We start from the raw sequence: 124,147 nt of genomic DNA on the forward strand, positions 1-124,147 counted from the left end.
CAGATTGTCATATGCGTTACGTGTGTGTGTGTGTGTGTGTGTGTGTCTGTGAGTTTGAGTGATTGTTTTGATGTCAAGGCTTATGCAAAGTAAAGAGGACACACACACACACACGAGCACACACACACAGTTACATTTTGTTGTGCATGTGAAAAGGCGAAATTTGTGTATTTCCAGCGTATCACGAATCAATTGAAATAATTGCTAATTAAATATTTATAAATATATATGTATGTGCGATTGCTTTGCTATCATAAGCCGTCGGCTATTTCCGCATTTTACTTAGCTGAGCGATAATAAAAAAAAATATATATATTATAATTAATAAAACATCAAAACATCAAGAGTAATTAATTTAAAATAACAACAACAGCGAAACGAGAACAACAAATCAAACACCAAACTAAGTAGATAAAAATAATTGAATTGAATTTATAAGCGCACAGCCTAATGGCAGCTGGATGTTGTATAAATAAATGCAAATTGAGTATTTAGAATAATGCGAAAAAGCCCACAACAACAACAACAACAATAACAAATGATGACTTTGTTTTTGTTGCTCAATAAATATAAAGAAAATGCATAAATAAAATATTAGGCAGGGGCCCCAATGCAATGCAAGCGGAGGAGCTAAAGGCAACATGCAAAAGATTTTTGCAGCTGCAGCAACAGCAAAAACAACAACAGCAGCAACAACAACAATAACCAAAATGCAATTGCAACAAACAACAACAAGAAAAAACTGAACAACGGATAGAAAACAAGATTTCAAGGTAAAGAACGCAATCGAACTTGACGTACTTGAACAAAATGCACAACAACAACAACAACAACAACAGCAACAACTACAATAAGAAATAATACATATAGCAAACAAACAAAAAATTGGCTACGTTTTGGCTAAATCGTTGTTAGCCAAGTGGCGCTTGGAGAGTTATTCGAGTGCTCAGCGCAGCTTTGACTCAAGCTGCGTCCCCTGCCCCAAATGCAATCGATTGTCAGTGAATCGAATGGAGCGTGGATAAAATATAGATGAGAGGAGAGAGAGAGAGAGAGAGAGGAGAGCAAAGAGATTGCCAAAGAGCGTATTGCAGAGTGGGGGAGTTGAAGTGAATCAACAAATTCTACAAATTTTGATTGCCGAAGCAGAGATATTCAAGGTCTTTCAGGGCTTGAGCTTTGGGATTTGCTGGATTTTTTAAGAGCTATACAAAAGGCTGTATTATTAAATATGCATACGGATAGGCAAGACAAGAATGTCAAAATATAAACATACATAAAAAGATATCTGATACCAGATATTGACTAGTCAAGCCGAGGTATATAAGAAGCATGGGATAAATGGATTAGCAACAATCATGATATATACTAGTTATAAACTCTTATTACCACAACAATTATGTGTATATATGATATACAAAATAGCTGAAAAAAATCAGAAAAAAATATGAACTAATATATTTAATATAAGAAAAATTATTTGTACAGATTTTTTTTAAATTATATCAGAAAAAAAAATATTTATTAATATATTTAATATAATAAAAACTAGTTGTACACATTATTTAAAAATATATCAGAAAGAAAAATATTAACTAATATATTTAATATAATACAAATTATTTATACCTAATAAATATATATATAAAAAAAAAAATAAATAATAAATAAATAAATATTTATCTCTAATTATGAACTCTGATTACTACAACAATTATGCGCATATATGATATGCGAAATATCCGAAAAATATATATGAACGAATATATTTTATATAATAACAATTATATTATATTATATTATATATATATTATATATAAAAATATATATAAATCAAATGAAATATTTTATCTTCTACTCATATACCTAATAATTTATTCATATTATATACAAATTTGTCTATAGCAAAACATATCTTAACTGTTATTTTTCATTGCAAACAGCGCGTCAATTGAGATTTCATTTAATATACATATATGAATGTTAGTTTCTATCTAAATCCAGTTAACTTATTTGAATGCCCGGCATTATGAGCGCATGTATTCAATTGATTGACAACGGTTTTAATCACAGTTCGCAATCAGAGTTCTAATGGCGCACGGCCCGCATTCAGTCGGAGCAGAGGCAAATCTGTCAACAGCTCAGCCAGGGAGAGAGCAAGGCAATCAAAACTGTGAGCGACAACAATAACTGTCACAAATTGCCACATGGCAGGCGGATGGCAAGATGCAAATGAAAACCGTTATGGAAAACTAAAGAGCTAAGCAAATTGAAAAAGATTTAATTGAAAAGTCAACAGCAACAAACATTAAGAAAACGGCTGAAAAAAAGAAATGAAAAACCATTAAAGAGATTGAATCAAAAGTTGAACAAAGGCAGGAAAAGATTTATATATAGAGTATATATACAGAGAGATAGAGATAGAGAGAGAGATATGTGCAACATGCTTAATATATAGCTCATAGAAATAGAGCCATATATAAGCAATATAATAATCAAGCCAAAATATAATTTTCCTGCAGATAGAGAGCTTGAGCTGCCGGCAACTGTTGCTAATAGCCAATGACAACAACAACAACAACAACTATATATATTGCTGCTGCTGCCAACGGAAGGCATACTATTATCATTCTAAAAGATATGAGGCATGGCACAAAACTTGGCTAAGAGGCAAGGGCACAACCAGAGCCAGAGCCAGAGTCAGGGCCAGGGCCAGGGCCAAGCGTCTAGGCAAAAGCGGTTTTGGCGGACTGCAAGGGGACTGAGGGGGCAACAATCAAATACACGCGCAGTGGCAGCAACCTTATTTGCTGCAGGGAATTTCGTGTTGTTGCAGTGGCGAGAAGTTGGGGCTAGGTCTAAGCTGCACACCTGTTGCAAGCATTTTGCATGCAACTGGTTACTGATTGAAGCTGCTGCTGCTGCTGCAGAGGATGATGATGATGTTTGTTGCTGCTGCTGCTGCTGCTGATGGGCAGCAAGACGAATTGTGCTTATGAAAATTGCATGGCAAAAGTTTTGGTAATCAAAGCATAAATGAAAAGCTAATGACACAACAACAAAACTCACTCAGTGAACGACTCGAAAGAGTTATCAATCACCGAAGCAGTTGCCCCTGGAGCCACACAGAGTCAAAACTCACTCAATTTCGCACTCAACTTTGAGCGCTTTGCTGCCTACTCACCACGAGAGCCAGTTTGTGCTGCTTAACCCCTGGGCCACGGTGGCGCTCCAAGGAGTTATGGAAGCTCACGTCGAATTCGTATTCGAAATTGTTGCCAAAATCCAGGCGGGACGGAGGGAGAGAAGAGCCATGATAAGGGCTAGAAACGGGTTAAAAAGTTGACACCTTTGTTCCTCAAGCATTTGATTGCCATATTTATGAGAGATAAAAAGGCAACGGCGACAAGATTAACCACATTATTCCAACAGTGGAAACGAGTTGCTTATCAAGAAGGCAAACCCGAATGCAACCCTCAAGACATTTTCGACAAACAAACAAAGCCCGAAAAGAAATGCAATCAAACACGGGGGTAAATGCAGCAGCAGCAGGAGCAGCAGCAACAATGCTCAATGCAGTACGAAATCCGAGCAGGCAGCAATGTGGAAGATGCAATTTACATACATAGAGAGGGGCCTGTCTTGATAAGCGTTTTTCCTTTTCTATAGTCTCTTTTTTTTTTTTGTTTTGCTTCTTTTTTTTTTGGTGCCCTGTTATTTGATATGCACAAAAGCTGTGGCAACAACAACAACAACAACAACAGCAGCAGCAGCGGCAGCAACTGCAGCAGCAGCAACTACATCCTGTTGATAAATTTGTTGTTGTTGTTGTTTGTTGCTGCAATTGAGGCTGCGCTCTGGCCTGGCCTGGCTGCCGCATCCGTTCTCAGAGCTCCACGAAAATTTACGGTTTTGGTCTAATTCAAGCCAATGTGCGCCAGCTCTTGGCCAGGGAAGTCAACTGATTTGAAAAGCCGTCGCAACAGGAACCAAACAGGAAGCTGCTGTTAAATTGTATCCAGCTCATTAAATCAGCTCTGGCTTAGGGTTACCCACCTGCCCCCTCGCCCACTCTTATGCCAGCGGCCTTCCCCCGTCACACTCTCGCCCACCTCTGCTTAAGCTTTAGCGGATGTGCGCAGCCAGACAATGCAATAGCATTATTTATTATATATTTACAAATTAAACGCAGCAACAGCAGCAGCAGCAACAGCAGCAGCAACAGCAGCAACAGCAGCAGCAGCAGCAGCAGCAGCAGCAGCAGCAGCTTTTGCGTTTGTGGCTCATGCCACAAGGCGCGACAGTTGACACCAGCTTAAAAATTGTGCGCAAAATTACTTTTGTATTATATATAAAATACATATATATAAATAGAAAAAGAGAGAGAGAGAGAGTGGGGAGAGCGAGAGCGAGAGAGGGGGAGCTGGATATGCGTATGCGTCGACCCCGCGGCTATGCCAGCTGTAAGACCTATTTTAACCCCAGCAACAAGCAGCAACAACAACAACAACAACAACACGTCAACAAATCACAAAAGCTGCTGCTGCTGCTGCTGCACAACAACAAATGCCTTTATATTCATCACTGTATGCTTGTGTGTGTGTGTGTGTGTGTGCGTGTCTCCTTGTGTCATGCTGTTAAACAAAGTGCGTAGCCTATGCCCCGCAGCTAAAATTTTTATTAAAAAATAATCACCCGCACACAAATAATCACACTGCAAATAGAAAAAAAAAAACAAAACGACAAAAAAAGGAGGATAAACCAAATGAATTTGAAGCGAATATGAAATGCTCTGAGCAGAAACAGTTAGAAAAGAGTGCTGCTACTTGCGTATAATTTATAAAGTTGCGGTACATACATACATATAAATTATTTGTTATTCGTATTATTTAAATTCGTATAAGTTATGATTGTCTTTCTTCTGAAAAGCCATAGCATACTCTATAAATTAGACCTATTTATTTATTTATGTAGATCGACAAGTTAGTGGTCAACATCAGTTTAAGCATAATAACTAAAATGTAGAGCTTGTAACAGAAAAATATTTCAATAATATTTTCTATCTTATATTAATACAGACAACAAGCTGGGTCGATATTTTTCTGCTTGCTCCATAAGATTATCATTATAACTTATCGATAACTCATATCTATTATTTATTTATCGATCATTATTGGCATGTGGACTGCGTTTAGCATGACTATTCCATAAGCTATTGAATAAAAACTTTGCTTTTTAGTTTCTTGAAATGAGTGCACAATTCAGGATATTTTCTGATTTTACTTACCTCAGTCCATCGCGCGAAATTCAAGCCCTCAAATAGCCATGCTTTATCAGCCATTATCAGAATCGTTGATTATTAAACAATCCATGTAGAACAGATGTTATTCAAAGAATAATTTCAGTTCAGACGTCACGTAGCGAGTGTATGAGTGTATATGAGTGAATGTGTGTGTGTGTGTGTGTGTGTGTGTGTGTGTGTGTGTGTATTATCTATTATATATGTATCAAATTCTTGAGCATAAATTATTAGAAATTTTATGTGTATTCTAACTATATTTAATATATTTATATATGCTAGAAGTTTTTCCATTTAAATATTGAACTAAATTGACAATTATTTTTGAATACCTATACATTTTATTTATAATCATATAAAATTTGATACATTTATAGGGTATTCTAATTCTATTCACAGGACAATAGCAAGAGCTCTACCATTATTTTTTAATTCAGCTTAATATTTTATGAATTTTAATTTTTTTCTCTTGTATTTATGTGATGATGATGGTTCAATGTATTACAAAATACCCTGTAAATAATATTTAAAAAAAAAAATTAAAATAAATATAAATAGTAAAAACTATTATCTAACAATCTTTATTTAAATGTACATATATTTTTTGTTTATTCAATTTTTTGTTTTAAATTTGAATGAATATATACTATGTATAGTATTTATTTAATTTTCTATTGCTTATTATTTAGTAACTTTAATTTAGTTTTTAAAAACACCTCTTTTATCAATCTGTGAAACATCAGATTTTATGCGCACTTTTTCTTACTTACATTGTACATAAATATCAGACCCTCATGCCTACTGAAGATCATCTATGGGACATCACCTAGTCGCGCATTCCCTATCAACTATTCTGCAGTGCAGCACAAATGTGCAATTTCAGCAATTTGCGGCTTGCCACGGATTGTTGCCTGCTTTGTGGCGCAGCAGCAGCAGCAGCGAAACAAAGAAAGCGCAAATAATAAAGATTCAATGAAAAAGAGTATCAAATAAGCTAATAAGTTTTGGACAAAGACCGAAATCCTTAAATCATTCGATTAATTGAAAGCTTAAATGCGGATTAAGAATTCGAGCTGATTTGATGAGCGGTTTATTATTGGCCTCATTAGCAAATGTATGAATAGATGTGCGATAGGGCTATGTATACGAGGGAAATAGAAAGAACGAGAGAGAGAGAGAGGGAGAGTGAGAGAGAGAGAGAGATAGATTTGTATATATATAGCCAAAGCCACTGCGTGTCCCAACTTGGAATCGAGTTTTCAACAAAACTCTTACGCTTATGCCAACTCTCACCTTCTTTTGTGCCCCGGTTATTTTTTTTTCGTTTGTAGATAACCCAAGCGCAAGCGAAACAAGGGGCGAGCTCTGCACTTAATGGGGTTGTTTAATAATAATAATAATATGAACTTAACGGGGTTTGGGCAGATCAATATGCCTCTTGCACACAAACAGGCCAATAATGGTGCCCCTCTCCATGTGTGTGTGTGTGTGTGTGTGCATGCTTTCAAATTAGAAAATGCAAAAAGTGCGTAAGAAGCAGCACACACACACACACACACACACACACAAAGTCTGGTCATTGGCCTCAATAAATGCAACCATCCGAGTCGCGCCAGCAAACAACTTTTGTGGCAGGCCTCGCTTCTTTCTTTCTTTCATTTTTTTCCTTTTTTTTGCTAGTAAAATTTTTCAAAACGAAATTAAAATTTTACGCATTTGCTGCACACGCACACACAGACACACACACACACACACACACACACACGCACACGTGGAGTACTCCTTTGGTCATAACTGGGCGCTCGCATTACGTAATTAAGGCCTACCCAAAAGCACTTCAGACTTTGCCGGGCCGGGCCGGGCCGAGCCGAGCCGTGCTTTATGGCCCGTTTATTGACTGGCCTGCCAATCAAATTGTGTGCGTTCTATACAAATTGCTGGCTGCATTTTTGATGCCAGCCTTTTCCTTCCATTTGGCTGTGCCGAATAACTTTCGTGCCACATTTGCTTTCATTTCTCTTCTTTTTTTTTTGCGCTACTCCTTCGGGCTGTGCAAAAGGGGTATATTGGCTGGCATGCTATGCAGTGAATTTAATGTGATTAGGTGTTTCGATAGCTGAGTTATGAATAACATAGTAGCTGCTGATATTCTTAATATATTTATTATAATTTATTTCTTGAGTTTGATTTATTGTTTTCTTTTCTACACTTTTTTAAAAATACTTAAAAAATCTTACCAACATGTTGCCTCAGCTGTAAATAATCAAAGTGAATATAGTTGTGAAATCATTATATATATAGTACGGATAGTACGGAAGCGTTTCATCATAGAGATTAAGGGATTACTCCTGATAAATATAAATATGTAGCAGTTCTAGTACTTTAATATCTAGAAATAACAGATGATATAAAATTATAGATATGTAGAATCCAGAGAAGTTGAAGTGGAGTTTAGAATTTTACGAGATTTTTGTGCATACGGAAGCGAGTTATCCAAAATTCAATGATACTAAATATGATATTATTTAAGAATCGTATGCACAAAGCATATTTGACTACCGATGTAGGTAGAGCTTACATTGGGAAGCCGGTAAAATAAGTTGCCAAGCATTATATATCTCCCTTGGAGATCTAAGTCTACAAACTTCAGCAAACAATAAAACTCTTCACATACATATGCATATATAATATATAATATATTATAAAGTATTTGTCAATCTCAACCGTATTCTGTTCTATACATAACCATAAACATACCCAAGACTGGGTCCTTGATAAAGTATTAAGCAGTCAGTCACATCCGAAGGCAACATACATACTTGATTTTTTCACGCATATTGCCATAGATTCGCCCTCTGGGCAGTTCAAGTGTGTGCATATGCGAGTGTGTGTGTGTGTGTGTGTTTGCATACTGTACCGTGTGCTTTGAGTCGAGCATAGCCGACTTATGCTCAATTAGAGCTGTTCAAATTCAAAACTCTCAGCAATTAAATCATTTTCCAAGCCATTTCCATTCCGAATGACGAATTGTAATTGAATGTACGGCCCCGTTCGAGCAGTATCTAAGGGCGGGGTTGGGCTGGGGCTAAGCTTAAATTCTGGCTAGTTTTTCCCCAAGTGCCGGTTGCAACTTGACCTAGAGCAAAGCCGCTTACGTTGACGTTTGACGTTGAAGCGTCAAGCTTTTGTTTGTTTTACTCCTCTTCTCTTTTTGTTTTTTTTTTTTTTTTTTTTTTTTGTCTAATGCCAAACTAACGAAGTATCTACTACATTTTTGTTGTTGTTTTTTTAAAGGCTTTTCGTACTAAACTTGTTTGGCTTCATTTTGAGGCTATATTGAAATGATATGTGGCGGAGTGTAGGAAAGTTTCGTTTGCTGTGAAAGCAGTAGAATATTTTGTTTTGGAATATATAATTTTAAAAACTTTTCTTTTTATTTGGAGCTAAAAATTACAAATATTTGAGATAAATGTAGTTAAATTCGACTTATTTCTGCATTCTAAGTCTATACAAAATAGAAGTATAGAAAAAGACGATTTTCAAGGCAATATGATAAGTATGATACCATATTCTACTAGAGAGATCTGATAAATAAAAAATGATTTGACATTTAAAATTCTCATATTAATATTTTTTCTTTGATTATACTTCACAAATAATTTTAATGCAATATAAAAAAAAAAACTTCAGCTTCGTAACACTTCAAGCTCATTAACAAAATCCCAGCAAACAAATTAAATAAGCTAAGCAAACATTTTCTCTCTCGTAGCCTTAGCTGTGCAACGCGTCGTATGCGCAATGCGCCTAATGCCGTCTAACTGCGTCGATTACCAGCATAATCAGATACAAGCGTAGCGCTGCATGCTTAATAATAAATATTTATCACCAAGCCAGCCCCAACCCGCAGCCAAACCAACTTCTAGCCACAAGCGTTCAAACTGACAAAAAAAAAAAAACCTACGCAGTCATTGTGCGGCCTTTGATGAAGCGCATTTTTTGCGGTCAGCCTAGGAGAAAGAGAGTCATCAAAGCCACGCACAACAACAACAGCAACAACAACAGCAACAGCAACTAATGTGCCACAACAAAAGCAAATAGAGGCAAGTCCAAGGAGCAGCTGTAAGACACATAGCTCGCAGCTAGCCTGCTGCAGGGACAGCCACACATGGAGCTCGGGCAAGGGGCGGGGGAGGGAGTCCAAGACGGGTGTCAGACAGGCGGCATAGAGAGAAAACGGCTTATGGGGCCGACACTGACGTCGACAGCGACGGCGACGGCGACGTTAGCAGCGACGCAGCTTTATAATGACGCCTGTCTTTCGTTCATGCGCTTTGGGTAACATAATCGGTCACTGACTTGGCATTTGGCGTCGCTGTCGTAATTTGAGAACATTTTGCGCCTCAATTGGTGTTGCGGGTGGTCAGGGGCAGGCAGAGCGCCCGTGTACAGTCGCTGGCAAAACCTACCGCAATCAACCAGAAATTGCGCCCCAAAAATAACAAAGAAGAAGAAGAAGAAGTAGAAGGAGGGAGAGGTGGAGTACAACAAAACATGCCACGCACAACAATTTATCACTTGCCGCAGCCGCAGCAGCAGCCACAAGAAGCTCAGGCCGCAGCTCATCTTGCCACAATGCATTTTGGTTTCGTTTTTGGTTTTTGGCTAGCGTTTCGTAGCCGTCTTCACTTTCGTGCCAAATTATATCAACGAGAGCGAGACGAGGGTAGCTAAAAACTTAACTCGTTCGAGTGCAACAAGTTTGCCACAAGGCTTGCAACACTTGTGCGTTGTTGTTGATGCTGTTGTTGTTGCTTTTCGGGCGCACATTTTGATGCTGCTGCTGCGGCTGCTGCTGCTGCTGCTGTCGTTGTGCCCCCATGCCACATTGGCTCTGCGCGGCTCTTGCCCTGCGTCGCCTGGCATATTCGTCAATTTTTGTGCGCATGCAATTTACGCAGCGTCGCAAGGAGTTGCTGCCAGCAGCAACCAGCAGCAGCAACAGCAACCAGCAGCAGCAGCAGCAGCAACAGCAGAATACGAAAAACCTTGAGTACGGTCAGTGACCAGAAAAAATGCATAAACATTTTTGTGCTCGCTCGGGATGGCTGAGACGCCGTCGCCTTGCAGCCAGTCAATTGCAAATTTTCGGAAATGTTTTTGTTTTTGTTTTTGTTTCTGTTTCGGTTTCTGTTTTGCCTTTTCTCTTTCATTTCAGCACTCTCGCACAGGCACGTACGATCGACTGCAGCGGAGATCGCCGGCGTGGGCCTGGGCCTGGGCTGGGGCAGATTGGGCATTCGCCGAGGCATTGGGGCTGCCACTGGGGCATTGCCAGCCTTAATGGCCGGCGTATTTTCGGCATACGCTACGCACATTTTGTGCATGTGCTTGTGTTTATTTTATGGCGAGCATTCCTTCCTCTCCCTCTCTCCATCTCTCCCTATCTCTCTCTCTCTCTCTTTCAGCATCAGCATCAGCCGTTGCCCTAGCTCCAGCTGCAGCCGGTTCCTTTTGCTTTTTAATATGACGCAGGCCGTGCGAGCGAGATGGCAATGCCTTGACAGCCTCTGCAATAAGTCTGCCGATCCAGTGCCATAATTTTTGTATATACCCATATATATTTCAATGTAATTGGGAATGAAGAGGTCTGTTGATTCAGAGCAAACGTTTGTTACAGAGGCAGATGTCTTAGGCGTGTTCATATTAAAGGTGAAACATACAAAGCGATCTTCTTCTATCTTTTATCTACTCTGATCGCAGCTTTAATTCATGTACTTCATTAGAAATTTAACGTGGCATATTTATGATCCGTATAGATCAATTGGGAAATTCTGGAGCTAGCCATAATAATGTATAACTTATTTTTTTAATTTTATTAAACACAGACATTGATTTGCAATTACTAGAAATATAGGGTAATATATCGATAATTGATCGTTGGGATAAGTCTTGGTCTGATAAAATTATCTAGCCTTATTAATGGCTCTACGATTATATACAAGTTAGAGACAGACAGTAAAATCACATATCATATTTTTATTTATCAATAAGTTCTTTCCATGAAATCGATATATATCGACTTTAATAAATGTACGAACTCATTCTCCCAGTCTATAGTGTATCAAATTAAAATTTATAATAACTCAAAGTACTATATTTTATTCAAATAATATCTATATATGTATATCGACATATGTAGATTTATATATATCTTCGAACCTGAAATATTTTAAAATTAAACTTGAATATTTTATGCTCATAAAATCGATAGCTAATTGTTATGCACATATCACATCACATTCAGAAATTTAGGAATAGGGATGTGTGTCTCACATTGCAGGTATCGATATTTATCGACGTTTGTGAATCAAATTATTCCTTCAACAAATTCATTCTCCATTATATATTTTCCATCTGCCTATGTACATGAATGGAGGAGATAGAAAGATAATCGTATATTCCTGGCCGGCTGGCGAGGGTATCTGCCAATCGATCACTGATCGCCTCGAGCACTTTTACTTGTAATTTTTTTGGTTTTTGCACAGTAATTTTTGTTTTGGGCTCCCCTTTTGTTGGCACTCGTTTACATGTGTGTAAGTGTATATGTGGTTTCTTCTTCATGCGTGTGTGTGTGTGTGTGTGTTGAATTGTGAGTGCTTGCTGTTTTCAATTATCAAGGACAAATGTGCGTTGAACTTGATCTCGCTTTTCATTGCAATTTGGCTGGCTGCCCCGTCGCTCATTTGTGCCCCGTTTTTTGTTTACACGATACACGAATTTATATTTTTAGAATATTCAGTTGGGCCCTGCTGAAGTTGCCGCCATAACAGGGCGGAGCACAAGGCGAGGGAAGGGCAAAAACAAACATAAAATTTGTTAGTTTAATGCAGAATTGATGCAGCAATTAAAATGCCAAACTTATGGAGCTTGCAGCGATGCAACGCTGTCCACGGTTGCATGCATAAGAAATGCAACGAATGGGTTTGCAAATTTGATGCCTTCGTTGCCGTCGCTTTGATTTGAGCTGCTTGTCCGAAAAAAAGAATCGTGAGAGTGAGAGAGAGAGAGAGTGAGAGAAGAGGGAAATACTAAAAATTGCATCCGTTGCGGTTTGGAGTCCAGGATTGTGGTTCTTGTACACGATGTTGTTGTTGTTGCTGTTGCTGCCGCACTGTCTGTTCGTTAGCAGACATGCAGCTAAAGTTGAATTAAGTTGTTATGCCAGGTATTAGCAAAGGTGTTGCAGCTGCCGTCCACTAGATTCGCATTCGCATTCGGATTCGGATTCGGGATTTCGGGCGCAGCTGAAACTTTGTTGCAACTCAAATGCGCCTGCGGCATGCCAATGGCCATACTAACTGCGTGTGTGTGTGTGTGTGTGCGAGTCTAACTAAATGAAAAGCAAATTGCATAGAGCTGGGCATTGAAGACCAGGCAGATAATATTTCATTAAATTTGCATAAAGGAATTACACTAAAACATAAAATCTTAGCACAGTTTGCATAAAGTTGTAAGCAAAAAGAATTGAAAGAGGGCTAGATGAGTGTGCTAGACATAGAGATACTCTGTAAAGAGATGGAAATAAAAATATATTCTGCTAAGTAAATAATAAAATCTGATTTCTCTACGTCTTTGGGAAGTTTGAAGACAATAATCCAAGAAATTTTAGAAGTGTATGAGTTCATATATCAATAAAATATTGCTATTGCTTAGAAATTCTCAAGCAATTATTTCTTAGCAATGACAGAAAATAAGCGGGAGCGAGAGAGAGAGTGATAGCCTATTAAAATTAAATAAACTGTGAGAGAGTAAGTGAGACAGTTAAAGAGAATTGAATCGACAAATAAAATGAGGTATTCCCCTCAGAGACAGAATGATGGATAGATATATATATATACAAAGAGTTATAGAGAGGCAAGTAGATTAATAGAGAGGCATATATGTAGATTAACACTTGATATACGCATAAACAGTCAGACTAACAAGACTCGTCTATGAAGACCTATGAAGAATATATGTATGTATGTATGTATAGTATATACGAATATATATATCTGTCATTTTCAGTCTAATCACAATGCTACAGGGTATACTTGAAGGAATTCCGGCAAAGTCCTAAAACAGGCAAATGGTCTATAGAGTGTGTACGCTGGCATATATTGTACGTATGTATGTATGTATGTATGCGTGCATCATTAGAGACTCGGCTGACTACATTAATGATGCTGCGAAAGATGATGGCCGCAACGTGAACCCTATAAGCAAACTCATCCCGGCGATTTTAAGCATTTTTAGTTAATTTACACAAATAGCAGGAAAAACATTTGGAATTCCTGCGCAGCGACTGGCGCAAGACACTGGCTAAAAATCTAGCATTCGATCGTTTATGGCATTTTATTTGGCGCGTCAGCAAATGTTTGTAAGCAATTTATTTATGACATTTTTTTTTTTTTTTTTTTTTTTTTTGCAACCGTTTAGAGGCAGCTGCCGCTGCCGCGGCCGTTGCTGTTGCTGTTGTTGTTGCAGCTACTGTTGTTTAAATGCTGAGCGACACATTTGCTGACTTGGAATCGTGCGGCAATCTGTGGCACAAAAAAACTGGCCGCATGACGCGTCCAAAAGCGCAATGAGCCACAGACTGGCAATAGCTAACAGCGGCCACATTGTGGCAACGGAGTGTGGTAGAAATGCAATAGCAACATGGCAACATGGACATGAGCATTGGCTCAAAGTCAGAGTCAAGTTCCATATTCATTAGTTAACAACAACAACAACAACAACAGCAGCAACAACAACTCGAACACACATTATGATCAGCATCTAAATGTTGCTGACGTCTTGTGCTAATGACTGCTGCTGTGCCCAGGACAACGCAGCCCCACAAATTACATTGTAATAACAATTTTCATTACGAATATTTCAAGTAAAATTGAACAATTTGGAGCTAAAATTAAACTATAAACTGCCATTTTGAATAGCAATTAGGAGCCATCGCGAACAGGAACCAACAGCAGCTGGCCAGGCCAACGAAAAATGGTAAAAAAAAAACAATGTAGTAGTGCTCTAGCCGGCTGGGCATGACGTAGATATACCCTGAAACTCATAGTATGAGTATTCGTTCCATATTTTATTCTCAAAATCAAGTCAAAAGTGTACCTAAGCCGAGGTTTCCATAAGAAATTGACTGGGATTTGACTAATCGAGCATCTTTAATAACTTTTGCTATTCAAAATATAATGCATATGAAAATTCTATAATTATTTTTTGCAATTTAATAGATCACAATTCAATTATTCGAACTTTACCGACAGTAAAAACAGGACCTATTATTAAGAACAATTTGAGCTACGTGTCTAGGTGCTAAATTCGAAGTAGTCAAATACAATATGTAGACTGATAGACAGAGTGAATGATGAGTAGTTGGCCGAACGGATAATTGATTAAATAATAATCTGAGGGAAAGATAGTCGGATAGAAATATAGGATGAATAGTTAGATAGAAAGGCGATTATATAAGAGTCAGAAGAATAGAAAGTCGGATAGACGCATAGTTGAACGGACGGATAGTTGAACTTATAGATAGTCAAATGGCCGGATAGTGGAATCGAAGGATAGTACAATATAAACGTATTCAAGGATAAATGGATAACCTACAAAACGGGAGGAGAAACATCTAAGCGGACAGATGAGCGAATATTCCGATAAAACTAAGTTCGTACGGCGCAACAGGCATTCTGCTGATGTTACATACACCTCAACAAAATCAGTATACCTTAAATTGCCATTTAGAAGAGGTTCAGAGTATAAAGTGAAGCTAAACTAAACTAAATTGATGGCAAGGCCAAAAACAGGAAAATCTAAATCAAACGAAAAATCAAGAATTGTTAACAAGTGAAAAAATAAACCAGATTTTTAGCTTGGCCAGGGGGCCGGATATGACCAAATTGCTAGGGTTCCCGGCAGCCGGTAATTGGCAATGCAGCAGCAGCAGCAGCAGCACTCGCAGCAGCAGCAGCACCTGAAGCAGCAACGGCCGCAACAACAACGACAATATTTTTTTAGCTCAGTTTAGTTTAGTGCAAAAAAGCGGCTGGAAAAATAAATATGAGCTCGACCACGTCAAGGGCCGCTTTTTTTTCTGTTTAGCCAAAAAACCAAACGCCAGCCAGAGACAGATGTGCGACATTGCAATTTGTTACAGTTGTTGTTGTTGTTGTTGCTGCAGTTGTTGCAGTTGTTGCATTAACGGCCAACTTGTAGCTGGGCCACGTTGCCAGCACCGTGTAGCGCTGGCTGGGAGGCTGGGCTCTGGCTCTGGCTCTGGCTCTGGGTTCTGGGCACTGGGCCTGGGAAGTCAAGCAGGCAGACAGGCAGGCAGTCAGTCAGTCAGACAGAGGCAGAGGCAACCTAAATATTTTAATGCTCCGGCCGCATTGATGGTTCGTTCATTTTTTTTTTGCGCTCAGCGACTGCAGTAATTAACATTTTTTGCGTGCACAAATATTTTTCGTTGTTGAGCGAAAGAAGCCAAGAGCAACAGCAGCAGAAGGCAGAAGGCAACAGATGTACATGAAATTCACAGCAGAAGCGACTGCCGCTGCTGCATGAAAACTCAAGCAAATTAAACTTGAGGTAAGGCCAAGAGGAACAACAACATGGCAGCCAACTGAAAAAACAACAACAACAACAACAACAATGCAGAAAACGTAACAAAATATGTTAAAATGCAGCCAAGTGAGTAAATTGTGCGCAGCAACTCGCTAAACACAAAAAAAAAGAAAGAAACTGAACTGAACTGAACTGAACTGAATGTTCTGTTTATGTAGCACACACACACACACACACACACGCACACCCACATAGATTATATGTGTATGTGTGTGTATGCACTTCATAAACTAAGCAAATTATTATTTGAAGGCAGGGCTCGGGCTGCGGCTTTGGCTCTGACTCTGACTTTGGTTTGAGTGTTTAGCCAGCGAACTTGTACAAAAATTAAATTGTTTTAATTACGCGCTGCCGCAAATTGTGGCATTGTTGTTGCACAGCAAGTGCGGACGCACGGAGTGGGGGGAGGGTGGTTGCTGTGGGTGTGTTGCTGTTCAGCTTATTGTGTTATGATGTTGCTGTTGGGAAAAAATTGTTGCCAAATTGCGTTAGCTGTGCTTTGCCTACATTAGCCATAACATTAAGTGTTCTACAATAGGGCTGAAGCAACACAACAATCGAATTTGATTATCTAGAATTATATTATATAAGTAGAGTCCAACGGAGTTCCTTAAGATTTTAGAATTTTGTATATGAAGGCTTTATCTATTGTATTATCAATTATTTAATATTTTAAAGGATTATTCAAATGTGTAAACAAATTTATCTATGTTTAATTTATTTGATATGAATTGATTTTTTTTTTATTGTTTTTTTTTTGCTTTAATAATTATTTTTTAAATTTATTTTATAATTTTGAGATATTTATTTTCAATGATTTTTATTATTTATTTTTATTTATTAAAAATATATTTAATTTTTTCTTCCATTTATTTATTTTTTTTTAATTTTTGCATTAATTTAAAAAAATATATATTATGTTGTCTCATTTCAATTATTATATATTATATTATTTTATTTTATTTTTTATTTCTTTTTTTTATAAACTTGTATTTTTCTTTCAAATTAATACCAACGCTTCTTAAAAAAATATATATATATTTTTTTTACTTCGGATAAATCTTCTTTAAAAGTGTTTTTTTTTTTCTACACCTTTACTGCAGCCCTGGCAACATGTAGCATCCACAAACATTTTTCATATATTTTTTAATTGTAGCTACATAGAAAAAATGCAAAAGTTTGGTTTGTTTCGCATATGTGGGGCAGAGAGAGAGAGAGAGAGAGCGAGAGAGAGCGAGAAGGAGATAGAGTGAGAGAGGTAGGGCCGTAAGCGGGATTTGGAGGCAATTGCAACCGCAGCTGTGTGTGCCCCAATCCGCTTGCAACCCTTTTCATCAGCAAGTGCCACGAAATTTTTTCCACTTTACATTTTTTGCGTGTGTTCTCGTTTCGGATGATGGGCTAAGGGCAACTGGAGGCTGCCGCCGCCTGGGAGACGGCAGTGACGGCGGCCAAGACAGACAATGTTGCCAACTTTTGCCTGCCGCTCAGCCATTGATAATTACCAGGTTGCACTCTCTAACAGAGCCGCCGTCCCCGCACCGCCCTCAGCCTAGGCACTCGGCACAAATTTATGTTGTCTTCGCATGCGCTTTTAGCAAATCCAAGTGTATGCGTGTGTACGTGTGTGTGTGTGTGTGCGAGTTATGCATAGAAGTCAAGTCAATCTTTAGACTGTTTTTACATAATTATAACAGTGCACTGGCTGCTTCAGCCGCTGCTCTTTTATTGTTTTCATTTTAATTTAAATGCCTAAACAATAATTTGAGCATTATACTGAAGGGTTATTGTTTTTGGTTAATGCATGCAATGCATGAACTGAAGTGAAGTGATGTACGCGAAAGCCTCCGTCGCTACGTAGCTCCAGCAATTACCTCAGCTATGCAAATGGCTTGCCTTCGAGCTCTCTGCCTATGAAATAGCGCCCAATTAGCCAACTTCCGGGCGCATGCAGGCCTCTGCCTTGGCTAAGAGCCTTGGCTATCTGGAAGTGTGTATATGTGTGAGCAAAAGCCACAATATCCGTTTGCTATTAGAAAGACGTGCAGGGCTAGTTTTTCGTCTCTATAAATTTTACGCATTTTACGCATGCCGCACAGATTTTGGCCGCGGCAAACAGATAAAATGTATTGCTACAAATGGGCGCTGGTTTCCTGTTTCCTGCACAGATAGTTGTGCGTAAGAGTGTGTGAGTGTGTGTGTGTGTGTGTGTGTGTGTGTGTGTGTGTGTGTGTGTGTGTGCTACTCTAAAATTTACGACCATTGTCCACCCCATCAATTTTCGCACAAAAATTGCGTACAGTTGTGCTCAAGGCTTGTTGGCGGCCATTTTGCCCACGCGCTTATGCAATACTTTTCGCACGCATCGCAGGTGAGTGTGTGTGTGTGTGTGTAAAAATATCAATAAACTTTGCCCCTACCAATGCAATAATTCTTCCTCTTCTTTTGACTATGCGCATTTTATTTATATACATACATATGACTTCTATATATATATTTCATATTTTACATAGGCCTCATTATATACTTGGCTAAAAATGCAACTGCAACTGGGGTCGGGTCGCCAATTTACGCACAAGTCTATCTTGCGGGTGTCTGCCTTGTAGGGGTAGCTAGTAATTTTTAGCTTCCGCTCAGGCCATTTTGTGCTAACCCAATCCAATATCGGTGCCGTTACACCTATACCTGACGTAACTCCCCTTGCTCAGCTCGGGTCAGGTCAACCCCATTTGTGCATGCGTGAAAATTTTTCCACCACATCGATTACTTTACGCAAATTAGTGCGTAGATATTTTGCAAAAATGTTTTATAAATAATTGATGTGCCGTTCAATGTGCAATGCCCAAACCCCTCCAACCCCCTTTCCACTTCACAAATAGAGCTTATAAAGCGCGTATGTATGAGTGGAGAGATGTGCGTGCGTGTGTGTGTGTGGAAGGGCATTTGCATTGCGTTACTTTGAAGCGCCACTTAATACAAGTTAAACGCTTAATTAAGCAATTTCACACAATTAGCAATGACAATTGACAAACAGGTAAACGCTTGAGTTTCGCAGAGTGTAATACTTGTCAGAATTGAGTCATAACAATTTTAATAGAGCAATATTTATGTAGATCGTATGTTGCTCTGTTGTAAGAAGCACTGTAAGCAGTTGAGCCTTAGTAAAGTAATATCCAAAAACAAAATTTGTTAGTAGAAATATTTTAGTTTCTGATATTATTAGAAAATGATTGAGAAGGCTATATGTATGATATGTTGGAGTTTCGAGAGAGTCAAAAGTATGATTAATTGTGCCATCACTATCTAAGAAACACATACATCAATACATATTAATTCTGAGATAACTGAGCATGAGAATGAGTTATACCATCAACGTTAACATAATTTAGATATGAAATCGGACAAAGAAAACGAGTTCAAAGACAAAAATATATCCCAATTAATTCTAAATATAAAATAAATATTTAAATACGATTTAGATTTTTTTTGATACAATTGATAAATATCAAATTGATTTTATCAAATTAAAATAAAAAAATATTATATAAATATTTAAATATGATTTAGATTTTTTTTTTTTTTTGATAATTATATTCACTCCAATTTGAAATATTAAATACATTTCTAAATATGATTTAGATTTTGTTTTTATCAAATTAAACATTTTTTTAGCAATTTTAATGACCAAATATCATAATCAAAAACGTCAGCTATGTTATAAAAACGTTTATATATTGAAATAATATTTTCAAATTAGGCTTAGTATTACTCTTTTTCAGTTTTGACATGATTAAATCTTTTTAGATATTAGATATATATAATTTAAAAATAAATATTTTAATGATCGAATAAAAATCATAAATTATTATCATTAAATAATATTAATAAAAATTATAAAAAATACAAAATCATATAATTAAAATATAAAAAATAAATTATAATCATATAAAGTTATTGCTTGAAAAGTATTCCTCGTGAAAAATAAACGACTTTTATGTTCCGATTAAGCATTCACATTTATTGCTCACTCTAAGGTCCAACAATCCTTTTGACAGTTTTACAATAAAAGAGTTTCAATCATATCCATTTGCAGTGGGTAGACCATAGTTACTCAAGTTCTTCACATCGTAAAGACCCTTGAGGAACTTCAAGACCTCTGGCCGCTGCCAAGTTATGTTTGTGGCCGACTGCAATTGGCATGTGGGGCACGCCTGGAGAGCGGGAAACTGTAGTTTCGGGAATTTGGGATCCTCTGTGTCATCGCCAGCCAGGCGCTGATTCACTTCGTTGTGAGCCGCCCACAGCCAAAGTACTTCCTCGTCGCGATCGGCAACTGAGAAGAGCTGGCGCCTCTCCGCCATGCACAGGAAGTGCTGCACGCAATCCGTGCAGCCAAAGAAGTGGCTGACGAAGCCGTGTATCGTGGCCAAGACGTAGCCCGCGGGCAGCTCAGTCGATCTGGCCGACTGTACGCTGAGATAGTGAAAGAGCGTCCACAGCGAGCAGGTGAAGCCACGCAGAGCGGGAGCGGAGCCAATGCAGCCCACATAGCGCCTGGCCTTGAACACCTTGGGCAGCATCCGCTGCTGCAGTTGCACCTGCGCCTCAAAGGCAGCGCCGCTCAGCGGATCACTGGAGCCGTTCACGAACTCGTGCAGTCGCGCCAGCAGGATGCTTCCACTGCGATTCAGAGGACTGAACAGGCGCAGCACATTGAGCAGTTGTCGCAGAGCCAGATGACTTGCGGCCTGAAAGACGCGCACCTTGGGCAGCTCAATGTGGAGCAGCTTGTCGATGGCCTGCTCCAGGTCGGCGCGATAGGTCTTTGGACCGGCGCCCAGAACGGTAGCCAGAATGGCAGCCTGCTCCTCGTCTATGAGCTGTGAGCCCGCATTTGGAGTGGGCGTGGTCGATGCTGGCTCCAGCGCACTGTAGCCCTTGGCCTGTAGATACTCTGCCACGCTTCTCACATACTCCGCGCTGCTATCATTGCGCGGCTGCAGACTCGAGGTGCTGCCCAGAGAGTCCAAAATCAGCAATTTGCTTGGCCTCGAGCCAAAGTTGGCAAAGAGCAAGGAATCGTTCAGCGTGCGCACACATACACTTGGCCAGGCTAACAGACCCAAGATAGTGTCTCGGCCCAAGTCCGAGCTCGTCGGCTGATAGACCAAGACTATGTACTTTACGCTGCTGCCGCATTCACTCAATAAGCTCTTCCGATTGTCCAGCTTGGAAAGTGGCTCGAAATTGGGCTGGCCAAGCGATTCGTACTTCACCTTGGCCAGAAATGCAGCCAGCTGTTTGTAGATCTCCTCCGGCTGCAGTGTGTCCAGTTCGTGTCCAACGTCCTGCTCCGTGCGCTGATAGCCCGGCGGATACACGCGCAGCGTAGGCGTCTTGCATATGTCAAAGTCTCGACAGATGCGCACGTTGCGCTCCTGGGCACAGTCCACCACATAGATCGAGAGTATGCGCTGCCAGGCGCGCAGCCGCCAGGCCAACTGCTTGAAGGTGCCAGCAAAGCGTCGACAGTCGCCGCAGAAGTAGTTGATAAACTGGACGAGCTGGCACTTGTGCGAGCTGTGCAGCTCCAGCTCGAGCGTGTCATTGTTTAATATCTTAACATTGTCCTCGCTGCTGTAGAGACTCGGCTCACTCGCAATCGCAGCGCAGAGCAACGGCAGCCAGAGCCAGAGTATAAAGCGAAACATTTGCGGAAGATGCTGTCCGGCTTGGTTTTTAACTGCAACTGAGGAGAGAGTCCAACTGGCTGCCTTTCTTAAGGTGAACGTTTTGCTTCGATTGTTTCACTCGACGAGCGCTCAACAGATCAACAACAACAACAGCAGCAGCAGCAGCAACAACAACAACAACAACAGCAACAAAGAGTAAAAGCTGTAGAAGTAACTTTTCAATTTACAATAAGCTGTTTATATACCGGATGAATCAGACGTTTTACATATTTTACATATGCCATAAATTTATAGGGCCACTAAAATGACCCTATAAAGGTCTCCAATATTTTATGATTTAGTTAAAACACGTTGTCTTCGAGCATGACTGACAGCATAATACTCATTTATTTATAGATTTGATGCGATTATAGCTTACAGATAAGATGTCTTCACAAATCGAACTATTTAAACCTAAAACTCTGGATTATAGCTACAACAGCTTTGCATTCAACCTTAAGAAAGAGAGAGATAGATATATAAACTCTAATATAAGCTATATCTGCTTTTATATTTTCTACAGTTGAAAATCGTGAGACAATCATTTCATTTATTTAATTCTTTGTATTTTATTAAATGTTTTTTTTTATTTTTTTTTTTTATTGTTTTTTTGATTATTTTAATTTATTTAAATTTTTATTTATTTATTTATTTTTTTAAATGTTTTTTTTTTTATTTTTTATTTTTTTCATTTTAATATTTTAATGTACTTTTATTTATTTAACTATTTTTTCATCTTAATTCTTTTATTATTTTTTTCATTTTAATATTTTAATTTATTTAACAATTATTTTCTTTTTAATTTTTTTATTATTTTTTTCATTTTAATATTTTAATATATTTTTATTTATTTAACAATTATTTTCTTTTTAATTTTTTTCATTTTAATTTATTTTTATTTATTTAATTATTTTCTATTTTTTAATTTTTTAAATTGTACTTTAACTTTAAAAATATAATTTTCAGTTTAATTTCCAGCCAACTTTAGAAGACCTCGATTTACAACTGCTTGCCACGCCCTCATTCACGTTAATATATACTCTAAATTTAGCGTTTATCCATAGAGAGTATAAACAGTAACTCTCTTACCTCAAAAACCAATATGCTCCTTTAAGTTTTTAAGCTTGCTTAAACAGAATAATATAATAGAAAAATAAACAAACTTTAGTTAGATCAGTATTCCTGTTAGCTTTCCAACTAGCAGACGAATATGCCTAGATCAACGCTAAGAGTACCTGAGCTTCACAGTTATAATAAAGCTATATCTATATAGATTTCGAATAAAAACTTTGTAATGCCCCAAAATGTCTCAGGCTACACCCAAAACAATTAGAGCTACTCAACGGCTACAGCCTTCTCCTTGCAGCACCTTAAATAACTGCAAATCTGATAGTTTGCATTAATGAAGTTAATTTTCAATCAGATTAAGCCGGAAAAGCCCCAAAATCCAACTAGAAGTGGCTGCTGCCAACGGCAACAAGTGGCTTGGGCTGTTATTCGGCAACAGTTCACAGTTAGCTGGCGCATGCAAAGTATGCTCAACTTTGCGGTTGTATATCATTTACATGCCAGATTATGTGAGAAAATATGCCAAAAGTGAAAGAAGCCGAGGGAGCAGCAGAAAATGGAGAAAAATAAAAGCGGAAACGAGAGCAAATGCTGACGAAAAGTTGTGGCAAAAGTTTCTGGTGTGAAAACAGATTCACTCTCTCTGTGCTCTGTGCTCGGTTAGCTCAAGTTTTGGCAGCTTAAAAACTTTTTGGCAACACTTGATGGGCGTGCCGTGGCGGGGATGCTTGGTAATTTAATTGCGACAACGAGAAACGAGAGTTTCATGCCATCAGCAGCGGCAGCAGCAGCTGGCGGCTGTTGTTGCTGGCATATTTTATGGCAAATTAACTGTGAAAAGGCGTTGCAGTGGAAGCGTGTTAAGCGTTGCATGCGTTGCAGTCGCTGCCTTGCTCTGCTCCGGCTGACGTTGGGCTCCTGCCCAAAGGGTGTCAACAAAACGGCCAGCGGGGCGTATGCGCAATAAAACTGATTTAACTTTTCCTCAACACAGTTTGCAATGAATTACTGTGCTGGCTGGCATTTAGCATGGCACTTGAGTGGCCCTAATGTCAAAGACAAAAGACATTTTTCGTTTAATTAGTGCTGAGGCTTCTCGAATAGATTTTAATGCCACAATTATTGTCGCACTGATCCTGCTGCTGGGCAAAGACAATGGCTGAGCAAACAAGTGCCCAGCTAATAGAACTTAGTGCTCACACACACACACACACACACGCACGCATAGCCTGATTATTAACAATGCACTTCGACTGACATGAACAATGTTGCAAATCGGTTTGCAAATCAGGCAGCAGCCAGTCAACAGTCGACGTATGAGGAACGAGGAACGAGGAACGACATGGCAGTCAGTAAAAATTGCGTAAAATACAAATATTGTGCAAAGGTTTTGTGTAATTTTTTTTCAATACCCTAAATCCATGTGTTGCAATGAGTCAACGGGGTATATCAGTTACTGCTTGTTCTGCATATGCGATGAGCAAGTGACAAACCAAGCGGAAGTCAGAAGAAAAACAAAAACACTTTCACTATCACTTTCTCTCGCGATCATGCATTTATAAACATATGGGACTTTTAGGTATACAAAACTTAATGTATTGACAAAACTTTATATTTTAGTATATTTAGTATATAATCTTGAAAAATTTCCTAAAAATAATATAAGCTGGAGACATGAAAAGACTGTCCTATAGTCTAGTAGTATAAGTAATATAATTTTTACAGGATATCTACTTAAAATACGATGAAATTTAAGAGAGTATAAGAGACACAATGAAAGATTGAAAAAAGTCCAGGTTAATTATATGATATACAAAATCTGGGCTATGATAAAGTTAGGATAAGACATAGCTCTTATAGGAAAAACTGAGGACAGAGAAAAGAAAATATGGAAACTTTTAGATGAAGAGGTTTTGAGAGGAAAAAATTTGAGATAGACAGAGGATAGGTTAGGATAGTTAGAAGTTAGGATTAGGTTTTTCTAGTTTGTTTGGGAATGATTATGAAGAAATCAGTAGATAGAGAGGCTTGGATACAAAATATTGTGATACAATAAATTCGTAATAGGAAATCGTTGGGATATGATTAAAGAGGGATATGAGATGGCTACGATTCTCTAGAGAAACTTGCATAAATACAATACTTTGCATAAATACTTATTGAATTCTGGCCGATTACGACAGTACAGGGTATAATAAAGCACTCCCAACTATAACAGTCTTACAGGCTTTTTTCTCCATTTTTTTATTTTTTTGTGCCAGGATGCGTTGCATGTGGCAGCTGGGGCTGGGGGCCGGATAAAGGCTGTGGCAGTGCGGCAGTCCATCAAAACGATTTGAATGCGTCGCTGACGTTGATGAGTTTGAGTGAAAAGCATATCAGCAGCCGGTGGGCGGTACGTAGTGGGTGGTTGGTGGGCGTTAACAACAGTCAAGCAGGCAGGCAGGCAGGCAGGCTGGCAGTCAGGCAGCCAAGTTCGTCAATCAAAAGCCAAACCAAAATCTCCTCATGCGTGGCTGAGGAGCAGAGCAGAGGCAAAGCCAAAGGCTGATGAGGATGCCATTGCTGATGCCGACGATGATGCGTTCAGCTGTTTGTTTTGTTTTAATTTTCTCGATTTTTTTTTCTCCCGTTCTTGTTTCGCTTTTTTTTTTTCATGCCTTTTCCGCAGCTTTTTTTCGTTATTTGAAAAACTCTTCAGTTTTGAATTGTTGCCATGTTTTTATTGTTGTTGAGTTTGGTTTAGTTTGTGCGTGGCGCATGTGGCATATGTAGGCGGGGGGGAGGGGGGAGGATGGCGGTCGGATGAGCAGAGCTACTGGCAGCTCTAAGCGGCCGCCAGTGTATCCGCATCCGTATCCGTAGTGCCTTACACACTGTTTGCCCGGCTATCTTGGAACGGGAACACGTTTGACATTTCATCAGGCGACTGGGCGACTGGGCGGGCGACAGTCGCCTGATGCGAATGCTGCCGCAGCTAAGGATTTGATTTGATGTGCGTCCATCAAAAGGGAGTTGCAGGCAGCAACAATGCGCTGAAAATTGCATTGTTAGCAAAACACTACAATATGGCCAAAGTGCCCGATATGCACACGCCTAATACACACACACACACACACACACACACTTGCACGCACACACACGCACCCATACGCATGCACTTGACAAGTCAACCAGGCTGGCTGGCTGGCTGACTGACTGCCTGGCATCCCTGCATTCGCATTTACTTCCGTTTTTAATTAAAAATAAAAAATAAAAACCCAAACAAACCAAACAATAAACCCACCGCAGAGAGAGTGAGAGAGAGAGAGAGAAGATTCACAATTATTTGCGTATAAAATATAGAAAAAAAATACATGTTCGTCCATATATAGGCAGTGAAAATATATACAAATAAAAAACGTAAAATTGAAAACCACACAAATACATTTACTACATCAACAGCCCAGGAGCAGGCCCCTCACAGACCCTGCTTAGGCCTGCAAGGGTCGTCCGGCACTCACATTCGTTTATTTGCATGCGTATCCTGCAGCTACGCACTTTGGACTGCAGCTAGCTAAATGGACTTTCGCCAGTTGGGCCACGGCTGCGGCAGGGGGCACGTAGAGGCAAGGCAGAGTGACAGAGTCGAGTGGGTTTGAGTGGGACAGCAGCAGCAGCGGCAGCAGCAGCAGCTCTTAATTTGTCGGCAAATGCAGCAAACTAATGAAAATTACGCAATTTGAAAAATGAAAAAATAGAAGATGCGCGCGTATGCCGGGACATGCTCGACTAGCAAATACCCAGTTGAAAATTAGAGTATGGAAGCTTCTAGTTTTGTCTGTATACGTATAGATATAGCTAATATATCAAGCATACTTGCTAAACAATTACTTCTATAGGCATATATCTTCTATGATAACGTATTCTTCCTGTCCTTAAGCTGACAGTACTTAATAATTAAGTAAAAGAGTAGTAGTAAGTACTTCCTAACCAAAGTTAGCCTGAAAGTATTATTTTTTACTGATTTATGAGGAGTTGCATGATGTTGGTGTTCAACGTATAAAATTGAATGGAATGAAATTTGTGAATGCCGATCGATAATAGTGATTCATAAGAATCAAAAGGTATATTGGATTTCGAAATCGGAAAACGAAAACTCGAGCTCGAGACGGCCAATAAGTACATTTGAGTTAGAAATCGCCAGAAAACAAACCGAGCTTGCTGGTAAAATCGTTGATAACAATTTTTTAGGTTTTTTTAAATTTTAAATAAAATCAAATTATTATATACTTATATGCATATATACCCATGTGCATAATAATTTTCCCTATGTTACAAACCAATGCTCAAAACAATATACCTCTCTGACACACCTTCTAAGGTACACCTAAAGGTGGTTAGCAACTGCTGATGGCTTAGGCAGATGTGCAACAGCATGCTAAAAAAATTTAATAAAATGAACTAATTCCATTTAAAGCCAAGAGGTAAACACAGTCGCTAAGTCAATATTGCCGCAGGAAATAGGAAATGCAATTCGAAACTAATATGGCCGCTGCTCTCCATGCTAGATAGAGTAAAATCTCAATTTCATTGCAAATATTACCTGAATGCATAACATCAAATTAGAGCGACAATTTTACTGACATTTTATTTATTTTGCAAGAGTTTTTATAAATACTATTATTTGTTTTAGTTTTTGTGTTGCTGAAAAGCGAAAACCACAAACCAGGAGACTCATTTAAATAGGCTTAAGCATTGGCTAATGGCATGATTAATTAGGTGCGTACCAAAAGGATCCCAGGCCGGCTCGATTCCAGGCAACAATTCCCAGCTTTGGCTGCCTATTTAAAATGCGCTCATTGGTAATGAACAAAATAACAGAGCAGCAACTGTTGCAACTGCGACTGCAACAGCCAATGATGCCTCATTAAAATGCACTTAATTAAAATGCAATGGTAAAATCAACAGCAATTGCAATTGCAGCAGCAGCCGCCACTGCAGCCGTGGCCACGGCCGTCCGTTGAGAGACCGCGTATATGACTAAATCCAGTTTGGGTTTCGATAGAAAAACAACAACACGCGCACAAACAACAACGAAAAATTACAAGACAAGCCAAAGAACAAGCAAAACGAACAGCACCAAGAATGAAGAGTGTTGCAGCTGATGAATATGGAACTTGGCTTTGACTTTGTAACTATTTCACTGCATCTGTCCGGCTGTCCAGCCAACTGTCCTCCTCATTGCCAGCCTCATCCAGCAACAACAACAGCAGCAGAAATTGCTGCACGAATTGCAGCCTCGGCTGCCTCGAGGCCAGCAAAAAATGTCATAAATAAATTGCTTAGCAACATTTGCTGACGCGCCAAATAAAATCCCATAAATGATCGAATGCGATTTTTAGTCTATGCAACAGCGGCAACGCGTCGCGTCGCGACGGTGGCGGCGACTTGAACCAAACTGGACAACGAGCAAAAACTAAGGCGATGGATGACGACAACTGGATGTTCTTTCATTAGAATGTGCAAGCGGCTAAGAAGAATTTCATTGGTATGAATAATAGTATTATTATTATGTTGATTATCATATTCAATGTCGCTTTCATTATTATAGCTAATATATTTCACGTTATCATTGTGATAATCATCTTTGTCATTTTTATTAGCATTGTTTCTTGTCATCTATATTCTATAGTCATTATAACTTAGTACTGAAATTAGCATTATCATTAGCATTAGCATTAACATTAGCATTAGCATTAGCATTAGTATTAGCATTGGCATTAGCATTAGCATTAGCATTAGCATTAGCATTAGCATTAGCATTGGCATTAGCATTAGCATTAGCATTAGCATTAGCTTTAGTTTTAACATTAGCAGCATTGGTATTAGCATTGTCATTAGGATTAAAATTAGCAATATCATTCAGATTAACATTAGCATTAGCATTAGCATTAGCATTAGCATTATCATCATCACTAGCATTAGCATTAGCATAAACTTTATCACTAGCATTAGCATTATTATTATCACTAGCATTAGCATTAACATTAGCATCAGCAATAACATTTGCAATAGTATTAGCATTAGCCTTTTCATTAGCATTAGTATTAGCTCTGTTATTACACTTTTGTTTTGAAGTTAAGCTATTCTGACTTATGTATGAACTAGACTCGGTTACTCTGATACTATACTGATACTGAGTCCTAATACCACCTGCTGAGTTCAGATCACATTCAATCGACTAGCAGGCTGAATCTGAAAGCCAACTACATAAACTCAAAACTGCCTGATAGCACTCGTATTAAAATTATGAAGATTTTTGCTTGAATTGATTTATGTTTTATTTTATCTTTAATCATACTTATTATAGCTAACTAAGCAATTGACACTAATGAAGTAATATTGATTATAGCTATACCTATCATAAAATCATTATTCATGCATGAGTTGATAGTTAGTACAGTTGATAGTTGTCATCATACAGAACTATACGAAATTCGATTCGAAAATCTGTCTTCGTGCGTAATTAGTTTTCTATAGAGTATAGAGCAGGCGTGCTTCAGCTGCTCCCCCGATGCAATGCAACTTTTTCTAGTCTACCTAGTGCTACTTGATGCTACTTTTTTAAGAATTTCAAATGTTTTTCCTGGTAAATTAACTAAAAATGCTGAAAACGCTTCGCAGTCGCAGTCGCGTCGTTTTTGTGTGCGTTCTCGATGGATGTGAATGTGGACAACCACAACGACAACCCAGCGACAAAGCTGAAGACGAACAACTGGCGTTGATCTCGTCTACAGATGGACGAAAAAAAAAGCCAAGAAGCAGAAGAAGAAGCAAACGAAGACAGCCAAACGCTCAAACGAAAGCAGCAAGCAATTTCCTATTTTACCAAAGTGGTTGCATCGTTGGCTTCGTCATTAATGTGGCTTTTAAATGCGTTTTTTTTTTTCATCTCTCTCTCTTATAGAGAGAGAGAGGGGGCGACTGGTAGAACGACGCCAAGTGTGCGCCTTAATTATGTGCGAGTCTTGAGAGTATTGGCTGATTTTGTAATTAGGTTTTCATTAGAAGTTACGCACAACTATGGGCACAGCCTTCGCTCAAACTATATAAAGCCAACTACATGTGTCTCGTGTGTATGTGTGTGTGCATGTACAGATATATGGCTGACATGTCTTTGGAGTCAAATAATGCCCAAATGATGTGGCTCTGACTGTGGCTCTGGCTGTGGCAGTTGCCGCCGCTGCTGATTGAGTTATATATACATGTGTAAACAAACAGTAGCCAAGTGGCTACAACTGTATACAGAGAAGAAGAAGCAGAGCAGGCAGATGAAGATGATGATGATGATGAAAAAACAAGAGTTGGCAAAAACAAAAACAAACAACAAGAACAACAACAACAACTGCTACTACTACTGCTTGTGGCAGCCACAAGGCAAACGACTTAGGCTAACACGAGCCACACGAGCCACCGTCAGAGCCGCAATCAAAGTGAAAGATACGACTAAAGAGCCAGCGTTTGCGTTTGTCTTAAGCACGAGGATCAGCCAGTGAGCCAGTGAGCCAGCCAGCCAGCCAGCCAGGCAGCCAAAGCAGCCACAGAGGCTGAGCCATTCAGCCGAGTAGCATGTGCGGCACTTTCTTTGGCTCGTTGCCATGGATTAGGCTGAGACTGAGAGCTGAGACTGGGGCTGAGGCATGGAGACGGGCTGGCTGTGGCTCACGTCGCGGCTGCATTTTGATTTATCCACGCGCTGGCGGCGCTGGCTGCTCGTGATTAGCGTGGCGTTGCGGAAGGTGTGTCCCAAACTGGCATCGTTGGCAACTGAAGTAGCCAAATGCGAGCTGGCGCGCGCTCGCGCTAGCGCTCGCGCTCTGAGCTACCACACAACACACAATGGGGCACAACAAGGCAACGATCTGTGGGCATGAATGAAGAGAGCCAGCGATTACATCAATGAAATTGAATGGAATGTGTGCCAGGCATCAAATGTGCATTCAATGGACCAGCAGCTAGCGGCTAATTAGTGCAGACCACACAGACAGCGAGAGAGAGAGAGAAAGGAAGAGAGTGGGATAGACAGAGAACGGGAGACATACACTTAAAAGGCCAAATGAACGCAGTACAGATTTTGGCCCTTGGCTAAAACTTGTAGCACACGGCTCATAATGAAGAGAATCACAACAGCTACAACAACAGCAACAACAACAACAAAAACTATCCGCTGTGCTAGCCTTGAATGCGGTTAATGCACCAAGAGACGATAAATGCCCTATTGAGAGGAATAGCTAAGGTATATTAGCTAGATTAAACAATTTATAAGCAAAGGAAGGAGCTGGCCCTTAAAGACAACCTGAGGAAACGTGAATTGGGATACAGAAGATGTGAAGTTTATAAAGTAAAAAATTGAAAAAAATATGACATATCTTAACTCTCCTTTTCACTAAACTTTGAAGAACTCAATAGCTTACTATACTACTATATATAATACTATACTACTATATATAATATCTGTATAAGCTCTGTGTAGCACATTTAGTCTATCAAGACAAACAAATGTTAAAGAAAAACATAACTCAATTTAAACTTTCGTAAAGGAAATATTTTTCATATGCCTTAAATTGAGGAACGGTTTGATATAACATCTAAATTGAGAATCATAAATAAAAATCCGGCTCAATCATATATATTCTTGTTTGAATGATGGCTGAGAATGCAAAATGCAATTTAGAATTATGAATCACAATACTTTTTAATATTTATTATTTGAAGAATATTTTGTTGTTATATGTATGTGAAGTATGCCAAAATTATGTTGAACATTATTATTTTGTAAACTTTTTTTTTTGTTGGTATTATTCTAGAATATGTCTATTTTTGAATACGAGTTGAATTTTTGAGTTACATGAAAAAATATAGACGTAATTTCCATGAGTGTAGATATAAAAAAAAAAAAAAATATTATATTCCATATTTTATTTTATTACCTAAAACTTAGTTGTAAAGTTTCATAAAAACCAAACTATACAAAAATTTCTTAAAAAAAAAAAAAATAAATAAATAAATAAAAACTAAGTAATAATACAAAAAAAAAGAATAAACATATAAAAAAATATTTTTAAAATAAAAATAAAATAAACAGTAGAGTTTACTTCGCTATCTAGCAGCTACCGACTATATTTTTTGTTTATAATTATAATCTAATAATAAATTAGGTTGACACCAATTTTAAACAATTTTTCACTAAACAAATTCATAGCATTTTAGCTCATATTTCACATAAAGTCTAAGAGCTCTAAAAACAATTAGCTTTCTTACTACATCACCTCTAAACCTACCAACAGCTAGTACAGAGTATTAGCTAGTCACACCCACCCCAGTAACTATGGTACAACAATATTATTAAAGTTGATATTCATTTTTTTATTTCGTCTGTTCTATAAAATGCTAAAATTATGAAAATATCTTAAGCTCTTGTTGTGCCTTGTTGTGTGTATGTGAATGTGTGTGTGTGTGTGTGTGTGTGTGTGTATATATATATATGTATTGCATTGGTGCATTTTTTCGTAACTGGTTTTTAAGTATTTAGCTATTTTTGGCGTATTTCGTTTTGATTCCTGTTCTGTGGGACGCGTCAATGAACCATTGGGCCGGGCGAGTCGGCGATAAAGTTGTGGCTGGCACATGTCTATGAATTCTAATTGTGCGAATGCAGCTAAAATATGCAAAAATAATAAACTTTTGTCTGAGGTCTGCTGTGTGTGTGTGTGTGTGTGTGTGCGCGTCTAACACTCACTTGGCGGCTGAGCATAAAAGCCAATCAAATCGCTGACATTTCCTGAGTGTCAATCAGCGAAAAGTTATGCGCAAATTTTTCGATCATGCCCAATGTTGGGACGGGGACGACAATGGGCAGCCGCGCAGCGCACACATTGAAATCTGAAATCGGAAATCTGACAGCAATCAACGAGGGCGAGCAGTCATTGGACTGCACAGGGTTCATAATGATGATGAACATGAACATGAAGATGAAGAGCGGCCGCTGGCTGGGCAACTTTTTGCTACAGATCGCATTACAGCAGCAGCAGCAGCAACAGCAGCAGCAGCAGCAGCAGCAGCCACAAGTTGTCTGTGGTCAGTGTTTGTTGCTTCGTCTGCAGCGAGGGGCAATCAAAAAATGTGTGGCAAGATCAGCGCTTGAAATACTCTTTTAATGAACCTCTTCCTTTCGGGCAGCTGAGATCTTAGCAATTTGGCGACACAAAATCAAAGTCATTGCAATGAAATGCATTTTATAATTGCGTACGCACTTTTTTTGCACTTTGACAAAATTAGAAGCAGCAGCAGCAGCAGCAGCAGTAGCAGCAGCAGTTGCTGTTGCAGCAGCCACAAAAAGTTGCAACTGTCTGAACATTAATGCTCAAATCGCTTCATGTTGCCATGTCAGCGCACATGGAGCTGCAGGCCAAGTTAATGACATTGCAGCCACAAGCATGGCTAAGAAGAAGAAGCTACGAAAAAAAAATGAAAATAAATAAAAATAAAAAAAAAAATACAAATAAATAAATAAATAAAGCCAGCGACAGCATTGGCTAGCCAAGGCAGCAGCAGCATCGGCGTTGATGAACAAGACTGGACATTTTGATTTTAGAAAAATATATAGAAAACCACTTTTTTTTCCATTTGTTGTTGTTGTTGTTGCAGTGGCTGCTGCTGGCAGCTGCTTGGCCAACAAATGGCAACATTTTTACAAAAGTTGGCTAAAATATGTGCAGCAAGCGCGCCGCTGCCTTTCGTCAGTAAGCCTTCAATTTTTTTTTGTTCTATTTGGCGCAGCTTTGACTTTTTTGTTGCTGCTCTGTTTAAAAGGTAGCCAAAATTTATTGTAGACCCATGTAGGGACGAGATCTGGCATGGAAAAAACGAAAAGAAAAGAAAAATGTGTAGAGTTAAAATTTTTGAACTGCAGCACTCAAGCTAATGAGGCCTTGAGGCCAGCGAAATGTGAGTCTCTAGACAATCAGCGGGTGTTAAAGTGCCAAAGCAAAGGAATAGTGACAGATATCAAGTGGCCCAAGGAGTCGAGGATGAGTCAAAGTAAGAGAAGTGTGAAGCAATAAGAGAAGTATGGGAAGTAAAATAAGTAGAACTAGGGAAAGAAATAGAGAGAAGTAATAAGAGAGAAGAAACGAAGTTGACATTGGAGTAGTATGAGAAGTAGTCAGAAAAGTAGTAGGAGAAACAAGAGAAGGAGTGTTGGTAGCAGCAGTATTTATAGTTGTATTAAGATGAGATTTCAATGGCAGCACAATTATAATTATAGTTTTATCAATTATTTATTATAATATTCATAGAGTTTATTTATGAATGCATTATTTATTTTAAATATATAGAGATTTTTTATATATATATAGATTATTTATATATATAGAGTTTATTTATAAATGCATTATTTATTTTATAACACTATTAAACTATTCAAACTATTTGCATAAAATCATACAAAAAAACATTTTTAAGTAATATTTTCGTAAAATCTAATAAAGTTTTTGTAGAAATTTCATCAACCCAACTCAAGTTGATTTTAATATATTTCATTTAAATCGCTTAAAATATATTTAAATGATATAATATGTAGATCTAAATAAACAAAACTATTACCTAAAACAAAATAAACATATTTACTATTATTATCACATATACAGTGAGTAAAAATAATGTTCGATTTTTGTATGAGCTTTCTTAATTATGTTAAATATACTATATTGATGTATACTTCAGCGGAAAGGTTATTATCATTTACGCTTTTTTAATTTCAATTAATATTATATGTTTTAATTTAATTTCAATTATTTAGTTTTAATTTCAATTCATATTATATATTTTACGGCAATTAAAGTTGGTGAATAAAACAAATCGAATAATAATGTTACTCACTGTATCTAAGTGTGGATATATCATTTGAATTATATGAAATAATCTACTTACTGATAAACAATTTTATTTTTCATAGTCATAAAGTTATAAATAATCAGTACTATGCCTTACTCTATTATTGATAGTATTTCTAAGTTATGTAAAAAAATTTCTATTAATATTATATGTCGGCGATTAAAGTTGGTATATAAAAAAAATCGAATGATAATGTTACTCACTGTATCTATGTGTGGATATATCATTTAAATGATATGAAATAATCTACTTGAAAAAAATAAATAAATAAATAAAAATTCCTTCCTAACAAGTTCTATTCCTTGTTAGCAAAACATTGAATATATTTACAAAAATATAATACATTTTTCCGCTCAAAAATCCGCACAATATGTGAGCCAGATCCTCAGACTTTTGCATATTCTGCATATTCATATGGCTGCCCTAGCAATGAATGTCATATTTGCATGTCGAATGCATTGCGACGGGCCCTATGAATATTCCGAATTAGCTAAACGATAACTGGCAAAACGAAATGAAAGGGACTACAGGAAAACCGATGGCCAACTAATTAAAAATTCAATTGGATTTTGTTAGAAAAAGACGAAAAAAAAAAAACAAATGGAGGAAAATAGGAAAGTAGAAAAAAAGGCGGTACAAAAGAAGTTGGCAACTTGTAGTCCAAATGCAATGTTAATTAAATATAATTTGCAATATGCTGACGGTCATATTTTCCAGCAAACAGCCAGTCGAGTCAGTCGGCCACAAAGGGGGCGTGGCGCCTGCGGCAGCGACTGTCATGAGAATGTTTCGACAAACAACAAAAGAGCATGTTTCGAGGCAATAATAGACGATGTACTCAAATGTCATTCCATGGCCCAGGGAACCGCAGTCGAACGACCAATTTTTTCTCTCCTCTCCTCTTCTCTTCTCCTTTTTTTTAACGAAAAAAATTATCATAAATTTGTCGTTGGGCCGTTTAGATGTTGATGTTCCGAGCAGTTTTAACCACTCTCATGCCAATATACATTATTTTTTCCGCTTTTTGTTTTCCTCTGTTGCCTGTAACCAAATATGCAAAGGCTAAAACACGAGCAACCAAAGTGGCCAACACGAAAACAGCTCAAATTTATAGCCAACGACCAAAACAAATAATTTGAAAATTCGTCACACGCTAGTAGTTAAATATTTAGAAGAAATCAGAAATATTTTTAACAACGAATTTTAAATACACTGAAGAAATATACAAAATTTTGTATTTGGTTTTTAGGATTATAGTATATAGTAATATAATATTTAGTAATTCATCATTTATTGTAGCTAATAGATCAAAAAGATGATCTGATGCTTCCTAAAAAAAACCTTCAACATTCTATAATCATCTAGCCTATGTTATTCTGCTCTTTTCTTTTTGTTGTATTTATTTTTTTTCTCTTATCTAATTCTCTTTAATCTATCTCTTATTTTGCCCTTTTTCGGATTTGCCCATGTTTCAGCTGTCTCCTGATTTCGTCTGATATTATACGTATCTTCTGATTTCTTATATCTTCTTTCTTTTTGTGTCTACCTCTGTCTCCGTATATATTTCCCTCTCTATCGTATCTCTGCCTCTCTCTCTGTTCCTCACAGTTCACATTCTCAGCTCTTCTGATCTCTTCTCTTTGCTTCCTTCTATTTGATCACTCATTCCATTATCATCCCTTTTATTCTGTACGAGGACCTCTCTTCTTTTACCATCTCTCTCTCTCTCTCTCTCTCTCTCTCTCTCTCTCTCTCTCTCCTCTCTCTCTCTCTCTCTCTCTCTCTCTCTCTCTCTCTCTCTCTCTCTCTCTTTCCTCTCTGTTCTATTCCCGTCAAAATACTTTTCTATATTTCCCTAACTTTTTGATAGTTTCCCCAGCCTTGAACCTTGTATTATTTTGTATAGAATTTCACTTTAGTTGACGCAGAGGCAACTGTACTCGGACCGTAGGACGTTCGGCTTGTGTGCGGCAATTCAGTTAGGCTCCGTGGCTGTCTGCTCTGCTTAATTATCAATGCAAGACCTTTGTTTTTGTTTTTCACATTTTTTCTTTTCTTTTCAATTTTCTTCTTTTTTCCTCTCTTGGTTTTTTGTTTCATTAGACTGCAAATGCAAAGAGGCCAGACATGGCTTTTGTCGTGCGCATGGGAAATGAATTTCCCTTTTGGTTTTTCGGCGACAGGAAATGGCCAAAGGCCATTTTTGCTAGAAGCACTTGCAAAAGGGCAGCACTCGAAAATAAAAAAAGAACTCAAAACAGAAAAAGACGTTACCTTTAATAGTCTGCTTAAATAATACTTAAACAAAAGTAAATAGAAATGGAAATAGACTTATAATTATGCATATTGCATGGGCAGCAAGAGCCACGTCATTTGCGCAGGAGCCACGCATGCGAGCACAAAAACAAAAAGTATTACGAAAAGTGCGTAATTTCTGCAACTGAAATCCATTTAACTTATGCACACACACACACATACACACACACACACACGTGTCATATATGGGTAAATAATCTAGAAACGAGGGGCAAATTACACAGCGCCGATTTCGAGGCCCCTTGAAAAGGACTCTGCCGTTAGCTGTCTTGCAGCACCCCTCAGAAGTCGCCGCCTTTTCATGGCATAAAAAAAAAGTTTTGCGGCTGGCATTCGACCTGCCCCCAGCTCCTGCCCCCAGCTCCTGCTGATGCGTAATGGTCGACTTTCTGGTAAGGGGCAGATCAATATCCTTTTATGCGTATTCACACACACACACACACTCACACACACACACAAATATGCATTTGCCTACACGCATTTGGCCTGCAGACTTTTGCTGCTGTTTAGAAAAATTGCGAAAAAAGCGCAGAGAGAGGGAGAGAGAGAGAGAGCAGCAAAATAAAAAAAAAAAAATTGCTGGCCAAACAGCAAAAGAGTTGATTGCATAAGTGCGGCCGGGGCGTATACGCAATATTTGCCATCAATTGCAGCTGGCCAATGACGGCTGGCAAATGGGCAAAGAAAATGGTCGATGGGTATTAGTTACAAAATGCCTCTGCCTACATTTTCCAGCCAGGCCAAAGAGATATTTATTTTAGAAATTTTCCTATTTCAGCATTGAAGCATTTCACGCTTCAGTTTGAACTGAAGTTCTATTTGATTTAGTTGGCCCGGCCCGGTCCGGCCTTCTTTTGTTTGGCCTCATTGGCCAGTTGTGCGTTTATTTGAGCATAAATTTATGATTAGGCCTTTGAAGTGGCAGCTAATGAGCTGTAAGCCAGGCAACAGCATTAGCCAACAGTTGGCTTTGCCCAAGGCTTGAAAGGGAATTCTAGGAGCTTCAATGAATATTTGAAATTCTGATTTCATATGTGAATAATCCGAGATAAATCTAAACATTCCAGCTAATATGAGCTATCATATTTTAATTAGTTTACCATAGCACGTATTGGCTTTGTGAATAACTCTAGGTAAAGCTGAGCTCAGTTAAATTTGACTATCGCATTCCAATTGGGCTCCCATAACGCAGCTAATTAGCACCGCAGCTCGAACTCTAATTGGATGTAGCATCTGTGCGTATGTGAGGTTTTTCGTTCTGCGGGAATCATTCACAGTCACAGCAGTCACAGTCGCCGTCACCGTCGCAGTCGGCGTCGCATTCACATCGGGCCAACTTAGGCTCACATTTAGCGACCTACAGCAACTGAAAGCTTGTTAACAATGAAAACAACTTGGCAAATGCTCTATGGCTTCCTGTGGCAGGCTGTCAGCCAGGCAACCAGTCGCTGCAAAAGTAACAGCAACAAAAACAACAACAACAACAATAGCTTTGACGCAATGTCAAACACCTGCTGCCAATGTTGACGCCAAACACGAAAAAAGGCGCACGGCAACAATACAACGAAGCAAAAAGCCAAAGAGTAGGAGAGTAACAGCAACAGCAGAAACAACAACAACAACAACAACATACAACATACATATATACATATATTGTCCGCCTGTGCGTCCGTTGCGTTTGTTTCTTCGGCTGGTTAGGCAACAAATTCTGCGCAAAAAGTGCAATGAACTTTGCAACGCTCAAGGGAGCAGAGAGCAGGAGCAGGGCAAGACACACACGCACTCGAGCTGCATGTGCATGTGTGTGTGTGTGTGTGTGTTTAGAGTATGGGAATGCTACTGCAGCACAATTTCTGTGTGACTAAAGAGTCACAAAAGATATCAAATACCCAAAATGCCAGCAAAAGAATGCCGTAAAACTGTCAATGCTCGTCAATGGTATACCCTGTAATTTAAGATCGTGAGATATGCAACTGGTATAGCGAATATCCTGTGTATGTTGTGCATAGTTGTATTTTGTCTTATATATCTACTTACGACTTTTATTTATTAATATTTATACTCATGTTTTTACCCACACACTATTCAGATAGATCATTAGATAGATCTTTAGATACGTATATACATATATATTTTATAGGGTATACGAATATGAGGCACACGCAACATTTACTTCATATGATTGGCATGCAAGCTGTTTTTATTTTTTTTATAGATTTTTATGACACGCCATGTTTTTGGACTGCCATATGGACTGAGTGCAAGCAAATAATAGAAAAGCTTGTCAGAGGCATTAATTCCCAATTCATCAAGTTTCGGCCGGACACCAAACTCGACGCAGTTGAAAATAAAGTCAACTTGAAATGTGCCGCCAGTTACCTCTGTTGTAGTAGTTGTTGTTGTTGTTGTTGCTGTCTCCTACCCTTGGCCAGTTTCGTCTAGCTCAAAAACCTAAGCCACTCGAATGGCTCCTCGCTGTCAGTTTTCGTTGTTGAGCAGCCAAGCCAAGCAAGCCAAACCGAGCGGCTGGCCAAAAGCAGATGATGAAGCCCTCAAAGTCAACAACAACAGCAGCAACAACAACAATAGTCAGCAAGAAAAACTACAACCAAACAAGCTGCAATAGCGGCGCATCGGTTTAGGCCTTTGAAAGTCCATACGCAGCGACACTGCACGTGTGCTTGTATGTATGTGTGTGTGTGTGTGTGTGTGTGTGTGTACCAGGCCAGGCGACACATCTGCTCATATGTAACTACATAGATATATACATATTTTCCTTTTTTTTCTGCAACTTTTTCTTATTTTCGCATTTCGCCTGCAGTTAAAGCGCAAATGTTCTCAAATTACCCATAAGCAAAAAAAAAAATAAATAAAAAACTAAAAAAAAAAAAGAGAGAAGAGAAGTAGAAGCGGGAGTAGATAGGGCATAGACAGAAGCTCTGCTCTGTCGTTTGCTGCATTTCGGTTGCGCCTCATATTTCGTCTATGAAAGCTTGGGGCTTTGCCTGCCCCCAACCAAGATCTCACCAATGCCCGACTTCAGGCAGCCAGACGATAGACGGAAGACGGAAGACGGAAGACAGAAGAATTTTGTGGTTTCCAGCAACATTTTTCTTTGATTTTTCTAGTTTTTATTTATGTGAAGACAATTGAAGGGCAACAGCAAATAAGTAGAATCGACAGAGCGTACAATTTCACAGCGTATGCAAAATGAACTAGTTCAATTATTTTTAGGCTAAGAGCCACTTGAGGAGCGCTTGAACTAAAGTTTTGATAGGCGTATCATATCTCTTATCTCTTTATACTTAAACGACTTTTTGAATTGTTTAAGCTTATACATGGAGCATTGGGGTTTGTTTCTTTTAAAAGTTTGCAGCTTGAACGGCAATTGTTGTGTTTGATTGAACGGGTAGCACAAATATGGAAGAATGGGGTTTATTATATATTGCATATCTTGATCAAATTTGCCAAAATTGAATGCCATTTGCTTTGCCACACAAACTCTTATCTCTCGATCCATTTGGCATATATAATTTTATTATTATTAGCTTTTTTATTATATATACGCTCAAAATCCAATTCATATTGATAACTAACTTTCATTTGCCGATGGCTTTTACTACGTTATCAATGGGATTATTATACGTGCATTACGAGACCTATCTAGCGACAGTCTCTCTCGCTCTCACTCTTACTCTCTCTCGCTCTCTTTCTCTCTGTCTTTCTCTAGTACATGACGACACATGTAAGGCTGCCTGCCACAGCGCCATAAAGCGCTCACTTATAGTTTTTTATGCACTTTTGATATGCGTATGCATGTGTGTGTGTGTGTGTGTGTGTGAATGCATTTACCAGTGCACTTTTCGTCATTCAATTCGTCAGTTTGCCAGTAAGTCAGCCAGTCAGTCACTCATACAATTCGTCTTTTGTGCATTTGAATGCATGTGTGTGTGTGTGTGCTTGTGTGTGCGTGTGTGTGTGTGTGTGTGTGTGTGTGTGTGTGTGTGCTTAACTCGCCACAACTTCATTTTGTGAATGCACAATGGGTGCCCTAACCTACGACAACCGAATATTCGCCATTCGGCCAAGTTCAATGAACCGCGCGTTTAGTTGAATAAACTTCACACACACACACTCATACACATACACACGCATACGCACGCAAAGCTGTTGACGCGTCGAAGCGCACAAAAAGAAGCGGCAGGCAGAAACCAAAAAGAGCGTAGAATGTCTCTTAATGCATGATGAGTGTGTGAGTGCATTATGTGTGTGTGTGTGTGTATGTGTTGGTGTTGGTGTTGAGGGCCGCGCTGCTGGCTACTTAAATGACATGCTTTTCAGCATATGTCTGTGTGTGTGTGTGCGTGTGAGCTGTGCAAATTGATAGCGCAACTGTATTTGTTCTTTCGTTTCTTTTACGCTCATGTTTTCTTTTTTTTCTGTTCTTGCTTCTTCTTTTTTTTTTTTGTCGCTTCGCCTTTTTGACTCTTTCAATTTGTCTAATTTTCAATGACGTCGTCAACGCACCGAGGCAAAAACAAATTAGTGCTGCTCTGCATGAGAAAGTGGCATAAAAAACATGTCAGTTAAATACGTATGTATATATGTGTGTGTGTATGTGTGTCTGTATGTTTGTGCGCATTGGCATTGGATTTGAGTTTTATATCTGCTGATGTGCATGTGTGTGTGTGCGTGTGTGTGTGTGCATCGACGTTGGGCAAATCGAGTTAAACAGCTGCTCGCTAAATAATTCAATAAATCGCGCTAAGCTAGAACCCAAACCGAAACCCAAGTGTCAGATCCCAGTTGCCAGTTCGCAGTTCCCGGTTCCCGGTTCGCAGTTCGCAGTTCCCAGTTTTCAGTTCGCAATTCTCAGTTCCCACTTCCCGGTCGCGCACACACACACAGACAGCAAAGCTCAGTTTCATTTCACATATCAACACACACACACACACACACAAATGAAATTTAATTTCGACGTGCAGTTTGATGGGGCAAACGGAGCAGAAACCCAACTAACCCAGCCAGCAATCGAAGAGATCCAAGGCACTCGCAGTCGCCGTCGCCGTCGCAGTCGCCGTCGCTGCCAACAAAAATAACTGCTAGATATTAATAAAGCAGCAGAAAAAAATGCATATGAAATTTTAATATGCAAAACGAACGAAAAGCAGCAGGCAAAATAATAAAACGTACGAAATGCAGCAAAAAAAAAAAAATAAATAAAAAAATAAAAGAAAATAATACACTCCAAGAGATTGGGATAGATAGAGCGAGACTTAGGCAGAGTGAAAGAGAAAGATAGAGTATATGTGCTCATGTATATATAAATCGAATGTTCAGGCGCTTGGCCCTAGGAAGCAAGCAGCTTGGCATAAACGCATATTACATTACGGCCAATCGAATAGACTGGGCGATAGACAGCCACACACACACGCACACACACACACGCACACTTGGAAAGGGCGTCAAGGCGGACAAGCTATGATTTTTTTGGGTGGCAGACAACCGATAATAAAAAAACAAACCAACTAAAACATGTGTCTGTCTATATGTGCTCGTAAATAAGATGCTGTAAATAGCATTAAGAGTCTCCTCTTTACCGCAGTTGAAAAAATTGGTTTGAATAGAAGAATATACGAAGTGGAAATACCCTAACTGAGCCTTCTGCAGTTAGTGGGAAACTATAATTTATCATTAAACAAGACATGAGATTTAGATTATGGAAGAGATTGAAAATAGATCTATTGCTTAATTCAAACTGGGCAAAATTTAAGTATATGAAGCAAACATGCTTATAAATAGGGTTTTCAAAGTAAACTAAATTTTTAAATATATTTATTTATTTATTGTTACAAAAAATTAAATCTATATAACAATTTTGAAGCCAGAGCGACAAAGGCCTTCAGGCAGAGTTTTTTAAATATATATTTAAGTTAATTTTATAGAAATGTTCTCATACCAGAATAATTGTCAATTGTCTTACAGAGAGAGCTACATATCTGAGCCATATTATCAAACCATATATCTACGACCCACCTACCACAGAAATACTAGCCAGGAATAGAAAGGATACGACTGTTTCCGCCTCTACATATTACATATTCCATTAACAATTTATAATACCCCCTCGCTAGTTACTACCTAGGGTGTTCAGATATTGCTTGCATGCCGTTGCTGTAAAGGTTCGTTGGAAATCTGCTTAGGGAAAACATGCAATCGAATTGTTGTCGAATTCTGTAGCCAAATAACAAAGAGTATCTATCGCATTGAATGCGATTGAGGAATCTGTGAAATATAACATATTTTATGTATAATATTTTATTATTACTCAGAAAGAATTACAAGTACATGTAAAGTAAAAGGGACTACTTAAGTATTCTGTAGCCAAATAACAAAGAGTATCCATGAAAGTTGCTTGCATTGAATGCGATTGAGGAAGCTGTCAAATATATAATATTTTATATATAATATTTTATTATGGAACAAATAAGAAATAAGTTTTGGTTACTCAGAAAGAATTACAAGTACATGCTAAAGATTTCTCGGAACTACTTAAGTATAGTATATATATATGTACATATATCACATATCCCAATGAACTCATCCCAAATGGACCAACTACAGTTAGCCATAATCTGTAAAGCTTAACATGTTCATACATGTGCATATTGAAATGTTTGTTTTAAGGATGTTTCACACAAATTGCCTCTATTCACATTTGATTGAAGCGCAACTAGTGGAGAGAACTGTGATTACTGGCTAACTGACTGACTGACTGACAGACTGATTGACTGACTGACTGACTCACTCGATGGCCAGTGGGTGCTGCAATTTGATTGCTGGTGTAAGCTTTCCCAGAAGCGATTACAGCTGACGAGAGCTTACAGTGGCTGCCATAAGCGCATTAACGCCGGCAACATGAATCATCGGGCAATTGCACAAACATGCGTTACGTATACGCCGCGTGCCCGCATTTGCCAAAAATACAACTGCAACAAGAGCAACAGCAACAGCAACAACAGCAGCAGCAGCAGCAACAACACGCAGTGCAAATAAATGCCGGCTGGCTGTTGCCACACTTTTGCCAATGCCAATGCCACAGCATGGTGCACATGCAACAACGGCAACCCGTAGCTGACTGCGTGCTGCCGCCATCGTCCCATTGCCATAGATATAGATGTATATATACAGTCGCGGGCCCTGGGCTCGACGTCGTGTTGCTGTGCCAAAAATAACAGCCAGATGATGCGGAGCTGGCAACGGCTGGCCAGAGTGCGGCAGACTGGGGCACTGCTGCTGTGGCATGGCCATGAATGGGCTTCGCCTTTTTTTGGGCCTCTGTTTATTTTTTGTGCCTGACCAAAAAGCGCAGCTGCCCGAGACGAAGGTCGCGCACGCAACAGCAACAGCAGCAGCAGACAGAATTTCATTAGACGCATCGCAATGCAAATGTTGCTGGCAGCAGTTGCCGTTAAGTGGCTGCTGTTGGCTGTTGGCTGGATGCAGCAACAGGATGTGGCAAGCCGCGCTTTGCTGGAATGAAAGCGAGAGTTGTTGCCACTTGCCACTTGGCAGTTGCCTCTTGCCGGTTGCCGGTTGCCGGTTGCTGCGTGGGTGGATGTTGGCTGGCCATCGTGTGCCATGGGCCCGGCCGCATAATCATGTAATCTGGCCTTCTCTCTCTTCTCCCCCCTCTCTTTCTCTCTTGGCCGCTGCTGTTGCTGTTGTTGCTGGCTATATAAGTGACTAACTTCAATTAGGCGCTGCTTTGTGGAGTTGTCCGGGCCAGGACAATCAAGTTGTCAACGCAAATTGCACAGTTGTCATGGAATTTGCAGGCAAAGCGCCTGCAATTGGATGGGATTAATGGAATGTCAAGTGTTTGCCATTGCAGTGGAGCTAATTCTCTTCTTTTTCTCTCGTTTGTTGTTGTTGTTGTTGTTCGAGTAAAGATAATTAACAGTTCATTGACAATAAGAGCTAAGCTACACATAAGTGTGTAATTTATTCTAATGCAATTTTGTTAAATTGCAGTTAACTGTTGATTGTTTGTTTATCAGCTGAAATCTATCAATATTATAAATAACATTTGAAAATATATACATACATACAAAAATTAAATGAATCAAGAAAAATGTAAAAACAACTGAAGCACTTTAAATAAATAATCAATAAATAATAAGTATTGCAAATACTTAATGAAAATATACAAATATACATCATTAAAAATAAAAAAAAAAAAAAAAAAATTAAAATTAAAAAATAAATAATAAATTAAATTTATTTTAAACCTATTAATAAGAAACAAATAATTAGTAAAAGATAATAATAAGTATTGAAAATATATAGTAATAAATTAATTAAAAACTATTTACTACTAAAAATAAATAAAAATAATCATAAAATAAAATGTATTTTAAACTTAATATTAAGAAACAATTTTTTAAAATTTTTCCGAAACATGAAATTATATTATTAGAATATTTATTAAACTTAATTATAAGCAACAATATTTTACATATTTTTGGAATTAAATAATAATTAAATAAAAGAAATAAAATTTATGATAGAAACATGAAACATGAAACATGAAATTATATTATTAGAATATTTATTAAACCTTATTATAAGCAACAATTTTTTAAATATTTTTTTAATTAAATAAAAGAAATAAAATTTATGATAGAAATGAATATAATAATAAGCAAAGAAAATATAATAATGGATAATGGATAATAATGGATACTTTCGATTCTATACTTTTCAGATATCCATATTGTAGGATGATCCATATTGTAGGATTGTAGGATTATCTGAAAAGTATAGAATCGAAAGTATCCATATATATACAATATATAACTGACTTCACCCCTTGTTTGAATATTTATTGATTTCATCATAATACTCAGTATTATATAAAGAATGTATAAGATATAAAATAATTACTCCTTAAATGGTTTACAAAGAGTTTAAGATCTACAGAACATTAACGACATTTGACAACTTACAAATGCGAATCTATTCCGTAACCTTAAGTGAATAAGCAGTGCAGCAGTTGATGTTACGAAATTTTCAGCTCTGCATGTGCCAAATACACCTGTCAATCACTCAGTCTGACTAACTATTTATCTAGTATATGACAACTGCGACTATATGAATTTCGTATAAACGAATTTCCCCAGTGCTTAGTCGTGCATTTACATTCACTTAACCCCACAGACACAACTGTACCAAAAAAAAGAACAAAGCTACCCAAATGAAGGGCATACAAAAATGGTGCACTCTACACACACACACACACACACACACACACACACACATGTGCACACAAATGAAATGAAAGAGTAAAGAAAAACACATACTTAGCCGTACGAAACATACGTGAAAATAAAAAAAAAAAGTTTGCCACTCAAAGGCAGACGCCCAGAATGCAGCCTGGCACACGTAGACAGCAGCCAGGGCGGCAGCAGAGCTCCGTTTGGTGTGGATGGGTGGCCATGTGGGAGTATGTGTGTGTGTGTATGTGTAGGTGTGTAGACAACTGGTAACAATAACGGTATTTTCGATGCGGAGCAGCGGCAACGTCGACGTTGACGAAAAGGACGCGCAGGATGAGAGTTGCTTGTCGACGACGAGTTGCCAACAGCCACTTGACACTTCCGTCGTCACATGAATGGAGCCGTAAAAATGCGACGCTGCATTCGCTCCTTTTTTTACAGATTTTCATACACCCGCTCAACAGGGAATTGGGGTATATTTGCTGTGCCTAATATTTGTCTAGCTATGCATATGAAATCCATTCTAGCTATAGCATACGCCGCGCTAAGATACAACTAACAACTACTATTTCAATAGTATCCTACTAATAATCGCATTTCTTCTACTACTTTTTCTACTACTATTTTCCAATACCTGTAACTAGTATTTAGTAACTTCTACTATTGCAATAGTTTCCTGCTAATACTCTTACTTATACTACTACTACAATATCCTAATTCCACTATCCTACTATTATTATTGCTACTATTACCTACTACTATTACAGCTTACTACTACGATTGCTGTTATTTCTACTAGTACTACAATGTCCTAATCTACTAATCTTGTTGCGACTTTTACTACTACTACTATTACTACTACTCTTCTTATATCTACTACTACTATACCTTCCTACTATTTCAATTATTTCTACTACTATTTGTGCATCCTACAACTTACTACTACTTCCATTATTTCTACTACCATTAATAATTCCTACTACTATTTCCTACTTTCTACAAATTACTACTACTTCCATTACTTCTACTACCCTTAATAATTCCTACTACTATTTTCTTCTTCCTGCAACTTACGACATCTTCAATTATTTCTACTACTACTAGCATTTCTACTACAACTTTCTACTACTGCAACTATTATTTCTACTACTACTATAATTTCCACTACTACTATCATTACTTCTACTACTATTCTACAAGTATTAGTACTATTACTCAGACTACTTTGTTTACTACTATCATCATTTCTAATACAACTTTCTAATGCTACTACAACTATTATTTCTACTACTACTATAATTTCCTCTACTACTACCATTACATCTACTACTATTCTACTAATAATAGTAATATTACTCTGACTACTTTGATTACTACTACTATTTAAAGATTTTTGTTTGCTAGCGAAAGATGGCTCTACCGGTAGAGGCGAAACAAAAGTTCTTCGCTAGCGAGTATTTCGCAGTCGGTTGCCTGAAATCACAGCGTACTTACCAGCTTTTTTCTGTTATATTTCGTTTATGTTTCCTCCTTTTTTTGGGCCAGTCGAGGGCAACGTTTTTATTTGGGCAGCAATATGAATGGGAGCGCTTGTGCGAGTATGTAAAATTAAGCAAATACATTCATGCATAATTTTTATGGCACGTCGGGGGACAAGAAATGACTCTTTCACATCGTGTAGTATGTATGTACAGATGTATGTATGTATGTATGTATGCATGTACATTTGGGATGCCAAAACGTTTTATGAACACGTTTCTCCTGGCACTTAATGCAAGAGTTTACAAGCCACCTAGAGACATGGCATGGCAGGGGATAGCACGGAATGGCATGGCGTGGCATGGCATGGCATGGCATGGTAAGCTGTGGCTGGAGGCATGGGCTATGGAGTCATTAGCGCAAATTCACAGCGATGATTAGTTAAAAGCGGGACAGAGACAGAGACAGTGCCTAGAGAGAGAGAGAGAGAGAGATAGGGAGAGTGAGATAGGGAGAGTGAGAGAGAGAGAGAGAGAGAGACTGGTCAATGCACGCCAAAATGTAAAATGGGCCGGGCGCCAAGGTAGGTCAGCCAGCGAATAGGGCCCAAATGTGTTGAAGGCTTCTACTTAGCGCATGGTAAACAGCACAGAACATGGCCCAAGGAGTAGCCCGCCAGGGGCGTGGCTGCTGCAGCAGGCGGCGGGGGTGCACTGTGTGTGCAGCGTTGCATGCGGCGCAGCACGCACTTGCAGCCTTGCCGCACGGCGCAGCAAACAAAACTGGGATCGGCTCTTGCGGCTGCTGTTTGTTTTTTTACTAATTTTAAATACCCTCTCAAAGGGGGAATAGGACTATGCATCTCAATATGTATGGGGCTTAACTATAAAAAAATATTGGTAGAAAAAATCAGATATAAAAGAGAGTTTTCTTTAGCTTCTTTTCTATATTCTGAAATATACATTGAAAGTTTTTTTTCTCAAAATTCTAACTGAGGAGAAAAATTTGGAATAGAATCATAAAAGAGACTGTCAGATTATTTATTATATTATATCTAAGCTGATATGCTATATATAAGCTTTGTCTTCAAGTTTAAAGTTGAAATGCAAAAATAAATATAGCATAGAAATTTAAAGGAAAAATAATGGAATTTTATATTTAACTTTTAGTTAAAAGACATTCTGAACTTTAAAAAATATATACATAGGCTATAAGAGTCAAAGGGTATTCAGATTTCGGCTTTACTCAAACTGCTTGCTTCCTCTTGTTCTTGGTTATGATTGACTGAGTTCTGTTGAAACTTTGGCGTCTGCTGGCACGCATGAATTACAATTTTCGAGTAACGAAAACCGCATGCACCTACACACACACTCACAAAGAGAAAGAGAGAGGAATAGAGAGACCTAAGCACTGGGAGTGCTACAATTAGCACTTTTTACACTTGGCTGTTTGGTTATTTCAAGTGGTTCTGATAAAAAAGCAGCTGAAAACGGAAACTCCATCAACAGTTTTTTGCCTTGAGCTAGGCGCTTGAACCCACCGCCAGCAACCACGCACCCGCTGACCCACCCGCACTCACCGCTGCCGCCCAGCTTTGGCATGATTTCAGGTAGCAAATCGTTTAGCGGCCTAAAAATGACACTGTCCGCCTTTCGAGTAGTTCTTCTTCTTTTCGCCGATAACAAAGTTTGCTCAAAAATGGCGCCCATAAAAAAAAAGAAGAAGAAAGCCAGAAAAATGTAAAGCCCAAAAGCAAAAGCAAAGCCTATTTGCAGACCGCATTCTCAGTCTGGCCGCTAGAGAACTGCAGAGAGCTCTGAGTGCGTTATAAGGTAAACATTTGTTTTTACTTTTTCATTTGGCAAATAACATAAAGCAACAGCAAAAAAAACCGTTGAACTCGGTGAACAGAGTCAGCTAGAAGGAGAGAGAGTGAGATAGAGAGAGAGAGAGAGAGAGAGAAGGATATACAATGCATCGAGTTGGAGATAGGCATAGAGAGATAGTGAAGAATGAGTATTAAAGTCTTAGCAAAGAATTACAGTTAATTTAGATATGATAGAAACCACTTAAATTCAGATTGTGTATATATAACCGATATATAGCAGTTATAACAAGATATCCTATAGTTTTGAGACTTTCGTATTCATTATCGAAATTGAAATGAGTATATTAGTTTGGGCAACGTCTGTCTCTCTGTCCGTCTCTCTATTCTTCTGTCTACTGAGCCAGGGTTTTCGCAATGCGACTACTGGAGGCATATCTACGTTCATTGGAGCCGTGGCAATTTAAAAATCCCAACGTGAATGAGTATTCAGCAGTCGATCATGCCCAACTGCAACTTTTTTTCTGACTATGTTTGGTTAATATTGTTCTCATATATATGCACATGTACATATTAATATATCTTTAAAATATATCCATTGAGTTTAAATATAAATAATAAATATTATTCCGAGTGTGGAAACTCTTTTTTCACTTCCTTAGAATAAATAAACAACTCCAATCGAAAAACCATGCAATTCCAATAACAAAAAATTATCACACCGTTTCCAAGAAATGCCCAACCCAACCCAACATTACACCCACACCCACACACACACACACACACACACACACAGAGAGAGAGGCGAGCGATTTAGTCGTGGCGTCTGACGATCTACAAGTGCTGAAAAGTTGATTGCACTGCGTGCCAGAGTTTTGCTAAAGCAAATATTGTTTAATAACATTTTTAAAAATAAAATTTACTGATTACACGCGCGACTGCCACAACGACAACGACAACGACATCGAGAACGCCAGCGTCGGTGTCAGCGAGGCAACCAGTGGGACATCGGCCTCGGACCTATCCCAAGACAAAATACAACCAGAACAACAACAACAAAATTGAAATAAAAATAGAAATGAAACAAAAAATTGATATGCCCCACACTCGTGTGGCTCGGAGAGGTTTACTGCTGTGAGATATCAGAAAAGAAATTATGTTTTAAAAAATTTGACTCATTTTGTTGATGCGACGTCGCATCACACCACTAACCGCATATTGCGTCCCACCTGGATAAAATGCATAACCTCCATGATCAGAATGAATATCAGAAAGTTTTCGAGCGACTGCCGCAACAGCGTGTAGACCACTTGCTCGTTCTGCGAGCGATCGCTAGAGACCCACACCAGATAATCATCGCCCAGGGCATCCTGAATCGAGCGATTCGTATACCTATAGGGATACAACAGATGCACTCCAATCCGCCAGAACAGCACAAAAAATATGCTGGGACTGTTTGCCATTCGATTATCAATTCGATTTGGAGAGAGCACTTTCTTTACACACTTACGCCATGTCCAGCCTTAGGGCAGCAGCCTTTTAATTAATCTGCCTTCCCCTGACTTTATTATGTTTGTTGGCTTTTTTCCCTTTTGTTACTTGTACAATGAAATTTTGTATATGCTTACGTCCAATTCGTAAAAAGGCTGCTTTTGTAAACAGTTTGAGCATATATTTATTTATATACTTTATATATGTAATATAGATAAAAATCTTTGATTTAAATTTCAGCTTTTGAACGATTTCAAAAGGCCGTTATTTAGCTGGTTTGAGACCTAGCTAAAGTGTTAGCTAAGACAGCACATGCCAGAGCGAGATAGCTGCATGAGTTGCGCTGAGTTGTATAGCAAGCAGCTTTAGAAAGCCGCATTTAAAAAGTAAAAGTGAATGAATATAAAAATTAAAAGCAAATAAATAACACATATAAGAAATACAAAAATATATGCTGCATTTACTCAGACAAGGCAATTAAAGTGGACCAAGGACCACACACTACAGTATAATCACAATCCTTAGGCAGCTGCTGCATAGCATTAAAACTATCCAAATAGGCCGATTTGGGCGGCTGCTGACCAAGTTGTCCGTGTGCACACCAGCCACTGGCCCAGAGTCGACCACAACGGCGCTGGATGAGCGTGTGCCGTGAGCCTGCGTAAGCCTTTACAGGAGCACACAGATCAGCCTCTGCCTCAACTGCTGCACAGCATGCTGGCAAATCCTGCAATTGGGGCAAAGGATAGACCGTGGGCTCCTTAAGCAGCCCATCCGGTTTCATGACGCGCATGCCCAGCTGTCCATTGCAATTCCAGCCCCACACATAGAGATCGCCAAATGCGGAGATAGCTGCACTGTGCCAGCCACCGGCCGCAATGTGTGTTATCTAGCAAATAGGCATTAGTTGAATAACGAAGATAACAAACTGACATACTGACAAAATTAGTCATGAGTCTATTTGCTCACCTTAATGCCCGCCAGTGGCTCGAGTAAAAGCGGACGCTCCTCCACGCCCAAACTGTCGTGACCCAGTTGCCCACGTCTGTGAAGTATGCAAATGCCTTAAATCTTAGTCAAATTAACGATAGTGAAATCTTACAGTCCGTTGCCCCAACTGTAGACATCGCCATTGCCGTTCAGTAGCAGCGCGTGCTCGTGTCCACACTCCAGCTGCCGCACTCGCCACGAGCCCTGCGAAAAGCGATGAAGGCAACTGGGTATGCTGTACACAGCATTCCCTGCACTGATGGCCACATTGATGTGCGAGCCACAGGCAATGTGGGTGATGGAGATTTCCTCGGCTTCCTTGGCCTGGCCAAATATGTTTCGCTTTGCAGGAGGTGCTTCTAATTTGACGGCCTGCAGTGTAGCATTCAACTCCGCTCGCAGCTTATATAACTGGCCATTCTGTAGCAACACCAAGCAATGGGCATCGCAAGCAGCCAAAGCTGTAATCTCTTCAGTTGCCTGCACTTCCAAAGTTTCTTCTGGCTTGTCGGCTAGCAATCCTTGCAGCCACAGTTTCTTGCCCACAGCATAAGCCGTGTAACGCCAGCTCAGAGCAAGTATTATTCTCCCATCGCTATCATCCGACAGACTGATTTCTACCAAGGATTTAAACATACAAAATTAGCATTTAATTTGAGCACGTATCAACTTGTTGCACACTTACGAACCGGTTAGGGCATTGACTCGACCGGAAGTGCGTTCCGTGTTGCTCGCATTGTGCTGACCAAATGCATTGAAGCCCGTAAATAGCAACCGTCGTCCCATCTTCCGCTTCTCGGAGAGCGTTTGCGCAGCGGGGCGATTCGATTCGAAGCGGGGCGCTACCTGCGTCTGCTCTGTTGCTCTATTGTGTTTGGTCGACCGTTGTTCAGTTGCTAGCTAGCATTGCACCTGTAATGTTGTCGGCGATTTTGGTGGTGGTTTTTAATCAGTTTTTCAAATTCGAGTGCTAGAGTTCAAATTAATTTAACCGATCGTCGCTGAGCGTGCCAGTATTGTTATTGTTATTCATCAAAATGGTAGGTTGTACGCCCACTCATTCCATATCGTTGAGCAAACAAAGGCTTGAATAATTGTAGTTTTTTGTAATATTATTAAATCGCCTCAAATTATCCAATTTATAATTTGTTTATTATTTGTTGTCGTCATGGCAACTTGTGCATGTGAGCATATCGATAACTGACGCTCATTGCCAGCTGTTGCTGAAGAAGTGTGACCAGCTGTAAAAGCTCGATAGCTCAAGCGATAATATCGATTTGCATAAAGCGCGCCCGTTAAACGAGATTCAAACGTGAGAGCTTTAATGTTTAGCTCATAATGTTTAGCTGCAGTAAATTCATTCATTCATTTACTCTTTAAATATTCATTTTATTTACATATTTTTGTATATAGGGTCTACTTTCGCTGCTGCGCAAACTGCGACCCAATCCAGAGAAGGAGGCTCGTATTTTGCTGCTCGGCTTGGACAATGCAGGCAAGACAACAATTCTCAAACAGCTCGCTTCCGAAGATATAACAACGGTGAGTATTATGGAACAGATGCGTTCTTGCTTTCCTAATAGACTTTCCAATCATTCGCAGGTGACGCCTACCGCCGGTTTTAACATCAAATCCGTTGCAGCAGACGGCTTCAAATTGAATGTTTGGGACATTGGCGGTCAATGGAAGATTAGGCCCTATTGGAAGAACTATTTTGCCAACACAGATGTCTTGGTAACCAAGCCAAAGAAACTGATAGTCATCAGCTACTCTACAATGCTCTTTTTACTCTAATCAGATCTACGTTATAGACTGCACGGATCGGGCACGTCTGTCGGAAACAGGCAGCGAGCTCTTCGAGATGCTCATGGACAATCGATTGAAGAGAGTGCCGCTGCTGGTCTTTGCCAACAAGCAGGACCTGCCCAATGCCATGAGTGCCTCCGAGGTGGCCGAAGCGCTGGGTCTGGTGCGTCTGGAGGAGCGCAGCTGGGAGATCAAAGCCTGCACAGCTGTCGATGGCACTGGCATCAAGGAGGGCATGGATTGGGTGTGCAAGAATATGAAAAAATAATTTAAGCAGAAGAGGAAAATGTTTAATTCAAATCAATGCAAATGTGAATATTGTTTTGTTAGAAAAGAAAACGTAATTAAAAGTGTCCTTAAATATTAACTCATAAACTCTATGATTGAAAAGTTTTAGCCTTGTAGTATACAAATCTAAGTAGCTTAGAAGCTCGTATATGGCTAACACTTGAAAAAAACACAAACAAAAACAAAACAATCAAATAAATTTCCAAGCTATACAAAGTTATGACCACGCTCCTGGGCAAACTGCGCAAAGCGCCCAAGCCGGAGTTCAATGTGCTCATCCTGGGCCTCAACAATGCGGGCAAGAGCACCTTGGCGGCACGTCTCGGCCTGGAAACCGATGATGCCGTAAGAGCAAACTGATCTTTGATACCATATCATCTATTATATTTATACACGTAGGTCAAGCAGGTTACTCCGACGGTTGACCTAACAGAAAGGCATTTGAAATTTAAGAAAATGAAAGTTTGTTTGCGTGATTTGAGTGGTCAGTATAGAAAGCGTAAGTCGTGGCACACATTCTATAAGGATGCCAATGTATTGGTAAGTGGCACATCCTAGTCCTAGCCCAGTCCATACACTTCATTATAATTCTTGGCAGATCTTTGTTATCGACAGCGCGGATGCATCTCGCCTGAGTGAGGCACGCTGTGAGCTGTGCGAGGTTCTGCTGGATGAGCGACTCTCGCATGTGCCGCTGCTGCTTTTGGCCAATAAACAGGATGCCTTTGGTGCTCTGCCCGGCTCCATGATTGTTGAGCTGCTAGGCCTGAATCGCATCGAGGATCGTCCTTGGAAAATATACGAATGCTCCTCACTGGCAGGTGTGGGCATCGATGTGAGTGGAGATTTATAGAATATATAGTATATATTAAATATATATTGAACTGTTTCTGCACCTTAGAGCACCGTTGATTGGATCTACGAGCGATTGAAGAAACTGCGGCCAGCTAGTCTTTTTAGTAGGTTTTTTACTCCTTATTTTTTGTTTGGGCCCACATGTTTGTTGGATCGTCGACCACGGGGCATGGACGATTAATAAAATTTATGTAACTGGCACACATCGAATAATCTATTATTCATTTCGAATTCAATTCGAGCAACAACAACTACAGGTCGAAGAAGAATGACAACAAATAGGCCATGGCACACATCTGGGCAAGAAGAAGAGAATTTATACTGAGTTTAAATACATTTCCTTTCGATAACTAAAAATTAATGTTGCAACATTTATTTTGGATTTAAGATGTTCTCAACAACGAAATTTTAATACTCTTACAAAAACAGATTATCTTAATGTTAACTTGAATCAGCTGTAATATTACAATACGAAATGTAGCTAAAACCCCAATTCAAATAAATGTACAAAAATGTTGAACTTGACTTGTAATAGACTCAGCAAAGCTCTATCTAGTATATTTGTTTTTGCTTTTAGCTTCGATGAGCTTTAATAACAGTTCGAAAATGTCGTTAGAATTGTTGTCATGTAATTCTATTCCGCAAGGGTAAGCGTGTGTGTGTGCGTTAACTTAGCATAAAGAACGAAAGAGAAATAAAGCTAAAGCATTGACTTTGACCACGCCACTGCGAGAAGAGCGACACACTAAGAATGTGTGTGTAAAAAGAAAGTGGGTAGAAAATATAAACAAAGTTAAAAGCCAACAACACTGCCATAGAACAGCGCAAAAGTATTTCTACACAAAAAAGTATTATACACACACACGCACACACATCATGTACGTGTTTATGCGGGCAGCAAACTGACGTGGACGGCCCAGCACACACAAGGCGCAGGCGTGAAGAAGCTTAAGGCCAAAGAGAGTAGGAGAGACAGAGTGAGATGGAGAGAGCGCGCGTGATCAAAGCAAAAGGAGAGCGCGCACAGCGAACACAGCTGTGCTCGAGGTCGAATGCAACATGTTGCATCGGCCCAGACGAGCGACTTAAGAAGTGTTACACACTGACTTCGAAGCACAGAAGAAAGAAAGTTTTCGTCTGGGTTGGCTGTGTTTGCTGCGCTACGGGCTTGGACACGGGCATACCTACATACACATATACATATACATATATAGTATATGTTTATTCATATTTTACTGTAGCAGCATAAGAAACGATTTGGGATTTTGTCTACCAATTTTTCAAGTCAGTGAAGCGTCGGTTGTGTTGTTGTTGTTGTTGTTTAATTGGCCCAGCAAGAAAAGAAATAATATATATACAAAAAAAAAAAGTATCTCAAGTGTGTGATTGTGAAAGTTCTTGCCGAAAAAATTATAAAGCAACAAAATGTATATGAAACGAGCGCTGCTTCTGCTGGCGTTGCTGTGCGCACAGCCGTTTGGCCATATGGCCGAAGAGGAGTCGAATCCATTGCTGGATATGGCCTCTGTCTTTATACAGGAGGCATTGTCCAATAATGGTGGCGGCGGTGGAGGCGGTGCGGCCGGCGGCGGTGGCGCTGGGTTGGCTGGAGTGGCATCCCTAATCGGCAGCTTCATGCAGGCCAATGGCAAAGCTGGAGGAGGCGGTGGTGGCGGTGGAGGAGCCGCCATGCAAATCCTTTCGGGCCTGGGCAGCATGCTGGCCAACAATGCACGTGGCGACAATGGAGGCGGTGGTGGCGGTGGCTTCGATCCCTCCATCATTGGCAATGTCCTAGAGATGTTCACCCAAGGCGATGACGAGGATACCGGCGATGCACAGAAGCGCAGCAACGGTGGCAGCAGCGGCGGCGGCGGCGGCGGTGCTGGCGCTGGTATTGGCCTGGACACCATTCTGCAAGTGGCATCTGCTTTTATGGGCAACCAAGGTGCTTCCGAAAAGCCCGCCACTCTCCCACATCAGAAGCAAAAGAGAGCCGTCAAGGAGGAGGAACCGGAGACAGAGAATGGCTTCATGAATCTACTGCCACTAATCATGCAGGCAGTCAGCTCCTTTGCCGGACCCGAGGGTCAGCACACACAAGAGCGCCATAAGAGCCATGCCTGGGTCCTGCCACCATTCCTGGAGCATGTGCACGTGCTGTGGGACCATTTCTCCAACTCCGAGCTCGCGGATGCGCTGTACGAGAAGTCGGGCGTCAACAAGATAATGAAGGTAAGTGACATATTCCAAATTTTATTATTACTCGGAAAAAAACGAGGGTCAAATGAGAGCGCTGTAATATGACATCGATTACTTATTCATCGATATATGTATATTTCCTATTTGTTTAAAGGGCTTCAAGGGTCGCGATGGCAAAGTCGATTACGATAAACTGTTCGAGTCACTGAACAATCAATCCTTCCGTCGTCGCTGGATCAAATCGGCCACTTTGTATTTGGCTGACTGGGCCAGCTATATAGCCAATCCGGAAAACTATCTCAGGTGAGCGTTTGCCGGGTGATCGATGCGTGTTAATTGTGGAACACGATTCTCTGTCTTAACGGTATTAAGCTGTTTAGCACCCTAATGTGATACGATTCTAACTCTCAGCGATGCTTACGTCTAATTGCAATACAAAGGCGAGTACGCAACAGCTGCGTGCTGCTGTTGTTGTATCTGCCTGTTGAATTACCGTTAGCTGCTACCTGTTTGGCATCGAACATGTTTGAAGCCAGCTCGCTTGCGCGCTCACTTACCTTTTGACACACTTTTTTAGTGCTGGCAGCTTTTAGAACATGGTTGTTAATCTGACTGGTCAACAACAATAAGAAGAAGAGAATGTAGAAGAGGAGAAGAGAGAATTCAAGTCCAAATCCAATTGCAGGCTTCGCTTTTTCGGATTTGGGTGTGCGCGCACGCGTACATGAATGTGTGTATATGTGCGAGTGTGTGTCGGCTTGCATGTCTTCGAGTGTGTGTGTGTGTGTGTGTTGTGTGTTACAGTTACAACGACGATGGCATCATTAAGCATACAAATAAACCATACGAATGCCAGAACGGTTCATTTAGTATGCATGGTTGTTGTTGTTGCTGTTGGCAAAACCTGTTTGGATGAGGAAGTGGGCCAAAGGCAAAGTAAATACTTGAAAAAGCGCCGAGCCGCGAGTATTTGGGTCAAGCTGACTCAAGACTGAATAAAAATGCAAAATTTTTGGCAATTATATTAATTATACACGCCCCCGCTTATCATCAGCATATTATCATCAACAGCATCGTCATTATTATGATCATCATTGTTATTAGACAACAATAATAACTTCCACTTTCTAGCGGCCCTTTCACTCGAATAATGCTGCGTCAGCATTATATGAGCAACTATTTGATTTTCCTTTTCTTTTTTCATTTTTTATCTTATTGCTTTTTGCACTTTCCACAGATACTTCCAGACGGCGCAAATCATGTTTAACGGTCTATTGAAGTCTCAAGGTTATCCCAAGCAGACCTATTTCGATCCGGCACGCCCCAGCGAAACCATTTCGAATCTCTTAAACCACGTGGCCAAACACCATTTGAATGTGAAAATTGATTCGCGTCAATACGTGAAGCCCGCTGTTGGCTATGCCAAGGAGCTGCTCAAACTGGGCCAAGCACGTGGTCTGCTGCAGTTCAATGCCACCGAGATCAGCGATCGATTGACGGATACGCTCAACCTAGAGGTAAGTTCATGCCACAGAACCGAATTGGAAAACAGAAAACGAATCAAAGCCAAGCAGATAGCACAAATGCAATTAATTACGCTACAACAAATTTTCTCTTTTCCCATTTTTCTTCTGTTTCTACGATTGCTCGATAAACGCACGAAAACAGGTTATCGAACCGGTGCTAAAAGTCCATCGCGCCTACAGATTCATCTCCAAGTCGCCGCAATGCGATCGCTATGTGCTTTGTGAGCTAAATGCAGCCGCTCTCGAACAGCAACAGCAGCAGGAATCGAAGAAATCGACGAAGACAACAGCCGGCGGTCTCATAGCCGGCGTTAGTCCGAAAATCGTTAAGATCGGCAGCATGGGTGCCGCGATCTTCATTAGCACTGAAACCGGTACACCATTCTGGACGCTGTTCGGTGTAATCAATGCGCCATATAATTGCGAGGTGAGCATCCGTCTCTATAGCCATTACAATTGTTGTTACCGTTATATATTTGGTATTTGTTTCGCTCACCTCACCCCTCCAGGCTAAATATCCCGTCGACTGCAACGGCTTCCACGAGGGCGAGGCCAAGGTGACCACAGAATACGTGCACAACGAGTTGTAGTTGCCCCAAACTACCAACGACGACTGCTAAGCGTGCTTATTAGAATGATATAGATGTAATTGAAATGATTAAATGATTTCTCAATGTAAATAGTATTACGAACGGCAATAAATCTTAATGTAACTGGAAGTCGTATGATGTATGTCTTGGTTGAGGATGTAAATAATCAAGTTTCAAGGTAACGAGGTAATTTATATTTGAATAATAGATCAAATTACTCTTTAAAAAACATATTCATATTACAAAAAGTAAAATATTTTATTAAATTAATAATAAAATCTAAGTATTTTCAAATAATCTAATTCTTATATAAAAATCGAATATGCAAATTTAAATAATAATAATTTTTAACAATGTATATTTAATTTTTGTATTCATTTTATATTCATATGTATAGCTTATCATATGTAATGTAAATTAAATATTAATTATATGCGGGAGATTTCATATATAACCTACTTATGGATCTATTAATAGAAGTATAAAATTTTTATAATTTTTAAATAAATAATTTAACATATTAAAAAAAAAAAGTATTTATATACATACTAATTTTTATTTCTATATACATACTAATTTTTTTATCATTAAAATATGTTTAGATTTTAAAAATTATTTTTATAGTTTCTATATGCATAGTGAATATATGTATATCTTCAAGTTCTTTTATTGAAAAATTCTTTACACTCATCTATTCTTTGTATACTCATTCATGAAAGTGACTTAGTATATTGTGTATCCATTGCTAAGTTCATTGAACAGCAAATCATTTAAGACTTTAAACAGATTAAATAGGTCTGCTTGCCCGCCTATATAATTAACTCTTCTTTTGAAGCAGATAAAAGTGGCACGATTCAAGCTACTTAAACTACAATAAAGATAATTCTGGGCATTTTAACGACAATTGAAAATCATTAACCTCTACGTAATACCATAAGTATCGGATACCAAATTAACCAAAACCAACCCCGACTAATGTGGGTGGGAGCCATACATACAAATCTGTTTGCTATAAAATCAAAGCTGATAAAACTGGTTTGATAAAAGTTGCTTGAACTGCAATATAGTTAATTTCAGGTACTTTAACGACAACTTAAATAATTAACCCTAACTGGATAAGTGCCTAGCTAGCTCTATTCCATGTCTCTTTGAAACATCATACGTACATAGTATAGTACCAAATTAAGCCGTAAACAACCCCAACAAAACGCCAGATAATGGGCGTGGGGTAAACCAACTTGGACGGATTTGTGCCGGGACATTAGACATTGAGCTTTAAGCATTGAGCGGTGAGCGGTGAGCGGTGAGCGGTGAGCACTTGGCTAACAATTTGAACTGCTGCAGCTAAAATTCGCGATGGCAGCGAACCGGTTTTTGTTTTTCGGTTGGTGCAAAAACAAGTTCATGCTGCGGAAAACTTAGATGGATTCCCGTTAGCCTCACTTTCACCGCACGCTTGGGCTGACTTTCCACTTGGCTGTTGCAGCCAGTCGTTGGCTGAAGGTGCAAAGAAACGGTAGCAACGCCATCATGCAGCTCACCTACCGGGAATTGGATGCGGATATAGTGCGTCGCACGAACGCCGTGTTTCCAGTGCAGGATTGCTTCGTGGAGGTGCTGCCCGATCAGCTAATAATACCACGCAAGTATATCGAAATGGGCGAGTCCATACGCGACTTGCCCATCTACAAGGATGATGTTTGGATGGTGTCGTACCCTCGCACCGGTTCGACATGGGCGCAGGAGATGATCTGGCTGCTGGGGCATCAGCTGGACTACGAGGCGGCCAAGCAGGATTTGCGCATGCGCGCACCCTTGATCGAGCTGTCCGCCCTGTTCAGCGCGGATCATCATCAGTGGGTGTCGTACGTATAAGAGATCCATCACCACTTCTTACAGGAATACAGGTATAGCTTTAAGTCTCCCACAGCGATGCCTTTGGCAACACCGTGGAGCTGGTTAAGAATCTGCCCCGCCCACGCTATGCACGTTCGCATCTCTCCTGGCAGCTGCTGCCCTCGCAGTTGGACACGGTCAAACCCAAAATTGTGTACACTGCTCGCAATCCGAAGGATCTGTGTGTATCCTACTATCACTACTGCAAGCTGCTCCATGGCATCAATGGAGACTTTGAGCAATTCGTGGAGCTCTTTCTGGGCGGGCACACGCCCATGGGCTCGTATTGGAAGCATGTGCTGCCCTTCTGGAAGCGCAGCTTCGATGAGAACGTTTTGTTTATCAAGTACGAGGATATGGTGCGTGACCTGCCCGCCGTGATAAGCCGGTGTGCTCAATTCCTCAATGTATCGGAGCTGCTCAATGAGGAGAACATGAAGAGCATCTGCCAGCATCTGAAGTTTGACAGCATGCAAAGCAATGGGGCCATCAATATGGAGAAGTTGATTCCGCAGCAGGAGACAAAGTTCATACGCAAGGGCAAGGTCGGCGACTGGCGGAATCACATGACCAATGAAATATCGGAACGTTTTGATTCCTGGTCCGAGCAACATTTAAGGGGAAGCGGCTTAAAATTCGACTACGATTAAGCCAATACAGATACATACATATGTACATACTTATGGTATGGTACTCAACGCTAGTTTAAATGGCACCTTTTTTCACTTACATATACATACATTTGTATACATGAAAATGTACATATATACATACATATAGCGGGTATACTGGATTTCAAGTTTTTACGTTTGCTGCCATCTGAATCTATGTATTTACATTGATCTGATAAGTTATTTTCACCACAAAGCAGCTGTAAGCGAACTCAGCTGTAAACACAACTCTTGTCTGTAAACGCTATGACGTCACAAAATCAAGCTGCTTGAGCGCGGGTTGAGCTTTATAAGAAAAGTTAAGCAATTTGAGTATTATCACTAACCAGACAACATGGTTAAATTGGTTAGTGGTATATTTCAGCTATTCATATTATTTAACTTATTGAATTCGTAATATCTAATTCATATATATTATATACAAACTATTATGTTTATCTAATTTTATACAATTATATTGAATACATTCATATTTAAAACAAATAAAATATGGTGTTTGACAAATTATTTGTTTTAATCAATATTTCAGTCACCAAATGATTTAGTGTTTTAATTTTCGTTCGTTTCTCAGTCGCTTTACATGCTTATGCACCTTCATATTTGCAAGCATTCTGGCATTGCACATTTCGCATTTAAGAGCGAGCGAGTTGCATTTTGCAATTCACCACTCTGTTATTGAGTAAGCTGGGCTGCTAAACAGCAGCATTGAATTTATTTGTTTTGTTAAATTTCTTGGTCGAAAATAAATGTAAATATGTAAATAAAACACTTATCATTTGTTACTAACCTAACTGAAGCGAATTGCATTTTGAACAAAGTCAGCGAGATTTACCGGTAAAAATACTGCATGCTGTTATTAACAGAACAGCGCCATGTTAAGTTTGCGAAAACCATAACATAAAACAAACAAAGAGAGCGCAACATACTAGACAAACTACTGCAGCGCTGCAGTTTTGCATCGCATTTCTTTGTTATAACAACAAGTGTTCGCAGTTAAAATACATTTGTATGCCAAAAGAAAGCATTGTTAAATAATCTCAGCAATTAACTGTTTGCCTGGGCAACAATACCCGTGTAGTGTGACTCATCAAAAAAGAAAAAGAAAAAAAACAAGAAATATTCACAGGGTAATTTTTCACAATGGCCGCCAACAACAATAGCAGCAGCAACAACGAAATCGAGTCCACCGATCAGGTAGGCATACGCATCGAGGCCGCCACCAATACAGACGACTTAACCGATGCCTTTGGCTCCGTGGGCACGAGCAGCACCAGTACATCGACCTCAACAGCTTATAAGCAAAGCCACTTTGGTAGCGGAGCCATCGGTCAGCTGGCCTCGAATGGCTACAGTTCATCTGGCTATCACAAGCATGTGGCCAAAATGGTGACTGAACGACATGCTGCCGAGTACAATATGCGGCACAAGAATCGCGGCATGGCCATCATCTTCAATCACGAGCACTTCGATGTGCCCACCTTGAAGTCGCGTGCGGGTACAAATGTGGACTGCGAGAACCTGTCTCGAGTGCTCAAGCAGCTGGATTTTGATGTCAGTGTGTACAAAGATTATCGCTATCAGGAGATTATGAGCACCATTAAGTATGCCGCGTCACAGGATCACACGCATAACGATTGCATATTGGTGGCAATACTCTCGCATGGTGAAATGGGATATATCTATGCCAAGGATACGCAATACAAGCTGGACAACATCTGGAGTCACTTCACTGCCAATCACTGCCCCACACTGGCGGGCAAGCCCAAGTTGTTCTTTATTCAGGCCTGCCAGGGTGACCGTCTGGATACGGGCGTCACCATGCAACGTGGTCGCACCGAGACGGATGGCGATTCCTCCATGAGCTACAAGATTCCCATCCATGCCGATTTCCTGATCGCCTACTCCACCATACCGGGATTCTACTCGTGGCGGAATACCACTCGTGGCAGTTGGTTCATGCAGAGCCTCTGCGCCGAGCTGGCCGCCAATGGCAAGCGTATGGACATTCTCACCCTCCTGACCTTCGTCTGCCAGCGTGTCGCTGTCGATTTCGAGTCCTGCACACCGGATACTCCAGAGATGCACCAGCAAAAGCAAATACCCTGCATCACAACGATGCTAACGCGTATTTTGCTGTTCAGCGATAAGGAAAAGTCACCGGCTGGACGCAATTAATTATTTACTATAAATACTACAGCTGACTAATCTGAGCTGCTGCTGAGTGAAGCAGTGTGATACAAAAACAAACAAACAAAAGTTGGATATGATAAGACCTCGAAAAAAAAACACGAAAATTTTTGCAATTTTTTACACCATTTTTAAAGATCCTATTTAGAGCAATTTTCCTATGCCAGCTCCTGCCATGTCTTTATGCTATGTGTCTATTGTCCGTCATACTTTATATATATATACATACATATATAATTATATAACAATTTATATCTCTTAATATTGTTAAGCGCAAAATATAATCTCTAAATTTTTACACACATTTTTTATACTTTTATAAATACTCCAAATAATGTTAGAATGACAAAACAAAGAACAATTAGTTTGATTTGCTAAATAAAGTATTTTAAATTAAATCAATTGGCCTTTGCTTTGCTTGTAACTCGAATCACACCATTTAGGAACGTGCACGACCGCAAGTGAAGGAAATTGTACCGATTTAGGTGCGTCAAGTTGAGCCACGTTCGCTGAAAAGGAATTGACGGATATGTGACAAAATTGGCCAGTGGACGACCTCGTGGCACCTTGAACATCTATTGTGAATGGTCGCACATGATATGATATTTTAGTAATATATGCAGGTATGTGTAGAATTATTCTTGAACAGGCTCAACAACCATGTCAATTAACATAAATATGTATGTATGTATGTCCTTTAATTGCAAGCGCAAGTCAAAATAGTTTCAAAACATCGATAACAAACAGATAAAACGTATCGAACTTCAATATTTGAACTTGCTATTTTCGCACATCTCAAAAGCAACTAAATTGGCAAGCTGTGAAATAGTTTACTTTTAAGATTAACACTAAAGCTTGTATATATACATATGTATACACATTTAATTTAATTAATATTCAACATCACATTTCACTTTGAAATTAGGAATCGTATCCACGGAGTAAAATGCGCAGCAAAGCGACGTGCGTGAGTATGTATGAGTGTGTGTGTTTTTCTATTAATATATGTACATATATACATATGTATGTATGCATGCATAGCGACAGGTTGACAGAAAAATGGTACGGAATACAGGGTATTTCACAGTCACAGTCGTTTTTTATGTTAGCATCACTTCAATTTATTCGTTAAGGCTTGACACGACAGATTCCAAAAATAAAAAAACATTGAATTTGACTTAAAGCACTATGGGGACGTTGGCTCTCTCAATCGGCACATCAATCGTTAGAGGCTAGATAAATGCACGTTTCTGATAGAAAGTAATTTAAATTCAAAATCAAATAGAACGTAGAATTTAGCTCACAATTTTGATAGGTTGCTCGCTTAGATGTGACCGCCAGCCTTTAGCTTGGCCACCAGAGCATCCACGTCGGCAACGACGGCGCCCGCTTGGCGCACTGGTGGATCCTCAACAGATATAATCTCAATGCGTGGCGTAGTATCAACGCCCAGATCTTTGGGCGTCACCTTCTTCAGTGGCTTCTTCTTGGCCTTCATGATGTTAGGTAACGTGGCATAACGTGGCGTATTCAAGCGCAAATCCGCGCTCAGCACCGCTGGCAATTTGGTTTTGATGGTCTCCAAGCCGCCGTCAATTTCACGGGCAATCGTTAGGCCCGCATCCGTCTTCTCCACCTTGTTGCAGAATGTGCCCTGGGGCCAGTCCAACACGGCGGCGGTCATCTGTGCCGTCTGATTGGCATCATCATCAATTGCCTGCTTGCCCAATATAACCAAGTCGGCCTTCTCGTCCAGTGCCAGCTTGGCAAGTATTTTGGACACATGAATCGGCTGCAACAGATCGTATTCGGCGGCTGGCACCTCAACGTGCACGCCACGATCTGCGCCCATGGCCAAGGCAGTGCGGATGACCTCTTGCGATTGCGTGGGACCCACAGAGACAGCAATCACCTCAGAGGCCAGCTTCTTCTCCTTCATCTTGACGGCCTCCTCGACGGCGATCTCGTCGAAGGGATTCATGGAGTGCTTAACACCTTGAGTAACAACGCCATTTTTCTCCGGCTTCACGCGCACCTAGGCAAGTCCCAATCGAAAGACATTTAATTAAGAATAATAAAAACGATTACGCAAAACGAAGCGCAACAAGTGATAAGAGGAAGAACCTAACGGAGCTCCATACTAAATTTACTTACCTTAACGGCATAGTCGATCACACGCTTTACACCAACCAAAACACGAGCCATTTTCTAAGAAATTAGAAATCAATAATTATATATGTAATTTTATTAATCGTGCTCTATGTTAATTTACCTTCCGAGCAACAGCAGATATTGTTAAATATGAGAGGGGGTGGTTGGGGGTCCAAAGGTTGTATTCGACGCAGCGTTGCCACTCCCAGAATGGCGTGGCCACACTGTTAAACATCAAGCTGATCATTAAAGATGGTATACTGGTCGCAATTATTGAGACTAAAAGATATATTTGCTATATTATCATTGATCATTTATATGAAAAATATATAAATATATTTATTTATATTGCAAAATAAAATGTGCAACATAGAAGAAGGTTGTTTGCTTGCTGATTTTTGCGTGGCATATGCGTTGCGTACCCTGCTTGAGCGCGCAGCTTAACAGCTGTTTGGCCAAATTTTTTTTTAGCATAAATTAAAGTGAAAGTGTGAAGCACAGAGTATTTCGGAGGAGCTATCATTCCATATACAACACAATTCAAGACTTAAAAAGATGACCACAAACGCTCCGCTTATTATGCGAATAATGGCATTGTCCATTAACACGGCCAAACGGGCTGGCGTAATCATACGTGATGTCCTCAAGCAGGGCGATCTCGGAATCGTGGATAAGGGCAAGAATGATCCGCAGACAGAAGCCGACCGTTCGGCACAACGATGCATCATTGCATCGTTGGCAAAGAAATTTCCTAGCATAAAGATTATCGGTGAGGAGGGTGGCTCCGATTTGAATGTATGCGATGAATGGTTGGTGAGCGAACTGGATGAAACATTCCTCAGGCAAGACTGCCCGGCGGATTGGAGGGATGCACAACCGGAGGACTTTGTCATATGGGTTGATCCCTTAGATGGCACTGCTGAGTATACACAAGGTATACACTCGAACAATGAAACCAAATTCAATCTCAAAACAGATTATATTATAGGATTTGTGGAGCATGTGACGGTGCTCATTGGCATAGCCGTAAAGAACTCAGCTGTGGGTGGCATTATTCACCAGCCATTTTATAAACAATCCAGCGGCGAGCTGGGCCGTACCATTTGGGGTCTCAAAGGCTTGGGCACTGGCGGATTTACGGCTGTCAAACCGCCGGCAAATGAATTTATTATTACAACCACCCGCTCGCACTCGAATGCACTGCATCAAAAGGCAGTGGATGTATTCAATGCCAGCAAAGTGCTAAAGGTGGGCGGCGCTGGCTTCAAAGTGTTGCAGCTGCTCGAGGGCAAGGCACACGCTTATGTCTTTGCCACGCCCGGTTGCAAGAAATGGGACACTTGTGCACCGGAAGCTGTGCTAGAGGCCAGTGGTGGAACCCTAACTAACATCAATGGCGAGCACTACGAGTACCATGAGAATGTGGAGCATGTCAATGGACGGGGAGTGCTTGCCAGCGTTGGCAACAATCACCAAGAGCTGGTGGAGAAGATCCCGCTAGAAGTACGACAAGCCGTAGGTACTAAACAAACGTAATCCGTTATAGAATTTCTTTATTTTTGCTTTGTATTTTGTTTTTGTTTTTGCACTAAGCACATACAATTATAAATTAAGTAATAACAGTGAGAGAGAAGTAAAAATTTGGATAATGCTTTATCAATTATTAAAAAAGTACAAGATATACAAATAATTATTATAATCGTGAACGTGAATCGACAGTTTTACTTTTCGGAACTGCTGTTGATGGAGCTGTTGTTGGAATTGTTAACGAACCGATTGCGCTTGGCCTTAGCCACTTTGCAGGAGTTGACGGAGGCGGCAAAGCGCAGCGATTTTACAGATTCCTGAAAGCAATCCTGGAATGGTGAGACATTGATAAACATGAGGGTCTTGGAATTACCACCCAATGCCGGCATCAACAAATGTGTCAGCTTTGAGTTACGATACGGTATGTGATCCTGTTTTTGGAGCAGCGCCAAAATCACATTCGTCAGTTCGGAGAGCGAACGATTTATGTTTTTGGTTTCGGTCATTCGGATGCTGGTCTTTGGCGATTCCGAGCCGGCCAAATCGACTAAGTTGATTGATCCTATAGACGTCTCCTGTTTCTCAGCATGGTGGCCGATCAGTTCCAGCTTGGTGACCGCATGGGAGCGCGACGAGCGCTCGTTGCCCACTGTGGATGCTGTGGCACGATTCATTTTGGCCAACTCCATCAGCTGGCGCAAGTGATTGGGATCTGTAACCGTTTCCTCCGTTATGTTCGATACATAGATCTCATTCTTGTTGCAATTCTTGGCCATCCGGATTTCCATTTCCTTTTGATCATTGCTCAGCAGATCGTACAGCACTTCATTGTAGATTTCCAAAAATGTCGCCTTTATAACATATTCCCAGCCCAAATTACGATAGTTTCTAATGGAGTCAAAGAGTAGGTCGACTGTGCGTGGTATAACGCCCACATTGTCTGGCACACCATCCATCGTGTACGTCTTTCCACTGCCCGTCTGGCCGTAGGCAAAGATGCATATATTGTAGCCGTCGAGTGCTGACTGAATCAGTGGAGCAACCATTTCGAAAATATGAATTTGATTCGAATTGGGATGAAAGACCTGATCGAAATTGAATATCTGTTGGCCCATCTTGCTCTTGGCCTGGGCATCTAAGCTCTGCAGCTCCACTGTCGCCTCGTCATGGTATATCCAATTGCACATCAAACGGCCCGCTTCAGATTCTAGCGGCGGACGCACTCGGCAGAAGACTCTTATATTGCCGCGCAAATCCATGACGACGTTGTGCAGTTCCTTGCGCTCGATGTTCGACTGGAATAGTTGCTCCCTGCACGTATTCAGTTCGGCTGCCAACTGTTCATTGCTTCGTATGAGCTCCTCATTTCGCCTACGCAGATGCTGGACCTCAGTGGAGAGGAACTCATGCTCAGATTTAATATCCTGTAATACAGTATATGTAATCCCGTGCTCTGCCATGCATTAGCTCTGTTGGCTTACCTGATGCGTAACTTTAAGTTCTTGCAACTCCAGTCGTGTTTCACCCAATGTGCTGGTTATCATCTCAATTTTCTCCGTCTGCTGCTTCACCTGGCGCTGCAGACACTCGTTATCCGTTTGCGCATGCTTAAGCGTTGATTCCGTTTCAATTAGCTTGGCTTGCGTCTCTTCCAGTTGCATGGGCAATGATTCCAGTTCGCCCATGTCATCTACTTGCTTCTCATATTTTGTTTTGAGCGCCTTGTGCTTCTCCAGCAAGTCGTGAAAACGCGCTTTAAAGTCATAAGGAGCAATGCGCTTGGGTGCAGATGCGGCGCCACCAGCAGCGCTTGCAGAGGATTTCGATTTGTTAGTCGTCGCTGTCGCTGCTGCAGTGCGAGGCAATGGACGCTGAGACGTTGTGACGCTAGCCGGTGCAGGCGCCGACCCTGCAACAGGGCGTTTAACTGGTGCAGATCCGGCGCGAACCGTACGAGCCGCAGTGGTCTGACTCGTCGTTGTCGTTGGTGGTCCTGCAGCACGTCGGGGGAATTTCGTTGGTATAGTTGGCAGATTGGGCATACCGTTCCGCTTCAGATTCTGCCGCATCTCGCTTATATCACAAGCCGAACGACTGCGTCGCAATTTCGCCCGGTTCGTCGCACTCGTCGATTTCACTGGATCGGGCGAAGCGGCTCGAACTGTGTGTTCGATATGATTTAAAGTCAAATAATGAAATAAGGAATAACAAAAATATAAAGACTTACCTCCGTGTCCTTGTCGCTTCAATGTCTGCGGTATGATGTTTTGCAAGTCTCTCGTTAGCGGCTGAATTGTTGTGGATCCACTGTATGTGGAATTCGCATTTGTAGCCGCTTTTATACGATCAGTGGGTAATATTTGTTTAATTGACGGCATGGGACGCTTTAGACCCGTAGGCTTAGGTAAACGTGATTCCATTTTAGTTTTGTCCTATTTACGTAAATTGTTTTTCAAGAAGTCCAATTCGGCGATCCGCAAATCCAAGCGACGCCAATTTTACATTCGCGCCGTTAATTTTGGATGTAGGGCTGCATAGATGTATCGATATTGGTATCAAGAGTAATCAGTGTCCAGTTAGTTTTTTCTCGATTTGGCGTTTTCTAGCACTGTTTAGATTTGATTTTTTCGAAGGCGGTTTTATATTTTGTAGGCTTTTTGCCTACAGCACTTGATAATTTTTGCAATTATTGAGTCATGATATTCCCTTCATTAATGTATTATTCAAAAAAAGGAACCTTAAAAATAAATAGATAGCATAAAGCAACATTAATTAACCTATTATGCAGTTATTTACCTTAAAACGCAAGGATTTACAATTAAAAGTTTAAAAACGAATTATGACAAATCGATAACAATATAAATTTTAAAACTGTGTATAGTATGATATTAACGGCAGGCTAGTCATTCTGGTTTCTTAACAAATCAAAAATGAGATATTTGTGTTTATTTCAGACATGTCTAAGTATTCAAATGCAAATTAATTTGATGCGTGCACTGGAAATAGCTTATCGCATATCTTCGATAACTTGTAAATGCGATAATAAAATGCTTGCTATGGAAACATGGCAATAGTAAAAAAAATTAAAATTTGATTTGTGCAACAACAAAAAAAATATAAAAGAAGAAACGCTCGAAGCAGGTCCGCCAGCGACCACAAAAAATAGATTTCGTGATGACGGTGCATGGGCATGCCGAGCTCAAGGAGATGCAGATTTTTGAGCTTCGTCCGCTTATTACGAATTTCAGCTGTAAGCTCTCCACCGTCACAGTCACACCGTTCGATGAAAAGCAGTTCCTGTGCCTGGTCAGCGAGGAAAATGAAATCGTGCTGCGTTATATCAGTGCCAGCGGTGGCCAGGAGGTGCTCAAGATGATCTCCTGGTTCCGACGCACCAATCGTGTCATACACGATGTCTGCTTTGATCCTGCTGGTATTTGGCTGCTCGTTCTGTGTAAGTATGTGTGCCGTTGTGTGCTGCTGCTAAGGGCAGCTGGTGCAGGTGTATGTGTGCTAGGGGTGCTAGGGTTGGGGGTTGCTACTACATAGTAAAGCCTAAAATTACTTTTGATGCTGTTGGTGGGAGTGTTTGAGTGTGTTTGTGTTTGAGTGTGTGCGATTTACATTATTGATTTTCTTGAACACATTTTGTTTTGATTGACTGCTTCGCCAGCGCGATGGGGAGGCAGGTCTATTAAAGTGTTACTGAACCCAGCGCTAACCATGCCCATTGCCCCCTATCTATCAACAGGTTTCGACAATACGCTGCATATTGTGCCTGCCCTGTCTATGGTCGATAAGTCCCACGATTTGGCCAGCTGTTCACTGTATAGCACCACACAGGTGACGTCCTATATAATACCATTTGTTGGCCCCCACGAATGCCCCAACTCGAAGAAATGTCCCAATTACTCGACGGCAGAGAGTGAAAGTCAGGAGCATCAATGGAACTTGGATCAGGTGGCTGAGCAAATGCAGCATGTTAAGCTGGACAAAGAAGCTGAAAATGTGGACGAGGAAGAACCCTTGGGGCATGAGCTCCCAGAGCATTTGTTAGCCAATCCCGATTCGATGGATATGCCCGGAGAATCTGTCCAAGTACAAGCTCCACCCTTTGATGCAACGGGCAATAGCCAGGTCATGGCCACCTCATTCATGGCATCCAAGACATGCCCGTATCCGCTGTCAGTGGTGTGGTGGAAAACGTATTATGGGCTGAATCGTGCCATCATTGGCTATTCGGATGGCTCTATTTGCTTCGTGGGCCTGAGTCCAAATTGCCCAATGATTGCCAGTACAGCCATTCAGACTGGTTCCGTGGTGCGTTTGACAATATGCAAGGACAACACTTTCGATGGAGTCATGCTGCTGGTGAGCTAATGTCACTGTTTCATGAAAGGAAGTCCATTAAATGTATTTTATCCTTCTATATGACCAGATCACATCCTCCGTAAAGGCACAGTTCAAGTTGCTGTTGGAGCAGAAGGCCATAAAGTATGTCTATCCTGGTGATAGTTCGCCAACGACTCGCGAGGGTGCGTGGCAGATTGTGATGTCTGTGCACGGAAAGAATCAAAGCGGACCTAGCTATGATGTCAGGCAAAGCAACAGCTCGGATCCGGCCTCGGATAGCAGCCAATTAGAAGAGGATGTTTTTGCCCCACCCGCCAGCGAAGAGGTTGCTCCAAGCACACAAGCAGTTCCGCCTTCCACCTGCGTAGATGAGTCCAATGTGGCGGTGGGCAACGAAGAATCCACAATACCGTCATCGTCATCATCACCGCCACCGCCTCCATCCTTTGCTGAGAGCACCGGCGTTCGTTTTCAACAGCAACAAATTGGCGTAAATAGCTTCGATGGCTTTTTGCCAGCCACCCGAGCACGACTGGCTTCGCTCAAAAGTCTTGGGTCCAAGAAATTGCAGGCCATCAAAATGCGATTATCCGATCAGCGGCAGAAAATAGATGAATGTAAGTGTGAATATATGTAAATTTATATATATGTGCGTCAATATATATTTATGTTTAATTGCAGTCATGCCGGAGGCAAACATGGGCACATTTGCTATTATGGACTCGCCATCGGTTACGCCGGAGCCTCTGGGGAATACGAACGGCTCGTTTTATAACATACAGAATCTGCGTAGCACTTATCTGTTAAGCGCCTTGCACAGCACTAACTGCAGCTTAACAGTGCATCGAATTGATATCAACCTGAAGCCATTGTTCATATATAAGATACCCCAGCACTGTGTGGATATCCTGATTAGCTCTAACATACTGTATGGCATACAATATGTGGATCTGCATCAGCGCAGCGAATCGGGCGCTTCGACGGCGGCATCGTCGCTCGAAGAGCCGCTGATGGCGAACACCGAGAAGGAGAGTCTAGATGCCGACACCGAGAAGCTGGAGCAGACGAATAAAAGCGACGAGACAAGCGCGACAAGCACTAGTAATGCGTCGAGCATCGATCAAAGCGATATGCCCACCAATGCGATCAATGCGGTTAGCGTGATCAGCAGTGCAATGGCCTCGCTGCACACCGCCGAAGATGATGTAAATTGTGCTGAAATAGTTTCCAATATATATACACTAATTCATTCTCTTTACCTATCCTCGCAGCGTTTCAATCAGCAGGCGCAGCTGGCGCTGTTTCGCTTTGAGCAGGAGACTGTGCTGCAGCTTTATCAAATGGCGCAATTTCGAAGTCTGGGTGGCAACAACAACAATGCCGAGTCTCTGACAAAGGAGGAGAAGGCAAAGGCATTCGAGATCAAGGACATCCATACCCCAATGGACTACGTACAGTTCTATGAATCGGCGGATAGCAGTAATGAATACTCGTTGCGGCAAATGGAGATAATGCAGGCCGAGTTTCCCAAGATCAACTATGATCCTTGCTATGTCATAACCAACAAGAATGTCTATACCATACAGTTGAAGTGAGTACAGAAAGACGCATAGATGAAGCTTATATATTTAATATCTGATATCCCTGCAGAAAGGAGCCATTTGAATTGTTTTTGGATGCTGCGCTGATGAGCGAGTGGAATCAGTGCCGCGAGTTTTGCAACACTTTCGATCTAACCTTCGAGCATTGCATTGAGTTTGCCGGCGATTATTTGCTGCGTCGCAAAAAGGTTACCCAGGCCTTGATCACGTACAATGTGGCGCGCGTTAAGCCCATTCGAACAGCCCTGAAGCTTGCGATGTATGGACATACGTATGCGCTGATGCAGCTGAGCGCCATGGCCTTGAAATCATCTTATATATTGCGATCGACCTACTTGGCCCATCCGTTGCTGAAGGACATTCAATCGGATATCACATATCGGCATTCGGAGGATGTGCGCGACATCTTGCAAGCGAAGGTGAAAGATGAGAGCGTTGTGGAGAATACTGGAGCATCCTGCAGCGATTATCATTATGGTGTCGATGAGTCCATAAGTGCATTACAAATGTCGCCCTCATCCCAGTTTCATTTGGCCAATTTACTGTTGATTACTCTGGCCGAGAAGGCAGTCAACGATAAGAACTATCTGCCTTTGTGGTAGGTGAATGATGTCTTATATATTGAAATTTAATTAATGTGAAATTTAATTTTAGGAACTTTTTGGTCACCAACACAAAGTATCATACCAACATGACCAGCATTGTACTCTGCCAGAGCGGTCTCTTTTCGGCCGCAATTATTTTGGCAAAGGTGCGCGGCGTCTGCTTGGACACCTTCAATGCGTTGGTCAGTGTTGTTGCCCAGGAGTTTGGCTGGTATAACGAGCTCAACGTCTGCCTGTACAACCTAAGCGAAAATATATTTATGGAGACAATCACATACTTGCCGCACGTGTCGATGGATTACTTTACCTTCATACAGGACAAACTGGAGCATATTCGGCCCTGTGTACTGCAGGTGAGCTCCTTGTTGCTTTAACCCTCTTTGATATCCCTACTAATGTGAGTTCCTTGTCCGTTTGCAGCGCCTTGCCATGCAGCTGAATCCCTTTGCGCCCGCGTTGCGTCCAATTGTTTCGCACAGCAGCAGCTCAAGCAACAATGACAATAATGAACATATATTTGAGTTCAGCAAATGCCTAATCGAAACCTATTTGGCTGTGCTCACACATATAGAAGCGCAGCGTGTCAAGCACGACTCTATTGTAAATGCTTTGTCAAACTTTCGCATCAGCTACGAGGACAATCAGGCAAGTGGGACGGACCATTGAGCAATAGACAACATGTAAATCTAACTATGAATTGTTTATATTATTAGTTTGCCATTGAATCGTCACGTTTCAAGCCCATCTCGGCTGGCTGTGCCTATTGCGCCTGTGTTGTGGATGGTGTGGCTTACTTCTGGGGCTCGAGCGGTGTGCCCTGCTGCTACAGCGCCCAGAAATCAACAGGTAGGATATTCTATACATGCTCATTATGTATATAAACGTATGCATGTTCCTATTTCATGTAGAACCACCGGAGCCTGCACATGCGGTGAAGACATTGGAGCTGCTGTCGCAACTCGATTTGGAGGTGCATGCGGTCAAGTGTGGACGCCAGCATACACTCATACTCACCAATAATGGCGTAGGTTTTGCTCTCTCGGCCCTCACTCACTCAATCATGTCCAGTTGCTAATAGAGTATATCACTTTGCACAGCTCTACGCCATTGGCAATAATAATCTCTGCCAGCTGGGCGTTGGACAGCACATGCAAATGGCCTTGCAGCCTATGTTGGTAACAGCTTTGGATGGCATGAATATCACCATGCTGGAGGCGGGTCAATATCATAATGCAGCCGTCGCTGATGGCAAGCTCTATATGTGGGGGTGCGTATCGCATATAATCCAATCAAGTTGATAAACTAATTAATTTAATTGCTATGCTCTTAGCTGGGGCATCTACGGCCAACTGGGCAACGGCAGCTGCGAGAACGTGCCAACGCCCACACTAGTCAGTTTCTTTAAGTACAAGGTGCGCATCATACATATGCTATTAATATATATCGTTATCTAACATAATTCTATTTGCTTGTCATAGAAAATTTTACAAATATCGCTGGGGCATGCGCACAGTCTGGTGCTTTGCCAGGCATCCCCAAACAACAATGCAGAGGCTAATAGCAGTGGCAACGAGCTCTATGTGTTTGGCTCCAATCATTTTGGGCAGCTGGGCACTGGCGATGCCGACCAGAATCAGGACAGCAAGACGAGTGTGCCATTGCGCTTGGAACTGGGCAACGACTGCGGCTTAAGACTGATACATACGAAATTTTTTACAAATGTGAGCAAGCAAACAACTGAGTGAAGTGAAGCCCTCATTCAAACATATTTGTTTGTTTAGCTAGCTGTAGATGAACAGGAACGCATGTATACCTGGGGCAGTTCACCCCAGGCACTGCGGCTGGCCAATCAAATAAGGCGTCGCGCCAATGCCAAGCAGAAGCTGGAGGAGAATCAACAGCGTGAGCTGCTGAGTAAGCGGCTGGAGGAGACGCTGCTGCCAGCGGCTAACAACAGCAGCATCTTGGTGGAGCCGAGCACATCGTATGCAGCTGTTGTGGCAGGCGCCATACCCAAGTCCAGTGGAGAAACCAAAGAGTCCGCCCAGGATGAGGCTTTGCCATCTGATGCTACGGAAAATATCTCAGTGATCAACAACAATGCAGAGCCAATGCCGGCAGCATCTGGCAACGTAAATGCGCAACCAGTCTTTCCTGAGATAGATCCCACGGAGCACTTGAAGCCACATCTAGTTGATACCAGCGAGGTAGCTGGACAAATATTGCAGGTAGATCTATGAGCGTTCTTCTGATGATTGTTAATATTAATTGGTGTTTCTTCTCTTGCTGCTGAAAGATCTCCAGCGGCTTGTTTCACTTTGCATTGATATCGTCTTCGTGCACGCTTTACACGTGGGGGAAGAATCTGGAGCATCAGCTCGGCACCGAGGACAAAGATCGGCGAGCCGTCCTTAAGCCATCGCCCATCGACAGCATCGAGAGGCCAATGTATGTGGATTGCGGCGCTGATTTCACCCTAGTCATGACCACCGATCACATTGTGAAGGCCTTTGGTGGTAACTCGAATGGTCAGTGCGGGCGCGACCTGGGCGCCAGCTTGGATCGCATGCGACAGCGGGTCGTGTGCCTGCCCACCACCAAGCGGCTAATGCGTTTCGAGACCCAATGCATTGATGTGCCCGTGGAGATTAATTTGCCTCGGCCTCGCATCCGTTTGGACCAGGAGCCGGTGCGCTACTTGAAGGTGATTCCGCCATATCAGCCGCACTTTTTGCAGCAAGCGAATATCAGCTTCGAGCATCACTACTCGCCCGAAACGCTCAACTACAAGTCCAGCACAGAACAGGCGGCCACTGGCCAAGACTCGGATGACCTGCTGAGCAGCCTGGAGAATCTGAGCCACAATGATGCCAGCTACTCGTACAATGCCCAGCAGATGGTCGATGGCAACAGCTCGCTGGAGCTGGACTACTCGCCGGAGGAGCAAAGCTATGTGCCCTTGCCAAACCAGGAGGCGCCGGGAGTGGCTGACAATGCAGCTCCACTGCTCGGTGATCGAGACGATGCCAGCACCTGTACGCCCAGCTCAGACGCCGGCGATGCTAATATCTTGCAGGCGTTGCGCCATTATATACACTACTGCCTGTATGCCTTCCACGGGCTATACAACCCGGACAAAATAGCCGAATTTTCACGTCCGCTGCGCAACGAATATCGCATTAGGATCTGTATGCTCAACTTTCGATTCGTGGAGGCCTTTCAGCTCTGCCTGCAGAGCTGCGACAGCTCGCAGCGCACTCTCAAGCTCTTTGAGTACTTCAGCAAGGACACGGGCTATGTGCCCCTGCATCGATCCGATCTCAAGCACCTTATCTATCATATGTGTGTACACTTTCTGGAACAGAAGTTCGATATGCTCGAGTGCGAGCGCTACTTCATGGCCGATCTGGACTACTATCTGCTGGAGCTGGCCTACGTATTCTACTTTAACAACAACAACTCGGCGCTCGAGCAGAATCTCAATCAGAAGTTCAAGTCGCTGATCGCGGCATCGGATAGCAACCAAGCGACGTCGTCGAGTCTGCTCCAGGATACGGATGCCATTTTCGATAGTTTTACGGTCAAGTTCAAGACGACTCTGTGCCAGCGTCTGCTCAGCTACTGTGATCAGGATGCCAGCGGAACCAGCAATTAGCAGTGGCTTTGGCTATGTGGTCACTGGCGACGCTCGAGGGAATCGCGGTTCTTGCTTTGAATTTTGTTAACGCTTTGTTTTCCTCTCCACATTCAACTTGGCCTAAGTTGAAAGTTTATCATGTGTATATTTCTATATATATATATATAAATGTATATTATTTTGTATTTAATTAATTTTTGGTTAATTTTAAAGTTTTACGATTTGTTGTCAATTCGAGCAGGAAACCAAAGATCAGTAATGGCGTCTTTAGCTGTGCCCGCCCAGATACCACACAACACACACAAACACACCACACACACACACTTGCATAAGTAAATATTATATTATTGTCTATTACCCGCCCCCACACATACAAACACACACATACATACACACATATACATGTTTATACTTAATTAAAAATAATTGTTGTTTGCGGTTTTGCTGCGCATATTTATATAAATAGCTTTTACAGCGATGTTGTTTAAGTCAAATATTTAAGGCAAACAAATTGTTTAAAGAATTTAATTTTTTTTGTAGTGCTTTGTTTGCGAATTGGTTTAACGCGCTTTTTGTTTACTCAATAAAAAAAATGAAAACGATAACAAAATGTTTAAAGGACAGAACAGACACACACACACACACACACACACTCTTTCAATTGATATTCAGCTTGTGATTTGCAAATTATTTAATACATACATAAAGTAACATTTTTAATAAATTACAAATATGATAAAAGTAATAAAAGCAACATTTATACAAAAGTCAGTTGATGATGGCTCGCTAAAGCTTCAGTTTTATGTTGTCCGTGGTCCAGCGTTTGCTCTGCAGGGCTTTCAGCGCATTCTCGCAGTAGAACTGCTCCTCGGAGCGATCGGGGAGCGTTTGCTTCAGTTGCTGCAGTTCCTGTTGCTGCTTCATACTGACCATGGCATCGATGACGGCCTTGATGCACTTGACCCGTTGTGCCAGCACCAGCTTCTCGGGACTGTTGCTCATCTTTGACAGGAAGAGCTGCAGCACTGTGGCGGGCGCCTGCAGCTCAAAGAGACGCTGCACGGCTAGGGTCAGATCGAAGCTAATGTGGAACTGCTTCGATTTGAGCGGATGCCAGCCGGACACACGCTCAAAGATGCACTCCAGATCCGCGTAGGCCTGTGACTGGGCGCGTTCATTTAAGGCCGTCCATTCGTATTGGGCCGGCGAGATTTCCTGATCGGCGGCAAAGCGCTGGGGTGAGCTGATCTTAAGCATATCCTGTTCTTTCCAATTCTTGTTTTGGGCACAGCATGCATAGAGTACCTCTATGGGGGTGGGGTTGTCACCGATCCGTTGGCTCAGATCACCTAAGGGCTCCTTCTCCAGGACCAGCTGGAGCTTTAACGCCGAATGAAAGACCTGCTCATATAACGGTATTATGCCTACTCCTGCGCTCGCATAGGCATCGATGAGTCGCTGCAGCTGTTGTTTACGCGTAGCCATATCAGTGCACGACAGGGCCGCCTGAAATTGCCTAAGAGCAGCTTCCTGATGACGCCCAAAGCGCTGCAGCGTGTCAATATAGTTGCTCACGTCGCCACATTGACGAAGATAGCTGAGATAGTGCTCCAGCGCCTTGGGCCGCTGCTGTAGAATGCCATTGAACTGGGTGACGTTCAGGGTTCGTTTGAGGAACAAGAGTACTCCAATGATTGCATCACCGCCATTGGCCAAAACCGCATCCAACAGCTTACGCTTCTCTACCAGTGATTTGAACATTTCCAGCGGCGCCACTTTGCCATGCAGCAACCTCTGTGCGGTCAACTCCAGATTGGGGCTGTACAGAGTGCTCTGTATTTGACGGCGCAGCAATTTTAGCTCCTCCTCAGGAGTCACACCCTTGGGCATAACTTGATCGTCCACTGCCTGTTCCTGTAGCACCAGCTTCAGCGCTTCATCGCTCAATATCGCCTTGATTGACAGATGATTTAGCGTGCCTAGTGCGGCGCTATTATCAAAGCTGGCCTCAGAGATGGTGTCGTCATTGAAAATTTCATTATTGTCCCATTTACTACTCTGACTGGCCTGTCCCGTTTTTGTTCTGGCGCCCACATCGCCAAGATCAACGTCCTCTTCATCATCAAAGCTAAAGGCAGCTCTCGAAGAGCGATTCCAATAGTTTTCGCTGTTCAAAGTCTGAAATTTAGCGACTTTTTTGCGATAATTTAGGCGTACTCACTCTGTGTTATCAAATTGAGATTCCATTGGTGTTTGTTATTAAAAATAAAAACAGCTGATAGGGTGACCAGCGTTAGTTATTATTTTGTAGCGGCACTAGCCGATATATTTGAAAACCAAACAGCCTTATCGATAATATCACATTCAGTGGATAACGTTTCAAAATATAGAAACGAATATTTTTTTAAATTATTTTATTGTGGTAAGCTTGTCTTTCTATCTAGGAGCATTTAAAATATTTAGACTCGTAATTAAATAAGGCGTATTTGAAGTGGTATAGCGCATCTGTTCAAAAAGGGTTGTCAGACAGGGAGCCTGTGCAAATACAAATTTAAATGAATCGATAGCAACTTGCTCGATAATTACTTCTGTTTATAAAATTGGCGCGACCTCATATTACAATTCTATAGAAGGTATCAATTTAAACAAATATATTATTATTTACACTTGTGATCTATATTAACATGGAAATTGTGTTTACATCAGTACTCTATGGCATCTAACATTACAAGTATGCTTTGTTTATTATCAACCTTCATATAATTATTTACAATTCGTCAGTAATGTGATCGCAATCAAAGCTTAAGAAAGAGTATTGCCTTGTACGATTTCTGCTCTATATTCTTTGTTCTTTCGCTTTGCTTATGCGTGCATACATATGTACATGCATATATACATACACACAAACATACATACATACATATATACATAATCAAAGCTGCTCTCGAAGGTGATATTTGATAGGCGTTGCTGGCAATCTCAGATTAATATAGTTTTCGCTTTTGCAGACTGAACATGCTATCGCTCCCGCTCCCGCTGCTGCTCTTCGGCTTGGTCTTTCGCCCTTTCGTTGGGGCTGCCAGCTTCTGCACGAAGGCTGATCAATGCGCCTTGGACGCCATCTCTCAGGCACCGGCTGCCCAGGCCCGTTACGATCACACACGTATCTATAGTGTGGAGCTGGCGACCGCCACTCAAGTGGGCATCATGCAGGCGCTGGAGGAGGCTAGCGACTCCTGCGGCTTCATGGGCCATGCGCGCATGCCCGGCCAGAAACTGACCATTATGGTGACGGGCCACAAGGTGGCCGACTTCGATGATCTGCTGCACACCTACAACATTAGCCATCGCATATTGAACTACAACTTCCAGGAGCTCATCGATGCCAACTATCTAGAGGTGGCGCCAGAGAATACGCCGGCGGAAGAGTTCGATTGGAAGCGTTACTTTCAGCTGGACAACATCTATGGCTGGCTGGAGAAGCTGGAACGGGATCACCCGGACGTAGTCAAAGTGCTGGACATGGGCTTGAGTACTCAGGGCTTGCCCATCAAGGGGGTGAAACTGGCCTTTGGGGGAGAGAATCTGACCAGTGTGTTCATCGAAAGCGGCATTCATGCACGCGAATGGATCGCCCCAGCCACTGCCACTTACTTTATTGATCAGCTGCTTCACTCCAAGGACTCGGCCGTTCGAGCTCTGGCCCGCTCCCAGAACTGGTTTATCTTTCCTTCGGTAAACCCCGATGGCTATCGCTATAGCTTCACTGGGGATCGTATGTGGCGCAAGAATCGCCAGATCTTTGGCATTTGCCGTGGCGTCGATCTGAACCGCAATTTCCCACTGAGCTGGAACACCACAGGCGCCAGCGGCAATCCCTGTAAATATGACTTCTCTGGCCCAGCTGCCGCCAGCGAGGTGGAAACGCAGCGCATCATGCAGTTTCTGGAAACCCATGTCGAGTCCGAGCGTATTCGCACCTATCTATCGCTGCACAGCTACTCGCAGCTGATCATGTTCCCATACGGCCACACAGCGGAGCGTGTGGAGAACTATGCGGATCTGAAGGAGATTGGCCAACTGGCTGCGGCGCGCATCAAGGAGCTGACGGGACGCGTTTACAAGAGTGGAAGTATCTATGAGACTATCTATCCCTCTAGTGGTGGCTCCAAGGATTGGGCTCACAGCCAACTGAAGGTGCCAATCACCTTCACGTTCGAGCTGCGCGGCCCGCCAGACAGCCAGGAGATGTTCATCCTGTCGGCCAAAGAGATCGAGCCGACGGCGCGCGAGGCATTCGCAGCGGTGCAAACCATTGTGGAGGAGGCAGCCAAACGTGGCTATTATCAGTAAATCACACGAAATTTGATTTCAAATGTTTATGAATTATAAGATTATAAGAATTGAGAGATAATTGTATATTGTGTGGGTCAATTGCTTAACCCTCAAAGGAGGATACCAGAGGTGTTGTTGTCTCGACCATTACCAGCACGCTGTGAGCCAGTGGAAACACATCGTTCACCTGGACGTAGTAGCCACGCTCGCACTGCTCCTTCGATGAGTATAGGCTGCAGAGGCAAAGATTTATAGATAATAGGCAACTCAAACTTTCTCATCTTACGCCAATATATCCACAGGCTCCATGATTAGCTCCGACTTGTAGACCGAAGCCAGGAAATTGGTAAAGGCGGCTGTGTTGTTGCCCAACTCCAGGTCGGCGTTCGGCGTGCAGACCTCCAGGCCCAGCGCGCTGCTGCTGGAGCCAATCTCTGGCAGGCCGTTCCGCGTGCCCCACACCGTTATGATGTTGTCCTCGGAGGCAACAATCGTGCACTGATCATTGCAATTGGCCTTCTGCAAGCAAGGGAAGCTATTAGGATTAGGCACACGGACCACGCGCTCCAGTCATGGCCAACCACAATGTAACGTGCGCGTATGCTGTCGACCAATGTGGGCTGCTCCACGGCATTGCAGTGCCGGATGCCTCGCTGCCCCTCCTTGTTGCGTCCCATGGTATAGACATAGCCGCCCTCGACCAGGAACACCGAGTGGGTGGACGAGAAGCAAGCGTTGAGCACCTTGTAGGGCAGCTGTAGCTTTTTCTAGAAGTAGATAGAATTAGCACATGGATGGAAGGCGGAGGAGATGGCAAGTCATGGCCTACGAATGCTGTGATCCGGCCTGGCCGATTGAAGCCCAGCTTGTTGTATTCGTTGCTGCCACAGACGTGCAGCTCTCCGTTGCTGAAGAGCACAGCGGATGTGTCCGGGCCGCAGTAGATCTTCGAGACCTTGCTCTTCACATGCGACAACAATACCTTCTGTGGATGTTTTCTGTGCAGGATTAGGACAAGTTAAAGGTAGATTGATTGGGGATTGGCAATTCCCACTCACTGCTGCTGTTGGTAATTGCCCAGAGCCAGGGCGCCCGACACGCTGGTGCCCCATACGTAAACGGCGCCCTCGCGACTCAGCGCCAGGACGTGATGCAAGCCAGCTGCAATCTGCTCGATGCGCACATCCGCCAGCTTGGCTATCAGCTTGGGCGTAAAGTAATCCTTCTGTTCCTCCTGACCTAGAGCGAATTTGGCATTGCTGCCACAGCTAAGCATATTGCCGGATTGTGTGAGGAATATGGTGAAGCCATCGCCGGCACACGCGCTGACCAAATGATAATTGCGCACGCTCTGCACCAGCCCGGGATAATGTTTCCAAGTCTCCAGCGAGCTCAGGCCCAGCTGGCCGTGTGTGCCCTCGCCCCAGGCATACGCCGAGCCATCATCATTGATGACCACAAAGTGGGCTTCGCTCATGGCCAGGCAGACAATCAACGCCTTCGGCGGCAGCTGGATGGGACTCATGCTGAAGCTGTTGCCAAACGCCTTCAGCTGGTACAGCACAGAGCTGGAAATACTTATATATATATATATATATATATATATATATATATATATATATTTATTTATGATTCCCACTGATGCCTTAACTCACCGTCTCTCGATCACCTCATGCGGTGCCACTGTCTCGGCGCTCATCAGCTTGCGCGTTTGGGTCTGCGCCGTCGGCAGTTCCATGGCCAAATTGCTGCAGCTGGCAAACAGAGAAGTTGGAGCCGCCAACAAGCTGCCGTTGCTGCTCAGATTGTCCTCATAGGTGTAGCTATAGCAGGATTTGCATTGGGATACAGCAGATCTCTAGCAACAGCCTGGCAACTCACCCTTTGTTCTTGCCCAGACTGCGAAAGATGAGCGGTATCCAGTAGACGAGCACCTCGGACGCGGTGGGCCGACGTGCTGCATCCACCTGCAGCAGATTGGCCATCAGACTGCGCAGGCCCGACGTATAGCCCAGCGGCACTGGGGTATAGGAGCCGGCCATGATTTTGGTCACCAGCTCGGAGAGATTGGAGGCAGCAAAGGTCTTCTTCAGGCAGCACAGCTCGCCCAGAATGCAGCCCAAGGCCCAGATGTCGCTCTTGTTGTCGTACTCCTTGCCCTCGCACTGCAGAGAGATATGTGGACTTGAAACTAACTACGTCTAACTAGATCTAAGCCCGCTCACCATCTCCGGGCTGAAGTAGTAGGGCGTGCCCAGCACAGTCTGGGCATGGATCTTGGCGTTCATGATCTTCGATATGCCAAAGTCGCCAATCTTCACAATTCCTCGCCTATTGAGGAACACATTGGCCGTCTTCAGATCGCTGTGAATGAATAATAGATGCCCCTATATATACACGTATACCTCTGTATAACTGAACTCCATACCGATGCAGTATGTTCTCCGAGTGCATGTAGTTGATGGCGCTGGAGATCTGCTCAAAGACCGCGATGATGTAGCGTTCGGGAAAATGCTGTTTGCCCTGTCGCTCGGCTATGATCTGGGCCAGGGTGCCGCCGTCCGCGTACTCCATCTCGATGAGCAGCGTATTGTCCTTGATGAAGCTGCCCAGATAGCTGACAATGTTCGGGTGGTGCAGCTTGGAGAAGACCTCCACCTCGTTCATGGCCAGATCGCGGCCCGGCGGCGTCAGCTCGCTCAGATTGATTTGCTTGAAGACAATGTGGTGGCCATCGACCTTGCGCCTGTACAGTATGGCTATGCCGAACGAGCCCTGACCCACCACGCGCACCTTCTCATAGTTGGCCAGCTCGGTGCCGGCAATGTTCAGCTGCTGCTCCTCCTCCTTGACCAATGCCAGTGGCACTGGTGGGGCTGGTGGCGCTGTTGGCGCCACCTGATTGATGGCCATTGCCTCGGCCAGCGAAGTGCTGGGCACGCGGCCAATGTTGCCGTCGGTTATGGTAAAAACCGAGGCGGTGTTGCGCGAGGAGAGCTTGCGACTGGCCACCGGCTGCAGCGATGTGGTCGTCAATGTGGTGGCATCCGTGATCCTGCCATTGAATATGGGCAGCGAGCTGGCCTTGTTGCGGAACCCTTTCATGGCAAGCACAAAAATCGAACTGACTAATCGTATCTATTGAGGGCTCCTCAAAGGATACGTCACCATCATCGTTGTGGACACTTTTCGGTTGCTAGGCGCCGCGGCTAGATAGAATAGATACCGGAAATGGAACCACTTAAGCCCCTAATTGACCAATGGCAATCAAAAATTGAGCAATCGAGATTGTTTTTTTTTTTTTTTTTTTGTATTATGCATGTATAATTGATCAGATCCAAGCAAAACCGGCCCACATAGAGACCTCACTAAGTTTTGTGTTTCACTTTAAAAGTTGTAACGAATCGTTACAGGCTTACATTCAGATTTTGTATTCGCATAGATTTATACAATACATATATTTATGTATATATTTAGACTTATTTAGCTTAACGAGTACACGAGTTAGTTAATGTAAAAATGTGTTGATGTACTTGCACGAATATGCTAAAAATCATTATTATTAATATAATTATTATGCTATTCTTGGACTATCTTAAAAAATGCACAATCTGTACGTTTTACATAGGCTGCGACTCGACTCGATTCGACTCTCCTCATGCATTTCAAATGAATTTTACTTGAATTGTTTATAACTTTTAGCGTTATTGTTAATAACTTGCACAAACTTGGCTACACGAATGGTTGCTGCTGCTGGCGCTGTACAGTGGCTATGTGTTGTGGACAACTGCTGGACAACAGGCTGCAGCGGCTCTGGGTGTCCCAGCGTTCCGAAAGGGAGTTTAGCAGGTGCAGCGATTCTCGCCCGACAAGCTGCCCAGACTGAAGGTGCCCAGCCCATTCGAGCCGGGCGACTTCTTGTCCTGTTTGTCATCATTGTCGAAATTGTCGCCCTGCAAGGATTACAGCATGCATTAATTAGTTCGGTTTCAAGTTTGGGATATTCGGCCACTTACCCGTCTCTCGCGCTGTTCGCGTATCTTGCGAGCCAGCGATAGAAATGCATCCTCAATGTTGATGTTCGATTTGCAAGAGACCTCGAAAAATGGCATATCAAAGTTTTCGGCAATCTGCAAAGGCAAGAATCGAATTAGTTAGTGGGGAATATTAAGGAGAGCTGACTATAAATAAGCAGATGGGTAAGGGATAGAAAGAGATGAATACAAGATCATTATTAATGAATTATAGATAAATTATATATGAGATAGTTTAGTGTTACTTCCAATCAAGTGGTATTTAATTATCTTATATATGCATATCTATAATTCACAACTCTTAAGTTCTTATGAACATATACACATATCTATATCCATCATATGTACGTATAAAAGCTCTAATATGTCAGGTTTTTTATCCCTTCACTGTTTTCCTAAGAAGGCATGATATCCACACAGTAGATATGTATATGATACTATCAATATACGTACATGGTAATATATATCCACTCTTTCTAAGACATTCTATTGCTTTCTTAACACATCCTACACGCATATGTATCTTGTTTATTGAAATTTATACCTGACTGCTTATGCTGCACATTCCTATAATATATGTATACCATATCATAAACCATGATAATCGGACTAAAAAGTTCGTTGCTATTCGTACTCATTCTTCCGATTTAGCCATAGTTCTGATTGATTTGTGATTTGTGTTTTCTTTGAAATACCTATATATGTACATCTTACCCTCACTTCACTCTAAGTCCCATAAGCCCCCACAATTGAATCGGATTTATATATACAAACTTTTCCTTAATTAGGCATATCTGATTGGCAAGTGGCATTGGCTCTTGACTATTCTTCTATGTCTATTATTTATCTAATAATACATCCAATATATTCCCTCTCTCATGCCATCACACACTTGTCCACCCTCTCGCTTACCTTTTCGCCTCTGTCCTTGTCCACCATGCGCTGTGTCGTTGAGCATTCGCATTTGTTGCCAGCGAGCACCTTGACCACGTCTGGCGAGGCGTTCTCCTGTATGTTGCGCAACCAGTAGGACAAATTGTTGTAGCTCTCCAGGTTGGTGACATCGTACATCAGCAGAATGCCCATGGCGCCGCGATAGTAGGCCGTGGTTAATGTGCGAAAGCGCTCCTGTCCGGCTGTGTCCCAGATTTGGAGCTTTATGGGCACACCGTCCAGATTGATGAGTTTCTGTTTGAAGTCAATGCCTGAGGCCAGAGGAGATAAAGGATGTTTTGCATTGTTGTTGCTGTTGTTGTCATTGAAGCCAGACAAAAGAGTGTGTGTGTGTGTGCAACTGTGTGTGTGTGTGTGTGTGTGTGCGTGTGTATACATCTATGGCAACACTCACCGATTGTGGAGATGTATGTGTCGTAGTACTTCTCATCGCAATACCTGTGCACGATGCACGTCTTGCCCACGTTGGAGTCACCGAGCACCAACACCTTGTAGGTGGCCACAAAGTCCAAAGCCATATTGCGAAATGCTTGCGAGCGGGCTTACAGTTACAGTTACAGATGAGCCGCTGTTGCTGTTGTTGTTGCCTTTTTATTAAAAGTAGTGGTAGTGGTGGTATGAGTTGAGGTGGAAATGGCGGTGGTGGGTTTGGCCGTGGGGGTTGAACGTCGTATCTAGTTTACTGTTTATGTATCTGTTTGTTGTTGTTGTTGTTTGTGGAGCAAACGCAGCTGTTTACCTACATAGATGCTGGTGCTTCTGCTGCTGTTGAATTAATTATTTGCATTTGTCAATTTTCACAGTTTCCTATGCATTTTCGCAGCTGAGCTGGTACAATCACAATCATGAAAACAAAAACAACAACAACAACAATAACAATTCACTCTCGTATTTAGGTGCAAATGAAATGGGAGACCCGAAAGAATTGGAAACGCTTCAACTTTTGCTTATTTATATGAATTTTTCTTTATTTATATTGATATATTTGAATAGTTTTCACTTAGGAAGAAATTAAATAACGCTGCTCGTTCGCTCCGCACAGCATGAATCAACATCGACATACGGCCTCTGCCTCTATCTCTGCTTCTGCCGCTGCTGCTGTTGACTGCGCTGCCGGAAAAATCAATAGAGCTGCGACGGCGCAGCGACGAGAATCAAATCTGGTTGAAGATGAAGAAAGAACTAACTAATCGTAATCGAAATTCAAATGCGCAGTTGTTGGAAACACTTTGGGCGCCACTTCAGATACATACATAATAGAAATATAGTTATACAAAATATATATATAGTCGATTCTGGCTTAATGATAATGATAGTATATGTATATATATATAGGGGGTTAAAGTTTAACAAAGTCTGACACTCTTTAGACTGCCTCGTTCGCCTTACATGATAAATACCTTGTCGATCTTAGGTTTTGTAAACTTAACTTTCGTCACCGGGCAGGTGACGGTGCCATCGTCTTTGGTTATCTTCGGCAAAGCGAGCCGGCCGTAGATCTGTCCGTTGGGCAGCATCATCGGCTGGTTGTGCTCGTTCAGGGGCAAGCCGGTGACGCGACAAATGAGACGACTCTGCACGCAGTGAGAGTATGGCAACTTGAGCGCAATCTGGTGGAAATCGTCCTGGCAGACGGGACAATTGAGATTGCGGCAGGTCTGAGAGTAGCATTGGGGCGTCTTCAACGCCGAGAGACCGGCCTGTATGGCTGCCGAGAAGACTGATGTATTGGACAGCTGGAACAGGCGGTAGTTCTCGTGACGGAAGTCCAGCACGAGCTGTTCCCAGCGCTTGGGATCCATGTACTTCTTGCAGTGCTCCATTTCCGAGTCGCTCGGATAGGCCAACAGCGCCATGACATGACAAATCTCAGTCAACTGGGTCTTCTCGTAGGCTGGAAAATAGCGACGCGAATGCTTGACTGCTTCCAAGCGCTGATTCTGACGCACAAGCTCAACGAACTCCTGCACACGCAAGCTAAATTCAATAGTGGAGTTGATTTTCCGTAGCTTTGACTTGTTGTCAATGCACCAGAGCACACATTTAGTCGTGCTATGATTTGCTAGATCCTCCTCCACTTCACGCGATGTTTGGAATATATCCACGTTTGTTAAATGACGCACTTCAGTGCGTGTCGCCAGCTCCTCGGCTGTCTGGTAGTAGCCCATGCGCAACAGGTGTTCGATAACCAGGCGATCGATACGTATGCGTTTCCACTGATCGACAGTTCCTGGAAACATGTCTCCACTGCAGCGAGGCATGATGCCCTTGAGATGATGGAGCTTGCGTTTGCATATCTGCGTGACGCTCAATTCGTCATTGATGCTCTCGTCAGCTTTACGTTTAAGCACTTGGAGTTTTTGGGCAACATTGCCCATTAACTTGGCCACATCTGACAATATGGGCGGTTGCTCAGCGTCCAAGGCCTTTTCCACTTGTCGCGAAACATTCATTACTTGGTCAACTTCACGGTCGATAATCTTTTGAGCAGATCGAAAGCGTTTGTTTAATATTTCGTACGGCACTTTGAGTGTGGCGTGCTCTAACGCCTTTATTTCCGACATATTGCTGATGGGGTTCTGCAGAACTTGTTATTTATTTTCGTTTTCAATTATGAGACGCAATTGGTTGCTGCTTTGTTCTACAGCTGTAAAATTATCGATGCAATTATTGATAAGTCAATATATATATGCATCGATTGTAGGTGCATTAGCTGGGGAGTTGTCGATAGTTTTGTGTATGCCCATTTGAACAGCTGGCAGAAACATCAGTGCTGATTTATGACTATCGACTGACGGAGCTCAGCTGTTCAAAATAATGAGCTAATTACGCTTTTGTGAAAAAATCTAAATTAAAGAGCATTAATTTTTATTGCTAAGGGAAGATAGAATGGTGCTAAACATAAAAATAAAAACAATTAAGTAGACTAATACATCGATAAGTTGACATGAGAATCGCTGCACTCAATTTGCAACCCTACAGCTGGCAAAGCAGTTCGTACGACGGCCATGTTATCGGTAAAGCAGGGCGCCTTCTTTCTTTCTTTTTGACCACGTTCCGTGCGAGTCGTATGAAATGAACATGAACCTAAACATTTCAAAGAAACGTAAGGTAATTAAACGAAAATTGCATTGCAATACAAAAAGAAAAGTGCACTGGCTCTGCGCACATGTTGGGTGCATAAAGTTATGTGAGGAATCTACGCGGGAGCCGTAAAAAACAAAACCAAACCAAAGTTAACCTCAAATCGCGGGCGTCAGTGGCAGGCGTGGAGCCCCCGTTCAGCATGACACTAGCGTGAAACAACAACAGTGGCCAGCAATGATAATATTTGTTTCTTTGAAGTTGTGTGTGCTCGGCTAACAATTTGCAATTTTGAATTTATTTTAGTTCGTCTCCGACGGTATCTTCAAGGCTGAGTTGAACGAGTTCTTGACTCGTGAGCTCGCCGAGGATGGTTACTCCGGTGTTGAGGTGCGTGTGACCCCATCCCGCACTGAGATCATCATCATGGCCACCAAGACCCAACAAGTGCTGGGCGAGAAGGGCCGTCGCATTCGTGAGCTCACCGCCATGGTTCAGAAGCGTTTCAATTTCGAAACCGGCCGCATCGAACTGTACGCTGAGAAGGTAGCCACTCGCGGTCTCTGCGCCATCGCTCAGGCTGAGTCTCTGCGCTACAAGCTGACCGGAGGTCTGGCTGTGCGTCGCGCCTGCTATGGTGTGCTGCGCTTCATCATGGAGTCCGGCGCCAAGGGCTGTGAAGTTGTTGTCTCTGGCAAGCTGCGTGGTCAGCGTGCCAAGTCGATGAAGTTCGTCGATGGACTCATGATCCACTCCGGTGATCCATGCAACGACTATGTCGAGACTGCCACACGTCACGTTCTGCTGCGCCAGGGCGTGCTTGGCATCAAGGTTAAGATCATGTTGCCCTACGATCCCAAGAACAAGATTGGACCCAAGAAGCCACTGCCCGACAATGTGTCTGTCGTTGAGCCCAAGGAGGAGAAGATCTACGAGACCCCAGAGACGGAATACAAGATTCCGCCACCCACTAAGCCTTTGGATGATCTCTCCGAGGCTAAGGTTTTGTAAAATTAAGTTTTACTGTTTAACAAGAGCAACAGCAACAGCAACAACAAACAGAGCAACAAGTGTGTAGAGTTTGCGATAAATACAACCAGAAAAAAACAACAACAAAAACCAAGCTAATTGAAATGTGTGTATTTTAATAAAAAATATAATATTTAGTAAACATTTAAAATGTAAACAACAATAACAATAACAACGACAACTGTGCCACAGTTTTGAGCAGTGTGCGAGGGCCGTCCGTCCCATATAGTTCTGCTTGCTTCTACTTCTGCTCGGCCGCTCGTGCCCATTCGAAAATGGCAAACCAGTTTCTGGCTCTGTTTTCATTTCCAGCGAAGCGGAAATCAGCGATTAAAAAAGAGGAACGCAACTGATTTATGCGCTTGTCCTTCGCTTTGCGTGTAGCCCGGACACTGTCCGATAAGTGATGTCGCTTATGGGTCGCATATTTATCATGTTGATATGTTTATTTGGCTGTGACATGACATGCAGTTGCAGCAAATGCAACATTTGCCGCCGCCTTGCAATCAACAACATCAACAAATTAATCAACACATTTGCTGGCTGCTCTAACACATAGAGATGCGAGTATAGCAGGCAGTGCACATAGAGATGGAACAACTAGAGATAACTTTATCAAAAAACTCACCTCTAATTCGTATTCGTATTTGCTAGTCTCTCTAGCTTTTATTGAGATTGAATCCTGAGAGCCATAAGCCTAGGGCGCGTAAGTGAGATGGGTACATCGCTCTGCTCACCTAAATGTAAATGTAAGTATGTATATAAATTTTTTAATGCATGCCTATAAGAGTGAAGAGATTGCAAAATAGCTTAAGCCTTTAACAATGCTTATATCAACCTTGAAGTTTTCATGATTTTTTTATGGTAAGGGTATCAACGTGTGTGTCTATTGCCAGTCAGTAAATAACATTTATTTCGTGTTTCCTGGCCGCAGCGACTTCTCTTGTAGTCGCAAACCCATCAGGCAGCATCCAGCGGCAGCAGCTGGAGCACACGATCTGCCGCATGACAAATGTGCCACATGCAATAGCTGCCCATTTGCGTCTGTTGAAGCATTCGCACGGCCAACCTACCTACCTACCTGGCTGCTAGGCTGCCTGGCTGCCTGCCTGTTGCACAACACATCAAGCTAGTTGCGATTTAAGCCATAAATCTAAATTAACGTTTCACAGCAATTGCTGAATAGAACCTGGATACATTAGGATTAGCCTGCCATTCGCGCACAATGCCCATCAATTGAATGAGAAGAAGAAGAAGAAAACAAACCAAACTATCCAGACTTTGTGTAGTTGGGATGCCAATTGCACATCACAGCAACCACGAGGATGGCTGTGCTGCCACAATGTCCATCAATTGATCCCAGACTGTGAGAAGCTTTTGGCACACACACACACATACTCATACACATTTTGGCTTTTCAACGCTCGCATAAATCATAAAGAACCTTTTAAACACGACTTCGAACGTTTGATTTCAACACAAAAATTTGTAAATAAATTAGATCGTGATTATGCTTACTTACATCCATATCATCATCAGCAACAAAGCATCAGGCAGCAGCAGCAGCAGCAACATTATTAACTAGCCTAACAGGCTCGCTGACATGTGTTGTTGTTGCTGTTGCTGTTTTTCTTCCCTCTGCAATCCACTGCCAAGCTCATATTGACAGCAATAACACTAACTATATATTTTAATGGTTTAAACAGCAAGGGGAGCAACGACAACAATAACAACATACATTAGGCTAGCTATCTTCCATTTATTGCTCGGCTAACAAATACCCTAGAGGACCCTGATTCAGAGTGCCAAAATATAAGTTAAAAAAGTAATTGCGGAATATTTATATAACGTTGTATGGTGCTTGGCATACCAAAAATATTACAACTAAGAACTAAAATTGAAAGCAAAATTACTTGGAAACGTACAAACTAAAATTAACAGAGTTTACCGTGCGGTTTACAGAATATAAGCTCTTTAATGTTCTTCTGTTAGTTTTAACAGAAATATGTTATGTTGCCTGACTGTGCTGTTAGCAGAGCTAGCATTTTTTTTAGAATATAGAAATGATTTGCTATAAAGTTAAATAGAAAGCTGAAATATCTAAATAGAAATTTTGAATTTTGCCTTTTCAATTCATATACATATATTTGTTAGCATAGTCTATCTACCCGCTTTATCATATGCGACAGGTATAATCGCCAGCCAAGACAAAAGCTGCCGTCAACAAGTCTGCTGTGTCGGCGGCGGCTGGCAACATGTTGCTAAACAATGTTTTTGTTGCTGTTTCACATATATGCACAAGCATGTGTCTATATTTCTTTTAGTTACGTGGCACATGCATGTGGCATATGGGACTGCTGCTTCTAGCGGATCAGCTCAGGTTCATAACTTTTGCGGTTCTGGCCATGTCAACAGAAATACAAAAACAGGCAACCAAATCGTGCCGAACGGCGTATGCCCTATCGGAATAGAAGTCATCAAATCGCTTTATATGGCTGTCAATGTGGTTCCTGTTGGCTCTCAGCTATACATATACATATATGTATAGCATATATCTATTGAGCACAGATTTATTTGCTTTGATTTATCAACATTATTGAGTGAGGCCTGTGTCATGATTTTTCCATCATTATTGTACATTAAGAAACGTTGGCGCGTAATGTGTTTTTCATGTGAACTGCCACAGAGCAAACGACACATTTATCATCATCATCAGATGGTGCTGCTGCTGCCGCTGCTCTCGTTGATGATGCTGGAGCAGTTGAGCACTGGGCTGGCTGGGCCAAGTCATGATTGTTTGCAACAACTGCCCGCGCAATTGCCATAGATTGCCTTCAGCTTGGCAACATGAGCAACATTTGCCGATTTCTCGTGATTCGCACAGCTGACGCATTGCGCTCGCTAGTCCTTACCTGTTACACTATGGCACGAGGTGCGCTTGAAAAGTTTGCGATCTTAATGTGAATATGAGATATAAATTGTGTTATAAATACATATGTATGTATATCTTTTCAAATATATGTATATTTTTTTAGCTTAAATATTTCAATATCTCTAGAACAACTTAAGAAGAGTATAACTGCTATCGTTATCGATTTTTATAAGCTTTCGATACTTATGTAAAATATTTTTCTCAAAGTGTAGGCTCAGTTTTTCAAACGGATCTGTGTCTAAAGCCATGTAGGATGAAAATATGATGACCAGCGCAACCCTTATTAAATACGGCCTATAAATACCGATAGAGCGTTTCTGGGATGACAGAACAAATCGAGCTATACGAAATTGATTGTTGTTCAATGTCATTTATAGTATATAATCATAATACATGCTTGAAAATAAAGTAGGAAACAGTATGATATTTTTAAATTCATTCTACTTATATATTATATTTATTCATTTATTGCTTTATATTTTTCAAACTCTCCTCGCCTATATATAATATATCTCCAGACCTTGTCTATCTTCTCTTCTTCTTTTATATTTGATCACCCAAACTTTTCAGCCTACTCTCGTATATTTATATCATCTACATATATAGATATGTCTGTAGTGTTACGATTTGAATAAGGCATTATTATTAACTGGTTTCAGTGTGCTTTGGGCTAGGCTTTACTTTTGACACCCGATCTTCCACTATTCTGCACACATGCAATTCCTAGCTTAGCCGTCGATGCTGCGGCGCAGCTGATGCCATTGGCAACTCACCGTGGGAAAGATCAACCAGTTTTTGGCTTATCAATAATAAATAAGTGGCTTTAGCAGGTGTCATGCTCTATGAATAAACTAAGTTCTTGACTGCTTAATCCCAGATGCCGCCAGGTGGAAAACCATATATGGATGCTTTCCATTTGAAAGTCTCAGCCCGTTGACTGTTGCCCGGCGCCATTCACCCAGGCGCTGGCAGTTGTAGCTGCAGCGGATCACCGGGGTCGGCCAATATAATTGTTAGCTTCTGGCCGGGCACGCGCGACCATGCGATGAACCCACACGAGTCGCCGGACAGCCAAAGTTGCAACAACTGAGGCGCTCGCTCCATGTGCCGCATGTGAGATATTCGCGTGTGTGATCGTAGCGTGCCTGGGCTAAAAGTCACTTATGGCTAGGACCTGATGTAGTAGCGAGCATTACGATTGGCTGCCACCCACAATAGTTGAAATTTAAATGGAAACACATGATGAGACAGGGAGAGGGAGGGAGTGATGAAGAGGGACAGTGACGAAAGTTATTTTAAAGACAAAAAACAATGAGAGAAAAGTTTGGGTAAGTAGAAGAGAGAGAGAGAAAGAGGGGAAGAGGGAGAAAGAGAGAGAGAGAGAGAGAGAAAATAAAAGGAAAGTAAAAGCGGAATTTCCAAAGTTTTACCAGAGGAGATTGAAATATTAATTTGAGTAAAACACATTTATTTACTTCCACACTTAAGTTTCGTCCACGTATAGAACAACTTTATCAACTAAAACTAGCTGCAAGCAAATGCCACAAGATGTGTTCGATAAATTAATTGGTGGGTCTGCCCCCTTTGGCAAAGTGTTGCAATGGAATCAAACGATTTATGAGTGCCTTTCATAACACATCATTAGCAACATTTTGGTCAGAATTTATAGCGCAGTGGAATTTGAAAACGTTTAACGAGCTTGTTCTAAACATTTAGCTGGCTCTGGCTAACCAAATTCGGATGAAGCCAAATGGCCAACAAGTGCGCAACGATGCGATGTTCAGTCGTTAGTTCGTTTGGCTTAAATGTTGCAGATGCAGAAAACCAATTACCGTTGCACTTGCCTATGCAAACGTGTGTGTGAGCGACTATGTGTGTGTGTGTGTGTGTGTGCATAAATTTGTCGCATGCCCCCTGGACATGGGACGACTCGGTTACGATGAGCTTTTAGTGTTAATTTATAGCAACACAGCTGGAAATCAAAATGGCGGCTTTTCTTTTCGATTCGACTGCTTGGCAGGCTGCACTGCTTAAACCTGCTTGTCAAACTCAACAGCAGCAACAACAATAACAGCAGCGCCAGCAACAACAACAACAGTAACAGTAAGTGGTGTTATGCAATCGTCGCGTCACCCGCTCAAAATGCATTTCTTGTAATAGACTTAACGTGACTTGGTCTTGAGAAACCAATTACAGAGCCACATTAATATTGGCAACATTTTGCAGCTAGCATGCAACAAAATTTTAATTAAGGACTCTTTGCCTGCACACACACACACACACACACACACACACACTCGCACACTTAGTGTAGTGGGGGTGTTACCAAAACTAATCTTATCAGCATTTTGGCAATTAGTTTTAGTTTTTCCATTTAAATAGAAGCTGCCTTTATGGCTGCCTCGAGGCCTGCCCGGCCAACAGCCACTTGACTGCCCGTTTGTTGCCCATAAATGCATTTTAATTTCTTTATTTACAACAACTATAAATCATGGCTAGGTGTTTTACCATAATTTAAAGCTACTCGCATTCGCACTACTTTTGCAAACATTTCTTTTCGTCTTCGGCTCGTAATGTCTCTTTCGTCGTCGTCGTCGTTGCTGTTGTTGTTGTTGTTGTTTCTTTTATTGCTAATGGAAAATGGCAAGTGTGTAGCACTGGAACAATCCGGCCGCTGCCTGTCGAGGCACCGTTGGTGTTGTAAAAATTCCAAAAATACCGTCGCAGCGCGTTGATCACGTCTGCTGGCCGCTCACCCCTCCCCGGCTCGCCGCACGTAGCTCGCCCCACAGCCCCCAGCCAGCTGGCTTCATTAGGTGACGTACGTACATATTAATTTAAACGCTGCATTTATGGTCAACGAGCTGCTGTGACATTAAATCATCATCTCAATCCGAGTCCGGGGCGTCGTTTGATCTGCGTCCGTTTTCGATACGCCGCGGCTCGCATATGGAAATCGTTGCAACATTGCCACGCAATGCACGCGCACATTGCATGCGCCGCTTAATTGGCAACACTTTGGCGCTCATGTTGCCAAGAGAGTGCCGGAGGAATTGGCGGCGGCATTTGGAAATTAAATTCAAATTAATAGCAAAGAGATAATTAAAATATATCTATGTATATATATATATATGTATATATGTATGTATGTATGTATATAAAATCATAAATAATTGGATTAATTGTCAAGATCGTTTACGCTCCTTTTTCTCGACTCGACTCGACTTGCCTCGATTCGACTCGATTCGAATTGATATATAAATCAAGGAAATGTCAGAAATTTGCCATGAGTTGTCGCCGTGGCATGTGTTTGTCAAATTAATGCAATTTTGTGTAAATTACTCATTAAAAATGTTATAAATTTAATGCTAGCCGGCATAAGTCACGGCCCATAAACTGTAACACACACACACACACACACAAACTCAAAGCAAATCTTCAAGCAAAACAAAAAAAACTCAAAAACGTCTTATGAAAATTTTCATTTCTTGACTTGACTTGTTATTGTTGTTGCTTTTATTGTTGTTGCTTAAGAGAGGCCAATTAGATATTTTATTGCTAATGTGCGCCTGTCAGCTGTGCTCGAGCCAATTGAGCTCCAGCTTCAGCTTCAGCTTCAGCTCCAACTCCAGCTCCAACTCGAGCTCGAGTGTCCAGCTCGGCTGTCCAATATGTACGGGCGCTGTCTACATCAATTAAAAGCGCATTTGACAATGATATTCGCTTTGGCTCTGGGGCCCGTTCCGCTGTTTGCCATTTGCCGGGTGGGCAACCTGATCACCGATCACAACTGATCACTGCTGATCACTTGCGCAGAAATCCATCCAATTTGGCCAGCAAAAAATAAAGCTGACTCGTTGATTACACCAGCTAAAGTGAAGTCTACACTTGAAATAATCGGCGGGAATAAGTCAAGCTTTAAGATCAAAATATTAAAATATTATAATAATAAAAAATCAATTATTATTAATTCAAAATTTCAACTATTATTTGTAAAAAATATAAATATAAATATAATAAAAAATCAATTATTAATAATTCAAATTTTCATCTATTATTTGTAAAAAAAAAAAAAAAATAAAAGCTATGAAAAATAAATAATTCTTAAGCTAAAATTAAGATATTACATTATTAATTTTTTCTTAAAGCTAAATTTTGTCATAGTATAAAAAAATATATACATAATTTTATTATGTCAGTTTATTTTATTTTCGCATTTTGACAATTGTATAAATTTTTGAGGTTATTTAGAGATTTCTGGCTCGTCTTTAGAGCTATGAGCTGAAGCGATTATTCTTCGGTTAATATAAATTTTGAATGAAATATTGGCCAAGGATTAAAAAAGTATGTTTTTATGATTAGGCTTATATATTTTACTATGAGTTCAATGTTGGATCAGGCCATGAATTCATAGCATTGGCCATTCACCAGAAATTTGGAATTTTTTTAAACAGGTTGTTGTATTACCCAGGCTTCAGATAATTTTTAATTAAAGGCAAAGTAACACAATAAACAAATAATAAAAATACATGTACTTTAATCTGCTTTATTACAAAATATATAAATTAAATTATAATTTATTTTGTTATAGTTTATACTTTAATCTATTCTATTAAACATGTAAAAAATTAATAAATAAAATAAATTGAAATGAACTTATAATTTAATTTTATATTATTTATACTTTAAGCTCTAATATTAAAAATGTACAACATAAATAAATAAAATAAATTGAAAATGAATTTATAATTTAATTGTATATAATTTATACGTTAAGCTCTAATATTTAAAATTAACAACATAAATAAATAAAATAAATTAAAAAAGAAATTTATAATTTGATTGTATATAATTATACGTTAAGCTCTAATATTAAAAATGTACAATATAAATAAATAAAAGAAATTAAAAATAAATTTTTAATGCAATTTAATATAATTTATTCTCTAGTCTTTTATATTAAGATGAATAATAGCTGATGAGGAGGATGACACTAATAATCAGCCTATTAGCGCCTGAGCCTGAGCTGTTGCATGCGGCACTTGGCACATTGATTAAGTTATACATATTGGCCACATTGGCAAGTTGGACAGCAACAAGCAGGCAACATTGGCAACGGCGACAGCAACAAAGTTGCTGCTTACAAATTATCAACAGCCAAGCAAGGCAGCCCAAGGCGACCCAAGGCAAGGAGAGGCAAGCCAGCGGGGCCTCCGGGCTGGGCAAACATGCAGGCTTGACTAAAACAAATGTTAAATGTTTGAAAATCGTAACAAAATCGCATGCAATATGTGGCAATATCTATGATACACAAACACACACACACACACACACACACACACACACACACACACACACGAAGACAATGACCATATTTGTTTGGCAAAAAGCTAATGATGTGGTAGCTCGAGCTTTGGCCGCTGCCGTTGCCTTTGGCTCGTGTTTTAATTGTGAAATTGAAATGCGCCGCAATAAATTGTAAGATGGCCAAAAAGCGCGACGATCTATTGCATGGTTTGCTTGAAATAATTTTGTTATATATATATTTGCGCTTTACTGCGCTGCAGCGTGTCCTGTGCGCCAATTCAATTACAGCTCAATTTCATGGCTGTGGCAGACGCAGGTCCATTTAGAGCGCTCGGCGACAATTTGTTTATGGAGCCGCCATGGACTCGAAAATGGTGCGCCGCATAAATCATGCAGTTCGCTTCGGTTCGGTTCGGCTCGCATTGTCAATTGCAGGTGCTCAGTAATTGGGCTAGGCAGCAACAGCAGCAGCAGCGGCAGCAACATCACCCACCAACAGCAACATGCAGCATTTTGGCATTAAACGTGCCTCAGCCCTGGGGGCATTTGTTATTAAGGCACATAAAATTTTGCATGCTGCTCCATTTGCAATTAGATCGGCGTGTTGGCCCCGGGTGGCAACAATTTACTCTGGCAACATGTTGCAAGAGTTTTTGCCAGCATTTAATATCTTAATATCGTTGTGCGTGTCTCTTTACCTTTGCACTGTGGGCCAAACTCGGCTTGCCACTCGTGCTAATGACATCATTTGCTGGCTAAGTCGGCAAACAAGTTGCACATAATTAAAAAACAGAAGAGGAAAACAAGAAAAAAGAAAAGACAAACAACAGCAGCCATAAGTGGCAGATTGCATGCGGCGTTGCTTGCAACACGCGGCCAAAGCGTAACTCATAAATGTGGCAAAGCGTAAAACGCAAAACGCAAAACGACTTCCTGCTCCTCGAACATGTCATGTCTCGGGCCAGAAACATGCGGCCAAAGCAATGGAACAGAGCAACGGCAACACCATATCTCATACACGCAGGCGCCTCTTCAATAGACGCCTCTGCAGCGACCGAATCCACTGGCGGCGGCCTCTTCACTCAATAAAAACCAAAACGCTAGCAAAAATGTTGCTCAACTCAACGAAAAGCAGCAGCAGCAGCAGCAGCAGAGGCAGCCGCATGCCAACATGATTTTTCTTGCTTTTTCATTATAATGCTATTGCGACATTTTTGTGTGCTGCTGCTCTGCGAAATCAAAGCACGCCAAGCAGCAGAAGGAGCAACAGCAACAGCAACAACAACGGCAACATCATCAATTCAACATGTTGCAGGCGGCGCTGGCAACAAATCGCTGGCAAAATTGTGTGCGCTATAAATTTATGTTGGAAACATCAAATCGACGTAAATTACGCGCCGCCTGACTGCCACACACTCAACTAGCAGGCGGCGCTTTGGCTGTTAAATTCTTGACTTGTCTCGACTTGCAATTTAGCAATAGCAACCAGCAACACCAACCAGCAACCAGCAACGGCAACCAGCAACCAGCAATGGCAATCGCTGCAGAGGACTTTCCAAGATGTAGTGACTCGGCCAAGACATTAATTCGCGCGTACTTAACACGACTTGGCCACGTCTCCAGGCGCAGTGTCATCTATCTGTAATACAAACGCATGCCTTGATTAAAGAGAAGGCAGCAGCAGTTGGAGCAGCCAGTTGGAGCAGCAACAAATTGCTGATTGTAATTGATTTAAATACGTTGATGATGCGTCGCAAATAACTTAGAGCCACAGTTAATTATATAGACGTACATAGATATATATCATTTTCTCTCCCTCTCTCTCTCTACAGATGTTAGATGGGCGCACATTTTTGTGTTTAATTGTTGCTCGATTCGAATTCGAATTGGTGTCGTGAAAGCCAGCAACTGTTGCCAATTATCAATGTGATTAATGTATTCTGTCATATTGTATATGCGCAAGCGGGCCTCATGGTAAATTTCGCCATCAGTTATCCTGGCTGGCAGACAAACAAATTTGCAATAAACTGCACACAGCGGACAAAGGCAACGGGCAACAGCAACAGGCAACAGGCAACAGCAACAGGCAACATTCAAATAGGCAAACGGGCAACAACTTCAATTACAATCACGTCAACATTATTTTCAAACGCAACGAGATATATTTCTATTAGCCGATTTAATGTCAGCATAATTAATCACATTCTATAATGCACAGCAACAACAGCAACAGCAACATCTACGGCAACAGCAGCAGGGTCAACAGTTCAGCTTGTGTTATTGGCTTGGTTCGAGAGATTGGCCAAAAGCAGAGACCTTCACACTTTGTTTATTTATTGGCCACATTGCGTAGGTTGTAGCTGTGTGCATTTCGTTTGGCTCTAGGCCAAACTCTTTAGCCAGACGAATTTGCCTCGCACTTACTGTTGACGGCCCAGAAAGTTCCTTTCCTTTGACTTGGGAAAAGGCTCGCGGCTGATTAGAGCCGCAAGTTTCGCAAAAAAAAAAAAAAAACAAAAACCTTAATCACATAAACGAGGCACTTATGATAGAGCGGAAATGGCCGACGAAATAAACTTGGCTAAATTTGATCTGCTTATCAAATATTTTGCAGCCAACTTTGATTCATTTTATATTATTTTTTATTTGGCATTCGCAGCGTGCTGATGTTAATCAATTTGCGCAAATTAAAAATTAATTGCAAATTTATTGCTTTTAATTTTCCAATCGTTGATTTATGCCACCAGAAATCGCACCAACAACAACAACAACAGCTGCAACTGCGCATTGCCCAACAGTTTGTGCCCCTGTTGAGGCGGCTTTGCATTGGGTGCACTTAAGATATTTCTTAAAGCCGTTATAACTTTATTGATACTTAGGTATACTTATATTAAGCGGAAGTGACTGGAGGTATTGTAAAAGAGATACCCTATAAAGTACGAATGCTTGTAAACTATGAAAAGAACTTTGTTTTTCTAAGAATGGATGCAGTACGGAGCGAGGAAGTGAAAGAGAGACAAAAATAGAGAAGGATAGATAGTGTGTGTGTGAGAGAGAGAAAGAGAGAGAGTGATTCAGAACGACCTAAAGAGTAAAAGGGTAAGAAGTAAGAAGAAGTAAAAAGCAAGAGTATCGAAAGGAAAAAGAAGAAATAAAAGAAAATAATGAATGACAATAGCGAATATAGAATAGAAAGCAGAGAGTAGGAAATAGAGATAGGTGAATAAAAAATAGAAAATAGAGAGTATATAATAGAGAATGGACAGTAGGTTATAGAGAATAGTGATTCGACTATCGACAGTAGAGAATGGAGAATAGGGAATGGAGAATAGAGAATAGAGATTAGACAATGGACAATAGAGAATGGAGAACAGAGATTGGACAGAAAGGAGAGTTGAGAATAGAGCATTAAAAATAGAGCATAGAGCATAGAGCATAGAGCATAGAGCATAGAGCATAGAGCATAGAGCATAGAGCATAGAGCATAGAGCATAGAGCATAGAGCATAGAGCATAGAGCATAGAGCATAGAGCATAGAGCATAGAGCATAGAGCATAGAGCATAGAGCATAGAGCATAGAGCATGGAGCATAGAGCATAGAGCATAGAGCATAGAGCATAGAGCATAGATTATAAAGAGAGTGAGAATGAATATAAATAATTGTATAAATCTCTTACACCATTCGAGGAATAGAGTGAGAAGAGAAAGCATGATCCTCTCTTACAATCGTTTCAGATTTCCATGATCAGAGGCATACAGCTAAAGAGAATGCTACATGGAGTAACTTCTTCCTCTTAATTTACTTCACTTTACTTTTTGCTGTTATTCTATACCTCTCAGCCTATCATTCTTGCTCAGTCCTTAAGAATAATTTCGCGTTTAGCAAATCACAACTCTTATAGTCAGCTATATCCCACCCTATTATATTCTGCTTAGTACAGGGTATAGCTCTGCTATCGCCGTGCGCTAATCGTAGGTTTTTTTTCGCCGAAAACCAATTGCAAATGGTCATTAGAATAAAAGCAGTTCAGCTTGAGCTCGTTTTTGGTCTTTGAGTTGAATCGGAAGCCGCGTATCAATGCCATAAATAATACTTCAAATTGCATGGGGCGTTTAAGCATTGACAATTTGGCCGTGTGGGGTGCCTCATACTAATTTAGCTGCGTGCTGGGTTAATAATGATATACCAATTGATACGCTCTTGGGACCGTCCAAATTATTCAAAAGTCCAAATGCCAAACGATCGGGCGAGCACAACAACGAGTCGGCCAAGTCTCTGGCCAATTGTTTGTGGCCAGATGATCAGTGGACCATTGCCACCAGACGCGACTGCCAGCGAAAAGGAAAAAGCAAAAAGCAAAAACAACAAAAACAATTTATGCAGCGAAATGCAACAATAAATCTCATTTTATGCAGCGCAGAGAGAACGGCCCTTTTATAGGTAACGCTAATGTAGCCCAAAATTGAACTTGACATTTGAATGCCCAATTAACCGTGACGTGTGCGCGAGCAGCACGTCCAGATGCCCAGCCTCCGGCTCATCCCCAGCTTCTGCCTCTGCCTGCTCTCTAGCTGGACAGTTGGAGGAGCAGCAGCTCGCCATTTGAGGTCAAGTTTTTTGGGCATTCCAATGCGTTATGTTTTATTGGAGCAATATAGCAATGCATTGTGCCGGATGTATACATATATACATATATTTCTTCATATCTATATATATATATAGCTCCCCAATCAGCTTTGGCTGCTAATTAACCCACTTTCTAAGAGCGCGCGACCTTTTTTATCTGCGCCATTCGAATCAGGGGCCCCAGCCATGTGCAAAATTTGCCTGCCATTAAAGAGAAGGAGAAGGAGAAAATTTGCTCAATGGACATTAGATATACGGGACACTGGACAGTGGACTGTGGACATTGGCCAGCTTGGTCTGCATGCGATTCTCACGCATGCCAAATGCGCAATGTGGCTATTGCATGCGCGTCGCTGGCTGGTCGTTGTCTTCCTCCTTTGGCATCGTCTATAAAATCACGATAAATATTTATACCGCACTTAGATTTATGGTGATTCATATCGCTCCAGCAGAAGTCAACGGCCAATGGGCATCGGCGGGGTGGCGGCGGCAGCATGGGCCATAAACATTTTTATTAGCCATAATTGCACAATCGAATCCAAGCGACTGATTCATTTGCGTGCATTGGCCAAAAGCGTCAAATCGCCAGATATGAATTTGTTTATTAAGTGCCTGCCAAACTTGTTGCATTGCATTTGTCAGCAATCTGGACGGGTCACAAGATTTCGTTATCTAGACTAGCCTTGACACGCCACACACCATCGATAAACGGCCCTAACGGTCTTTATTTCCTCTCATTTTTGTTTGCTTGTGGCCAATAGCGGTAATCGTAAATGGCCAGAAAACTATTTTGCCAGCACATAAAATGCAACATTTAAATTAATAGAATTATGTTCGCTAATTTTGTTTAATAGCTCAACTAGCGAACAAGTCCCGGGGCCTCACGATCACCTCACGATATATGCATATATATATATATACATATTTATATATATTTATACAAATTCATTTGACTATAAAGCATTGATATATTGCCCAAAGCAGGATAGCTTTTTATTGTTTTTTTAAATGTCAAAGCACTTTACAAAATGCATATATTTGCATTTCAAATTAAATGTATAGAAAATGACATTAGATAACGGTGTAAACCTATTCCTATCAAAGAAGAAAACGCTGAGTGGGCTGAGCTATGCTTGCAATGTTCACGGGAATGCTAGAATTAAGAGGATCATATCTAGCATATCTATAAACATATATTGTAATTGCAAATCAATTGGTCTTCTACTTACAGAGATCGTTGGGTTTGTATGTAGACTTATCTTCTTGCTAGGTAAACATTGCTATCTATATAAGCTGGTGACTTGTAATATGGTGTATTTATACAATATATGTACAATATATACAATATATGTACAATATTACAATGTATATGCAATATATATAATTGCATTACGAAGATTAAAACATAGAACTTATATGTATTGTATATATCTCTGCTGATTGATAGTATGGTAAATCGTGTAATTTTTTATCTTTCGTCGTATTAAATAAATAATGAGCATTTATGCTGTTAACTTAAACAGTGATCTGCTCTATATAATGCCTAACATGATCCTCACTTTCCGAGATCTCCTCTTCAGATAGATCTATAACTGATATAAATGATATGCTCATAAAGTAATCTAGGTTTTCGAGCAGCCCTAGTGTCCCACTGCTGCTCTACTTGGTTATTCCTATATATTCCATATTCCTATTTCGAATATTTTTAAATGCTAGATTATTTCCTTCACTTTGTCGCTCTTATTGTTTTTCCTTAACAAACGAATTTTAGATAAATTTGATTTCTAATTTATTTTATTTTTTATTTTTATTTTTTTTTGTCAGAATTTATTTGTTTTTTTTTTGTCAGCACTTTTGTGCAGCCTTCAAATGACGTTGGCTATAAATATAAATAAACGCCTGATCAATGACACATTGGCAACCGTAAACTGTGATAATGTATTTGACTGTATAATTGGGCTTGGTGGTGGCCCCCGGCCATGGGAGCGTTTGGGGCCCTGTCAGGCGCGTAAGTGGCGCTAAGTGTTTTCTCTTGTTACTTACAAATGCAAATTGTCGAATGACAAAATTCATTTCAATTGCTGCAATTTATTGCATGCGCAGTCGCAGCTCGGCCGTGCTTCCTTTTGACCCAGTTTGTGTGAGCGCGCGCTGCACTAATACCAGGCATCCTCCTTCAATGGCCAAACTAGTTTCAAGTTATTTAACGCATGCATTGCGTGTGTCAGCAGCCAGCATGAGAGAGAGAGAGAGACAGAGAGTGAGCGATATTCATATATGCATGTATGTTTGTATTGCTGGCCTTGATCTAGAATTTCGATTTTTCCGATGCTTGCGATTTCGTTTGCGTTATGCGAGACGAGCATGTCCCCATGCTCAGGCGTCTGTACGACGCGGCGTATGCGCGATGGCATCTGATCTTCACTCGTTCGACGTTGCGTAATCTCGTTTTGTGTACTAAGTACCGGTTTAAACGCACACTGGACCAGTTCACAATATATACATACATATATTTCGACTCATATGCATCTAAGTATGCAGCAGAGCCAATCGAAGACCAGACTCCGCTTGCGTTGAGTTTGTTTCTGCACTTATAATTTATTGAGAAATTTAATTGAATTCGCTTGGCCAACCGGTCGCATAATTTTGGCCCCTGATTACGGATTGAGCAATTCGCATGACGTGTTAAACATTTGGCATTTGATCGTTCTATATATCTTTTGCAAAACAATTGGTTCTATCTTTGAGTTTGATGGAAAAACAGTTGTTAGTTCGTCACGTTCCGCACTATATAAAGGCAAGTTGATTAATATTTCTAGTTCAGTTCATTCTCTGCATTAAGCTGCCCTACATAATGAGGTGTTTGATTGCCTTGGTTTTGTTTTTGCTGCTGGCTGACTTGGCTTTGGGCCAGGACTACGATGATGCTCTGAATCATAGCTATAATTTTAAAGCACGAAAGAGGCATTTCGAAAAAATCAATAAAGGTTCCTGACATAAAGAAAACTTGGATGTCATTTGCGTTAACCTTTTGTCTCTTGCAGCCATTTGCTACTCGAAGCCAGACTATGGCAAATGCAAAGGAACTCGACGGCTCTGGTTCTTCAATAAGTACAAGACCAAGTGCGAGAAGTTCACATACTCGAATTGCGGCGGAAATCAAAATCGTTTCTATACCAAAGAAGAGTGCGATATATTTTGTACTGAAAAGTCCAGGGATTGGCTGAGAGAGGATGCCGCCCATGTGGGCTGATTTCCATTTCTCATAATAAGCCCAAAGAATATTCACTTTTGCTAACTAATTACTATACTATACTATATCAATTATCAGAGATTTGCAGAAGTTGATCTGTAATGTTCGATTTTTAAAGGGAAGAAGTTCAGAGAGCTTAACAATCATTTAGTAGGGAATTCGAACTCAAATATATAATTGAAATTATATAATCTGTTAATCAGTCATGAGTTGTGGAGAAACCACATTCGAGTGCATATTTGTAAACCCAATTAAGAAAACACATTTTCATTTCGAGCTGGGGATATATAAAGCAGCCTCGCATAGGCATAAATCATGCAGTATTCTCGTAATCTTCAGTGGATGAAAAATGAAAATCATATTCCATTTGTTTGCTCTGCTGATGATGGCAGCGTCTAATCCTCCACAAACAGCACTAAATAGGGTAGCAGCACATAGGAAACGTAACTACCGTATTTTAAAATAGTTTTCTTCACAGATCATATGAAAGTCATTTTGTTATTTACGCAGATATTTGCTCAGCGAAGCCGCAATATGGAAGTTGCTTTGGACATCGGCGTCTCTGGTATTACAATCCCTCTCGCAGGCGCTGTCTAACGTTTGTTCACTCCAACTGTGGCGGCAATAGCAATAAATTCGCCACTGAAGAGCAGTGCGTCAACTATTGCATGCACATATTGCCAAACTAGAAGACAAGGGAGGAGGGACATAATAATGGGAATAATTATGAAATATATATGAGAGAAAGTTTAAATAATATTGAAAGTGGAAATCAGAGTGAAATCGAAGTAAAATAGGGCTTTGTATGCAACCGACTTTGTTGAAAATTTGATTAAAAATCATTGAAATTAAAATATGCAAATATCTTTAATCCAATCCTAGGGGTAGGTAAAGTATTTTCTCTATTTTTAAGATAATTGAGTTTGCTTTCGTAGCTAAGAGAGCTGCTGAAAAGTTTTTAGGAAAAATGAAGAATAATTCCATTTGCAAATGAAATTAATCATTGATAATTAATATACGAATTTTAATGCCTTCAGAGTTAAAAAATGATATATTTGTTAGAATTAGCACCAAGCTATGTTGACAGTGTGATTAACTAAATGTTAGGCGTACTAAAAATTATTATACAGAATTCTTATATAGAATTTCTATATATAGTTTTCTTAGCTTGCAATAAAATCGTAAATAGAAAATAGAAATATATGCAGTCTTCACAGTCCCCAACTCAAAGCAACCAACGCTGTCAAGTGACTAAAAATGTTTTTTGCTTGAAGCATTTGGCGCATTTGTTGCGGCAACTAAATACGAATCGCTAGCGTTTCCAGGCACTCGCCAGAAGCGCGTTTCACTGACAAACGGCGATTTTTGGTACAATTTTTAGCAGGCGCGCAGCAGTGGGCAACAGACGTAAAACAGCTGCAGAGTGCTTTGCTAATTTACGGCTGCTTTAAATAGGCGGCAAGTGTATATACACACGCGCGCACACACAGACGCTCGGAGGCACAGAGACACACCAACACACGCGCATATGCGTGTAAGTGAGCAAGGGCTGGGCAAACATTGCGCTGCTTGCTCGCATTCGGAACAGGCGAACAGCTTTCGCAGCAGCGAGCGCTTTTTGCATTTGTGTTTGGGCTTTTTGTTTTGTTTGAGTGCTGTCGTTGTTGTTGTTTGTTTTTATTGCTGTTGCTGCTGTTCTCGCTGTCACAGCGAAAGCTCGTACGAAAGTTTTGCGTGCATGCTCATACTTATACACAAGTAAATGTGTGTGTGTGTGTGTATGTTTATACACATATACACATGTATATATGCAAGCTTATATCTGTTTTCCATTGAATGGCAACAATGGCAATGGCGAAATCGAAGCATAAAGTCACGCAATTTCAATTACAAATAAACGCATAAGCAATGCCAAAGCCAAAGCCAAAGCCGAAGCCGCAGCCAAATGCCAGGCTGGCTGGCAAATTTTCTATGGCCAATAATAATGCTTGTAATAATGAAATTGTGATAAGCTGTGCGCCACAAATTGCACGCTAGCAAACGACGCAAGAGACGCGAAATAATTTAAACCGTTAAGCGCTGGCTGCGGCGGCATCAAGCGTCGTCATTCTGGCTAGTATCATCACAGGCCCCCCTCTCTTCCTCTCTCCCCCTCTCGTTTCCAGCTCTCTCGTTCCCACTCGCTATCGTGTTGCTTGGCAACATTTGACGCACGCCGGCAACATATTGCTGGCAACATTAGCGCGTGTGTGCGTGTGCCAGGGAATCACTGGCTGCAAGCTGGAGCTGAAGTTGGAGTTGGACTTGGAGTCGTTGTCGGGGCAATCGCTCTGCGCTTTGGTGTTTGCCAATTAATATTCGTATGATCAAATGCTTAACGCATTTAGCCTTACAGAAAGAGCGAAAATAAACTAAAAAACCAACAACAAACCGGCTCACGTCCAACCTGTGTAAATGATCTACGTTCTCTGACGCACAGATGCGGCGAATTGATGCTGCCAAGCTGCAATCGTTTAAGCCGCGGCCTGTGGGAAAGTGCGCCTTAATTGAATTTAAGGCCGGCCAGGTTAGGCCAGGCCACTCCACATGGCAAATACAATAAATTAAATGATAAACAGACTGTGCACTCATTTAATTACATACATACATTATTATGCATTTATTTAGTATGAATTTGTTGTATAAGGTTTGCCTTTAGTTGTACATATGGATTTATGCATGCATGCTGGCTGGCTAGCATGCATGTGCGTATTTGCTCAATATTTCAATAATGTTTTTCCTTTTCGTATGTTTGTTTGGTAAACTTGTTTATGCAATTTGACGAAGACAAATCAGGTTTACAGGTATTTTTTATTATTTTATTTTTATTTATTTTTTCGGTAAACATGTTATTATTTTTTGTATTTTTTTTTCTGCTATATATTTTTTATGCATAGATCGCTATTAAATTTCATTAGTTATGCACTAGGCTGTATGTGTGTATTTGTTTGTATATAGTTCTTCGATTTGGATGTAGTTTATATATGTATGTATATAGGTGCAAATGCACATTAATTATAGTAGACTTTTTCACATGATTTAATGATTTAATGATTTAATGGATAGGTACTTCTTATGAGCATTCTTGTACCATACAGCAGGCTAACATTTAAAGCATTGCACACATCGAGAGAGATAGAGACATGAAATGTATATTATTATAAAATAAAAATTAACTAAAAATTTTGTGTTTAACAAATGATAACAACAAGGCTTTGCCTTAAATTAATTTCAAATAAAATCAAAGACTAGTTTAAAAATATGCATATTTTTTCAAAGTTTAAAAATAACAAATGAAAACAAATGCCTCACAAATATTCAAATGTAATTTTCATTTGCTTCAATTTGAATTTATTTATTTATTTATTTTTTTCATTTAATTTTGTTGTATTTTTTAAGCTAATTTGCTTATAACTTGTATGCGTTGTATTTCATTTTGATTAGAGTTTTGTGAATTGATTTAAAATTATATAACAACGCGCAGTGTCTCATGGGATTAGTTTATGTATATATATATATGTATATATATGTTTATATATTTATCGCTTGTATATAGCCAATTTGTATTTTGTTTAATGTATTTTTTTTGGATATGAATTTTTCATTGCTTTTTTAAGCAGTTCGCTGTGTCAATTGTCTTACAGCTTTTAACATCAATAAAATTGTTTATGTGCCAATAGTATGTTAATAAATTTATACTTTATACTCGTTTCATGGATTAGATAAATAGCTAAAAATTTGCTAAAACTTGAATACACATACGTTTAGTATTTAATGTATGTGTGTGTGTGTATATATAGTTAAATGCAATTGCCTTTTTTTATAGATACGTAAAAAGTTGTAAATGCATTTTTGTTTTTGTTGATATTCATGAATATTGTGCGTTCGATTCTCAAATAGTTTAGCTTGAATAAAGCTGGATTCTTTCTGGAGTATCCAAACATATGTATGTGTGTGTATTTATATATATTGCATAAAAAATTGTTTGTGCCTTTTGTAAAAAGTCTTTCTGTTGTTCTCTGCGCAAGGACTAGTTTCAATTCTGATTGGAAAAATTCCAACTAAAGCTTGAACAACGCTCCATAGTTGGTCAGGCAAAATAGTTTGGCGCACAGGCTGCGACTGCGACTGTGAGTGCGATTCGTGTGGTTGGCCATAGACTGAGTGGTTTTACGGGCGATGGCCAGCTCCTGGCTCTATTTGCTGCCACCGCCACCGCCACCGCAGTACTCGCCCTGCAGCATGCCATTGTCCAGGAGCAGCGACGGCGTCGTCGCAATGCCATCGCGCAGCGCCAGCTGATAGGCCACCTCGAAGGCCTGGCCCAGCGTCAGTATGATCTCGCTGGCCAGATCCTATAAAGAAAACACAATAGTACATTTATCATAAGAATATAGATACTTTATCCTGCGGAGTTCTTACTGTGCTCTGCACTAGAAACACATGGCAATAGTGCATGTCCTGCTCCTTGGTGATGTAGGCAAAGTGCCGCAGATCCTCCGAGTCCTGGCAGGCGCAATTGATGTTCTGTATCTCATGCTCGCAGATGACACGCTATAAGCATCAATTGGATTAGTACGTAGCTCTTCTATTCACCATTCCCCCACACCTACCCTGCTGGACACGTCTATGAACTCCACGCCCCTGTGGCAAATGGCCAGGGACAGCGGCGCCCCCTGTTTGTGCACCTCTTTGTTCGCCTGATCCCCGGAGGCCTTCAGCTTCTGTATTGATTTCTTTGTGGACTCCGTGCCACGCAGTTCTTTCACAACCGTTGAGCCTAGGTACTGGGGAGAGCATAGAATAGTGGAAATTAGTATGAAATGAAATAATTCAATCGGCTGTTATCGACTAGGGAATACTCGTTCGGTGTTCTATTAAAGTGGATATGTTCTAAAGTCTTAGAAATAAAAAATCTAAGTGTAAAATCAACAGAATGTTAACCTAGAAAAGTGTAGTCTTTCATATAAAACATAATATTGGTAAGATCTTACTGGGTTTCTTCGTTCCTAAGAGGAATCAAATCTATCTGCGAGATCTGATATTACAATATAATCAGCTGAGACTAAAGTTTTTGTATATATCCCAATTTATCATATACTTTATGAAGCAGCTATTGCATCTGTATATAAAATGAGAATCTATAAATGGACAAACAAATTAAAAGCATACTTAATATTATGATTATAATGATTAGTGTTCAATTTCGAGCTGTATAGCATTTATCCTATATCCTCTTTTGACTTTGTTTGACAACTTTCTAGTTCTTCCTATATGGGTAAAAAATAATAGTGCTCTCAAGTTGATATATTTTGTTGTTGTTAATGGAGTGGGGAGATAAAGTCGCTAATTTGAAAATACACTATATGGGGTAACTTCATTAAAAGCAGACAAAGAAACAGCAAAGCTAATATACCCGTTTCACTTTGCAAGTGAGTGTAAACTCACAATTTATTTATCAAATGCAGCAGCTAATCCGAATAATCAATTTCCCAATTTTAGTTAAATATCTTTTTAATGATTTCATAAAACCAATACGCCCTCTTTCACAACCGCCAGGAGTATTATGAAATTAGATATTGAGCTCAAGGTAGACTCACCTGGACCTCGTATTTGATGTGCTCATTAAGCAGAGTTTGCGCTGAGTGGCGCCACTGGGTGGTGCGCATGTTGGCGGGCAGCCCCAGCAGCAGCTCGGAGGGTGCGCGTATCTGAAGCGGAGCCGTTGATGGGTCAGCCTCAATAGTTTTGAGTGCCGGCGGTGCAGGCGGCGGTGGTGCGGGACTGCAAGATGTATAATTCAATTAACTAAATCTAAATTGGACATTTATACTATATAGTCTACCGATTCTTGCGATAGCCCGTTATGGAGTTCCGATGCGGCAGCGCAATCGTGGTTGGCTGCGTGGTGGTGCCGGTGGTGGCCGTCGTGGCTGTGCCGGCCAGGGCTTCCTTGTTGCCGTTCGTTGTCATTTTGTTGGTACCGTTGTTCTCGGCCAGCGGCGTCTTCTGTGACTTCGACTCGCGCATTTGCCGGATGAAGGCCAGCGATTGCAGAATGCGCCGGCGATGGCCCAACTTGTTGATCTCGAGCACAGTCTGCAGCTCCACGTCCCAGACCCCGCAGACGCTATCGATTGTGTTGTACAGGTGCTTGCTGGCAATGCGAGGCAATAAAGATTGTTAGGCTAATTCGGCTGGTAGAGATCGCGTACTCACTTGAAGAACTCGAGGTATTCGGGCAGCGCGATGCTGTGCAGCCACTGCTGCAGCGTGGCCACGCCCGGCTGCTTGTTCTCCTGCTGCGTCTTGAGGGGCACCTGGGGCAGAAACTCCGCCGGCGGCAGGGTCTCCACGAAGCGCAGCAGCTTGGCCGCGTCCCGCTCGGGGATGTGCAGCAGCGGTATATCCGGCTCCTCGAACACATTGCGCTGGAATGGAGAAGGCAACGACATGGTGGATCAATTGGAATCACTAGGAGATCTCTTTCAGCTTACCACAAACTTGTAGTTATCGTAGCCATTTTCGAAGAGTATGCGCTCCAGGTGCAACAGGCCCGCGTTGCGCAGCCGCAGGGCCAGCTCGCGGCGCTCCGGCAGCACCTCGAGATCCTCAAAGTCCAGCTCGATGTCGTGGGTGGGCGTTATGTTCGTGTTGAGGATGCCGCTGCCGAAGTTCTCAATGATCTCGGAGATCTTCTTGCGCGCCTCCTCCGCATTGAAGGGGCTCAGCAGATTCAGCGAGTTGCGCGCTATCGAGTGACCGCTGCCGGGAGACTTTGCCGGCGACTTGGCTGGCGATTTGACGGGCGACTTGCCAGCCGACTTGGTGGGCGACTTGTCGGGCTTGTGCGTGGACAAGTTCTCGGTCTCGGTGTTGCCATTCGTTTCCAGCTTCACTTCGGCACTGTGCTGGGTGGGCGTGGTCGGTGGTTTCACGAACTTGCGCTCCGGCACCTGCGGCTTGGTTGGGATCGGCGGGCGCACACGTGGCGGCGGCACCTGCTCGGCTTGCACCTTCGGCTCCGGGTGCTCCTTGTGCTCCTTGTGGGAGGCGCCTTTGAGCAGGCCGGCAAAGGGCACATCGCTCACAAACTCCTCCACGTAGTCGGTGGTGGAGTGCGAGAGGCTGTGATCCGAGCACGAAATGCTCGAGCTGAGCGAGCCCGACGACGGAGCCGGACAGCGCGGCACCACCGTCACCGTATCGTCGTAATCGTAGCCCGGCGTGCTCAGCGTCGGCAGCAGCTTCGACGGCGACGAGCCCGTCTCGATCATCAGCTGCTGCGCCGCCTGCAGCTGCAGCAGCGCCGATCGCCGCTTGTACTCCTGGCTCAGTGGACGAATGCGCTCGTGTATGGTGCGCTCGGCCTGGCTAGAGCTGGGTGGCGGATGATCCGGCGTCGGTGGCTGCTTGTAGTGCGTGGGACTGCTCGGAATTTGCTGCTTCGCATCGCAGTTCTGCTCGGCGTCTTCCGTCTTATCGGCCACATTTATAGAGCTGTCGCAGGGGGACAAGAAGGAAGAGAAATAGTTAATCAAATGAGAGTAGATCAGTTGTTCAACTGGAGATCGGCAATCCTAGGGAGTAGCTTCACTGCCCACTCACCAGCTGTTGCGGTTCCGTTTGAGCTTGCGGTTGGGATTGTACGATTTGAGGGTGGCGCTCTCGCAGCTCTTGAGCAGCTCCTTGGAGAGTCTGGTCGAGGCGCTGCGCTGCGCCGGAATGGGTCGCTTCATGGAGTTGTTGGCATGGGCAGCCGGAGCTGGTGACTCTCCGCTTGAATTTGGCACACTTGTCTCGCTGTTCAGCTCCGAGCTGCTGCACTGGCGATCCAGCATGTCGTCTGGGCGGATGCAAATATGAGCATTACTTGTAGTTATTAGTTAGGGAGTCACTCACTGCTGGAGCTGAGGCTCATGCTGCCGTCCACGGCGGAGCGCGTGCTCTGCCTGGCGCTGGCGTAGAGGCGATCGTTGCGCTGCCGCTCGCGCAGCTGCGTCTCATCGAAGCTCATGCCGCCGACGCTGCCGTGGCTCTGATGCGAGTAGGGACTCTCGCTGGCGGGCGGACGTCGGCGTCCCGCCGCTATCGGCTGCCCCTGGCCCTGGCTGGATGGCGAGCTGTAGCCGAACTGCTGGCCCGGGCCGACGTGCGTGGGCGAGACGGAGAGATTGCGACGCGGCGGCTTCTTGGGCGGTCCGCTGGGCGCAAAGGTGCTCATCACAATGGGCTGAGCGCCGCCGCCGGTGGAGCAGCGCGAGCGCGGCGACACGGACGCCGGCTCAAAGCTGCTCAGCGACGAAGAGGGACTGACACTAAAGACGCCGCCCATATCGCTGCAGAGTGTGAGAGAGAGAGAGAGAGAGAGAGAGAGAGAGGGAGAGAGTGAGTTTAGTTTGCTATAGCTCCATTTGGATATTCAACTCACTTTTGTATGTGCAGCGGCGAGTGGGCGTTGAGATCCTGGTAGAATCTGTCCTCGGGCTGGAGGGCGCTGTCCAGGGACTTGCCGCCGTTGTAGGGTCCGCCATTGCCGGCGCTGAGCCGCTGCTTGCTGTAGCCGGACTGCTGCATGGAGTGCGAGTGGTTCAGCAAGTGGTTGTTCGAGTTGAAGTGATAGTGGTTGTGCGGCTGTGGCTGTGGCTGTGGCTGCTTCGAGCTCTGGCCCCGCCCGGTTGTGTGCGAGCCGGCGTGCTGGCGGTAGATAACCTCGTCCGCCTCATCTGTGTCCATTTGGTGGCGAAAGTCTGAAGGGATTGAGTTCATTTATCTGCCTGAGCGCTTATCGCATTTGCAAATTGATGTCATTGACATAATTGCATATATTACGTATACGTACTGTTAATCACCGCAATGATGTGCTTGGTCACATGCGGTGGAAACTCGCGCAGTATATCCAGCGCAGTGCGGCCCTCGCTGTCCGTGGCCGACAGATCGATGCCCGCCCGCAGCAGAGTGCGCACCACGCTCTCCTTGCCGCACAGCGCCGCCTCATGCAGCGCCGTGCCCGAGGGCGTCAGTAGGTTCACACAGACGCCGGCCGCCAGGAGGACATCGACCACGCTCTTGTGGCCATTGCGACTGGCCAGATGGAGGCAGGTGTGCGGAAATATTGGGCGTGCCGGCGATGAGGGTGATTCGCCGCCCGCTACGGCTCCGCCTCCGCCTCCGCCTCCGCCTGCTCTGCCGCTCTCCACCGCCGCTGTGCTGAGATGTGAAATCAGTTCGGGATGCGCTCGGATGAGCATCTGCACGGCCTGCAGGCGTCCGTATTGGGCGGCCAGATCCAGCGGCGTCTCGCCCCGCGAGTTGCGCATATTGGGGTCCGCGTCGTGGGCGAGCAGCAGCGCCAGGGCGCCCGTGTGCCCGTGCTGGGCGGCACAGTGCAGCGGCGTCTCCTGCTCAATGGTCTGCAGATTGGCGTTGGCCGGCCGATACGGCTGCGTCAGCAACAGCCGCACGATGTCCGTCTCCCCCGCCCAGGCGGCCAAATGCAGCGGCGACGAACCACGCGAATCGGGCAGATTGGTGGACGCCTCATGGGCCAGCAGGAGTCGGACAATGTCCTCGTGGCCATTGAGGCAGGCGTGATGCAGCGCCGAGTAGCCGCCGCTGTCCTGCACATTGACTCCGGTGCGTCGCAGGCTGGCCAGGGGCCCGGCGCGCTTGCCCTTCTGGGCGAGCACCTTTTCGATGTGGCTGATGTTGCCGTTGCGTGCCGCCTCGAGGAACTCCTGATCCTTGCCCATGCTGACGCGTGCCTGCCTGCAATTTAATGGCCATTAATGGATGTTCTTAATCGCATTCACAATCTGCGCCGCCTTGATTCACTGCAAACGAATTATGACTGTCAAGTGTGCTTCATTAAAACGCTGCCGGCTTTGCGGCTCTTTGGCTCTTTGGCTTTTTAGCTTTTTGGCTTTTAGCACGGGTCGCCTTTTAGCTCTAATGACTTTCGCATTCAGCCCAACCCCACGACTGTCTAAGGACTGCCATTACATCAAATAATATAGCACAATAAGAGATGAAGCACTCATGTGTGTGAGTGTGTGTGTGTGTGTGTGGGTGTGCGCCCCTAGAGCCAGCCAGCCTCACGGCTGATGAAGTGCTTTCCAGCCGTTGAAATATCTTTGAGTATCTTTGATACGTGACTTTAAGGGCGTTTACAGTGGATCAAACTCCCAAATGTTATTAGAATATTTACTATGCTCTATTTGAGCTGCATGAAGTAAATATGGCTTGAGCTAATCAAGCAGGTTTTGTATATAGAGGGAATAATTGAAAGTGATGTATAGGGGAATGTCTCTATAATAAAAATGTTTGATGTTATTCCGCTTGCCATTATGTGCAAAATAATACTAACTAAAAATAATATAATACTAACTATAGTTGGCTTGGCTTCGCAAGCCCAAGACTATAATTTGCTATGAGACTTTTCCGGGTCTTACTTAATAATGGTGGCTATATACGCTAAGTTTGCTCTACTTTGTATTAGTTTTCTGTTGAGACACAATTGAGTGAATTCAGGCTCAAATTGGATAACTTTCCAACACTATACACCATAAATTACTCGGTCAGAACTTTGCAGATTTATCAAGCAAATATTTCTACAAGCACAAGCAAAGTTGATAAACAATCAACTGGCAAATCTTTTACAATATATTCACATTCGAATATTACCGATGATATATGGCTATACGAAATATTATCACTCTTGTTTGGTCACTCCATAACGGCCAACTTGGCGTTGGCTTCTGTTCACAAATATGATTTTTACCGTTTCGCAGCCTTGTTTGTATTATTCAAGCACACTTTCTAATTCAACTATTTAATACCTTGCATTGGCTTAACATTAATAACTTTACATAGGCAATTCTAACAATAGAGAAATTCGTATGTAAAATTTTGTATGAAAAAAAAAAGTGAGAGTCGTTAATGTTGGCTGATTAAAAATCGTTGTCGATTTATGTATATGAAATTTTGTTGAACTTGTGTGAAATCTCAGCCATTGTACTCCGTCTGTTCGTGTGTTCGTCTGTCGCTTAATATCGCTCTATGGGGAGACTGAAATTGAAAGCGCGCTGCCTGCCCGTCTGTCACGGCGGCTTCAATGAGATAAATACGACGCTGCAACAGATAATCACCTGCTTACACACGCGTTGTCACACACACACACACACGCACGCACACACTCACACACACATGTGCTTTTATTATGCTACTATAGAATTCAACTCAAGGTAGGTTAGGCACGTCCTGGCGCCAGCAGGAGTGGAGAGAGGGGGCAGCGGTGAGAGAACAAAGATGGAGAGAGTTAAGCGTGCGCGAGAGAGCTTTTGCATGTGTGTAACTCCAGAGAGAGAGAGAGCGAGAGAGAGACAGAGAGAGGGAGTGGGCGAGCGAGTGTGTGTATTCCTGCTCGGCCTTTGACTGGGCTACTGCCGCGCCCACCAACTAATGGGCGGGCTACGCCTCCCACTTACAACTCCATACGCAACGTTTGCTTATTTATTTATTTTTCCCGTTTTTCTTAGCCTTTCGAGAAACTGCGAGGCGTGTGCCCTGCGTCATGGGGCTGTGGGGGCGTCGACGTTAGTCCAACGGAAATTGAAGTCCATCGTAAGCGAGTTGACACTGTCGGAGGAGCAGCAGTGGGAGCAGCGCTGTCAATTGGCTTAGCTTATGAATTTATAGTGCTCTGCCATAATTGGGTCAAAGGATATTGACCTGATATGAGGCACTTGGCAAATGGCCAGACAGCGCATTGTGTGTGCATATGGGAAAATCGGCTCAATTAGCCAGACGACAGTTAGTCTGGAACACATTTCCTGTTTCCCTAGTCAACAATTTGTGTTCAAATTGAGCTGCGGGAAAACCGAGCGAAAAAAAAATCATAGTCAAAGCTGCGCTTGCTGCTGCTGCTGCTGCTGCTGCTGCTGCACTCGAAAGGCGTGTACTTCCATATACACACACGCACATCCACTCAAGCACTTGACTACTATACGAATATATACACACACACACATGAGCACGCACACTCCCACACACCAACACACACTCACACACACATTTATGGCCACTTCACAGATACATTTTCTGACTGCAATTCGTTTAGCTACCTTTTGCGATTAGTTTATTCGACTCTGTACACTATATATGTGTATGTATGTGTGTGTTCTCTAGTTGTTGTTTGTTTTTTTTTTTCTCGTATGTCTGCTGGGATGTGTGTAACTTTTCACTTCCGTTCGCTGGGCTGTGCACGTCTTCTTCAATTTAATAAATTTCATTTGATTGGCTTGCCGCGCCGTCTGCGTCTCCAGCACATTTCCATTTACGAAATGAGTTTGCAACGCCCGCGTTTCGCTCCGACCGCGCACACAGACGACACTGAGACTGATGAGACTCTGACGGACGACTCTGACGACTCGGCCAGCCCAGGCGCTGTTGGTGACTCTGACTCAGTGACTGCGACTGTGACTGTGACGCTGTCAGCGAGTGTCTGGGTCTGGGTTCCGTAAGAATTTCTGTTACACTTTTCACACATCGCACGGGGAGCATGCTCCACGCTCCGTGCTCCACGCTCCGTGCTCGGCGCTCTTTGACTCCATGCGCCGTGCACTTTGGCTCTTGTGCAACGTAAGCGCTGTCGTATCTGTAGCTGTATCTGTATTTCTGTATTTCTATCTGTATCTGTATCTGTATCTGCTGAGCAGCAATGAAAGTTGTTGTATACAATACCGCACAATAAGTTTAGATATGCTCAGCGCTTTCACTTGATTGTTTTGGCTCTGCTGCCGTCACAGTCGCCGCTCTATGCGGGCCACAGAGCGGCAGAGAGCCACAGAGACAGAGAGAGCGGGAGAGCGAGAGAGGCACTGTGCTCTCTCTGCACTGAGAATATATAATTCGTTTCTGTTTATTTACACGATAGTAGGCATTTGTTTACGTATTTTGTTGTGCTAAACTGTCAGACACCACAGTCAATCAGAGCGACAAATAGAGAGAGAGAGTGGGAGGGGGAGGGGGAGAGGGAGAGTGGCGCACTGCCAGAACGGGAGAGCGTGGGAGCGTAAGCATGGGAGAGAGTGAGAGTTGCGACTGTTGTAAAAATAGTATCAACTTGTTTCACTTTGTTGTCATCATGAATAAAGAATGTGGCAAGGGGAACGCCTCGGTTGCCACATAAATGCATTCTATGGATATATGTATATATATCTATATATATATATGATCATTAATCTAGCTGAATCATCAAATGTCTCATAAATATAAAAATAAATTCCTGTAATGCCTCACTAATGATCAAATACCTGCAACAATTGGAGCGCATAAAAGCCTGCACTATATTAATTGGAAATTTGTTTATAAATATTGTGTAATGTAACCAGGAATTTGAGTTTATTATATGGGAAAAATCTTATGAAAAATACCAGAGAATATCTCAGTTTTTATATCAAAAAGGTCTTATAAGAAACTATAAATTAATGAGAATATTTCTAAAGTGTTTAAATTTAACTGAAATTAATACTGACAGTACAAATGTATATATACATACATACATACATATATATATTTATAAAAATATTTTAAAAAATTAAAAAAAATATGCATTGTATTTTATTAATGCATTTATATATAAATATATATTTAAATACCTTAATTAAGTACTTTTCATAATATGTTATTAATATTTAGTTTTTATGTATATTCTATTTATATTTTATATTATTTACAAATAATTTTTAAATTTTTTTTAAAAAATGTATTCCTTTTATTTGTTTTTATTTATTTATTTTTAATAACTTATTAAATATTTGAGTTTTCTATAAAAAACAAGTTTTTAATTGTTTTATTTTTTATTTATGTTTTTTCTTGATTTTATTTTTTATCACCCAAATATTATTAGCGCTCACTCATAGAAATTTGTCAGTGAATAAATACATAAATTATATTTAATTTAAATTAATTTTTCATCTAATTTCATTAATTAAATTAAAATAATATTTTTATTAAAATATAATTTTATTAATTAAAATAATAATAATTAAAATAATAATTGTATTAAAATAAAATTTAAGAGGGCTTTTAATATTTACGTTTATAAACATTTCTCAATCTGTGCTTTAGGTGATGAGCTTGCATTCGTTATCAATGCGCGCGCACGCTCTTACCCGCACTCTCTCAACTCACGCGCTCTCTCTCTCTCTCTCTCTCTCTCACACACGCTCTCCCTTGTTCTCTCTCTCTGTGCTTGTTAGACATGCGTCGCTCAGCCCAGTGAGCAAAAGCTTTCTTATCAGTCTACTGCCTGGGGCTTTGTTGTTGTTTAGCTTTGTGTGAGTGTTTGGTGGGCGTGCGAAGCTTTTGAACAGCTGTTCGATAAGCGACGCCAGTTAACCCATTGATGGCCCTCCAAATGGCCAGTGTGCAAATGTATTGGACATGAATAATGGTTCGTTCGACTGCGAATGTGACTCAGTTGTGGCGTTGTTTGACAAGCGCAACATTGTGGGCGGATACACACGGCGTTGTTGTTGTTGTTGTTGCTGTTGTGGCATGCCACGCGTACACAAACAAAATCGACGGATGACGGCGAAACATAGCAAAACATAGCAAAACAGACAAACGGCTAACACCTACGAGCGCGACCCACCATGCGGTGGGTATCCAAATACGAGTGCCACAAATGCCACAAATATGTGTAATTGACTTGAAACTGCGGCAAGCAAATCAATCCCGCAACACGGACTCCGGCCGCCCGACACCGACCCCGTGAACTCATTCTCATTCCGCGGCCAGCGCTGTGTGATTGATGAATGTTGCATATTTTGGACGCAGCGGGACGTCGCCTCGCGTCGCGTCGCCTGCCTCCATTGTGTGGCATTAATGAGACATTGGCCATTTGTTTGACCGGACGACCGCCCGCCCATTGCCCATTGCCAACTCAATGACGTTTCAACGTTTTAATATGCTGCGCTCGACTGCTAATTGCCAATCGCTGGCATTTTTGCATTTGCACAAATCGCTGAGATCGTTAAATTTTATAGAAATTGTAACACATGGGCTTGACGCTCGGTTGCCTGCAGATGCATGTCTATTCGTGTAGCTGGATGCAGCTTAGAGCCAGAGCTAGCGGTTCTCTTTATTACCATAAATAATTGTCAAAGCCAGCTAAAGTCAACTGCTATGCAGCCAGCCCTGGACGGACGGACGGACGGGTTGCTCGTATTTATTTCACCATACGGCACACTTAAAAGGCAGCAAGCCGACGACGACGACGACGACGACTGCGGCACACCCCTGACGTCATGTTGGTTAGTGGGTGCAGCAGCAACAACAGCAACAGCAACAGCAACAATATATTGCTCTTGCTCTGCATTGCTCATAATAAAGACATTAGAATGTGCGATACGATTCTGGCTCAGAGTCGGCATTCGATCGCACAGTTTAAGGCGTAAATGATTTAGTTCCGCTGCATTGGCTACGCAACTTGTAATTGTTGTTGCCGTTGTTGCTGTTGTTGTTATAGCCTGGAGCTGTGTCTATGACAAGCTCAACATCCGCAAAGACAAGCATATGCCTCCACTCTACTCCTCTCTTCTCTTCCCTTTGAACGTAAATTTCCATTTCAATTAATTTATTTTCAATTTCAATTCAATTTCAATTTCAATTAATATTTAAATTTATCAAAACACAACATAAAACACAGCTAAAATTATTCTTAGTGTCTCAACGATATCAGATAAGCATGCAATGGATCTATCCAAGTAAAGCATTTCAGCTAATCTGTTAATAATTTATTATCACTACGAACATAATTATCATCCCCATAATCTTCAATTGGTTGCGGTGCTACTACCGTGTCATAGTAGTCGACGGTTATTATTGGTTCATTGGAGTCTGAATCTGAATTATTTCCACTTCCGGTCTCATTTGATTCTCCTACGTTTAATTGCTCTGGCACGTCATCGCCAGATCCCTGGCTCATGCTTGAGGAGCTGCTGTCATACTCCATCTCCCCGCTGCTCATCTTGCACTTGTTGATGCATTCGATTTCGGATTGAAAGCGATTCGGATTGCCGCCGCAGCCAGTGTATATAAAGGGTATGCAATAGCCAGAGTAGGGATCATAGCCAAACATTCGGTAGCTGCCTCTGCAATGACCCGGATCGACAATCGCCCAGCAGCGGACTGCAATGCGCCCAAAATGAGATGAGGGATTTGTGTGCAAATAAACTAAAGTAAATAGTTGTAGTTGAATGGAGCTTACTCGATGTAAAAAGCGGTTCGTTGGGCCAGTTATGACCTTGGGCTAGCACAATCAACGATCCTACCAATGGGAGCAACTGCATGACTTCAGCTATAATTGACAACTGAAATCGGCTCGACCAGCTCTGAGCTGCGAGCTGAGTGCTAGTTATTAACTAAAATGAAATATCATTTAAGTAGTGCTTAACACTTGGCTAACGCTGCCTGCTGCTTGCTCCGCTCTCAGTGCTCAGTTCGCAGTTCTCACAGAACATCCAAATGTGGCGCTCCCAAAGGCAGAGATCGAATGGACGCTCTGACATG

At 41.7% G+C, this 124,147-nt stretch overlaps 20 protein-coding genes across 27 annotated transcripts; 10 read left to right on the forward strand and 10 right to left on the reverse strand.

The window, feature by feature from the left end:
- Positions 1-19,957: 19,957 nt before the first annotated feature.
- Qsox2 (Quiescin sulfhydryl oxidase 2) lies at positions 19,958-21,737 on the reverse strand. Its single transcript, XM_018098223.3, has one exon. The coding sequence runs from the start codon at positions 21,676-21,678 to the stop codon at positions 20,041-20,043; it is 1,638 nt and encodes a 545-aa protein (XP_017953712.1). The 5' UTR covers positions 21,679-21,737; the 3' UTR covers positions 19,958-20,040.
- A 28,716-nt stretch (positions 21,738-50,453) lies between these two features.
- On the reverse strand, positions 50,454-51,258 carry LOC108660293 (uncharacterized). Its single transcript, XM_089265517.1, has 2 exons — positions 51,113-51,258; positions 50,454-51,054 (listed from the first exon to the last, which is right to left on the reverse strand). The coding sequence occupies exons 1-2, from the start codon at positions 51,115-51,117 to the stop codon at positions 50,802-50,804; spliced, it is 258 nt and encodes an 85-aa protein (XP_089121643.1). The 5' UTR covers positions 51,118-51,258; the 3' UTR covers positions 50,454-50,801.
- A 266-nt stretch (positions 51,259-51,524) lies between these two features.
- On the reverse strand, positions 51,525-55,502 carry LOC108660290 (RCC1 domain-containing protein 1). Its single transcript, XM_018113635.3, has 5 exons — positions 55,368-55,502; positions 52,773-52,995; positions 52,196-52,700; positions 52,063-52,138; positions 51,525-51,982 (listed from the first exon to the last, which is right to left on the reverse strand). The coding sequence occupies exons 2-5, from the start codon at positions 52,867-52,869 to the stop codon at positions 51,554-51,556; spliced, it is 1,107 nt and encodes a 368-aa protein (XP_017969124.1). The 5' UTR covers positions 52,870-52,995; positions 55,368-55,502; the 3' UTR covers positions 51,525-51,553.
- dnd (dead end) lies at positions 52,983-54,254 on the forward strand. Of its 2 annotated transcripts, XM_018113639.3 has the most exons (4): positions 52,983-53,123; positions 53,497-53,625; positions 53,686-53,817; positions 53,882-54,254. In XM_018113639.3, exons 1-4 carry the CDS (start codon positions 53,121-53,123, stop codon positions 54,155-54,157), a joined length of 540 nt encoding a protein of 179 aa, XP_017969128.1. In that variant the 5' UTR covers positions 52,983-53,120; the 3' UTR covers positions 54,158-54,254. The 2 variants fall into 2 exon arrangements, with proteins under 2 accessions (XP_017969128.1, XP_017969127.1); XM_018113638.2 differs by having other exon boundaries at positions 53,497-53,817.
- LOC108660291 (ADP-ribosylation factor-like protein 3) lies at positions 54,335-55,245 on the forward strand. The gene is made up of 4 exons (XM_018113636.3): positions 54,335-54,522; positions 54,577-54,717; positions 54,776-55,012; positions 55,079-55,245. Exons 1-4 carry the CDS (start codon positions 54,397-54,399, stop codon positions 55,211-55,213), a joined length of 639 nt encoding a protein of 212 aa, XP_017969125.1. The 5' UTR covers positions 54,335-54,396; the 3' UTR covers positions 55,214-55,245.
- Positions 55,503-56,126: 624 nt separating the features above from the next.
- On the forward strand, positions 56,127-59,479 carry LOC108660289 (uncharacterized). Its single transcript, XM_018113634.3, has 5 exons — positions 56,127-57,267; positions 57,389-57,537; positions 58,472-58,751; positions 58,903-59,187; positions 59,270-59,479. Exons 1-5 carry the CDS (start codon positions 56,458-56,460, stop codon positions 59,348-59,350), a joined length of 1,605 nt encoding a protein of 534 aa, XP_017969123.1. The 5' UTR covers positions 56,127-56,457; the 3' UTR covers positions 59,351-59,479.
- Positions 59,480-60,671: 1,192 nt separating this feature from the next.
- Positions 60,672-61,903, forward strand: St2 (Sulfotransferase 2). Its single transcript, XM_030391139.2, has 2 exons — positions 60,672-61,215; positions 61,281-61,903. The coding sequence occupies exons 1-2, from the start codon at positions 60,881-60,883 to the stop codon at positions 61,894-61,896; spliced, it is 951 nt and encodes a 316-aa protein (XP_030246999.1). The 5' UTR covers positions 60,672-60,880; the 3' UTR covers positions 61,897-61,903.
- An 898-nt stretch (positions 61,904-62,801) lies between these two features.
- Positions 62,802-64,502, forward strand: Drice (Death related ICE-like caspase). Its single transcript, XM_018112058.3, has one exon. The coding sequence runs from the start codon at positions 63,058-63,060 to the stop codon at positions 64,090-64,092; it is 1,035 nt and encodes a 344-aa protein (XP_017967547.1). The 5' UTR covers positions 62,802-63,057; the 3' UTR covers positions 64,093-64,502.
- Positions 64,503-65,200: 698 nt separating this feature from the next.
- Etfb (Electron transfer flavoprotein beta subunit) lies at positions 65,201-66,516 on the reverse strand. 3 transcript variants are annotated; one of them, XM_089259506.1, is made up of 4 exons: positions 66,377-66,516; positions 66,259-66,312; positions 65,409-66,139; positions 65,201-65,336 (listed from the first exon to the last, which is right to left on the reverse strand). In XM_089259506.1, exons 1-3 carry the CDS (start codon positions 66,500-66,502, stop codon positions 65,429-65,431), a joined length of 891 nt encoding a protein of 296 aa, XP_089115632.1. In that variant the 5' UTR covers positions 66,503-66,516; the 3' UTR covers positions 65,201-65,336; positions 65,409-65,428. The 3 variants fall into 3 exon arrangements, with proteins under 3 accessions (XP_089115632.1, XP_017967552.2, XP_017967551.2); XM_018112063.3 differs by having other exon boundaries at positions 65,201-65,354; XM_018112062.3 differs by having other exon boundaries at positions 65,201-66,139.
- A 166-nt stretch (positions 66,517-66,682) lies between these two features.
- LOC108659228 (3'(2'),5'-bisphosphate nucleotidase 1) lies at positions 66,683-67,943 on the forward strand. Its single transcript, XM_018112060.3, has 2 exons — positions 66,683-67,189; positions 67,244-67,943. Exons 1-2 carry the CDS (start codon positions 66,811-66,813, stop codon positions 67,789-67,791), a joined length of 927 nt encoding a protein of 308 aa, XP_017967549.1. The 5' UTR covers positions 66,683-66,810; the 3' UTR covers positions 67,792-67,943.
- ncd (non-claret disjunctional) lies at positions 67,890-70,693 on the reverse strand. Its single transcript, XM_018112053.3, has 4 exons — positions 70,579-70,693; positions 70,010-70,519; positions 69,264-69,943; positions 67,890-69,206 (listed from the first exon to the last, which is right to left on the reverse strand). The coding sequence occupies exons 2-4, from the start codon at positions 70,200-70,202 to the stop codon at positions 67,977-67,979; spliced, it is 2,103 nt and encodes a 700-aa protein (XP_017967542.1). The 5' UTR covers positions 70,203-70,519; positions 70,579-70,693; the 3' UTR covers positions 67,890-67,976.
- Positions 70,694-70,798: 105 nt separating this feature from the next.
- On the forward strand, positions 70,799-78,155 carry ca (RCC1 and BTB domain containing protein claret). The gene is made up of 15 exons (XM_018112051.3): positions 70,799-71,236; positions 71,534-72,153; positions 72,221-72,752; positions 72,817-73,340; positions 73,407-73,726; positions 73,786-74,334; positions 74,391-74,694; positions 74,762-74,986; positions 75,055-75,187; positions 75,250-75,365; positions 75,439-75,608; positions 75,672-75,753; positions 75,820-76,062; positions 76,123-76,569; positions 76,638-78,155. The coding sequence occupies exons 1-15, from the start codon at positions 70,957-70,959 to the stop codon at positions 77,994-77,996; spliced, it is 5,904 nt and encodes a 1,967-aa protein (XP_017967540.1). The 5' UTR covers positions 70,799-70,956; the 3' UTR covers positions 77,997-78,155.
- Positions 78,156-78,651: 496 nt separating this feature from the next.
- On the reverse strand, positions 78,652-80,364 carry Vps16B (Vacuolar protein sorting 16B). Its single transcript, XM_018112055.3, has 2 exons — positions 80,200-80,364; positions 78,652-80,145 (listed from the first exon to the last, which is right to left on the reverse strand). The coding sequence occupies exons 1-2, from the start codon at positions 80,223-80,225 to the stop codon at positions 78,765-78,767; spliced, it is 1,407 nt and encodes a 468-aa protein (XP_017967544.1). The 5' UTR covers positions 80,226-80,364; the 3' UTR covers positions 78,652-78,764.
- A 102-nt stretch (positions 80,365-80,466) lies between these two features.
- LOC108659223 (zinc carboxypeptidase) lies at positions 80,467-82,392 on the forward strand. 4 transcript variants are annotated; one of them, XM_030391138.2, is made up of 2 exons: positions 80,467-80,611; positions 80,987-82,392. In XM_030391138.2, the coding sequence occupies exon 2, from the start codon at positions 80,994-80,996 to the stop codon at positions 82,329-82,331; it is 1,338 nt and encodes a 445-aa protein (XP_030246998.1). In that variant the 5' UTR covers positions 80,467-80,611; positions 80,987-80,993; the 3' UTR covers positions 82,332-82,392. The 4 variants fall into 4 exon arrangements, with proteins under 4 accessions (XP_030246998.1, XP_089115603.1, XP_089115601.1 ...); XM_089259477.1 differs by having other exon boundaries at positions 80,602-80,709; XM_089259475.1 differs by lacking the exon at positions 80,467-80,611 and adding an exon at positions 80,711-80,800.
- Positions 80,993-85,562, reverse strand: niki (nimA-like kinase). The gene is made up of 9 exons (XM_018112052.3): positions 84,742-85,562; positions 84,539-84,677; positions 84,195-84,478; positions 83,969-84,136; positions 83,372-83,881; positions 83,143-83,311; positions 82,895-83,080; positions 82,600-82,832; positions 80,993-82,546 (listed from the first exon to the last, which is right to left on the reverse strand). The coding sequence occupies exons 1-9, from the start codon at positions 85,416-85,418 to the stop codon at positions 82,417-82,419; spliced, it is 2,496 nt and encodes an 831-aa protein (XP_017967541.1). The 5' UTR covers positions 85,419-85,562; the 3' UTR covers positions 80,993-82,416.
- Positions 85,563-85,601: 39 nt separating this feature from the next.
- On the reverse strand, positions 85,602-88,046 carry RabX4 (RAS oncogene family member RabX4). The gene is made up of 4 exons (XM_018112065.3): positions 87,696-88,046; positions 87,260-87,552; positions 86,330-86,443; positions 85,602-86,266 (listed from the first exon to the last, which is right to left on the reverse strand). Exons 1-4 carry the CDS (start codon positions 87,817-87,819, stop codon positions 86,156-86,158), a joined length of 642 nt encoding a protein of 213 aa, XP_017967554.1. The 5' UTR covers positions 87,820-88,046; the 3' UTR covers positions 85,602-86,155.
- Positions 88,047-88,242: 196 nt separating this feature from the next.
- Kaz (E3 ubiquitin-protein transferase Katazuke) lies at positions 88,243-90,042 on the reverse strand. Its single transcript, XM_018112057.3, has one exon. It carries the CDS (start codon positions 89,863-89,865, stop codon positions 88,687-88,689), a length of 1,179 nt encoding a protein of 392 aa, XP_017967546.1. The 5' UTR covers positions 89,866-90,042; the 3' UTR covers positions 88,243-88,686.
- A 189-nt stretch (positions 90,043-90,231) lies between these two features.
- On the forward strand, positions 90,232-91,556 carry RpS3 (ribosomal protein S3). Its single transcript, XM_018112064.3, has 2 exons — positions 90,232-90,412; positions 90,692-91,556. Exons 1-2 carry the CDS (start codon positions 90,377-90,379, stop codon positions 91,394-91,396), a joined length of 741 nt encoding a protein of 246 aa, XP_017967553.1. The 5' UTR covers positions 90,232-90,376; the 3' UTR covers positions 91,397-91,556.
- Positions 91,557-107,096: 15,540 nt separating this feature from the next.
- On the forward strand, positions 107,097-108,387 carry LOC108652172 (protease inhibitor carrapatin). The gene is made up of 3 exons (XM_018102274.3): positions 107,097-107,267; positions 107,325-107,976; positions 108,044-108,387. Exons 1-2 carry the CDS (start codon positions 107,135-107,137, stop codon positions 107,531-107,533), a joined length of 342 nt encoding a protein of 113 aa, XP_017957763.1. The 5' UTR covers positions 107,097-107,134; the 3' UTR covers positions 107,534-107,976; positions 108,044-108,387.
- Positions 108,388-110,306: 1,919 nt separating this feature from the next.
- Positions 110,307-120,240, reverse strand: LOC108649033 (uncharacterized). 2 transcript variants are annotated; one of them, XM_018098027.3, is made up of 12 exons: positions 119,695-120,240; positions 116,415-117,340; positions 116,004-116,322; positions 115,475-115,911; positions 115,181-115,418; positions 114,070-115,072; positions 113,792-114,003; positions 113,418-113,729; positions 113,173-113,356; positions 112,186-112,359; positions 111,995-112,126; positions 110,307-111,927 (listed from the first exon to the last, which is right to left on the reverse strand). In XM_018098027.3, the coding sequence occupies exons 2-12, from the start codon at positions 117,322-117,324 to the stop codon at positions 111,769-111,771; spliced, it is 4,080 nt and encodes a 1,359-aa protein (XP_017953516.1). In that variant the 5' UTR covers positions 117,325-117,340; positions 119,695-120,240; the 3' UTR covers positions 110,307-111,768. The 2 variants fall into 2 exon arrangements, with proteins under 2 accessions (XP_017953516.1, XP_089116384.1); XM_089260258.1 differs by lacking the exon at positions 119,695-120,240 and adding an exon at positions 118,720-118,741.
- Between the last annotated feature and the right edge of the window lie 3,907 nt (positions 120,241-124,147).

The sequence above is a fragment of the Drosophila navojoa genome, chromosome 2 (genome assembly GCF_054131105.1).
Source record: "Drosophila navojoa isolate 15081-1374.11 chromosome 2, UAZ_NAV_1.0, whole genome shotgun sequence".
Classification (NCBI taxonomy): Eukaryota; Metazoa; Arthropoda; class Insecta; order Diptera; family Drosophilidae; genus Drosophila; species Drosophila navojoa.

Excerpts from the sequence above, each read along its gene's own strand:
- niki (XM_018112052.3), bottom strand. The coding sequence starts at position 85,418 with ATGAAAGGGTTCCGCAACAAGGCCAGCTCGCTGCCCATATTCAATGGC. Across the intron at positions 84,479-84,538 it reads ACTACTTCAGCCCGGAGATG|TGCGAGGGCAAGGAGTACGA; the intron begins GTGAGCGGGCTT and ends ATCTCTCTGCAG. Across the intron at positions 83,081-83,142 it reads CAGGCCGGATCACAGCATTC|AAAAAGCTACAGCTGCCCTA; the intron begins GTAGGCCATGAC and ends ATCTACTTCTAG.
- St2 (XM_030391139.2), top strand. The coding sequence starts at position 60,881 with ATGCAGCTCACCTACCGGGAATTGGATGCGGATATAGTGCGTCGCACG. Across the intron at positions 61,216-61,280 it reads GATCATCATCAGTGGGTGTC|CGATGCCTTTGGCAACACCG; the intron begins GTACGTATAAGA and ends AGTCTCCCACAG.
- Drice (XM_018112058.3), top strand. The coding sequence starts at position 63,058 with ATGGCCGCCAACAACAATAGCAGCAGCAACAACGAAATCGAGTCCACC.
- LOC108659223 (XM_089259471.1), top strand. The coding sequence starts at position 80,843 with ATGCGTGCATACATATGTACATGCATATATACATACACACAAACATAC. Across the intron at positions 80,929-80,986 it reads AATCAAAGCTGCTCTCGAAG|ACTGAACATGCTATCGCTCC; the intron begins GTGATATTTGAT and ends TCGCTTTTGCAG.
- Kaz (XM_018112057.3), bottom strand. The coding sequence starts at position 89,865 with ATGTCGGAAATAAAGGCGTTAGAGCACGCCACACTCAAAGTGCCGTAC.
- LOC108660291 (XM_018113636.3), top strand. The coding sequence starts at position 54,397 with ATGACCACGCTCCTGGGCAAACTGCGCAAAGCGCCCAAGCCGGAGTTC. Across the intron at positions 54,523-54,576 it reads GCCTGGAAACCGATGATGCC|GTCAAGCAGGTTACTCCGAC; the intron begins GTAAGAGCAAAC and ends TTATACACGTAG. Across the intron at positions 55,013-55,078 it reads TGGCAGGTGTGGGCATCGAT|AGCACCGTTGATTGGATCTA; the intron begins GTGAGTGGAGAT and ends TCTGCACCTTAG.
- LOC108660289 (XM_018113634.3), top strand. The coding sequence starts at position 56,458 with ATGTATATGAAACGAGCGCTGCTTCTGCTGGCGTTGCTGTGCGCACAG. Across the intron at positions 57,538-58,471 it reads AATCCGGAAAACTATCTCAG|ATACTTCCAGACGGCGCAAA; the intron begins GTGAGCGTTTGC and ends CACTTTCCACAG. Across the intron at positions 58,752-58,902 it reads CGGATACGCTCAACCTAGAG|GTTATCGAACCGGTGCTAAA; the intron begins GTAAGTTCATGC and ends GCACGAAAACAG.
- dnd (XM_018113638.2), top strand. Across the intron at positions 53,818-53,881 it reads TTGCCAACACAGATGTCTTG|ATCTACGTTATAGACTGCAC; the intron begins GTAACCAAGCCA and ends TACTCTAATCAG.
- Etfb (XM_089259506.1), bottom strand. The coding sequence starts at position 66,502 with ATGATCAGCTTGATGTTTAACAGTGTGGCCACGCCATTCTGGGAGTGG. Across the intron at positions 66,313-66,376 it reads TATCTGCTGTTGCTCGGAAG|AAAATGGCTCGTGTTTTGGT; the intron begins GTAAATTAACAT and ends CTAATTTCTTAG. Across the intron at positions 66,140-66,258 it reads TGATCGACTATGCCGTTAAG|GTGCGCGTGAAGCCGGAGAA; the intron begins GTAAGTAAATTT and ends GGACTTGCCTAG.
- RabX4 (XM_018112065.3), bottom strand. The coding sequence starts at position 87,819 with ATGGCTTTGGACTTTGTGGCCACCTACAAGGTGTTGGTGCTCGGTGAC. Across the intron at positions 87,553-87,695 it reads CACATACATCTCCACAATCG|GCATTGACTTCAAACAGAAA; the intron begins GTGAGTGTTGCC and ends CTCTGGCCTCAG. Across the intron at positions 86,267-86,329 it reads GCGAACAGCGCGAGAGACGG|GGCGACAATTTCGACAATGA; the intron begins GTAAGTGGCCGA and ends TAATCCTTGCAG.
- LOC108649033 (XM_018098027.3), bottom strand. The coding sequence starts at position 117,324 with ATGGGCAAGGATCAGGAGTTCCTCGAGGCGGCACGCAACGGCAACATC. Across the intron at positions 115,073-115,180 it reads AAACGGAACCGCAACAGCTG|CTCTATAAATGTGGCCGATA; the intron begins GTGAGTGGGCAG and ends CCCCTGCGACAG. Across the intron at positions 111,928-111,994 it reads TGTTTCTAGTGCAGAGCACA|GATCTGGCCAGCGAGATCAT; the intron begins GTAAGAACTCCG and ends TTTTCTTTATAG.
- LOC108652172 (XM_018102274.3), top strand. The coding sequence starts at position 107,135 with ATGAGGTGTTTGATTGCCTTGGTTTTGTTTTTGCTGCTGGCTGACTTG. Across the intron at positions 107,268-107,324 it reads TTTCGAAAAAATCAATAAAG|CCATTTGCTACTCGAAGCCA; the intron begins GTTCCTGACATA and ends TGTCTCTTGCAG.
- ncd (XM_018112053.3), bottom strand. The coding sequence starts at position 70,202 with ATGGAATCACGTTTACCTAAGCCTACGGGTCTAAAGCGTCCCATGCCG. Across the intron at positions 69,944-70,009 it reads GAAGCGACAAGGACACGGAG|TTCGAGCCGCTTCGCCCGAT; the intron begins GTAAGTCTTTAT and ends TCGAACACACAG. Across the intron at positions 69,207-69,263 it reads AACTTAAAGTTACGCATCAG|GATATTAAATCTGAGCATGA; the intron begins GTAAGCCAACAG and ends ACTGTATTACAG.
- RpS3 (XM_018112064.3), top strand. The coding sequence starts at position 90,377 with ATGAACATGAACCTAAACATTTCAAAGAAACGTAAG. Across the intron at positions 90,413-90,691 it reads ACATTTCAAAGAAACGTAAG|TTCGTCTCCGACGGTATCTT; the intron begins GTAATTAAACGA and ends AATTTATTTTAG.
- LOC108660290 (XM_018113635.3), bottom strand. The coding sequence starts at position 52,869 with ATGGGACGACGGTTGCTATTTACGGGCTTCAATGCATTTGGTCAGCAC. Across the intron at positions 52,701-52,772 it reads TCGAGTCAATGCCCTAACCG|AAATCAGTCTGTCGGATGAT; the intron begins GTTCGTAAGTGT and ends AATCCTTGGTAG. Across the intron at positions 52,139-52,195 it reads TACAGTTGGGGCAACGGACT|ACGTGGGCAACTGGGTCACG; the intron begins GTAAGATTTCAC and ends CATACTTCACAG.
- Qsox2 (XM_018098223.3), bottom strand. The coding sequence starts at position 21,678 with ATGTTTCGCTTTATACTCTGGCTCTGGCTGCCGTTGCTCTGCGCTGCG.
- LOC108659228 (XM_018112060.3), top strand. The coding sequence starts at position 66,811 with ATGACCACAAACGCTCCGCTTATTATGCGAATAATGGCATTGTCCATT. Across the intron at positions 67,190-67,243 it reads CACTGCTGAGTATACACAAG|GATTTGTGGAGCATGTGACG; the intron begins GTATACACTCGA and ends ATTATATTATAG.
- Vps16B (XM_018112055.3), bottom strand. The coding sequence starts at position 80,225 with ATGGAATCTCAATTTGATAACACAGA. Across the intron at positions 80,146-80,199 it reads TCTCAATTTGATAACACAGA|CGAAAACTATTGGAATCGCT; the intron begins GTGAGTACGCCT and ends GACTTTGAACAG.
- ca (XM_018112051.3), top strand. The coding sequence starts at position 70,957 with ATGACGGTGCATGGGCATGCCGAGCTCAAGGAGATGCAGATTTTTGAG. Across the intron at positions 74,695-74,761 it reads TTCGGCCCTGTGTACTGCAG|CGCCTTGCCATGCAGCTGAA; the intron begins GTGAGCTCCTTG and ends GTCCGTTTGCAG. Across the intron at positions 74,987-75,054 it reads TCAGCTACGAGGACAATCAG|TTTGCCATTGAATCGTCACG; the intron begins GCAAGTGGGACG and ends TTATATTATTAG.